General features: G+C 31.6%; 12 protein-coding genes and 6 long non-coding RNA genes across 21 annotated transcripts in view; 8 read left to right on the top strand and 10 right to left on the bottom strand.

The window, feature by feature from the left end:
* The first annotated feature begins 12542 nt into the window (after positions 1-12542).
* LOC126681100 (cytochrome P450 89A2-like) lies at positions 12543-14206 on the top strand. The gene has a single exon (XM_050376481.2). It carries the CDS (start codon positions 12584-12586, stop codon positions 14111-14113), a length of 1530 nt encoding a protein of 509 aa, XP_050232438.1. The 5' UTR covers positions 12543-12583; the 3' UTR covers positions 14114-14206.
* Positions 14207-18431: 4225 nt separating this feature from the next.
* LOC126681106 (uncharacterized) lies at positions 18432-19287 on the bottom strand. Its single transcript, XR_007641327.2, has 2 exons — positions 18854-19287; positions 18432-18752 (listed from the first exon to the last, which is right to left on the bottom strand). It is a non-coding gene; the product is annotated as an uncharacterized LOC126681106 (long non-coding RNA).
* Positions 19288-19639: 352 nt separating this feature from the next.
* Positions 19640-21481, top strand: LOC126681105 (protein EIN6 ENHANCER). Its single transcript, XM_050376489.1, has 3 exons — positions 19640-19970; positions 20078-20145; positions 21083-21481. The coding sequence occupies exons 1-3, from the start codon at positions 19799-19801 to the stop codon at positions 21212-21214; spliced, it is 372 nt and encodes a 123-aa protein (XP_050232446.1). The 5' UTR covers positions 19640-19798; the 3' UTR covers positions 21215-21481.
* A 1995-nt stretch (positions 21482-23476) lies between these two features.
* Positions 23477-25124, bottom strand: LOC126681486 (uncharacterized). The gene is made up of 7 exons (XM_050377022.1): positions 25110-25124; positions 24708-24919; positions 24485-24587; positions 24109-24311; positions 23900-24049; positions 23742-23827; positions 23477-23610 (listed from the first exon to the last, which is right to left on the bottom strand). Exons 1-7 carry the CDS (start codon positions 25122-25124, stop codon positions 23477-23479), a joined length of 903 nt encoding a protein of 300 aa, XP_050232979.1.
* Positions 24975-27360, bottom strand: LOC126681103 (caltractin). Its single transcript, XM_050376486.2, has 7 exons — positions 27203-27360; positions 26617-26752; positions 26493-26529; positions 26375-26402; positions 25724-25876; positions 25549-25651; positions 24975-25203 (listed from the first exon to the last, which is right to left on the bottom strand). The coding sequence occupies exons 1-7, from the start codon at positions 27203-27205 to the stop codon at positions 25139-25141; spliced, it is 525 nt and encodes a 174-aa protein (XP_050232443.1). The 5' UTR covers positions 27206-27360; the 3' UTR covers positions 24975-25138.
* A 2451-nt stretch (positions 27361-29811) lies between these two features.
* LOC126681107 (uncharacterized) lies at positions 29812-32968 on the bottom strand. Its single transcript, XR_007641328.1, has 3 exons — positions 32828-32968; positions 31127-31226; positions 29812-30009 (listed from the first exon to the last, which is right to left on the bottom strand). It is a non-coding gene; the product is annotated as an uncharacterized LOC126681107 (long non-coding RNA).
* A 7742-nt stretch (positions 32969-40710) lies between these two features.
* On the top strand, positions 40711-55035 carry LOC126681099 (transportin-1). The gene is made up of 29 exons (XM_050376480.1): positions 40711-41097; positions 41703-41990; positions 42523-42612; positions 42728-42805; positions 42890-42970; positions 43628-43678; positions 44462-44547; positions 45067-45133; positions 45231-45287; positions 45380-45409; positions 45512-45571; positions 45728-45841; positions 46974-47087; positions 48055-48153; positions 48933-49058; positions 49144-49218; positions 49399-49470; positions 49582-49692; positions 51051-51134; positions 51561-51668; positions 52029-52130; positions 52345-52407; positions 52482-52556; positions 52724-52795; positions 52916-53040; positions 53159-53210; positions 53289-53357; positions 53438-53497; positions 54332-55035. The coding sequence occupies exons 1-29, from the start codon at positions 40921-40923 to the stop codon at positions 54413-54415; spliced, it is 2670 nt and encodes an 889-aa protein (XP_050232437.1). The 5' UTR covers positions 40711-40920; the 3' UTR covers positions 54416-55035.
* Positions 55036-55603: 568 nt separating this feature from the next.
* Positions 55604-58025, bottom strand: LOC126681104 (uncharacterized). Its single transcript, XM_050376488.2, has 6 exons — positions 57911-58025; positions 57240-57316; positions 56604-56701; positions 56377-56525; positions 56147-56228; positions 55604-55859 (listed from the first exon to the last, which is right to left on the bottom strand). Exons 2-6 carry the CDS (start codon positions 57280-57282, stop codon positions 55746-55748), a joined length of 486 nt encoding a protein of 161 aa, XP_050232445.1. The 5' UTR covers positions 57283-57316; positions 57911-58025; the 3' UTR covers positions 55604-55745.
* A 1393-nt stretch (positions 58026-59418) lies between these two features.
* Positions 59419-61521, bottom strand: LOC126681102 (serine/threonine protein phosphatase 2A 57 kDa regulatory subunit B' theta isoform-like). The gene is made up of 2 exons (XM_050376484.2): positions 60247-61521; positions 59419-59968 (listed from the first exon to the last, which is right to left on the bottom strand). Exons 1-2 carry the CDS (start codon positions 61309-61311, stop codon positions 59630-59632), a joined length of 1404 nt encoding a protein of 467 aa, XP_050232441.1. The 5' UTR covers positions 61312-61521; the 3' UTR covers positions 59419-59629.
* A 3855-nt stretch (positions 61522-65376) lies between these two features.
* Positions 65377-68259, bottom strand: LOC126681101 (probable polyamine transporter At1g31830). Of its 2 annotated transcripts, XM_050376482.2 has the most exons (3): positions 67972-68259; positions 67768-67839; positions 65377-66998 (listed from the first exon to the last, which is right to left on the bottom strand). In XM_050376482.2, exons 2-3 carry the CDS (start codon positions 67786-67788, stop codon positions 65550-65552), a joined length of 1470 nt encoding a protein of 489 aa, XP_050232439.1. In that variant the 5' UTR covers positions 67789-67839; positions 67972-68259; the 3' UTR covers positions 65377-65549. The 2 variants fall into 2 exon arrangements, with proteins under 2 accessions (XP_050232439.1, XP_050232440.1); XM_050376483.2 differs by lacking the exon at positions 67768-67839 and having other exon boundaries at positions 67972-68258.
* A 2020-nt stretch (positions 68260-70279) lies between these two features.
* On the bottom strand, positions 70280-72053 carry LOC126679861 (probable ribosome biogenesis protein RLP24). Its single transcript, XM_050374869.2, has 5 exons — positions 71914-72053; positions 71660-71753; positions 70944-71057; positions 70716-70852; positions 70280-70622 (listed from the first exon to the last, which is right to left on the bottom strand). The coding sequence occupies exons 2-5, from the start codon at positions 71738-71740 to the stop codon at positions 70457-70459; spliced, it is 498 nt and encodes a 165-aa protein (XP_050230826.1). The 5' UTR covers positions 71741-71753; positions 71914-72053; the 3' UTR covers positions 70280-70456.
* Positions 72054-72215: 162 nt separating this feature from the next.
* On the top strand, positions 72216-75784 carry LOC126683106 (uncharacterized). The gene is made up of 3 exons (XR_007641606.2): positions 72216-72515; positions 72913-73039; positions 75564-75784. It is a non-coding gene; the product is annotated as an uncharacterized LOC126683106 (long non-coding RNA).
* Positions 75785-77967: 2183 nt separating this feature from the next.
* Positions 77968-80658, bottom strand: LOC126679846 (pentatricopeptide repeat-containing protein At4g35130, chloroplastic). Its single transcript, XM_050374853.2, has one exon. The coding sequence runs from the start codon at positions 80506-80508 to the stop codon at positions 78094-78096; it is 2415 nt and encodes an 804-aa protein (XP_050230810.1). The 5' UTR covers positions 80509-80658; the 3' UTR covers positions 77968-78093.
* Positions 80659-84022: 3364 nt separating this feature from the next.
* On the top strand, positions 84023-90177 carry LOC126680034 (histone-lysine N-methyltransferase SUVR4-like). Of its 2 annotated transcripts, none has more exons than XM_050375070.2 (8): positions 84023-84154; positions 84414-84642; positions 85251-85738; positions 85854-86513; positions 86965-87233; positions 88463-88529; positions 88639-88689; positions 89769-90177. In XM_050375070.2, exons 1-8 carry the CDS (start codon positions 84131-84133, stop codon positions 89856-89858), a joined length of 1878 nt encoding a protein of 625 aa, XP_050231027.1. In that variant the 5' UTR covers positions 84023-84130; the 3' UTR covers positions 89859-90177. The 2 variants fall into 2 exon arrangements, with proteins under 2 accessions (XP_050231027.1, XP_050231026.1); XM_050375069.2 differs by having other exon boundaries at positions 84024-84154; positions 85242-85738.
* On the bottom strand, positions 86040-87213 carry LOC126680035 (uncharacterized). Its single transcript, XR_007641031.2, has 2 exons — positions 87124-87213; positions 86040-87004 (listed from the first exon to the last, which is right to left on the bottom strand). It is a non-coding gene; the product is annotated as an uncharacterized LOC126680035 (long non-coding RNA).
* Positions 90178-106751: 16574 nt separating the features above from the next.
* LOC130014656 (uncharacterized) lies at positions 106752-109567 on the top strand. The gene is made up of 3 exons (XR_007641042.2): positions 106752-107030; positions 108022-108118; positions 109270-109567. It is a non-coding gene; the product is annotated as an uncharacterized LOC130014656 (long non-coding RNA).
* Positions 109568-115914: 6347 nt separating this feature from the next.
* LOC126680049 (uncharacterized) lies at positions 115915-118604 on the top strand. Its single transcript, XR_007641039.2, has 3 exons — positions 115915-116143; positions 117136-117232; positions 118384-118604. It is a non-coding gene; the product is annotated as an uncharacterized LOC126680049 (long non-coding RNA).
* Positions 118605-131792: 13188 nt separating this feature from the next.
* The window catches only part of LOC126682378 (uncharacterized), a 6032-nt gene continuing 5729 nt past the window's right edge, over positions 131793-132095 (top strand). For both annotated transcript variants that reach the window (XM_050378027.2, XM_050378028.2), the window contains exon 1: positions 131793-132095. This exon is cut by the window's right edge and continues 12 nt beyond it. The gene's annotated coding sequence lies outside the window, so the exon portion shown is untranslated.

Genomic DNA, 132095 nt, shown 5'->3' on the forward strand with positions numbered 1-132095 from the left:
ATTTAAGGAAAAAAACATGAAATACAATAAAAACACATAAATAAAACAATTTAACTTTAAAAAATCACAATCATCATAATAGAAAAACATAAAATGCATAAAATCGTCAATATAATTTGAAAAGAAAGTATAATATATTGAATTTTTTATGCATATTAATGGTAAAAAATTATTTGAAAAATAGAAAAATTTAAAGAAAAAAGAACACGGTCATTTATATGAGAAACATATTTTTATTAAAGATAATGTTCTGAAAAAACCTCCCCCTTTTAGCCCCTTTTCGTTCGCATCCTGGCATTGTAGACTCGCAGATTACACCTAAATTCACACCTTTTATTTTCAATTTTACCCTAACCTAAAAGAATTAACAGCTTAGCAGCCATGTCAACCAATTATGCTTACTCATTAGCTGACGTGCCATTTAAAAAATTAAAAATAATAATTTAGAAATTTAGGGATATTTTTTGCCTTTTTACATTTTGTTATCCTTTTAATTATTAATTAACCCTAATTAATCATAATTATTCCAATCAATCAAAATTAACTCTAATTAAAACTTTTTTAAAATTCTAATTAAACCTAATCAATTAAACTAATTAAAGCTAATAAACCTAATAGACTAAGCCTTGTTGAACACAAGAATCATCATCTTTTACGCATTGTTCGGACATTGCTTTAAAAGTCATTTGTTCCTTTTAAGTTTTGGGTGGAAGCTTTGTCAACTACTGTCTATTTAACTAATCGTCTGTCATCGCAAATTTTGAACTTTGAGTCACCGTATTATCGTTTGTTTGGTTCACATCCTAGTTATCAAGCCTTGCATACATTTGAATGTGCATGCTTTGTCCATTTACCTGCCCATGAAGGTCACAAACTTGCGGATTTTTGATAAAAAAAAAGTGTCTCCTTCAATTTACTATTTATATTTTTATGTCCCAGACCACAAAAAAATATTTTTATACATGGAGACCCACCAGCCCGCAATGGTCCATTGCGGGCTGGTTTAATCCAGCTGATTAAAACAAACCAGCTGGATTAATTATCTAAAGCAGCCCGCAATTCACCATTTTGGGCTGCTTTAGTGTCTCTCCCCAATCAGCCCAATCATTTTAAAAAATTTAATTATAAATTTAATATGACAGTAAAAAAAAATTATATTGTATTTTAATTATGATTATTTTATAAAATGTATTTCTAACAAATTATTTGGAGATTCCGCTGTACTAATTTTATGAATTAAAATAATTATATTTAACTTTTTAACTTTTTTTGAGAAAAATATTTAAACCATGAATAATTTTTTATTTTTACAATATTAACTATTTTACCAAATCAACTCTCACCTTTGTTAACTTTTTATTTTCACAATATTAACTATTTTCACATTACTTCTAAAGGTTATCTATATATCTATATCTATATACTATCTTATAAAGTAGAACCGAAAAACACTGTACAATGAACAGTGCTTTCGGCTCTTTCCTATTTTACCCCTTCGTTTCACTTTGAATAACAATTTAACTCTTTTTCATTATATAACACTTTCTCATTAAAATGAGGTGGACGGCTGGATTTTGAAAATGAGAGACTTTGTGGATGTGTGCCTCCCTTCTTGGAGAAGTAGTGACTCAGCCATGTACTTCTTTGACACTTGGTTGATATAAATTGGAATTGCTTACAAGTGTTATAAAGCTTAAGCATGGACGATTTTCATCTATATCTTCTTCAATTATTTCCCAACTTTGCCCCTACATAATAACATTATAAAAGGAGTTGTCATTGAATAATTCAAATTCACAGTGCTTTTGCGAAAGTTAATAGTTTAATTAATTAGATTATTTATTGTTTTGCCTTCATTAGACATTTTGATCAAGCCAGCTCTCAACTCAAGTTAAGTATACTTTCATTTTAATATTTTATTTTCTTCTCAAAATACTTTGCAGAGTGAATAAAAGTTTCTTTTAGAATCAAATTCTTAATTTTTTTTTGTACAAATCATTTATTTTTTCAGTTTTTTGGTACAAGCCGGTAAGAAGATTAACCCAATTTTGACCAGTTCTTTATATTTAACAAAGTTCTTATTAACAATTGAGGGAATAAGAAATGAAATTTACTTAATTGTCGCCAAAAAGAAATCTAACATGATCTGGTGCTTTTAAACTGAATTTATATCCATGTTTTGGAAATGGACGCTCTGTGGCTGCGTATACGCCCTTGAACGACCTTGGAGCTGTACTTATAGTTACAGATCTAACTGGATAAATTAATCACTGGATTGTGAACATCGTCTTTGAATCAAACTTCGTTTTCCTCGGCTTCCTTTAAAACGATTTGCAGATCTGTCCCAACATACCGTATGTGCAGCGGATCGTTCATCGTTTCAGTTGGCACCGAATGAAAACTAACCCTGAAAATGGGTTTCAACCCTACAACTAAAATTGTAGATAAAAGTACATATTAATCCTTCTACTATTGTTGAAAGCAATTTTAACCATTAAAGATATTCTTTTGATTATTAATTTCTTAAATATAACAAAATTAACTACGTAAACCTTTTGGATAATATTGTTCAAAATTATTAGTATTAATTATATTTAGTCATTTGTTTTTTATAATATAAAATTTATTTATAATGGAATCTATACATATATTACAAACATCAAAATAAAAAAAAATTAAATTAGTGAAACATAAACCATTAATATTATGAACTAAATTAAAATTATAAATAGAATAATTAATAAAATGCTACCTAATTTTTCTTCACCTTTCAATTTTACTATTGTATTCAAATAAAAAAAATCATCATCATTAATCTACACTCTTTCACTTAATTAGAGTAGTCAATTATTTTTTAATTTTAGATTAATGGTCTGATACCTGATTTAAGGAATAATTAAAAATAATTAAATTATATGTAATTAAAAGAAAAAGTAGAACCGCACATCGTTCGATTACGTAAAATTTCACACACCCCACTTAAATAAATTTTAGTGGGCATCATCATATTATTATTATTGAGTTTGGTATTTATTTTGAAACTTTGTTTTCCTTGTGACATTTCATAAGCTATCGCGTTGACGGACCCTGGAATGTTCTTTCTGCATTTATTTTTATTAAGACTTGCATTGTTTTTTATGTACTAATATGAATTTTATTGTTCAGTTTGTGAGCCGCGCGCGAGGGAGAAGAATCTGTATGAGTTCCTTACTGTAGCACTGGAAAAATTAATTGCAACGTTGTCCTCTCATATTTAGAAATGAAAGAACGAGATGATGCAAAATAAGAGAGTTTTCTCTTTTTACTGTTTTTATGCTGAAATGAGTTGTGTCTGATTTTCCAGTACTAGATTTCAGACTTCAAATTTATAATTTATTTATTTTGAACGATCGAATGGTGTTAGATATCTGTATGTTTTGATCTAATGGTTGCATGAATTTAGTACAATCAACGGCTCGATTCACCGGTCAATCCTTGATCGGCTGTAATCTCCTCCTTTTCTTTTGAAATGTGCTGCAACTTCACCGTTCCTTCCCGCATGGCATGGCATATGAACATATTTAAGCATGTTCCCTTTTCAGCTCCAACATTTAGACTGATGTGCTCCATTGAAATCTTTAATAGCAAATTTGAATGAATTTAAAAATTACTCTTAAATTAAATATCATATTAATTTATTAAAGTATGTTATTAATTGAATATGGCACAGTATTATATCCGAAATGCAATTAAATTGCATATGATCTTTTATAACATAATAATATCAGTGTGCTTTTATATATTCAATTATTGCAATATTAATCGTTACTTCTTTCGTCCAGATAGAAAAAATGGGCAACTTTTTTATTTTATATAAAAATAAAATATTATAATTAGTATTAATTAAGGATAAAATTATCTGAATATTCTCAAAATTTTATTATTTGAGGATTAGATATAATGGCTTTATAATAATTTATTTTTAAAAATAAAAAAGGACAATGTAGAAATGTTTTAATAAATTAATCATAAGTATTGTATATTTTGATTTTTTTTTGAAAATATAATATTTCATATTATTTATAGTTATTTTTACTACAAGAGTGAATTAATATTTCTGTTTGTATATTTTTACATATGCCGCTAAACTTTATTTGTAATGGTATATTAATTTTGTCCCCGTGCATATTATTAAGACTATAGAGTATTAAATATATATATATATATATATATATATATATATATATATATATATATATATATATATATATATCATTTGATTAGTTACTTATTATTAAGGGTATTATTAAATATTTATAAATTTTATATCAGTTAATTCAGTTGTTGTGCTTCAATTTTGAATAGGGACTGCCCGAAGCAACGCGAGGGTTCCGTACTAGTATAAGTATAAAAGTGAACCCATTAGGTTCATTTACTTAAATAACCTTAAACTATAAAAGTTATCTCAAACATAACCACCATAATTGAAGTACTGTGTAAACCTATTTATGTAATTTCATCTTTGCTCTAATATAAATGTCCATTAAGTTCATGAGAATTACGGAAATACTGAGGCGAATTATTATTTTTGGTTTAACCCATAAAGTTTATTTCCTTAACTATCCCTATAAATTTTTGTCTTTTATCAAAACAAAATGCTTAATCATATGTCTTTTTATGGAAAGTTAAAATAATTACTAAGACACATGACATTTTTGTGTGTATTGTCTATATTAACTCTATTTGTTTTTCATGTTAAATCCTAATTGTATTGCCCTTATTTGAAAAAATAATTATCTGAATGACATACTAATTTACTTTTGATTCCTTTTATTTTTATATCCATGGTTTGTACTTTATGTCTAATAATAATAATTGTATTACCCTTTATTGAAGGAAAAAAATTGATTGTTGGTGGAGCTTTTTGCCTTTATGTTTAGTTAATTTCTGAATATTGTTATTTGTTTGAAATTATGTTAGACTTGGACAATTAGACTTTAATTTTTAAAAAATGCTTTAAACTTTATTAATTATTTATATTTTTTTCTTTGAACTATTTATTTATTGAAAAAATATTTAATGTCTAATAAAATTTATGAATTAATTTGGAAAGTGTAAAAATTAGTGAGATGCTTTTTAGTCTTTAATTATTATATTAGTATATATTTGGAGTTAAATTAGATTTGACATTATTAATTTTTTTCGCCTTTTTTATTTTGTCTGTACTTAAAAGTATTTGACTTTTTATTTCAAAAACAAAATTGGTGTTTTATAAAATTTATGAAATTATTTATTTTAACAAAAAAAATCCCCCTTTTTTATAATTTGATATACAATATCAAAATTCGAAATGACATGTCAAATAAAAAATAGAATTCATAAGTGCATAAACATTTGGGGTTGAATTGATAAAGTATAACTGAAAATTAAGTTTAAAATAAAAATAAATACAAAAAAATCACTATTTTTGAATAAATTGTTAAAAAAGTTGATTTTCAAGTTTAAAGATTTTTTTTGATAATTTTAAAGTTTAAAGATGAAGCTGGTTATTTATTTTTACTTTTTTTTAGCGTGTATGAGCACTATTGGTTAGAGAGTTGTGATTTTTGACGATTTTATAATCGCTTTGAAAATTTTGATTCCATATAAAAAACAATGTTATGATGTTATCGAAATTAATGATACTATGCGGATTCAAATGTGGATTTTATATTAAACTTTTTTTTGTACTCCCTCCGTCCCACTCTAATTGACAAAATAACTAAATTACAATAACCAATACAAACTAATAAATGACGTAGATAGTTACTTTCATACCCCTCTATTGATAATGGAGTTAATTAATGCTATTAGTATATTAGTCAAATTCTCATTAAATATTCATCATTTTCCCATAAAAAGTTTAAATTTAAATGAGGGTAAAGATGGAAAGTTAAAGGAAAAAATTATAGTTACGTTAGTTTTGTTAATTAGAATGGGACACCAAAAACTCCATATTTTGTCAATTAGAGTGGGACGGAGGGAGTATTAATGAAAAAAAAGATACTCCCTCCGTTCCAATAGAGTTGTCCAATTTAAAAAAAAAAAAAAAATTCAAAACCATTGTCCACTTTCAAAAAGTAACTAATTTTTACACTTAATTTTCCTATATTATCCCTATTTAAAATCCACTAATGAAAGCAAAATTGTAAGTGGACCATATATTAAATAGGGGTATAATAATAAAAGTAAGGAAAATTTTACAAATTCCATAAACAATAATTGTTTTTCTTAAACTGTGTGATAAAGGCAAAGTGGACAACTCTATTCGGACGAAGGGAGTATATTTGACTGAAAATATATAAATATAAAAAGATTAAATTAAAAGAGGATATTTTAACTAATCTGTTGCATTTGGTATTTATATATTGTTATCTAATTTACTATTATATAATACTTAATTAATGAAAAACTATTTTATTATTTTATCCGGATTGTTATTTTTAAATTTTTCTGAAAAAAATATAAATTCCGAAGCAAAGCAAGGGTTTTGTACTAGTATAATTTATAAATCAACTCTCACCTTTGTTGTGTCAAGTGCTTATTTAAGAACTAGTTAACTTTTTTATTTGATAACTGCTAGTACCTATAAAAAAATATTTAGTAAAGAACCAACGATTTAAAGAGTTAGAACTGTAAAACAATTATTTTTTAGTGTTTGGTAGCTGCATGCTGAGCTGTTAGTTAAATAAAAAAATGGACTTGCATTAGATCAGATAAAGTAGTGTCTTAGCAAAAAAAGACAAATCATAAACATGATACTAAAAAAGAGAAAAAATGAAAAACATTCTTTATTTGAGAAGCAAATACAGAATTCTGTAAAAGAATGATCACAAAGCTTGTTCTTACCTTGAGTTGGCAAAAAAACTTAAACTTGGCAAAATTATTTTTTATTTTCACAATATTAACTATTTCACCAAACATATTTTTAAAAGAGAGGACATTTTAATCGTTAAATTTACGAATTGAACTAAATTATTCAATTCTCAATTTAAACTTATTTTTAGGCACATAATAATCACTTTTAAAGTAAAATAAAAAAAATTAATTGTAACAAATAATCATTCATGCGTAAAATTATTTTTCTAAAAAAAAGTTAAAAATTTAAATCTAATTATTTTAATTCATAAAATTAGTACACCAGAATCTCCAAATAATTTGTTAGGAATACATTTTATAAAATAATCGTAATTAAAATACAACATAAATATATTTTTTATTATTATATTAAATTTATAATTAAAAATTTTAAAAATTTAAAATGATTGGGGAGAGACACTCTCTTCCCAATCATTGGGCTTGGGCTGATTGGGGAGAGAGTATCTCTTTCCAATCAGCCCAATTTTAAAGTAGCCTGCAATGGCTTATTGCGGGTTGGTATCAGCCCGCAATGATTTATTGCGGGCTGATAGGTCCCCAGACACAAAAATATAATTTTTATGGTCTGAGGCACAAAAACATAAATAGTAATTAAGGGGGATATCTTTTGTCAAAACCCCAAATTTGCTGCTCAATCTATTCAATATGCTTTCTTGTGATATAGTGGATCTCAAAAGATAATCTTCTTTGAAAATAAATATTTCTTTCAAAATCATGTTGTTCCTCATTATGATTTGATTATGCTTTCTAACTTTGATGATGAGCCTCGGCCTATTGAATGTTTTAAACCAGGTGTTGTTTATACGAGATGGTGATCTCCACTTTTATTATCGACCCTTTCTATTCATATTTTGACATCTGTTTCTGAAATTTTTGCTCCGCGACGGTTATCTTGACCTTCTCATAAACCAGATAGGTTGCCTTTCCTCAGACATTGCTTAATGCAACTTTATCTTAGATTCGTGTTCAATTCTTACTCTTAGGAAATCAAGCAAACTTGTTGGGTTAAAGCAATGGATGAGGAATTATAGGACTTACAAGAAAATGATATTTGAGATCGTGTTTTTTGTCCATTGGGTGTTAAGCCCATTGGATGTAAATGGATATACATTATCAAGTTACGATATGATGGTTCTCTTGACAAACATAAAGCACGATTAGTGACATTTGGTAACCGGCAGGAGTATGGAATGGATTATGAAGAAACCTTTGCTTTTGTGGCCAAAATGATTACAATATGAACTATCTTAACTATAGCTGCATCTAAGGGATGGGCTTTATCACAACACATACTATTATGTTACATCAGCTCATTTAAAGTTGTGAGTATATTTGATAAAAATAAAACAAATAAAACAAAATTAAAAATTATATGATATATTCAACTAATGAAATATAACATCATATAGATAAAATTATTTTATCTACTATTGTTTACTTAACTCCTCCAAATTAGCAATTATTGAAAAATATTCCACGTTTCTTTAATTAATTATATTTAAGAAAAGACTTTGAACAACTCAATATATGACACCTCATCGTGCAACATCTTGAACTCATCATTACCAGTTTAATTTTTTTTAAGTGTTTTTAATATAATTGCTGATCTCATAGATTTAATTCCTTGATTTGTAAGTAGTTGACTTAAACAGAAGGAACAAATGAAGCACCAACAGAGTTATATATTTTTTTATGGAAATATATTTTAGAAGCCATGCGTTGCTCACTTGGATTTAAAAATGGCTTCCTCTAAAAAAATACTAATTCCAAAATATCTGGATTTAAAATTTTAAAGCAAATAAAAGTCTAACCTTAACTAAAATATGAGCATAACATAATCATAACAGACTGTGCTGCATTCTAGATGTTACCTATTTTTATTTGATATGTCTTGTCCAGGAATAATTGAATAGAAAAAATTTATATATTTAAAAATTTGTTTGACAGAACATTTACATTATTAGTTTATAAATAATTTAATTATATTTAACTTATAGATTTGTTAAAATTTGTTTTTGAACTTCTATGAATAAAAATATATTTATTTTAAGTAAATTAAAAATATACTATTTTCGAGTGAACTAATTTTTTGATTAGAACCAAATTAAAGAGTTTTGTAAGGAGATGTTACACTCTTTTATGTTTGCATACATACACAACAATGAGAAATTTAAATATTTTAGTATTTTTAAAAGGAAATATTTTATTTTACACTAGAATAGTGTCGACTTGAATAAAAAATTATTCACAGTAAATTTTAAATTGAAAGTATTTATATTTCATTAATTTATATAATAATTTTTTGAAAAAATAGCCATGTGTATTACACGTGAATAATTTTTATTTAATTTACTATTAATTGAACGTTTTATATTAAAAAAATAACAATTTACTATTAATTGAACGGTTATCAATAGTACATTGGTTTTGGTAGTGTTCAGGAAAGTGTAACGTCTCTCCTCATCTTGTTTCCGTTTACTCCTGAACCTGTTGTTACCTTTTTCTCTGTATCTTCTTCCAGAGGGTGATCTTTCATTCGTCCTTTCTCCATTCCTTCGGTCTGATGAGGATCCTTCCTCTATCTTTACACCGTGCCGGTTGACTATTTCCTTTTGTCCATCGTCCACCCTGATTTGTGTGTGTGCAATGGTCATCATCGTGGTGAAAGACCTTGGAGATTTCACCAGTAACTCTTTTATGAGATCATAATTTGTGGTTCCATTGAGCAACACCGTATAAGCAATTTCCTGGTTCAGATCTTCAATCCGCATCGCCACCTTATTAAACCTTTCGACATACTTCCTGAGCGTCTCGCCATCTCTATATATGATGGCCAACAAATATGTTGATAACTTCTTCTGGGGGATACAGGCCACAAACCGAGCTTGGAACAACCTCAGAATTGTTTGAATGTAAGCACCGATCCCGGTTTTAAACTCTGGTACCATTTTTGGGCCAGACTTTAGTGGTAGGAAAAAATTTACACAACATGTGATCCAGTTTCGCCAGAACGTTAATCACCACCTGAAACTTGTGGACATGGCTTTTAAGACACCCTATACCATCGTATGCTTCCAGGTTCGGAGGATATTTGAATTTCGTGGGAAACTCGTGAGAAATGATGAAATCTGCCAAGGGGTGAGTCGCTGCGCAGGGAAATATCCACATCTTCGCATCTTATACCAAGCCTACTCATGACTTGACAGACTTTCTCCTCTAGGTATTCTTCTTCATCCTTGGGACCAGGTGATTCACCCATCCATCGATCATCGTCTGGCACCAGTATCGGGGTGCTCTGCTTCTTTGCTGAATTCTCAAGAACTTCTTCAATATGGATCGGCTCCTTCACCTTATCTACCGGGGAAGCCGACTTCTGGGCTTGCTGTTTTTTAGGCGTTGGTCCTTGAGATTGTTGTGACACTGTCTGCTTGATATTCTTAAGGAGGCTGGTTATTTCTAAGAATGCTTTGAACATTTCCTGGTTGCTGATGGGCTCATCTGCCGGTACTCCCATCAGATATCCATTCGGCGGATTCATTCGTCTGACTGGTTGTGGATCAAGGCGCCCTCAGTATCTCTTGGGCGAGTCTAAGTTATTTAGGCGAAGCCTGGAGTCCGGTCATCTCTAGGTCGGTATCAATAACAAACATAAAAATTCATTTGAAAATGAACTTCAAATAAAATTTATTTAAAAATAAAATGAATTTCACCATAAATTGAACCAAATACTACCTTAATATTCCAATCATATACAAATTAATATGTATAAACACCATAACTGATTTTCGCAATTATCTTAATATTTTATTTATAATTTATTTTTGAAAAAAATAACATATTTTCTTCAGTCCATAATATTAGCCCTTTTTAAAAGGGAAGTTTAGGAGAATACCTAAAAAACTAAAATATTTGTAAATTTATCTCAAAAGCTGAAAGTTTATAAGCGTACCTAAAAAAATAAATATTTATTTTTTAACTCCGCAATTTATTTTTTTACTCCGCAGTTTCTAACGGTTTCAAATACAGTTTCTAATAAAGTTTCAAACGGTTTATAACGGTTTCATAAAAATAGAGTTTCAAACGGTTTCAAATACAGTTTTAAAAAACACAATTTAAAAACTGTTTTATAAAAACTTTTCAAATAGAGTTTCTAATAGAGTTTCAAACGGTTTCAAATAGAGTTTCTAATAGAATTTCAAACGGTTTATAATGATTTCATAAAAATAGAGTTTCAAACAGTTTCAAATACAGTTTCTAATAGAGTTTCAAATGGTTTATAACAGAGTATTTTTAAAAAACTTTGACATTTTTGAAACCGTTTCTAATACAGTTTCAAACAGTTTAAAAAAAGCGGAGTATTTTTACAAAATTTTTCAGAGTAAAAAAAAAATTCGGATTAAAAAAATAAATTTTTTGAAAAAAAGGTAGACAAATAATTTTTCAAAAAACGGAGTATTTTTGTAAATATTTTGAAAAACGGAGTATTTTCTGCAAATTCCTCTTTTTAAAAGTACATTTGATCCATAATGTTTATCTTTTTAGGATATCAATAAAGTATTTTTTAAAAATATATCCTCTATTAATAAATAATTATGAAACTAAAAACAATTAAACATAGATAAATTAGTAAAAATATATTTTCAATGCATTATATAATAACTAAAAATCTTTGAAATAGAGTTTTGGAAAAATATAACATGTTATTGCATAAAATGGTAGCTTTTCCTCACAAAAAGATAGTAGCTTAATCTCTCAACTAAACTTCACATGGTGGGAATAATTCATATACCTTATAATTAATTAATAGTAAATAAGAACAAGAATCAGAGTTGGAGATCTGCAAACCAACTTTTTATTTATAGACGTGTCAACATGAAAAAGAAACATAGCATTGACTTTTTTTATTATTGTAAAAAGAGTCATCCGTGCCTTTAAAATTTAGCTATAGGATCAAATAAATGTTTAACGTCTAATTTTTTAAAAAATATATTCATAATATCTTGAAAATATGAATAACTAGACCTCAATTTAGATGCATAAATGAGAAGTTGGCAGTCTGGTTGATAATATCGGAAGAGTCTGGTTGTTCATTTTTTAAAATGTTAAGGGTATATTTGAATTTTTTTAAATATTTAGAGATTACTTGATCCTGGGTTTAGATTTTAAGGGTATAAATGACTCTTTTTTTTTATTAGATAATTATAAAATGCTCCCACAATCTCAAAACACAACAAAAAAAAAAAGGGTTAATTCCTAAAAAAATCACGAACTTTACACGAAATTTCATTTTAATCATGACCTTTAAAAGTTGCCATTTAAAGGTACGAACTTTCATTTTGTTTCAAATCTATCATTTCAGTGTATTTTTGTTGATTAAATTCTTCAATAAACCATTAATGAAAGACCCAAATTATAAATCGACCTTAAATCTTATTATCTTTTAGTTAGAGTATATAGGATTAGGAATTTTTGGTTCGATAAAATACACTGGATTTTACTTTGGCGATAAATTTGAAACAAAATGAAAGTTCGTGCCTTTAAATGACAACTTTTAAAGTTCATGATTAAAATGAAACTTCGTGTAAAATTCGTGATTTTTTTAGGAATTAACCCAAAAAAAAATACCAAACCTTAGTATAAAATCATCATGTATTCTTAGAACACAAGAATACATAGTTCTTCAACAATGGAGTTTTATATCATACTCCTCATCTCTTTATGTCTATGTCTTCTTCTAAAACCACTCATCACTCTTCTTCTTCCTTCATCGAAACCCACCATTAATCTTCCACCAGGACCTTCCAAATTCGCACTTTTATCCAAATTTTTGGTGGGTAGAAGATCCTTTTATGAGTTAGGTCCTATTGTTTCTAGCCTACGTAAAAAATATGGCCAGCTTATTACTGTCCATCTTGGTTCTCAGCCTACTATTTTCATCACCAACAATGTTCTTGCTCACCAAGCTCTTATACAAAACGGAGCGGTTTTCGCGGATCGTCCGCCCTCCATTAACAGCCTTATTGTTAGTAATTCAAAGAAAATCATCAGTAAATCTCCTTATGGACCTGTGTGGCGTGCGCTCCGTCGAAATCTTACGTCAGGCGTTCTTCATCCTGCGCAGCTTAGATCTTTCTCCCGTATTCGAAAACGAGTTCTGAATAATCTGATTCATGGACTTCAAAATGAATCTAATCTGAAGAAAGATGTTTATGTTGAAGATCATTTTCGTCATGCTGTGTTTTCGCTGCTGATTCTTTTATGCTGCGGAGAGAGTGGTACTGATAAGCTGATTTTAGATGTAGAAAATGCGCAGATAAGACTTTTCAAGAGCTTTCCGAGGTTCATGATTTTCATTATGATGCCGAGGTTGGGGAAGTTATTGTTCAAGAAACTATGGAAGGAGCTTAACGAGATTGTGACTGGTTTCGATGTTGCTATAGTTCCTCTGATCGAAATGCGGAAGCAAGAATTACAGCAAAGCTCACGAAACGACGGAGAACAACAACACAGTTTCTACGTCGACACGTTACTAAATCTCCAAGTTCCCGGAGAAGAAGAGAACATTTCAGAAGCAGACGTTCTTGGATTATGCAATGAATTCATAGCTGCCGGAACAGACACAACAATGCTTTCTCTAGAGTGGATCATGGCGAACCTCGTTAAATATCCGCTCATACAATCCAAGATTCTCGACGAAATAAAACAAGTTATAGGCGAGAATGATTTCAAAGAAGACACGATCAAAGAAGAAGATTTACAGAAGATGACATATCTAAAAGCGGTGATTCTTGAAGGTTTAAGGAGGCACCCGCCCGGATACGCGCTAGCTACGCCCCATTCCGTGACGGAGGATGTTCAGTTAGGCGGCTACACGGTTCCTAAAGGGACTGCTGCAAATTTCTTGATTGCTGATATGGGAAGAGACCCGAATATTTGGGAAGATCCTATGGAGTTCAAGCCGGAAAGGTTCTTGAAGCAAGTAGATTACGATGTTACTGGGACTAGAGAGATTAAAATGATGCCGTTTGGTGCTGGAAGAAGGGTTTGTCCTGGGTATGGATTGGCTATGCTGCATTTGGAGTATCTGGTGGCTAATTTGGTTTGGCATTTTGAATGGAAATCGGTTGATGGTGAAGAGGTTGATCTTACTGAAAAACATGGCATCACTCTCTCTATGAAGAATCCTTTACGTGTTCATTTATCTCCTCGATTTTAATTATTTACTACCATTTATAGGCTTGGTTTTTGTGGGATTTAATGTTTTTATTCTGTATCCATTTTGTTATATTGTGAAGTCTTTTTTTTCTTATTGAAAGTTGTATCAACAAAAAAAAAACTACCTTTTAGCTCCGTTTCAGTTGCACCTTGACGTTACAATTTTATCAGCTGCACCCAAATTTGCACCTTTGGATTTCAATTTCATCCTTAAAATTAAATTGGACTCTTTTTCACTCGAGAAAAAATCATAAAAACCTTTATAATTATAGAATACTCGTTTAAACTCTTTTCCACACAAAAAGTTAAAAATGGATGACTTATTTTAACTTTTTCCAAACGGATAAGAGATCAATTTAGTACTTGAGAGTGGAATTGAAACTCAAAGGTCGGAATTTGGGTGTAGCTGACAAAATTGCAACGCCAGTGTGCATTTGAAAAGGGGCGGGGTTTTTTTGGTGATTAAACCTTTAGTTTTTATCTTTTTTTTTAACAGAGATAGAACTACACTATTACAAACAAACTATAGATATACTATTATTTACAAATTTAAACGCCATTCACGCCATCCACATCGTTTACGTTGAATGCATCGCTATTCCAAACTCGCCAAACATGGCGGACGATGCCGCAGCCGCTTGCTTCTGACGCTTCGAGCCTTCCTCCAAATATTCTTCAATATCTTCATCTTCTTTTGTCCATAAGGAGATTCGAACTCACGCCCCCTTAGATTTGATGCCTCACTCCTTAGCCAACTGAGCTAGAGGTCATTGGCTAAAACCTTTAGTTTTTATCACAATAATATTTTGTGTTTTTTTTTCTTATTTACTAAAATACGATGAAAATTAGGGGTGAGCATTCGATCCATTCGGCTAATTGAATTAACCATTCGACGGATTAGTTAAAATTGAACCGACCAAATAAGAAATTTTAAACCGAAAATCGAACAGATCGAGTAAGAAAGAAAAAAAATTAAAACCAAATCGACCGATCGAATAGATCGGTTAATTTGGATAATTTAATATTCAAATCGAACCGATAACTGAACAACCAGAATTCTTTTATATTAAAACAGAACCGACTAAACTTTAAACTTTAACCGAAACAAACTCATCGAAAGTTATGTTTGATCGTTTAATTCGTCGATTTTTTGCTCACCCCTAATCAAAATTAGCCATGATCATTATTTATTGTAATTTAATGTCCGAGAGGGCAGTAATAACAATAAAATAAATTAAATACTTGGAAGTTTTTGATGTTGTTTACTTTTACAAATCTCTCTCTATCTAATAGTACTAAAGTGATATTACTTCTACTTTTTCTGGCCCTGTAAGTCTTATTTTTGTCTACATTATACCTCTTTGCATTAATATTTGTTGTACGACTGGAAATTTAAGTCAAGAATGGTTGCATCGTAGTTGATCTGTTGAGAGAGTATGCTACTCTTTTTATCAAAATAAAATAAATGGTAGAGGTTATCTCTCCCGTAGCTGTGATACATTACAATAAATCACAACGAGTCTAATAAATTTGTGTACATGGTGTAGCTTCAGGGATCATTTTAGGACCAAGTTAGGGGCCATGTAGGAGTCATTTTAGGATTAATAATTACCTATCAACTTTGATTTTTGGTCTTTTATACCGTAGACTCTCTAGATTTCAAAAACTATCGGTCAATCCCTTAAGTTATATGGTGGACTCATCATGGCCCTTCCCTCAAAAAAATCCGTTAACTTTATCAAAAATGATGAGCTAAAAGAATTAATGACGGCGCCACGTCATATGTTTTATCACCAAAAATCCAAAATATTTAAAATATCCTAAAATTTAGTTAACAAATTTAAAAAATCTAACACAAACAAACCAAATCCAACCACTCAACCCCTAACCTCATCCACCGTTTTTTAGTCACCATCTCCCACCGACCGCCGAAATTTTTTATTCGGCAGTCTTCTCCGAGCTGTTTTTCCATGGAAGTACAGATCCATGTTATTCCCTTGTTCTTTCATGGTCCCATGGAGGAACGACCGGAGTTGACTGCCGGAATTTTTTTCCGGCGGTTGGTAGGAGGCAGTGACTAGAAAACGATGGGTGGGGATGAGGAGTTGAGTGGTTGGATTGGGTTGAGTTTAGTTGGTTAAATTTTAAATTTTTTGTAATTAAATTTTAATAGTTTTAAGAATATTTTGAGTGTTTTAAATTTTTTTGCATTGTTAGTGATATGGAAGATGACATGGCACCGCCAGTTTTTTTATTTTGAATGACAGCTCATCGCTTTTGATAAAGTTAAGAGATTTTTTTGACGAAGGGTCATGGTAATTGACGCTACATAACTTAGAAAATTTCTGCTCGTTTTTAAACTCATAGGATTTACTAGTGTAAAAAGGCCAAAAATTAGAGTTCATAGGTGATTACTAGCCGTTATTTTAGTGGTTGTTTGAGGAATAGTTTTTTTGAAAAAATTTGAAGAGTCTTTTAATGACATGTTTCTGGCCACATTTTTTTAAAAATATTTACAGTTATATTCCTGTAGAAAAGAAGTATATAGGCAATAGCCACACCGACTATTACAATTACACATCCCTTCGCTTCTTTTAGTACACTGTTCTAATATTTTAGAGTTCATGTTTCTGCAACTAATGCTAAAAGATTTTATAAAATGTATGTTAACATTTTAAATTCGTTGTTATATTACCTACAAAATCGAGAGACAACATGACAGTAATAATGTCACATTAATAAATGCAACTGCAACTTACATAAAAAAAAAAATATAACTTAATAAAATACACCTTAGGACATCTCCAATAGCGAATAATTATACAACGTAACGGTCACGTCACGTCATTAATAAAACAAACCAATGAATCGTTAGTCATGTGCAAATGTTTAATGATAAAAAAATAAGTAATAAATAAAGATTTCCTATCGCAAATGATTATTGGCTTGTTGTAAAAATGACGTGACACATCCGTTGTGTGAGATAAACACTCATCCAATAGCACATCAAATTATAATTTGGTGTATAAATCATCTCCAATAGTACTCTATATCTAACTCTATTATAGTATATTTTATTTTTTTTACTCTATATTTAGAGTCACTCTATTACAGTGAACTTTAAAATAGAGTACTATTAGAGATAAAATAGAGTACTCTATTATAGTGTATCTTTATTATAAAGAAATTTATTAAACATTTGTTAGTTTTTGTTACGATATAATCCGAATAAACATGTTCAATTTAATTGGAAATTTGAATAAGTAACATTAAATAAAATAGATTTGCATTAATTAATTCAACAATTTATAAATAAAATTTATACCTCATGTTTCTACTCTATTTTCATTACAAAGATGTATATTAATGTTTTTCATTATTTAATAAATATTTTTTTTATTTTTTAAATGAATATATATATATATTGTATATTTAAAAGTATATGAACATATTTAAAAAATATATTATTAAAATTGAAAATATTTTTTATTATAAATAAATATATAGACATGTATTGAATATTTATGGGTGTAAGTATAAAATATTTAAATAATATATTGAGTAAAAATATACTGAAAATATTTTTTAGTGTAAAAAATACTCCTTCAATTTTTTTTAACTGTCACTTCAGGCAAATGTATTTTTTCATTAATAGTTGTCCATTTATAGAATTAAGATGGTTTTAATCTTTATTTTCTAAATTTATCCATGCCTAATAATTGACTCTATACTTTACTTTAGAAAGCATTTATTAACCAGTGGGGTTATATTAATATTTTTCTTTGTAATGTAAGACAAAATGAGCATTGTCTTGGTATGTGTAATTTTTTCTAAATGGACAACTAAAAAAAATGAAGGGAATATATTAATTATTGGAAATGAAACACTCTAAAGCGGAATTTTAATGTAAGATTGACGTTATTTTAGCTCCAACTTACATGAAAATACATACAACTTAATAAAGAAAACACGTCTTAATGTGTATTTAGCTAAAATATCGAAAAAATCAATTTTAAAAAACATTAAAAAATCTCAACTGAGCCATTGTCTATTTTAGGGATTTAAATATTTTTTGACTCCAACTATAAGGGTCAATCTGAACCTTTTGCTTAATAATTATATGAAGAAAACCAATAAATAAAAATGAACAAAGGATCAATTCACCCCCTCAACTTGGCACGAAATATCAAATGAGTCATTCTCGCCCCTTTTGGTACAAACAGACCCAAAAGTTGCATTTTCAGCTCAAATCAACCCCTCTGACACAAAAAGAGAGTGGAATTATCTAATTAAAAAAAATTAACTCTAATTAACTCTAATTGACCTTAATTAAAATCCTAATTCATTCTAATTAACTAAAACTCTAATTAATAAAAATTTAGGGATCTCTTCTACCCTTTATTCTAATTAAAAATAATTAACCTTAACTAAACCCTAATTAGACCTACTTAGCCCTAATTAATTAAAATCCTAATCTACAGCCACGGCTGCCTCCTTCCGCCGGGAACCTTCTCTTGCCGTCAATTTCTGCCGGATCTGCCGCATCTGGGTTCGTCGGTTTGTCTTCAACATCAACATCCTTCCAAAATCAAATTATCCCCATTCAACATCATATTATCATTCCAAAATCCCCAATGGATCTGCAATACAATCTCAAAAGATTTGAGGCAAAACAGAAAATCAATTAAACAAATTATGAGAAAACCATAAATAAAAAAATTAGAATCGTAAAAACCTTTACCATTTGCTGCCAGTGAACGCTGCTCCCCGTACAACACAGCTCCTCGTTCAACACTGTTTGCCATCATGTTGCTGCACTTCATTTTTTTCGCTCGTTCATTATCTTGCAGCAGCAAAGGCGACTCTGACTGGGGTTCCTTTCTACTGTTGTGAGATGAACGAGCCGTTCGTCTCAGCAGCGGAGATAAACCCAACTCAGTTCGCCTCCACTGCTGCGAGACGAACGCGTCTCAACAGCAGAAATGAACCCAGATCGGTTCGTCTCCGCTGCTGTGACACATAGATGGACTTGACTGCGAATACGACGGGATGAAGTTCAGGTGGCTGCCGGTGGAAGGAGAATTTAAGAAATGAAAAAAAAATCACTTGACGGCGATGATTTTTAAGAAAATGGGAAGATGAAAGGTAGGGTGGAAAAAAGATAAAAAGAATCCCTAAATGTTTATTTAAAAAATTAAATGATTTTTGAACTTTTAAAATTATAGGGATATAATTAATTTTGCAAACAATTATGGGTCAATTTAAATATTAAATAAAATGTTAAGCATCTTTTTAGATATTTTTCCATTTCAAAATGGAGAGTGTTATACACTCACCGGGGTGCGACTAGGCAAGGGCTGTTGAGGGTCCTTTTTGAGCTAAAAACGCAACTTTTGGGTTTGTTTGTACCAAAAGCGGCGAGAATGACTTATTTGATATTTCGTGCCAAGTTGAGGGGGTGAATTGATCCTTTGTTCAAATAAAAATACCGTAAAAACCCTAATCTAATTAACACCTAAAAACTTCTTCAAAAAAAAAATTAACACCTAAAAACACAATTCTTTCAAACACCCAAATCAGTGAGTGAGCATTATTCATTAATCTAAATTGGGTTGTTTGATTTTACACTGAATTAAATTGGGTAATCTTCAGTTTTTCAAATCGGTGTCAGCAATTAAAGAAAAAAATGGAAGCAGAGGTGGTGAAATCAGAGCTAGTTTTACCATCTTACTACAGTTTCAAGAAGGTACAAATGTATGACAAGTACCCTAAAGGCCAACCTAAAGGTCGTTGGAAGCACCTCAAGCAGATTCTTCAGGCTGAGAATTTTCAAAATTACCCTCCTGATGAACCCAATTGTAAGCTTTTCATTAGCTTTTCATTAGCTTTTAATCTGTTTGTTGTTGTTCATGTTTCTGTTTTTGTTTTATAATTTTTGTGTTCTTTTTGTGTATTTCTGTATCAGATATTAATATTGAGTCCCCTCCTTCAATGCATCCCTGCAAGAGAATCTGTGATATAACTGGATTTGAGGTATGTGTGTCTTTATTTAGAGGTTGCATTATGCGTAAATTTTGACATATTGAAACGGGAAACGGGAAAATATACTATTTTTTTATAATAATAGGTTTTAAAAATAAGGTTTTGGAGCTTTCGAAAGTCGAAATGCGACACAGGACTCCTAGGTAGCACAGACACGGAGAAACGGTGTTATTTTAGTGTCTCTATGTAAACAGTGAAGTTTCATGTCCGAAACGTCAAGTGTCCGACACAGGACACGTTGATTGATGAAGTGTTTGCGCTACCTGAGAACTCCATAAGTTCTCTGTGTAACATAGACTAGCTCTTTAGTCCTTTTTTGGGATTAGAAGAAAAAAATGTTTAGTTTATAGATGATGCATGGTGATGATATTCCACAAACACACACGCACACATATATATTAATAAGTTACGGTCTTTCTGATTAAATTGGCTGCAACAATTTAACACCAAAGCATGTTGCCTCATTTTTGGGTTCAATATTTATTGCGTAAAGACTAACATTTTGATAAGCATCATTAACCAGTTTAGAAGGTATGCAGTAGAAAATATTTTGTTACAATTGGAGAGATGTACATTTGATATGATCTCATCCAATTTGCCAAAATCCTTGACGAAGATCGATGCTGTCGGTTTTCAATTTAATTACCTGCCTGCAGAACATTGTCCAATTCGTATTTTACTTTTATGTTTTGAAGCTTACTTGAATTTAGTTGTTCACGATTGTCCTTGAAATTTTTTAACTTGGAACCTGAGCTAGCGCTTAACTCGTTTAGTTTTTAGTATGAAACGAGAATACCAAGTTTAGTTTCTTTGTTTTTCATAGAGCTCAAGTCTGTCTGTTCCATTGGATAGTCACTTGCTCATGAACCATTATGATTCAATATATCTACTTATTATGTCCTGAAAGTTGTTACATTGTTATTTGCAGGCACCTTACTCTGACCCGAGAACTAGGCTCCGTTATGCTAATACTGATGTCTTCAAGCTTGTTAGATCACTTCCAAATGAGTATGTACAGAGGTATCTTGCACTGAGAAATGCAGCAGTTGTTCTGAAGTGAAGCGAAGCATTCGGGAGCAAGAAAAGATTTTCTACGTATGTTTATTATTATTATATTTAGCATACAAGTGAAGAAATATGAGACTAGGTTTTGTAGAAAATGAACTTGTTGAACTTGTTGCGTGTTCCTCTTGATGATTTCGATTGGGTTCTTGGCTGTTGATTTTATAGGAAATCTACAGTCCTTGTATTGTATGTAAGTGGACATGTTTATAATGAATTATCGATCTTAAAGATTAGGGTAATTAGATCACTGAACTTTTATTTATTTTTTCATTTCAGTTACTAAACCTAATTTTTTTTCTTTTTAGTTATTGAACTTTTATTTTTTTTCATTTTGTTTTTTCCGGCCAAAATGCCTAGTTGATAGCCAGAATTTGACATGTGACGGTTGGATTTTGCTAGATTTATTTTGAAATGGCTTAATTACTTAAAAACCACCCACCTTGAATTTTTTTTTTCGTTTATACCCTGACCTAGAAAAAAATTCATTTATACCCTGACGTATGTGTTTATGTTTCACCTCTACCCCAAATTTCAAAAAAAAGATGATTTATTGAAAACAACTAAATATAAGGATTATTTTATACTTTTTTCTATTAAAAAAAATACAAATAAATACTTCATCTTTAAAAATGTTTAAAAGTAAGAATTATTTAAAGGTTTAATTACTTAAAAACCACCCACCTTGTAACTTTTTTCATTTATACCATGACTTAGGAAAATTTTCAATTTTACTCTATTTTTGATTTTTATGTTTCATCTCTACCCTAATGAGTTGAATTGACCTATTTTCTTTTAAAAAAAGTTTAAATTAGTCCTTCATTTTTAACCTATATTCTAATAAAACGTTAATGTTAATCATTTATGTATCTTATTTTTAATATTTTCATCTTTAAATTAATTAAATTATCAAAAAAAATTACTCTTGGGGTACAAACGAAACATAAAAATCGAAAATAGGGTACAATTGAAAATTTTCCTAGGTCGTGGTATAAATGAAAAAAAGTTACAAGGTGAGTGGTTTTTAAGTAATTAGGCCTTATCTAAAACTTTTTTATAAAGGCCTAATCACTTTAAAAAAAAACCCTTGTACTTTTTTTTCGTTTATACCCCGACCTAGGAAAATTTTCAATTATACCCTATTTTGAGTTTTTCATTTTCAGCTCTACCCTCAAATTTTAAATTTTGACAATTTAATAAATCTAATGATAAAATCATTAAAAATAACTAAATATAAGGGTGTTATGTTATCTTTTTCAATTTTTAAAAATACAAACAAGTCATTTAACTTTAAAAAGTTTCATTACATCCTCATAATTAATAATTTTTTTCTAATTTTTTTTTTTAAAAAAAATTATTCTCCGGCCACCATGGCCGGAGAAGAGCTGGCCGGAGAAGAACATCTTCTCCGGCCCTAGCGAGCTGTTCTTCTCCGTGGCTGGAGAAGAACAGCTCGCTGTTCTTCCCTTGGTCGGGGAAGAACAGATCTGTTCTTCCCCGTCAAAGGGAAGAACAGATCCGACGGATCTGTTCTTCGGGTCTGTTCTTCATGGAAGAACAAATCCCATGAGGGTCTGTTCTTCAATGGAAGAACGACCCTCATGGGTCAGTTCTTCCATTGAAGAACTGACCCGACGCCCGACTGGTCGGTTTTTCCTTGAAAAACGATCGATTTTCGCCCTTCGACAAACAAATTTTTAGCGGAATATTTATAGTTTAATTTTTAAGGAAGAAGGTGTTTTTGGACTATTAATAATATTAACATTTATATACAATATAGGTTAAAAGTGAAGGTTTAATTTGAACTTTTTTCCAAATAAAAAGAGGCCAATTTAACTCATTAGGGTAGAGTTGAAAACGAAAAATCCGAAATATGGTATAATTGAAAATTTTCCTAGGTCGGAGTATAAACGAAAAAAAAATTAAGGTGGGGTTTTTTAAAGTAATTAGGCCTTTTATAAATGAAAAGAGGTTAATTTAGTGCCTCGGGGTAGAGGTGAAACATAAACACATACGTCAGGGTATAAATGAATTTTTTCCTAGGTCAGGGTATAAACGAAAAAAAAGTTCAAGATGGATGGTTTTTAAGTAATTAGGCCTTTTGAAATTTATTAAACATGCATAATTTTATTTTAAAAACAATTTTTTAGGCCAAATTATGCATAGATTGGTTATTTCTAGTTCTCCTCTTTTCTCGTTTGTCTTTCTTAAGTGATTTGACTTTATCTTTTGCCGGTAAGGCTTCAAATATTTGTCTAGCCTAGATAATTTTTCCAAATCTTGCATATAAATCTGTAAGGGCATTGCTGATTGCTATATCTTTGTCAAATCCTGTGTGTACCATATAGATCATTGCACAAATAGCAAGATTTAGGTTTTTTAACTGAGCACAAGCTGAAATTAAACTCAAAATTATTAATTTGTCAGGTTGCCGAACAAATCACAGATAAGCCCACTGCTTTAAAGATAAAATTCCTTAAATACAAATAGTAAGAGACATAGCTTGACAATTTAAAATCTAGCACACATGAACATCAAAGAAGTAAGAAGAGTTTCTTGTATAAATCCTGTTCTGATAGCAAAAGCATAAACGGACATATCTTGTAATCGGCTGAAGCATACCATAATAAGTGTAGCATAGTTATATAGAATTTGGCCTCTGATGTTCCTTAGTCATGTCTACAAAGGACCAAAACTCCATTCTCTAAGTTTTCTAAGTTGTGATGCCTCCCTTAGTTCGTTATACACGGAAACAAGGTCTGTTAACATCGAAGTATGGTTTTCTGATCCTTGTTTTAGAGCACAAGCATGAAAGGATTCACTAAAGCAGACACTACCAATGAGCTCACGCGAAGGAATAAGTGACAAAAAACATCTCAAATGCTTCAAGACATCTGGTTATGCATGTAAGCTAGTATCATAGCATTCAAAGCAGCAGCATTCTTGTCAAGTACAGCTTCAAACAACTTAGTAGCATCCAATAAATGCACATTACATGCATCAGCATATAGTGAAATTAAAGCAAGTACCAGAAAATCATTCGTAAAATCCATGGAGAGATCCTCCGAAATCCAAACAACTTGAACGAGGGCATACTGGGATTACACTGGCCAAAGTACTGAAATTAGGCTTCAAACCCACTTTGAAAACATCTCAGACTTGATAATTATACCGGTGAAAAGGATAACCACTAACCAGATATCAAAGCATTCCAGGAAATCAGATCTGGTTGTGGAATTTTATCAATCACGTGCAGTCTCTAAAAGACCATTCTTTGCATAAACATCGACAAAGAAATCCATAGAATGACATTTTGTTCATACCCATTTCTCAAAACAACACAATGAATCTTTTCTAAAATCCCAAAATAACTAAGTAAGAACTAATCAAGCCTTAAATCACAAAAGAAAATGTAAAATTGTCAGAAGGGTAACTTAAAGTTCGACATTTTATGAACACTGACAAGAAATGGTCATGTAACCCATGATTACTATGACCTCCAATAACAAAGTTTTGAAAGAAAAGACTTGGTTTTTCGATAGTATTGAAGATTGAGAGCTAAATCTGAAGCATCCAAATGGAAACAAGCCTTTAAAAGGTCTCCTAACAATGCATTGTGCTCAATTAGACAATGTACAATAAGAAGAGATTTAAAAGTATTGAGGAGTTGAGGGTTTTGCAGAGAGATAAAGTAGTTATCAGACTGAAAGGCAGTCACAGGAAATTACCTACAGACAGCAAAAAGAATTAAAAAACGATTTGACCAAGAAAATGATAATACTAATAATAACAATAATAAACGCAACAAGTTTTCACATAACCCTGGTTCTACAGCAATGTATCAGTATAGAGTTCTACAAACATACTAATATACTACAAATAGATGCTTGAACCAATTCTCTGCACATGACTGGCTGTGGTTTTAGTTACCATACGCTGTCCTCTTCATCATCCTGATAAACTCCTCAACATTCACTTCTCCGTCGTCTGCGCATTTTCATAAACCATCAAACTAATTAAACACAAAATACAAAGACTTTGTAACTAACAAGATAACTGCGGGAAAAAAAAAGCTTGAAAATCCACTTAATAAAAATTAAAACATCTAATTGTGTTGATAAATTTCAGTAATGAGCAATACAACGGTAACCGATTCTCGTTTTTGACAGCAAGGATCAGGTAATGCCAATATACACATAGAAAATGGAAGCAATAGGAAGAGAAAAGAATCTACAGTAATCACAGAGAAACAGTATTATAATGAAAACATAAAGTTTTTAAAAGCGTGCATTTACAGTTCTACAAATTGCATCTACAATATAAATAACTTACGATCTCGATCCGCTTCCTCAATCATCTCTCTAATCTCTCTGTCACTGAAGTTCTCACCCAGATCCTTTGCTATTCGTTTAATATCATCAACAGAGATCTTTCCCTGAATCAATATGTATTAAAGACAATGAATCAGCAACAATGACCAGAAATAAGGACAAAAACAAAAACACACATTGTTATCTTGGTCAATGATGCGGAATGCTTTCATGAGCTCCTCCTTCGTGTCCCTTTCTCCAATCTTCGCTGTCATCATGTGGACAAATTCATCAAAGTCGATCGCACCACTGCCATCCTTATCCACATCTGCAATCATTTGAGCAATTTGCTGCAATGAAACATTTCAACAATATGTAAGTTGTGCAGTCAAGATTCATCCAAAAGAATCTAGAATGAAGATGAAAATGATGATCAGGCATAAAAGTTTTCTTATTTTTCATAGTGGTTACAAACACGAATTGAGCAAAGTTATCGCCAAAAAATCCAAATCAAGCTAATGCTAAGGGCATAAGAAACAGAAGAAAAACATGGAACTTGAGAGATGTCCAGAGAAATTAAAGAAAGTCATTAGTCAAATTAAACACTGTGATCGTCGTATATGTTTACTTGCCAAAATAGAAATACTAAGTAAAATCAATAAACATAAATCCGTATATGAACTTCAAAATAAAAAGCCAACACAATGCACAAAGATAAGCTGTAACAGGCAAAAGCACAGTTACAAGGTATGCACTAAACAGAAGCAAGCTACAATCAAACTTCTGTTGTCCTTCCGAAAAAAATTATTGCAAAACATGGAATTAATTTATGAGGACATAAAAGGTACCTCTTCTGTCATTTCGAACCCAAGCGCCCTAATGTAGAAACAAAATTTTTAGTCTAAAGAAACAGCGAAAACTCAAAAACTTGGGAGATTTTCGTAAACATAGTTGATCCATTCATACCTCATGGCAACATTCAGCTCTTTGGCGTCAATTGTACCTGAACAACACAGCCCGACATATGAGCAGAAAGAAAATACTCTAAATACATCATATAAGAAAAAAAGAACTATAAATTGTTCGTTACCTGAGCCATCAGTGTCGAACAACTCAAACGCTTCCTTAATTTCTTGCCGCTTCTGTTGACTTAATCCATGATGACGCCCTCTAGGTTTAATTTCTTTCCTCGATACTCCTCTCGATACTCCTCTATAAAGACTTGCCTGTAGAGATGTTAGAAACTTCCATCAAAAATACCCGTAAAGTAATTCATTCAAATCTCGAAAAAAATGTCAATATTCTTCTGGCAACATAGTTGTCGATTATTTGAACAGCCATAAGTCTCAAAAGCAACGAGCATTCGATCCATTTCCGGCTTTTGAGTAATTCGGGGAATTAAACATCAAATAAATTCCAATTTAAACTATAGCAGTTTTTATGATATACAGATCACAGATAATCCCAAAATCTAAAGTAAATTATAAAAAACGAAATCAAGCACTTTCAAGAATTAATATCTATTTACACTTACATAAATTATAAACAAATACGTATAAATTCCAATCTTAATAATTCAAACTAATTTAAATTGATTTCTGGAAAGCACCAAATGCGTAACAAAAATTAAAAGAAAAGACATTAAAAAAACTAGGGTTTGTAGAGAGATAACTTACCATAGAATTTGAGTGAATAAACTAAGAAATCGAACAGGTGAATGCAGAAACCGTTGAACAGGTGAATTGAGTTTTGAAAATTGATGAGAAAGAAGCTGGCGAAAAGTCTCTAAATTTTCTTTCCTTTTCTTATTTTATAAAAATAAAATTTTCCATATTTTAATTGAAGAAAGTATATATTTCATCTCTTTTAAAAATTACATTCCTAGCTTTGTTATTTAAACATTTTAAATTTATTTTTGTTAATAAATTTATTAAAAATAGAGGAGTGGCGGTTTCGGGACAATAGGTGGTGGTTCAGTGATGACGATCGGCGGCCAGTTGTCAGAGTGTGGTAACTGGTTGTCGAATTTTAGTCGGTCGATGGTAGTCGATGGTGGCAACAGCGATCTGCAGTATATGTTATTGATTGTTGACTGCTGACCAAATATTAACATTTATTATATACAAATTGTACCTTTATTTGTTGAATAGTTTTTTATTGCCACATTTTTCACATATATTTGTTTATTTTTATTTATTTTTATTTATTTTATCTGTCTTTTTGTGGTTATATGAAAGCATCAATAAAGACAGTGGATAGAAAACCTATTTCTCTCTACAATTTTATGCTCTCACTTCTCTCCAAAAAAACTATCATTTTCTTTATTTTTTTGAGGATGGGAGAAGAGGATTTTTTGACCACTAATTATCCTAGATCTACTTTTTCAGCTCAATAAGTTTTAGTTAACAAGTTTAGTTTTTGATTAGGGTTTTGCTTTTTTTCTTGGTGGAATAAAGTTTAAGGTCTTGTATACCCTTTGCAGGGCCGACATTAGATGAATTGAGGCCCTAGGCGGTTAAATAAATATAAATTACATATTAATTATTTTTAATATAATAATAGATAAGTTTTTATATAATAAGTAATAAAAATATATTGCATGTAAATAAATATACTAATATTTCAAAATTTAATTATAATTATAAAATATTAATACTCTTTAAAATTAAAAAAATCTTGAACGGACTTGTTATCATTTTTTTATGAACATAAGCTAAAAAAAGATAATTTAATAAAAATATATTTTTAAAAACCAACTTGTAACGAAACTATAATGTCATCAATATTGGATTGAAAAAATACTAAACAAATCATTTATTTAATGTAATTGAAAATTAAATTAAATAAAAAATGACCAAAATAACACAAAAATATAATTTAAAACTTAATCAATTATTTCTATTGTCTAAATACTTATTAATTTAGCTTACTATAAGAACTTGTAACAAGCCAAATTATTAATTAAGAATAAAAATAATAATTAACTATAAACAATTGTTTAGAAAAAGGATAATTAACTTAAAAGTATGTTTAAAAATAGTTGAGTTAAAAAATATATATAGAAAAATGTTTAAAAAAGCAACAAAGTTTATCAAGGAAATTTCTATTATATTAGTTTAAGATTTTGGCAAAATTTAAGGCCCTTTAATACATTTCATTGGCTTATAAAATTTATCAAGATTTGATATCATTTAATAAAATTTACGTTGACATTATTATTGGTCTTTTATATATTACGCTGACAACTTTTCTTTATAAGAGTGTAATAAAATGTAAAGTGGGCACAAAGAATATGAGGCCCTCATAATATTGAGGCCCTAGGCCTAGGCCTTAGTGGCCTAGCCCTAGGGCCGGCCCTGACCCTTTGATTAAGAATTTTTAGATCTCATAAAAAATTTAGTATTTGTTTGGACTTTAATGTTAAAGTTTTGTAGATCTAAGAAAGAAAAAAGGTATGAATCTATCTCTTTAGAGTTTCAATGAAGATGAAGATAGAAGATCAGAAATAATAGGTTTCAACAGGTCAAGCGGATTGAATGGCAAGTCGGAAAAAGAAAATATCGAAACTCCCTCTTAACGAAATCGTTGTGTTAATGTTCGGGAATTGATGTCTATAATTTTCTTATTTTTTCGATTATTTATTGCTTATATCTTTATTGTTGCCTATTATTTTGTAGTTTAATCTGTGAAAGATCATATAGATGTCTTTTGTTATATGACTTTAACTCTTTGTAAGTTGAATCTTCATCGTTGATTCTATTTGAGAGAAAAAAAACAATATGTTTGTGGTTGATGCCAAAACTCCCAACATACAATTGTTCATGCGAGAATACATATTGTGGCAAATAAACTCCAACACCTGGTGTTGTTTGAACTTGTGTCTTATTAATTGTCATCATAAAACATGACCACATTGGAAATTGCTTTGTTTTGAAATGAAATGGGTATGCTCCATTTTTTGCCGGCGTTAAAGATATCTTCACTAGCAAAACTTGTCCTCCGCCATATTGTCCAATTGTTATTTCCTCATGTATAACATTTCTTTCGAATTTTTTTCATACCATTCTTGTTCCATTGCATAGTCCATTTGGCGCATCTAAATTTCTGAGCAGTAATATCGTACAATTAATTTTCAGTTCAAGTCCATGTAGAGATATATTGTTGGACGTTATTGTCACGACCCGAAATCTCGAGTCGAGACCGGCGCTAGGGAATGGGAGTGGTTGCTCCGAAACCCGTAGCAAGCCTGAAAAACACTATAAATTTTTCGCTTTGAAAATAGAAATGTATGAATCATTTATTAAATAACTGATGGGACAAAACATCAGAGTTTAAATGTGCTTTAAAACATTTATATACAATAAGACTATACTAGTCTACTACGGACAACTAGAACTTAAAACCTTCTTTACAGTCTTTTACCAAAATAGACTTCCGAGAAACAAACATTCGGAAGCCTCCTTCAAAATCGGACCAGCTTTTCCTGAAAATGTTTGGAGAAGTGGGTCAGTATAAAACTGAGTGAGTTCATGCTGTTACAAATAAATATTACATAAAGTGAAAAACGTTTTGTATTATAAAATAACTTTACGTATTTTTGAAAACCTTTAAAAATATTTTAAAAACCATTGAAGCTTGAACTCACACATAACATATTTTGACAAGACATTCCATATCAATAAAAGTCAACCATTCACTTTGACTTTTAAATCGAGAACACAATTCTCAATTTTATCCATCTAACATTGATGGCAAAACTAACCAATATAACATATATGCATAATCTTATGGGACCGATAGCACAGCCAACCGATCAACCATATCCACCTGACATCGATAGCGAAGCCAACCGATGTAACACACACACATAACCTGACATCGATAGCGAAGCCAACCGATGTAACACACACACAATCCTGACATCGATAGCGAAGCCAACCGATGTCACACACACATAACCTGACATCGATAGCGAAGCCAACCGATGTAACACACACACAATCCTGACATCGATAGTGAAGCCAACCGATGTAACACACACACATAACCTGACATCGATAGCGAAGCCAACCGATGTAACACACACACACAATCCTGACATCGATAGCGAAGCCAACCGATATAACACACACACACAATCCTGACATCGATAGCGAAGCCAATCGATGTAACACACACACACAATTCTGACATCGATAGCGAAGCCAACCGATGTAACACACACACAATCCTGACATCGATAGCTAAGCCAACCGATGTAACACACACACACAATCCTGACATCGATAGCGAAGCCAACCGATGTAACACACACACAATCCTGACAACGATAGCGAAGCCAACCGATGTAACACACACATAAACTGACATCGATAGCACAGCCAACCGATGTAACACACATTCAAGTATAAGCAAATGCATAACAAGTCTCAAAACTATGTGTGTACCTTTCTATATCAAAATAATATATACATATAGTATATACATAAAACATACATCCATACAAGGCATGTAAGCATATAACACCGCAACACATATATCACACAGTATGTTAAAATATGAAATTTTACGAATACCGAAATGTAAAAACATGTACTTACAGAAACTGTTTAACTACGGTATTACTCCGTCAATGCTCCTTTAAACAACTCTGTTAGTTCTCTTGGTCCTCCGACCCGATAGCTCGACAACTTGTCGAATCTAGTTAAGATCAAAATATTAATTCTCTTAATTAATAAAATCCTAACTCTGGAATTAACTCTATACCATCTTAATTTAATTTAATTAATTAATTTTAGCCTTTAAATAATTTCTTATTTAATAAGTTCATAACTTATTTTATTCATGTAATTTTTCTTTACTTATCTCTTTTTACACATAAAACCATTTTTCAGAAATATTCATTTAAATATTTCATTTTTCATAAATATACTTTATTATATAAAATATATTTTCTTATATCAAATAATACTTTCCACTTCAAGGTTATTTATTTAAATTTATTAAAACAGCCCCATATTTGCTTAAATTCCATTTTTGGTCAAAATACCAAAATACCCTCAAACTTTTCAAAATTGACCGTTTAGATCCTTTCGTAAATCAATTAATTTCAAATTCGACAAAATCATTTTATCTCGTATTATTAACTTACATAATCTGGAATTTTTTGGCTAACATACCATGTAACCCCTTAAATTTGGAAAAATACAATTTAACCCCAAAACTCTAGTTTTCGGCAAAAACATTCAAATCTTTCCAAAATTCATTTAAATCATTTATAATTCTAAAAATCATTTCACATCAGATTATATATATCAATAATCTGGAAATATGGTTAAATTACCGATTGGTCCTTTATTTTTATGAAAATTACACTTTAACTCCTAAACTTTAAATTTTGACAATCAAGTCCAAACCCAACCAAATTCAATAAATCATCAACTCTCAAACTCATAATCCCATTTATGTTTTGATCACTCCGGTCACCAAATTCCGATCACCGGATTCCGGTCAAGCTCCGATGAGCTTTAAAAACCGTTAAAACGCTCAAAAATTATTTTTACACAATTTTAATCACCCAAAAATCAACCAATATATATTTTTATTTAATATTTTAAAAACAGCAACCTCAAAATTAAAATAAATTATTTTTCATAATTTTAACAATTTAAAACCGTATAAACAATTAATAATTAAAACCGATTATTAATCCGTCAAAACACATCACTTTAATCACTTTAATTCTATAAATAATCAAAAAATAAAGTTTATAAATTTTTATAAATAATTTCAGCCCGGAAATTTAAAATGACATAAATACCCTTATTTTAACAATTTTTAACTAATTAAATTCTCGAAACCGAACCCGGTTAATAAACCATCAAAAATTCACAATTAACCACTTATTCATCATCAATTAAACATACTAATCATATAAAAATATTTTTTTTTTAGAAATTTAAAATCAATTCATTTACTCCTATTTTAGCAATTTTTAAAGAAATTAAATTCTAAAAATCGAAACCCATTATTTATAAATAATACCCAACATTTTAATCAACTTTAATCTATGAAAATCAACCTTTAACATATATATTAAATTCATTTTTAACATCAGCCCAGAAATTTAAAACAATAATTTAATTCCACATACAAAATTAATTTAAATCCGAAACCCAACAAAACAACAACTAGAACCGATTATTTAAGCATCAAACCACAATTTTTAACAACCTAAGCATGTATCTAAAACTCAAACAACATCGTAAAATAAAAATAATTATTTGAGGTTGAAGGTATACCTTGATCCTACATGCAATGGTAGATTATTAATCTACGGAAAAATTGCAACGATTTTTGTTAAGGAAATTTTATGAAAAAATGAAAAAAAATGGAGGTTGTGTTTTAGTTGAGAGTTTGGCAATGGATATCTCAAATGGTGAATGAATATGTCTAGAAAAAATGAAGAAAAAGATTAAGAAACTTGGACATCAAGTTTGTCTAGAGAAATATCTAGATATTAGTTTGATGTTTCATTTATTTACAAGTTTGCCATTATGGCATTCTTGCAAATAAATCGAACTCTAGGGGCAAAATAAACTCAAATTTCTCAAATATTCAAAAACATTAAATCATAACATATGGGCTGAATTAAAATATTTTTGGGCCTTTAAAATAATTAAAATAATTATTTTGACGGTTTTTAGCGTAAAATCGTAAAATTCACATTTAACACATAAAATTGCCAAAAGTCAAACTTAAGGCAAAACACACTCCAAATCACATTTTCACACTTATAAATTCATCTCGTGAATTTATTAACTATTTTCGAGGTCCTAATTAATTAAAATTGGACACGCGCAAAAATAAATACTAACAAATAATACGGGATATTACAGTTACCTAAGAGAGTGAGATACACTCTCCGGTTTCGATAGTCGTTTTGTTTTCAGGGTACTTTTTTATGGTAAAAAGTTTAAAATGGTCCGAATATTTGTTTATCATTTTAAATTAATACCTAATAATTTTTTAAAAATACAATTTAATCCTTGTAATTTTAAAATTTTATATATCGAATTAACCCCATATTTTATATTTTGAACAAAGGATCACTTTACCCCCTCAACTTGGCACAAAGTATCAAAAATGTCCAAATTGGAAAACCCGGATCGCTTTTACCCTGAACTTGTCAAAACCGGCTAAAAAACACCCTTATACTGACGTGGTACCTTAATTGGAGAGTGGATTTCTAATTAATCATAATTTATTATAATTAATCATATTTAAATACTAATTAGACATAATTAAACTCTAATTAATTTAGGGACCATTTTAGAAATTTTTTCAAAAAAAAAATCAATTTTTAAAAATTCCGGCGAGGAGGAGGAGCCTCCTCGCCGGAAAAGAGAAGTTGTTGCTCCTCTTCTCAAAGGAGCAACAGCTCCTCGAATCCTTGCTCCTCAAGCGAGGAGCAGATCTGCTCCTCGAAGAGCAGATTTGAACAGACCCAGATGGCTCTGTTCATCTTCCTTAATGGAAGAGAAAACTCTTCCATTAAGGAAGAGAACGATGAACAGACCCAAGGTCTGTTCATCATTTGTGATGAACAGACTTGGGTCTGCTCATCATTTTTTATTTGCAAAAATGATGAACAGACCTGAGTTTGTTCATCATTTTTTATTTTGAAAAAATGATAAACAGATCCACCGAGTCCGTTCCGAGGAGTCGAATTAATTTTTAGTATATAATATTTTTACGATTTTTGACTTTATAGAATTATGAATATATTAAAATTAAAAAATTGTAAAAATTTTAAAATTGAAGGGTTAATTTGTTATTTTAAGTTTTGAAATAAAGGGATAAAATTGTTAAAATAAAACCACCTTGGTAAAATAAAACCACCATCAAAACCGGAGAGTGTGTCTCACTCTCTTAAGTGAGAATGGGGGAGGGGGGTTTTGTACCAAATTTGACAAGTTCAGAGTAAAAGTGATCCTATTTTGTTAATTTGGACGTTTTTAATACTTTGTGCCAAGTTCAGGGGGTAAAGTGATCCTTCGTTCTTTATATTTTTAATAAAAAAAACAATCAAACTTTCCTTTCTCAGGCGACGAGGAGCTCCTCCTCGCCTGAGAAACCGCATTTGGGTTCGCCTCAGGCAAACCCAGAGGCGTCTGTGTTCGCCTTAGGCAAACCAGATGCAAATGGGTTCGTCTCAGGAGAATCCAGACGCATCTAGGTTTGCCTGAGACAAATCCAGATCCGGCGAGGAGGAGCCTCCTCATCGCCAGAAATCAGAATTTTTTTTTTTTGAAAAAGTTCAAAAAGGCCGCCGAATTAATTAGAGTTTAATTTTGATTAATTGGAGTTTAATTAGAATAAATTATGATATTTATAAAACTCACTCTTCAATTAAGATGCCACATCATCATAGGAATATTTTGAGCCGGTTTTGACAATTTCGGGGTAAAAGTGATCCGGTTTTGCCAATTTGGACGTTTTTTTTATACTTTGTGCTAAGTTTATGGGAAAGTGATCCTTTGTTCTTAAATAATTTATCATGATCTAATTTCACGAATCATGATCGACGCTAGGGAATGAGAGCAGTAGCTCCGAAAACCATAACAAGTTTGTTATATATCAACATCGGTTGCAATTAAACACAGAAACATATAATATAGTTTATCCTAAAACTATATGCAACCTATCACAAATCAGGAGAGCCACATAAAATTTCAGATATTAAACTCATTCACACACGTAGATGAGTTTATATAACAATACATTTCAATTCATGTTTCATTGTTTTTTACTATGCAAATCTCAATCCATAATCATTAAAATTATATGCCATTAACTTCACTTATATCTCACATTAACGCATACTTGGATGCTAAAATCAATTAAATGTTTCCTTACATTCTTATTAAAATTCAATAATTTTTTTAAGGAGCAACAATAATATTTCACGAAAAAGATGTGTATGATGCCTCCCCTAACTCAAACCTTAACCCTAAGCCAAACACCTTCAACCGCCAAACTCCGACCAATTTCGAGCCTTCTTCCAGTCAACACTAGCTTGTAAGGAGACAGTTATTTACTTCGAGAAATATCCAGACCATTGGTTTTATATAAATTTGCAACATACTTTTGAGAAATTTAGGGTTTATGGAAAATGATTATTACAAGGAGAAAGAATAGGATGAACAAACAATTTTGTTTTCTTCACATTGAAAGGAATTAATCTATTACCGAGATGGTTAATCGAATGAATTCAGTTTTGATTGGGTCCTTTAAAATTAGGGCCTTTGTCTCAAGGTTCCCCAAAACTTTGTTTCATGACAATTCTGACAGGAATGATAAGAATTTCATGCAAAACCCGGATTTTTGACGGATTTGTGCTTACGGGCTTTTTAAAATTATAATTTCGTGCCTGTTTGGATATTAATTCCAGTTTAGTGCCTGGGACCACCCAATCCGCGATTTTAAATCGCGGATTGGGTGGCAATCCGCGATTCAATATCACAGATTGGGTTAATTACTCAATTCTGAGTAATTAACCCAGTTTAATGCAATCCGCGATATTAGATCGCGGATTGCATCTCTCCCCAATCATTGGGGAGACAGTAACCTGTCTCCCCAATGATTGGGTATTATTTACCCAATCAGGTTATTTCCAATTTTTTTTAAAAATTACTATAATATAAAAAAATTATTTTAGTTAGCGTTTTTGAATAAATTCCATTTTTTAAATTTTTTTGTTAAAATTCTAATAAAAATATAAAAACCGTTTTTTAGTTAGCATTATATATTATTTTTTCTGTTTTTACTAATTACAAATTGCATAAACAATATGAACTGATGAACGATATAATAATACGGAATAGTCGATAAAATAAAGTAGGATTACAAAGTTTAAAGTGTCTAAAAAAACAACAAAATCATAAATAATCTCGATATCTAGTGTTCTTCTCCAGTTGAGTCCTCATATCGTACCCCATATCTTGTCTGCGGCGCAGACTGCTCTCGGTAAGATCGTGATACTGCCTGTCACCCGGTCTGTCACCTGGCGGGCCCTCGCTCTCGTGATCGTCGTCTAGGGATAGCTCCTGATCATCTGCAGCCGGTGCAGTAGTGGGTGCCTTCTGTGACTGCGGAAGGAGGCTGAAGGACGGACCCGTAAACTGAATACTGCTGGACTGTAACTCCTCGAAAGAGCCCCCCGAGACCTGGACTGTTCAACCAAGCCTCTGATACCGAAAAAAACATATGCGACAGATCCGCGACCGGGGTGGAAGGGGAGGGACGCGAATGTGACGTTGGAAGCTGAGCTTCCAACGGTAATAAATTTAATGCCATCCGCGATATTAAATCACGGATGGCATTAAATTGGGTTAATTACTCAAAATTGAGTAATTAACCCAATCCGCGATTTTAAATCGCGGATTGGGTGGTCCCAGACAGTAAATTGAAATTATTTTCCAAACAGGCACGAAATTGTAATTTTAAAAAGCCCGTAGGCACAGATCCGTCAAAAACCCTGCAAAACCCTAGAACAGTGAATGCCCATAATCATGATTTCCCCCGTAATAAACCTGGTTTAACCATTAATAAACGCACGAAGGAATCCATTAGAGACCCTAGATCTTATGGTAATGTCCTTAGAGGCTGTTGACTTGATACCTGATGGCTCAACAGCTTCAGAGTATTTTTTAAGCTCGCGTAATGTCGACAATAAGACATCGTTACACAACCTCTTCACTCCAAGGCTTGTACTTGAAGGGCGACCTTGGTTGCTTTCTTTTTGCAACTTCCAACTGATTATTACTTGCCCCCTTATGATGAAATTTTCTTCAATTTCAGTTTGATCGTACTTTTGTATTTCTTTAGATAGCTTAACATCCACTTTTTTTTTCTCTATCCAAAGTTTTCTAACTTTATGCACTATTGAGTGTGGTCATTCAAAATGCCTCTCGTCGTATCGCCCCTCTTGCTCTAGCCCACCATGTGACTTGATATTTTTATGATTGACATGAATGAGTCTTTTTTTATAGAAGACTGAGGCTTGAATGTCTTTAGATTCTTGCGAGGTTCATTTTTGTGTTGTTTGGCAGTGAAATATGTCTTGCAAAAAGGACAAGTAAACTCTGATATTAGAGTGCGACACTTATTCTTTTCAAATACTATCTTTGACTTAGGCGATTTTTATCTTGGCCCTCTTGGACTCCATTGTTTCGTGATATGTCCTCTTCTTAGGATTCGATCAAAGTTTGGTTGTACCATGTTGACTGTCCAACTCTTTATCTTATTGTGACCCCCATAATTCTATTGGCTTGGTGATGCCCCTGCGTCAAAAGATGTTTGCAACATTTGCCTCCTCTTGAGATTGGATTGACATTATTCTTGCTCAAAATTTGAATTGTCCGTACTGTAAGAGGGTCGTGTTTGGTGTAAATATCAAGGCACCAGGTTCACTTTTCAAGTCCAAGTTGGGTAATGTATAAATATGATCTCATAATGGACCAATGAAACCAAACTTGTTTGGTATGTGGATTTGATATACTCATGGGTATGTCATGCTGATTTCTTCTGGTGTCTGGATCTGATCGGCCAATAGACTTGACGAGGTGATCTCTTTTGGTGTGTGGATTTGATCGGCCGATATACTCGATGGGGTGATCTCCTAATCATCCAATAGACTCGACGAGGTGATCTTCTGATCAACTATGGTCTCAACGAGGTGATCTTATGATCAAACAACTAACTCGACGAGTCAATCTCTTGATTAGCTAATAGACTTGACAATATGATCTTCTAATCGGCCAACTGAATCAATGATTCGATCTCCTCCGGTGTGTGGATCCGATCACCCAATGTAGGTTGCCATCCGGACTCGTGTAATTCATAATTTTGATTAGCCGAGACGTGCTGCACATAACTTATAGCATTGTTGTTATCGACCACACCATTGGTTATGACTTGAAGCATTGATGTAATTGGTTGCGCCATACTTCATGTGTCTTAAAGCATTATAGTGATCGACCGCACCAAACTACAAGTGGCTTGAAGTGTTATTGTGAGCTGCAACACCGTACTCCATTTCCCTCGAATAATTATTGTGAGTTGCAGCACCGTCTCGAGTCATTATTGTGAGTTGCAACACCATACTCTATATGTCTATAAGCATTATTATGAGCTGCAACACCATACTCTATATGTCTTGAATCGCTATTGTGAGCTGCAACACCGTACTTCATATGTCTCGAATTGTTACCATGAGCTGCAACACCATACTCCATATGTCTCGAATCGTTATTGTGAGTTGCAACACCGTACTCTATATGTCTCGAAGCATTATTATAAGTTACAACACCGTACTTCATACCAGATCGATTGACCAGTGGCGTCTGATCGACAATCCCTCCTTACGAGCCAATCCACGCTGGTGTATAGCCAAGATTAACCCTCTTGATGGTAGTCTCGGCAATGTCTCGTTGAGCCATGATTTTTGAGTTGTTATCCATTATGCTTAATAAGCTTCTTCTCGTGTCTAGTATGTCTGACTCGATATGTTTTTGAAGTCTGGTACGGTCTTCATGGCCCTCGCCGATTGGTCTCCTCCATAATATCCAAGCCGATTTTCATATGTGATCTTATTCTTCAAAAGATCAACATGAGTCAGGGATGGCCGAATGGGAGGTAACTCACGCCCATAATCAGCTAGGTCTGCCTTGTGTCCGAGAGTCGAGTCTTTATTTGAAGGATCGGCATGAGTCACCTCCATAGGTAGTGTGACAGGTGCTTTGGTTGTTAGTAACACAATTTTATCCTTAGCCATAATTTTTTCAATATCCGAATCAATATCGTCAAAAAATATTCTCTTTCTTTCAGATAAAGCACGACTTATTAATCGAGTGTGTCTCTAATCGTCTTTTAAGTCACCGATTTTTATGCTAGCCATACATAAGTTCTAGGTGGAGTCGCCGAAAGATGTCTGTATGGATATAATCCGCCACTCGAATCTTTGAAATTATAGGCAGGTTCCATTCAGATTTGATGCTTTAATCAGTTCGTCAAAGTATATTTCAAGAGTCATAAAGTATAGCTCACGAGTCACAAGATGTAGTTCAGGAGTCACGAGATATAGCTCAAGAGTCACAAAATGTAGCTCACGAGTCACGAAGTGTAACTCATAAGTCACGTCCAATAACGAATTAATCTGGAGTCCTAGAGGTCCCAATAGGATTGACTCGCAAAGTATTAATCCGGAAACCTAGGAGTTCAAGCAGGATTAGTGTCAAAATTAATAGTATTAATTCGGTGGATAAAAAATCCAAACAGAATTAACATCAAATCTACTCCTATGTTAATATTAATCCGTACATTAAGATAAAAAGTCCGAACTTTGGTTTTTGGTTTGTTTGAAAATGATGTGTCATCTATTAAATAAAAAATCCAGCTATTTATAGGGACCATCCCTTAAAATAGGAAACCGATTATAATGAAAATAAAACTCTTAAAAAGAGGTAAATATGAAAAATATAATCTAATTAGCTAAATGGGCTGCATACCCAAATAAGTCCATTACAGCTCATGACCTTATCGAGAAATTTTTTGGGCCTATATAAATAATATCATAATTAGAAAAATAAACACACAAATTGAATGAAGAAATAGAGGGGAAAAAAAACAAAAGAGACAACATGCATAATTACACATTTTACAATAAATTAGACTTAAGCACGTAGTTTTACAATGTCTGAGCATTTGTTGCAAAAACATAAAACGAGTTTTCCTCTGCAACAAAAGTGAGCCGCGCTGGTAACACACATCTGTTTTTTTAGCTGGCTTCAAATTGAAGACGGGCTAGACCCTAAATCTAACTAAAGTTGGAAAAAAATCCGTTCTTTCCATATTATTAGTAAAGACTAAACGCCCTACAATCAAAACGACACGTACATATGCAATTACTATTGCAAATCACCTACTCAATCTAATTTCCTCTTTAATTAATTGAGTTTTAATTAAATTAAAACAAACCAAATCAAACCGAACCGAACCATTTGCTAACCCCTAATATTTGTTACCATAAATTCAAAAATTTCTTTAATGGTAAATAATGTACACAACAAAACCCCAATAAAGTAGTGAAAACCCAAAAGTATTCTCTCTTTTAACTCTCTCAAATAATAATACACATCTTTATCTGCCTCCATTGTACAATTATTTACAGTAATTTTACACAGAGGCAGCAGACACGCACTTGCTTGGAAGAAGAGCACTATATATATTAATTTATATTCAAAACCCCAATTTTCCAAAATTTAAAAACCAAAATTAATTTCAAAGACTAGTCTCCTCCTTCCTCTTTGTCTTCTGCTGCTTCTGATAAACAATGGCGGCGACATGGCAGCCACAGGAGGAAGGGTTCAAGGAGATCTGTGGATTACTTGAGAATCAGATTTCGCCTTCTTCTACTGCTGATAAGTCTCAGATTTGGCAGCAGCTTCAGCACTATTCTCAGTTCCCTGATTTCAATAATTACCTTGTTTTTATCCTGGCTCGTGCCGAGGTAATTTCGGGTTTTGTTTGGATTGGTTTGTTGAGTGTTTTTGTTTTCTGGGTTTGTTTTAATTGCTTGATTATGTTAAACGGTGGTGTTAGTTTGTTGAAAAGGTTGATTATTTGGAGTTTTTTTCAGTAGGATTTTGTGGAGTTTTAACAGTTTTTTTGTGGGTTGAAAAGTAGCTTTAGAGTTTAGTTTTTGAGTTGAATTCGTATTGTTAGAAACTCAAAATACTATGATGATACGAATTAGTTTCGTTCCAAGTTCAAAGATCGTTGAGTTAATCATCTTGATAATAACAATCCAATTTGTTTAATGGAAGTAAGTTAGAATAGAAATATTCCAGTTTCCAACATCTTCTACGGGCTTTTCATTTCCATAAACAACTATACTCTAGGAGAAAGAATTATTCAAATAAAATATCAACGGGATGCAATTGCTAGAATTACTTGGTTAGCACATTAGCTTGCTCTCCATGATTAACCAAACTGTCCAAAGGTGTCATCACATGGATAAACATGTTTTCTTACTGTGACATGCCATTCCCTGAATTTTCAAAGTAAATTGATTTAGGCAATGCCTTAGACAATTTTTATTGGTCCTTGAAACAGGGTAAATCCGTGGAGATTCGACAAGCTGCGGGTCTGCTGCTAAAGAACAACCTAAGAACTGCATTTCAATCAGTGGCTCCTGCACACAAACAGTTTATCAAGTTAGAGTTGTTGCCGTCTTTAGGAGCAGCAGATAGGCATATTAGATCAACAGCTGGGACCATTATAAGTGTTATTGTTCAAATAGAGGGGATTTCAGGGTGGCCTGAGCTGTTGCAGGCTCTTGTAACTTGCTTGGACAGTAATGATCCAAATCACATGGAGGGTGCCATGGATGCTTTATCGAAGGTATGCATTAAATTCTAAAATTAGTAGCTAGCTTATTAGTAATGGAACTGAGGTCCTTCTAGTCAGGACTGAGGATTTGAAAGATGGCATTGATTAAGTTATGCTAGAATAATTTGTCACATGATCTCCTAGCTCTATGTTTTCATGATGATATACATTATACACATATTGTTGTAATCTGCGGAATTTTGCATTTACAAGGAAATGGTTGGTTTTAGGTGGCCTTGTGACATCATTGTTTAGGATATCATTTCTGTTGTTGTAAGGTGATTGTTAGTGGGTTAATGGTTCATACATATTGATGACTTTATTGCGAATGCTTCTCGGTCTCAATTATCACGTCACAAATGCCCTTTTTTTAAATTTTTCTTGAGAGTTTGATGCTGTAATATCTACAAGATTGTGGATTCAGTACCTGGGTTGATGGTGGTTTGTTTGATGGGAATTTTGCTGCTATACCTCATATTAGAATCTTTATTATTTGCCTAATTTTGCAATATTCGCCATGTCATTATGATGCTGTTTCATGCAGATTTGTGAAGATATCCCTCAAGTCTTGGATTCTGATGTTCCTGGTTTACCTGATCGTCCCATTAACATTTTTCTTCCTCGATTTTATCATGTGAGATCGGATGCCTTTCTTTTTGACAAACTTGTCACATGGATAACTATTATGACCAATTAGTATAAGTCTTTCTCTTTATGTTCTAAATTTGACTTGGTTTTGCTATTAACAGTTTTTCCAGTCAACACATAGTTCATTGAGAAAACTTGCCTTGGGTTGTGTGAACCAGTACATCATGTTAATGCCTGCGGTATGTCTTGATACATCTGTCTACCATTATTATATAATCGAGATTCTATGTGTAGTTCTTATATTATAGGTTAATATTTTGCAGGCCTTATATGCATCTATGAGTCAATATCTTCAGGGTTTGTTCGTTCTTGCTAATGATCCTACTGCAGAAGTTCGGAAATTGGTGAATACTTTCTCATTGCCTTTTTTTTTAATTAATTCTGTCAGCTCTTCTGGGCATTTAATATAGTCAGTTGCTTTATCGACTGTGAGTAATCTGACCATAAGATTTGGCCTATTAATTATGTCATTTCTATTATCAGTGGTGTTTAGTTGGGCTGCACCCATCTCCTTCTTTCTCTCATTCAACTGGAGTAAAATTTAGATATTATCTTTGGTTCTTATTTCATGCCTGGCCGAGGGAGACTATTGTCTCTGTTTTAATAGCTTATGTGTCAGTTTCTAATTCTAGGTTTCTATCTTGGCGAACTAAAAAATAATTTAAACATTAAATGTTGATTTTAAGGACCCAATATTATTCAAACTTTGTTGTATTTGGTGCTAAATAAAAAAAAGCGTTGTGGATATCTATTTCTTTTGCTGGTATATTAAGAATTTCTTTATTCTATTTTGACTTTGGCTATACTCGTTCAAATTTTTATAACGTCTGGTGTTTATTTTCTGAATGGATGTCCATTGCCATGTTTGGGTTCTTGTAGCAGTTTGATAAATTCACAACTTGCAGAAACTTCTCACTTATTATTCACATGCCTAGCTTCTCGTACATGTTGTATAATGTTTTTCTTTTCCTTATATTTCTTTTTGTTTTTCTGTCGAACAGGTTTGTGCAGCTTTTGTTCAGTTAATCGAAGTTCGACCATCTTTCTTAGAGGTGGACATCTTGTTGAATTTTGGTCTCATGCATGCTCTATCTTATTCCACTGTCTTATCATCTTTTACGTTTTTTTTTAATTTATTTTTGGTGTCAAATCTAGGGTATTTCATTTGGCCTAGTCCATTGTTAAAATCATTTGTTGACTCTTACGATTTTACAAGTTAAACTGTGCAAGTGAGTGAGAAATATCTGATTCAATTTGCAATTATGGATATTAAATAAACAATTTTGCGAGGTAATGTCACAGTGTCGTTTAATATTATGATTTTCCAACTTTTACGCTTTGTAATTGTAGTATAGTCAAGATCAAAATTGTGGTTTAGATACTGAATCAACAAATGCCTACATAACTAATATGTTAATAATGAATCTGGAAGTTCTTGCTTCTCACATATAGTTTGTTCTTTCAGAACTAAAATTGTGCTGGATCTGACATTAAAATAAATTAGTTAACATAATTGTTTTAGTGATATATGCTTTCCTTACATTAATGTGGTCGTGATGGATATTTTCCTTTACAAAAATAAAACAATTGAAAAGTTTTAAGTTGAAATTGTATTCAACAATGCATAAATTACCCATTTTACCATCCAAGTTTATGAACCCTTCACCGATTCTAGGTTAATAAAAAACGAGTTTGACAAGCTTGTATCTGTTTGGCCCAGCAGTTGCATTAGCTGAAACCAGCTCAAACAATTGCGGTGCTGAAAGAGTTCTAATTTGATTGTCACCATTGTTTTTTTATAACGTTCCATTGATGTGACTTGTCATCAATTTCAGCCACACTTGAGGGATGTGATTGAATATGTTTTGCAAGTAAACAAGGATGGTGATGAGGAAGTAGCTCTTGAAGCCTGTGAATTTTGGTAATTCTCCACTTTATGAACTTCACAATTTTAATATGTTTGCTTTCCACATCTTAGAGTTTGAGTTTGGACTTTTGGGTTGATTGGTTATTTGTCGGTCATAGCGTTCAATTATTGGTACCCGCAGCTGGTTAATTAAATATTTGAATACAAGATAAAGCGAGTCTATAGTTTTTCATGCTTCACACTCAGGTATCATGTTGCAGTTATTAGTTTGCCAGATTTAATCTGGTAGCATCAGATGGAAAACGGTTCTAATGATGACATATGCGTGAAATTGGTGTTCTTGGTAACCTTAGAAGGCGAAATTTTGTGTTACTCGGGGTTGAGAACTCCATAATTCCTTGTGCTATTTCTTCCACGGAAGAATTAGGAATTTTTTTTCTTTTTATGTTGAATTTTATTTCATTTCATAGTAGCATAATAGTAAGTTTAACCCTTTGGTCACATTTTTTCAGCTTTGTACTCTCATCTGTGTCGTTTCAGTTCTTTATTTTTAATTGTCATATTGATTGGCAGGTCTGCATATTGTGATGCTCAATTACCGCCAGATAATTTGAGAGAGTTCCTTCCTCGCCTGATTCCAGTACTATATCTAATTTTTGGCTTCCTGAACTATATTATTGCACCTGTATTTTCAAATTTGTGCCTTCTTTTATTGCATCTGCTGCTTATTTTTGCAGATGTTGCTGTCAAATATGGCTTATGCTGAGGATGATGAGGCGCTTGTTGATGCCGAGGTTAGTGTTTCTGGATATGTTTGAGTTGTTATATCATTTTGAATGCACATTTGTTGCAAGTCAGAATTCTCAGAATTAATTCACTGTTTCAGGAGGAAGAGTCTCTTCCAGACCGGGATCAGGTTCTTGTCTCCTTCAATTGCTTGTGCCTGAGATTATTATTTTGCTTCTTACTATCACTTATTTGATCTATTTCCTTCTTATTATATACTTTGCAACTGCAGGATCTGAAACCTCGTTTTCATTCATCACGTATTCATGGATCAGAAAGTGCAGATGATGATGTGAGTATCTAAAAGCTTTTTTTATATGTTTTGTTCGGAAGTTTATGATAAGTAGATATGGGTACACGCTTCTGCTTTATAGTGGAAATAGTAGGTTATCTGCTTGGCTGTTTCTATTGAAATTTTATCAAAAAATAATTTTTGGATATTTGACAGGATGATGACATAGTCAATGTATGGAATTTAAGGAAATGTAGTGCAGCTGCTCTTGATATTCTATCAAATGTGTTTGGAGATGAGATTCTTCCTACACTGTTGCCTGTTGTTCAGGTAGTTTATTATTATTTGTTTTTTTTTGTTTAACATATTAATTTTTTTTTCTGCCTTTTGTTTTAATTTTTTGGGTGCATTAGCCGGGACATCATCCTTGGGTGTCTCATTTCCTTTACTTTCCCCCGTTTTATATACTTTTTCCCAGTGTTCCTTCTAGCTTATTTGAAATTGAAATCATATAGTTCCTTGTCAACACTGTATTTGGCTCATTCAAGTTGGGTTGTGATGGCTGTCCATTGAAAGTGTAAAGGCAACAATTCAATTTGAATGCCTCTGTATTTATGTCGGTTGTTGAAGAGGTGTTACTTCTTTTAAATTTAGTTTAAGAATTGAGGCCCAATTTATTTTCATATTCATTTGGAATTGAAGGATGTGCTATTTATTTTTTATTTTCTTATTTAGTTATTTTAAATCATCATCAGAAATGTTAACTGTTTATTATGGTAGTTTGATGCTCCTAATCTTTTTTTTATTCTGAAATTCTTTTATCAGTCTTTTTTATAAGGCCAAATGACCAAAAAAGGCTAAACCTTTCATGAAAGTTTCACGAAAGTCCAAACCTTTCAATTTTATCCAATTTGTCCTGAAACGCATGATTTTGTTTCAGTTTTGTCCAATTATGTAATTTTATTCATGTGGCGCCTACGTGGTGCTGATGTGGCATATGCCACACATCAGCGCCACATAAGCAAAATTGTGTAGCTGGACAAAATTGAAATGAAATCATGCGTTTCACGACAAATTGGATAAAATTGAAAGGTTTGGAATCATTTGGCCTTTTTATAATTGTATGATTATTAACTCGAGCTTCATCTGAACATGCTACTATTTTAACAATTTGTGGTGTGACCGGCAAGTCTTACCCCTGTCAAACCGTAGTTCTTATACTAATGCATTTGCCACGTTGATGAGTTATCATGGTCAATTAAAACAGCTTCCCCAAGAAAGCAGTTGTCTAGAAATACTGTGGAGCCTCATCTTTATAGGGGTTGGCTAAAATCAGACGGATCGCCAGAAATTTAATGATTGTTGCACTATGTAGAATCCTGCTATGAAGTTTTTAACTGTAAACTCTATGCTTCTATATAGCTATATCATATTCAAGACTTGTAATTCCTAAAATCTGCAGGGCAAGCTCTCTGCTACTGGTGATGAAGCCTGGAAAGACAGGGAAGCAGCAGTCTTGGCTCTGGGTGCTATCGCTGAGGGTTGCATTAGTGGTCTTTACCCTCACCTTCCTCAGGTAAATTGTTTTCGATGTTCCTAAGCTTATTTACATTTGAAATAATAATAGCAGATTATCCAGGTTTTTCCGGATAATTAGGATTCTGATGTTATGCTCTAGAAAATTTCTTCTTGTTACCGCAAAAGTATAGAGTTATACATACTCTGGATTTTGAGTGCTAGTTCTTTATTTGTAACGAGTCTATGTTTGGTAAAATTTTCATGGCGGCACATAAAGGTCTGTGCTCCATGTCTCCGAAGGTGAGAAGACACATCTTTTTTGTTTATTTTTGGATAAATTCGTCCTAATTCATTGGAAAAAAGCTTTAGTGAGGACAAACAGAAATGATAGAGGCCTGAAAGAATTGAGAATCTGGGGATACGTTCTGGATTCTGGAATTTGAATATGCCATTCCTTGTTGATTTCTTCTATGCCTCTCAAAATTAGCTTGCAATTTGAATTTAAGGCTTAAAATGTGGTGTACATTCCTGCATGATCTGTGTTTTGTCCTTCTACTTTAGTGTGTACTTGAAGCCTGAGTTGGTTTTAATTAATCTCCATTACTACTTTTCATTAGGAAAGGCTCTTGAGATTGTTTTGTTAAACAATCATCGGTGTTTGGATTGTTTTTATCCCTAACTGAACCCTCTTTTTCTTTTCTTTTTAAATTTTTTTGTAAAATCCCTTGTACCTTTCATGAAACCAATTTATTATTTCAATTTCTTTCTTTGGAGGGTAATGGGGAGGGGTTGAAGAGAGATAGAGAGAGGTGTTGGGGTTGTTGGATGCTGGTTTGTAACTTTACATGCATCAGGATGCAAGTTTCTACGTGTGTATAGTTTGTGACCCGTCGAATCATCAAAAAGTAGTTCCTTTTTTTTTGCGATAGTCACGAGGCATGAAATACATGTATTTATTTTGTGTTGAATTGCTGAATTTGAATGCCAATTTACTCAAATAATATACAAATATTTTGTATATGCAGATCGTGGAATTTCTTATACCTTTATTAGATGATAATTTCCCCCTCATACGAAGTATTTCTTGCTGGACTATTTCTAGATTCAGCAAATACATTGTTCAGGTATGGTTAAATGTTTGTAACATAGCTGCTTCACCCAAATAGATGCATTTGTAACCACTTGATGCATTTGTAACCACTTGATGCATTCATCTCTATATTTATTTACTATAGAAAAAAGAGAAAATATGCTACTGTACTGCTGGTGCTGCTAAGGCCACTGCAAATGTATTAAGCTTACAGCAGATTGATATACACATAAACTTCATTTTACTTGATGCTTTGTTGAAGTGTGATTTTATTTTTGAGCATGCTCAATTTTTATTATTCAATGTGATTAAAAATGTATTAAACCATGCTCCTCACTGTAATCAAACAAGTCCATTATATATATACACACACACACACACACTAAAATGACAATTTTTGTGGAGTTACAAAAAAAACTAGAGATGAAAAGGTCATAATTATATATACATATTAATGTATACACTGAAATGGTAATTTAAAATTTTAAAGATCTGCAGCTTAACAAAACAAAGCAGAAACACTCATGTGGCCAGTGGCACCCTTGCTTTCTCTGACTAATCTTGGAGGAGGGCCTAGCATTACTGAATAGGCACAAGAAAAAGAATTTTTTTTTGATCGAAAAAAAAGAATTTGTAAGTGATATAAAACAAAACAATTTCCGGAATCAGCAAGAGTATAAAACTGTATTCTTACAAAAATCTGCTGTGGCCTTAACACATTTGTATATGGGCTTAACAAACCCTAAATTGCCTCTGTTTCAAGCTGTATATTTGGTATATATAGTTGACATCACCCATTTTCATCTATCTTAGGAAATTGGCAACCAAAAAGGCTACGAACAATTTGACAAGGTTCTATTGGGTCTTTTACGAAGAATTCTGGATACTAATAAGCGGGTCCAAGAGGCTGCTTGCTCAGCTTTTGCAACGCTAGAAGAGGTTTTTCAAGAAGTTAATTTTAGCTGTTTACTTATAAGTGTTAAAACTTATAAAATAGACTTTGATGGCTGTGTTATATTTTCAGGAGGCTGCTGAAGAATTGGCACCACGCTTAGATGTTATTCTACAACATCTCATGTGTGCTTTTGGAAAATATCAGGTTCCTTTCTGATCTCTTACATAATGAGCTTGTGTTGTCCCAATGTTAAATGATTAAATTATTGGATAATATGCTGACTTGATCATTAGTTTATATTCTACATCCGCTTTTACATGAACTTATCCTCTTTATGTGCACTCAAATATTATTCCTTTACTTATAAGCTGTATTACGTAACAGAGGCGGAATCTGAGAATTGTATATGACGCTATTGGAACTCTTGCAGATGCTGTTGGAGCAGAATTGAATCAGGTATCAGCTTCATGCGTTTGTTTCTTTGTTTCTAGTTTTGTCCTTTATCTTTCCTAAAGTAAATGTGTATATTTATGTAATAATTTAATTTACTACCTCGGCGGTTTGCAGCCCAGTTATCTTGAAATTCTGATGCCACCGTTGATTGGAAAGTGGCAGCAGCTTGCAAATTCGGACAAAGATATATTTCCATTGCTTGAGTGCTTTACATCCATAGCACAGGTAAACGTTACAGTTCACTTTAGGCAAATCTGATGTCAATGTAATTGCAAGTAGGCAGTAGCAAGTGTAACCGTTTTTTGTGTTTTGGAGCATATCATAAACTAAATGCTTAGACATTAGAGGGGTGTATTATTGTGACGATTTTAAATCGTGGCAGCCTATCTGTTTTGAACAGCTAAACAACTTTAAGCTTTGTCTTTAATGATGGGACAAACTGGTATGTAAATCAAGATAATGAGATAAATGTGAGGAATGTCAAAATATTATTACCTTTTCCTTTTTTTCACTGTTACATCAATAAGATTCCATCATGCATATTTTATTAGTATGGTCAATAGTAGGACTGTGGATATGGAACAGTAGGCTTTATTATTTACATGATTTTTTGTGCATCATGGTCTGTTGTGTGTGTGCTTGTTAAATATATACTGTAATTACCAACTCCGTCTAACATCCTTCTGCTGGGAGGCAGTTAGCCATTTGACGACAATGTTTTATATCCCTTAAAAAATGTTGATCTTCATTTTCTTCTCTTTATTCTCTCATTTGTGCTTTTATATACTTGTTCTTCCTCAGCATGGAAAACTGAAAGGTTGGTCAATTTATTTATTTTGTTTTAAGGAAAATAAAGAGACAGTTCACCTTGACTATGCTGTCTATTATTGCAAAATCCAAGTCTTGAGTTTTTTTTTTCGCAATCTTTGTATCAATCTTTTTTTTTTTAATGTGGCTAGTGTATTATATTAGAGATCTCTTGAAAGTTCTGATGGTGTTAATCTCAATATCATTTAAAGGAGGAAATATCACATCTGAACAAGTTTTAGCGTAATAAATTCTCAATCCATGAAAAAGTTAATTCTCAATTAATCATGAAAAAGTTAATTCTCAATTAATCATGAAAAAGTTAATTCTCAAATAATCATGAAAAAATTATGTTCTATGCTTTGTTCAAGTAATTGAAACTAAAAAGTCAAAACTTAACTGTCCAGTTTAATGCACTTTAGTATGGTTCAGTTTTCCAGTATATAGGATATCTGGAACTTCATTATGTAGGTTTACATGGTGATGATTTGAAAGATCATTACCAGTCAAGTGTGTGTAACAAGTTGCGTTTCTTTTATGCGATGATGTCCGAATAAGAAAATGAGCCTGTACTTATATTTAATTATTACTAGTCTTGGATTTGAGATTAATTCTACATGATATAGCTTTCAAGTAGAGTATACGCTTATTTTTCTTGTTTTCTATATTTCTATCACTATGTGCTGTTTTGATTTTTCTATGTGGATTTACTAAATTTTGAATGACAATTAAGAATGCCGTCTGATACAGGAAATTGCTATCTTGGTTTATTTCAGGCATTAGGTCCAGGGTTTTCTCAATTTGCTGAGCCTGTATTTCAGAGGTGTTTAAATATCATCCAGAGCCAACAGTTAGCAAAGGTTTGACCAATTTGATGAAAGGCATTCATCGTTAAGCAATTATGGTTCAGTTTTTGACTATTTTTGCCCTATCCAGGAAGATTCATTTTATTTTCTTTGTTAATGTGCTGATATATGTCATACGACAGCTTAGGAGTCTTGTCTAGGAAGCATTCACTCGTATTTATGAGATATGTATCTGCTATGTTAATTACCATATGCATAGCACATCATATTGATGTAAGACTTGCAATGCCTATCAAGGAGAATGAAAGAAACCCGCTTGCTTTACGTGGCTGTGTTATTTTATTCTCAGTACATCCAACAGGGTATTTGTACAGTTGAAATGCCAGCACGTCTAAACACTTGCATCGTGTTGTATTCCTAGCTCCTTGATTTATTTATTTGTACTAATGGCACAACTTTGAAATTTGTGCAACATTTCAGGTTGACCCTGTTTCAGCTGGAGTTCCATATGATAAAGAATTTGTTGTCTGCTCTCTGGATCTCCTTTCCGGGCTTGCTGAGGGTCTTGGTAGTGGGATTGAGAGTTTGGTACTCCTTTTTCCCTCCATACTTAATTCTATATGAAATTGCCATTTAATTTTTATGTGCATGAAATGCGTTTGACTTTTTCTTATATATTTGGCAAAGAAATTATTATCTATTTGTGATGTTATTTCATTACTTAATGCAAAAAAAGAAAGCTCTTCAGCAGATGATTGTTTATCTTACAAAGGAAATCTTGTTCTAATTTACTTATTCTTGATGCTGGTCATGGTGGGATAACTGTCATGCAGTTACCTCCTGATCATGGATTTTAGATGCCCATCTGTCATGTCAATTTTTCAGTCTTTACAAATGGCTTTCTGGATGATACACTTGCTTAAAAACCACCTCCACTTTTCCTAACAGGTTTCACAAAGCAGTTTGAGGGACCTGCTGCTGCAATGTTGCATGGATGATGCTTCTGATGTTCGACAGAGTGCATTTGCACTACTTGGAGACCTTGCAAGGGTACGTCGCTGGCTGAACTCGAGTAAATTTCTCTCTGTCAATTGGGTACAGTTGAATGGAGGCTGAGAAGTGTCATCTGTTAGCAAAACAAAATAGTTTGATTGCCCTATACCTAGTTCCCATAAGCTGGAAGCTTAGTTATGCTCTTTAAGCCTTTTTTTCCTTGTCATTTCACTTCTGATGCAATATGAATATTTTATACTTACTTCCTTAGGTGTGTGCTGTACATTTGAGCCCTCGGTTGGCCGAATTTCTTGATGCTGCAGCCAAACAACTGGTTAGCAAACCTGATTTTATGATTTCCTTTTTATTTGGTTGGCTGTAGATTTATCTAAAATATGTATATCACAGAGCACTCCTAAGCTTAAGGAAACTGTGTCTGTTGCAAACAATGCTTGTTGGGCTATTGGAGAATTAGCAGTCAAGGTATGTGCTCAGCTTTCTATTTTCTCTAGTTTTTCTTTTCTTTTAACTCTCTCTCTCTCTCTCTCTATGTATGCATATATTTATATGTATATACATACTGATTTAATTGTTCAGAATTTCCTTTTTGATATAATTTTATTTATTGAAATTAATTATTTATAATATAGGTTCGACAAGAAATTTCTCCAATTGTTATGACACTTATATCAAGTTTAGTTTCAATCCTTCAACATCCAGAGGTAATTATCCATGTCATTATCATTTCTACTAAATGTGGTTTTACATACCACATGCATAGGTGTCCAGCAGTGCATGTGCAATTGGTTTTTTGATTGTTAATTGCATGATTTTCCAAACAGGACCTCAACAAATCACTAATAGAAAATAGTGCAATCACACTTGGGAGGCTTGCATGGGTGTGTCCTGAGATTGTATCACCCCATATGGAGCATTTCATGCAATCATGGTGTATTGCTTTGTCTACGTAAGTATTGGTCCATCTATGTGCTCAAAAGAAAGTATTGGCCATTTATGTAACTGCAGAATGGTTTCTTCTGCCAAGTTCTATGGTGTCATCACATCAGAAAATGTTTGAATGGCAGGATTCGTGATGATATTGAAAAGGAGGATGCTTTCCGAGGCTTATGCGCAATGGTATGAATTTGATGTCAGAAGTTATCATCATTAGGGGTGATTCAATAACTAAACTCGAGTATTTGTGATCTCTTTCAGGTCCGAGCAAATCCTTCAGGAGGTTTAAGTTCACTTGTATTCATGTGCAAAGCTATTGCAAGTTGGCATGTAAGAATGGCTTTGCTTGTTTCTGAATTATCTTTAGAATTTATTATTAAAATTTCTTCTAACATAATACATAAATATAGGAAATAAGGAGCGAAGAGCTACACAATGAAGTTTGTCAGGTGTTGCATGGTTATAAACAGGTTAGTAATACTGTGATCTCACATATTTAAAATTAAATACATACCAAGAGAAATTTCCACATGCGTGAAAAGCTCTATAAATTTCTCCATATTTCTTGTCCTGGAAAGGAATGGTCTTTGTGATGAAAGTACAATACTAAGCCAGTTATAGAAACTTGAACTAGAATAAAAAGGAACCTTCTGAGGAAATTTATGTGATGAAATGAGAAACAATCTCGTCTATGGTTAGAAGATTTTGAAGTATAATTAGCAACCATTTCACCCACAAATCAATCTTCCCCTTGTTCCAGATTCTCTATGTTCTCCTGAACCTTGTCACCCAAGTTACTGTAAACCAACACATCCTGAAATTTCTTTCTTCAAGTGCATTGACTAGGGAAGATTAATCAATAAAGGTTTATTTCGCCCCTCCAACTAGACATAAAATATCAAAGAGTTCAAGTTTGTGGTTTTGGATAAAAAAATTCACAACGTGCCAATTTAATATGACGTCAAATCTTAATGGTCAAAGGTGTAAACTGACCTAAAATTGACAAATTAAGGGTGTTCTTGTCCAAAACCACAAACTTAAACTCTTTTGAACCTAAGTCCCAAGTTGAGGGGACAAAACAAACCGTTATTGGAAGATTAATCTATAAACTCATTCCATTACAGAGGACATTGTAAGACCTGAAAGAAAATGAAATTGCTACTTTTGGGCCCAATTGCAATAACTCTTTTTATGCTTTGAGTTCCGAGTCATTGATTTGTGGTTTCTGTTAACTATCTTCCCCTGGTCTGGAATAAAATGCAATAATCTGAACCGGTTTGTTTCTGTCAATAATACAATTGCAGATGCTCAGGAATGGAGCATGGGACCAATATATGTCTGCTTTAGAACCCCCTGTGAAGGAGAAGCTTTCAAAATATCAAGTGTAATGCTATTCTCTGGAACTTTTCTCAAGTATCTGCATCATCAACCATGATAGTCATTTTGTGCATTGTTCTATATGATTTGAGCTAAAATTGGCAGAGGTCGGGTTTGATCACTATTATTTTCCATACAAAGCACTATTCATAATTCCATGAAGCTTGAAGCTGACTTGGGGAATCTTCAAAGCATTCAACAGATTGGTTGTTTGAACAACATATAGTTAAAAGATATGAATTGGGATGTGGAAACTGTAAGGATGCAGCTTCCAAGTTTTACGGAGCATTTTCTTGAATGTTTTCTGGAAGAGGATGGCTAATAATGATCATAATATGGTTTCAATTCTTTTTCTTTTCTGGTCTCGAGTTTTTCTTGTCGTTTCCGGTTCCTGTGGATTGGATAGGATTTTGTGTGATCCCCCAAGGTTTTTTTTGTACAATGGGTGATAGTGGAGTTGGTTACTTAGAAGTGTCATCTTATTCATGGAGGTTTGTAACTTATAGATTAGGATGGAATGAGTGTAAGATTCTTAAAAACTCGGATTTCCAGAGTGTACAAACAAAATACATTTGTATCATTTTATATAGGACCTTGCTATATTTATGGAATTAATTTTTGACTTTGGTTATGTTTCTTTGATCATCTTGAGTCTGACTGTTTTTAAGTTTTAGTGCTCTTCAAAGTCACCTTGAACGTTAAATTGCCACGATACTTGGTTATCAAGGCAACGGATGAATGGAGTTTTCTTTTCTCGAGTTTGAAATTTACTGTGCAAAATGCTAATGTTCGTCACTATTCTCGTCTCATTGTGCAACTGTTAAAAAAATGGTAGGAATGTGCAAATCAACGGCTGGTTCGGATGTGAATTCATCACAGCTGTATTACATTTTTTAGATAAAAATTAAGGGAAAAAAAATGTAAGAGCGAGTCTAGATTAGATTACAAATATCTATCACTTAAAAGATAAAAATCTAATAATATTTTCTTAGAAATTTCTATTATGCTATAGTTAATTCATTTTTCTTTTAAGCTTTCAAAATTAAAAATAGAACCAAGAGATAAATTCAAAAAAATAAATGAATTAAATACATTTTATTTGATTCGATTTTCGGTCAGTTACGTGTGCACGCCCCTTGTTTTAAGTGCAATTATTTTGTCTTAGTTTCCATGATGCAGAATGATAAACCCACCTCAGCTCTCAAATCACACAGTGATTAACCATTAGTGAATAGACATAGACATACAACTTTTTGGTCGCACACAAATCAGAATTGGTTCCATAAACACAATTCAAAAATCTGTACATACAATTATGAATAACAAATCTCAGTTCATCTATCAGGCAGGCCTCCTTAAAAGTATAGCCAAGAGATAACACAGAACTGCGTCAACTGATGATAGCGCAACGATTAGCAGTGCCACAATAACAAGGGTAAGGACGGCAGTCTTCAGCTGCAGCACCACAGAAAAGAATTTCAACATAATCAGCAACGCCATAAATTTTAAGCTTTGGAAACGGCACGTTAAAACAGGAAATGGGAAAATTAGCATTCTTATAAGCGTAAACTGTAGATGTAAATTTTGGAGTTCCATAATTATTTCCAGAAAGACAAACGAAATGCTGAAACGTAGGACTTGATAGATTTCCGTATACTATAGATAATAACATCCATAACTTATATCTCGGTAGCATCAACCAGTCTGTCAGCATGAATATTAAATGGAGATTCTGTACATACCGTACTTTGAAAGCTCGGCCATTCTATGTACTTTAGTTGACTCGGCTGCTCAACAAGAAATATGAAGAGTGATTTTGTTGCCCTGGAATTAAAATTAAATGTCATCTTGTGAATGTTAAACCACATATATCCTCTTTGAAACAAATTATAAACTCAGAAAGATCTTAAGCCACAAAAGTACCAGAAAAATGCATATAGAAGAGTTAGAAGAAATGCAGAGATTATAATACCATATGGCTTCCTTAATAAACCTTAGCCAATAAGATTCTTGAGGCAACTCGTCTTCATAGCTCAACTGATAATTATCACTCCTTACTGACAAAATTTTCTTCGTGCTTGAAGAATTAACTGGATTATACTGAATTCTCTTCCTATAAATCTGCTATAACAAATATTTCAAAGCCCGATAGCTACCATTTGAGAAGAGAAAAGCAATTGTATCCAAAAAAGAATTTACCTTTGAACAAAGCTGAATGGAATTATTGGTTTTAAATCGGGTTTCGTTGTATCTCCAATTCCTAAACAGTTGTTTAGATTGACATGTAGGAACCAAACCTATAGAAGAAAAAAAAAATGAATACAAATGACCACAATTGTTAAGACGCTCCGAAGCATAGAAGGATCCTAGTGCCCGAGGGGCAGGCAAAAGAAAAAATAAATTACACGATAAACATATAACTAACAGTCTCTTTTCTAAGGATCGGAAGACTATACTGTAGGGATGAGCTGATACCCCCGACTTTGATAACTCGACAGGAAAACAGGATATTTGGACATGGACATTGCAAAACAGTATTATTTTTTTTAAGGCTTCCAAAGTTAAAAATGAGAAACATCAAATTTCCGGCACGTTTCCGAAAGGGGACACAATTAAATGAAGTGTCTGAGCTACCTAGCTCAACTTGAAATTATTAAAGGATTTGTCTCAACCTAACAAAAATCAAAGAGAAACGGAAATTGACAGTGAAGCCACTGAACTAATTTAAACAATTTATACAGATTCAACTTTTACCAAGTGCGAAAAGATGTATAATGTAAATTTCAAAAGTATAGCATCATCATAAACTATAGAAGAGCAAAAGAAGAAAAGGACCTGAACAACAACTACTGGGAAATCCACAAACAATGGCCTTCATAGTATTGATTGTTCATCAATGTTAACACACTGACCTGTAGGGGAAAAAAAGATGGTTAATGTTCATCTAGGTAGCACGAACACTTCATTCAAATGTCCGGTTTCAGAAACTTAACATTTCAGACACGAAACTTCATTTTTTACATAAAAAATCTTAAAATAACAGCGTTTTGCCGTGTCCATCCAAGTGTCCTGTTTCTCAAGGTCCATGCTACCTAGCCTACACTTCATTCAATCGACGTGTCCGTTTCAGAAACCTTTACATTTTAGACACGAAACTTCATTTTTTAGATAGAAAATCTTAAAATAACACCGTTTTTCCGTGTCCGTCTCCAAGTGTCCCGTTTCCTGGGTCGAAGTTACCTAGGTGTTCATCTATGTAAAATGGAAATTGTGAAAAGCCCAAACAGAAAACCTAATGCACCAAACACACCATATACGTAATGTAAATAGCGACCATGAAACCTAAATGATGAACAAAATTCAAATCTTTAGCGACAAAAGCATCAAAGGCTAACGGAAAGCTGTAACTAAAATATTGGGAAGTTTGAAAACTAAAAATTACAAATAGGGCTCTTCATGTAATTAGCGAAAAACCTAAGGTATTTGAGCAAATTATGAAAACATACCCTTTTAGGTTTCAGTTGAAGAGGATGATTTAGCAGAGACGATTACTGTGAGTGACAACCATGGATGACTAGGATGTAATGTACAATAAACACTGGGTGTGGGCGAAGAATAAAATCTACTTTAGCACCTCAATTTATAACTAATTATCAATATGGCCCAGAAACTTATGTCAAAAAAAAAGGCTAATAATCATTCATGACACTTCAGTTTAGGGTATCCTTACACTAACCCCCTAAGTTATGATTTTTGATCATGTAAACCCCTTCCGTCCAAAATGGGGCTAACACTGTAATAAAATAATGAGTTGTCACTTTAAAAAAATCACACACGGTTCCACGTCAGCTACCACCTCAATAAAAATTCAAAAACCTAAAATACTCTTACCTTCTAATTTAATTAAAAAATAAAAAATATAAAAAAACAAAACCAACTAACCAAATAAGCCAAACCACCTACTCAACCCTAACCGCCACCCGCCGCCAGCAGGTATGTTCCTCGCCTGAGGAGGATGAGCTCCTCGTTTGATGAGGAACTGTTGCTCCTCGCCAAATGAGGAGCCCTTTATTCTTCACGATAAAAAACAAATATATTCTTCACGATGAAGAATAGATCGACCAACGATGGATGATGATTGGCCGATGGCGGCGGTCGGTGGTAGTTTGGGGTTGAGTGGGTGGTTTGATTATATTGGTTGGGTAAGTGGTTTTAGGGTTTAATTGGATTGGTCGAGTGGGTGATTTGAAGGTAAGGTATTTTACGTATTTTGAATTTTTAGTGAGGTGGCAACTGACGTGGAGATGTGTGTGAATTTTTTTAAGTGGCACCCCATTATTTTTGATAGTACTAGCTCCATTTTGGACAAAACGGTTTACATGATAAAAAAACCATAACTTAAGAGGTTTAGTGTAAGTTTTTTTAACTTAAGAAATTTACTATAAGGGACCTGAAGTGAGGAGTTCATAATATAACATGAACTCCTAAAACCAACTGAAACAAAACTTAACCAGCTGAAAACATAAACCAAAGAAACAGAAACGGCGTCATCCGACGATGCACGTAAGTTAACGACTGACATATATATTAGTCTAACAGAATAATAAGCGTAGAAGGGACCATAAAGATTTTGTGACACAAGAGAACGTCTAATGAAATCCTAGTTATTAGTACTCTTTTTACGCACTGGCATTGTAATAACCATACTCTATAATCGAATCAATTTGGCCGGTTAATTTGATCCGTCAATAATTTTGCTCATTTCTAATGGTGATATTTGAACCTATCATACATAAAAGACGTATTTAAACGTTTTCATACATTAAGAGTGTGAGCATTTTCAATCATGAAGACATATTGGAGTCTTTTCATACATGAAAGGCAATACTTGAATCACGGGCGGTGGGCCAAATACTGAGGGCACATTTAAGCCACCTCAGATTCAATGAACCCCACGTCAGATTCCATATAAGTAAGGATTGACAGTTTTACAAATAGTGTTAAAAAGAGGGGCTTATAAAAACATTAAGTGTGCTTTTTAGCACCTCTTCAAAAATATAGAGAACCAACTTGATCGTCGGGCCAAATATGGAAAGCATATGAGCATTTTTTCCTAAAAAAAATTATGAGCTTTGGATTTTTGGATTTTGGTAACACTTGCTAATAAGAGCTAAAAGAAAAATAGTTGGCTTCATCTCATGCCATATATAATAATAGTGATGAGATCAATGAGAAACACAGAGTAATTTTTGAGGTTGTAAGAAATGATTCTTAGCTGCTTCCATTTCTATAATCTCCCATCTTTTCTGTCTCATAATATTTTCTTGCCCCCTCAACTTTTCTTTTCCATCAATTTCTTGTAGGCATTTTTGATATAAAATTGGATCCATTTTGTGAAGCATTTCTTTAACATTTTGAGTCAATTGCTGCACACTCTTGCTCCAATGCCATTTCAGGTTCTTCTCCATTCCTTCCACTACTACTGGAAACACCTCTTTTCTTGCTGATGATACCATTTTCACAAACTCTTCATTGTTCCATATGTATAATGCTCTCTCCCCAACCTGCATTAACAATATAAAGTTATATAAGGCGCTACGTCAAATGACGATCAATATGGCGGGCCAATATGTATGTATACTCGAAATATATGCTTCACCCGGTCGGCACACCAGATCGGAAAAAGACGAGGAACCATCGTATGGAATACACATTAAATATTTTGTACCATTTTGATCATGGATAATTCAGGTTGATTTTAACCGAACCGACCTAATACTCATCCATACCGGTGAGACTTTTATCATATTAATATGAGAAATAAAGATATGTATGAGCTTACCTGTGAATTCCAACTATTGAAGCATCTAGTAATTTGAGTACATAAAGGCAAAGCCAGCTTTCTATAATGGTCTGGTTCTATACTCTCCACAAGTTCTTCCAATTCACCAATTAGCACAACTTCTTTCTGACAGTTAGTGATAGGCCAATACCTTAAAATCCCTCTTACAACAGTCCCACCTAGCATTGGCTCCTTCTGCACAATCTGATTCACACAGTAAGATAGTTGCCTGTGATAAACTTGCATCCCCTTTGTCTTATGCAAAGGGATCAGTACTCTCATCAAGAACAGCTTGTGCTCTTCTTTTAACGGAACCGTAAAACCGTTGATTATGCTTCCCCATATCTCGAGCAACTCCGCGATTCCACAATGCTTCTCGGTCTCGAAGATATAGCGTAAGAACACGTTATGCATTGATTTCCTCATGAACGACCTGTAGAAAGTGAATTTGGAATACATTTTGTGGTAAGTGTTTTTCAAACTCTCGCGCTCTCTTGGATCTTCGGATTGGAATAGCGAGAGGAGATTGGTAAGGAACGATTCGTCGATGTATTCGCGGAGTAATTTGGGATCTAGATTGTGGATTAGTCTGAGAAGGATGTCATAAACGATTTGCAAATGCTGCCATGTAGGTAAAAGAGACGAAGAGAGTTCTTCATCGTCGGGCAAGTCAGTAGTGCAGACGGTGTTATTGGTAGACGGAGGGAGAGGTCGGAAGAGGTTGATCGATATCATCGATACGAGAGCGGATAAAACTTGACGAGGAAGTTGCTTATTTCTAGAAGTTTTGACGACGGAGAGGAGCTGGATGAGCTTGAATCGCTTGAAATCTTGCTGAGAGGGAGACTCGGAAGGATGCGTGAAGGTGAAGACAACGGAACAATGAGATATAATGTCGAGGACGCCTTCGTTTTCGGATTCCGAGGAAGATTGCTTGACAAGTTTGGGACTAGAAGGAATGAAGAAGGCATTACTGGAAGTCTTGGAGTCTAACTGAAAGAGGTGCTGAAGAGTGGTAGATTGTTTAGTTGGAGAAGCTTTCGGAGAGTTTCGGAAGACATTCATTCCCTTAGTTTCTTCTGTGTTTCTATCAGACAGGTAATGTGTTGAGGATGCAGAAATTCAGGATTGTATTTTGTGTAAGAAAGAAAGAAAAGCAGAATGTTTTTGAAGTGATCACAATTATGTGTGTTTCTTGTTTAGGTCAACCACTAAAGGCCAACGAGGCAGCGATGTTTTTTAGAGAAGAAATATTAGAATTATCCATTGATCAAACATAGAATTTTCCCCACTACCGAATACAATTCAAAAGAAGCACAAAAGACATCTGCATACGCTGCGTAAAAATCGAACCAAATCAAAATAAAACTGATAAATTCAGTTTAATTTCAACTTGTAGTTTAACAAAATTGAAATTTTAGTTCAGTTTAGTTTTAAAAATAAAATAAGTTCAGTTTACATTTAATCTAAGTAGCACGGAAACGACACGAAACGGACATGAAAAACTGACATTTTTCTAAAATGAAGGACACAAAACATGGAGAGATGTGTAAATAATAAAAGTATAGGAATATACTTATCATATTAGAAATTATAAAATACTATATATATTAAATTTTATTTATATATTTATACCTATTAATAAAATGAATCAAATATAATTATACCTACAAAAATAAGATATAATGTGAATAATAAAAACTGTGGGTAATTGAATAAAAACAATTATTTGTTGGAGATTTTTTTTGGTTTTTTTACAACTATTTAATTTTTTTTATTTGTGGAAACAACCAAATTCATTTTTCTACGAATATTTTGAGAGTTTATGTGAGTCTTCGTTTTCCGAAACAGGACATGCAATTTTATCAAAATTTCTGTGTTTCTTAAATTTTGATACAAACCGAATTGAACAAACTGAACTGAACCGGAAACCCAACTCGACTTGATATATTTAAATATTTTATAGAATTAGTCATGGTCCTTTTTTCTCTGTTTTTTGTGGACAGTGTGGGTAGCTGCCATTTGGAGTAGTTGGAACAGAAACAGCCTGCTGTAACTAATTATGGAAATAGATTAATAAAATACAGTGGTAAGCATACATGTGCCCTCAACAACCCTGATCATAAGATCTGATTAGAATCAAAATGAGGGAGCTATGAACTAATGATACAGCTAATGTCAGCGGATCTTTTCTGGATTATGGATTGCCATGTCAACAGACACATAATCAATGAATGCAGCTGATCTGGCATCTTTTCCATGTCACTAGCCATGTCAACTATAAATGAATATTTGCTGATCTGACTAATCATATTTCTATGCCAAGTTGTCTGAACTTTTAAGCTTACCATCACTTAAAAAAAATGTAAAATCAATTGAAGTTGGCAAAAAGATGCATAAAAGAAAAATAATCCTAGCTGAAAATCTTGAAGCTGCTCTCATATTGATGAGTGTAAAATTAATTGAATTTGTGATTTTGTGTAAATGTGATAATTTGTGCAACCTAACTACTGTTCACTTATTTACATTTTTGTTTAAATGTATTTAGATTAGAATTATTTACAGTGATATGTGATGTTTTTGCTGACATGACAGCTGGTTTAGTGAATGCACTTCAATGAGGGACTTAATTCTATCAAATTATAAATTTAAGATTTAAAATCACCTATTTGTAGTTTAGGGGGCTAAAGTGGAAAAAAAAGTGCTTAAATGTGTATTTTCCTATTAAAAGTTGAGTATCAGGGTGGTATGCGAGACAGTTTAAATACTAACTAAAAAACTTAAGGGTTAACTATAAATAATATCACGAATTTATAGTGTGTTTTGCAATTACAACACAAATTTTTAATTTTGATTCAAATATCAACTTTCAATTTTTTGGCAATAAATAGATTTTTTAATATTATTTTTGTTGATGTGGACACGGGAAGCTAGAAATTTATGATGCACTCCCAGGCATCTATATAGCAAAAGTATATCAGAAATTCAATCTATTATTCGAATTGCCAAAAGTTGGCGTTGTAATTGCAAAATATGCTAAAATTTGTGGTTCGTTTTAGGCTTAAATGCTTTAAAAATCACGAACTTTCGCGTGTTTTTGGTATTTAACACGTATTTTTAATTTTGGCGTAAAAATACATGAAGTATCCAATTTTTGCAATAATAACACCGGTTGAAATTCCGGCTTCAATTTGCTTATGTGGCGCCGGATGGTTCCCTGTCATCAAAATGGTACCGTTTTTATTTTAAATTTGTTTCTTGATTAAACACAATTCAAAAATATAGGGACCATTTTTACACTTTTACAGTCATCTTCTAAATCAATTTTTCTAACCCGATTTCATCTTCTTCAACTATCACCGCAGGCACCCTTTCATCTTCTACATTTATCACCTCCACCTTGCTTCACATTCACCATAACCATCATCACACTCTCCCTCCCTTCCAGGCGCTCTCCTCCCGAAACCACGTCGTCTGCAGCTCGTTGCTAGCCTTTTCATGCCGTCGGAACCTTGTCGTCAGAAGCTCATCGGAAGCTCGTCACCAGCCACTCACCAAGCAGCAACCATCCATCTCGCCACTGAACTCCAGTCACCGCCAAAGATCTAGAGCAAAACCACCTCCATAACCACCCATCTGAGTTTGTTGAGTTGAATCACAAAATCAAATGAACAAGTAACAACAATACAGCAGGATCACCGCCGTTTCCTCGCCAAAAACTCCTAATCGTTCATTTCAATTTCCAGATTTCGGTAACATCAGTTTCAAGGAGAATATTTCATTTAAATAGAAATTCGGATGTTGTTGATCTGCTGGATTTCTTATTCTGTTCAACTTTGATGTTGATTTGGGTAACTGCCATCTTGTTTGCCTGGGTTTTCTTTGATGTCGTTGCTTCTGCATTTTTTATGCTGCATTTTTTCGGTCTGCTTCTTCACCTATATTGTTGCTGCTGTTGATTTTTTGCTGCGTTTCTGCTACTGATGTTTTGCTGATGTTATCGTGGTTGCCGCCGTGGTTACCGTATGCTGATTTTTTGCTGCTTTTACCATGGTAGCCGCCGTGATTTTTTGCTTCTCGAGTATGTTGTTGCTGCCTGGGTTTAGGGTAGTTTGAATTGAATGGTTAGGTTTTGTTTGAATTAGGTCTATTTTGGTTTTTGGTTGGAAATTCCTCCATGTTAGTTTATAATTTTGCAACTGGTGTGTTTAAAGTTTAAACTATGATAGAAAATTTGTTATAGAAGATGAATGTAAAAAGTATCAAATTAGTCCTTATATATTTCGGTGTGTTTAATAAAGAAATTAATTTGAGATCAAAACGGCATAGTTTTGATGATTAGGATGAATTCTGACATGGGTTAGGACAACATGATACTGTCCGGTGCCACATAAGCAAATTGAAGCCGGAATTTCAACCGGTGTTATTATTGCAAAAATTGAATACTTCATGTATTTTTACGCCAAAATTAAAAGTTCGTGTTAAATACCAAAAACACGCGAAAGTTCGTGATTTTTGGAGCATTTAAGCCTTCGTTTTAATCCAAAACTTAACTCTATAGCCATAAAAGAAAATCTATACTTCTTGCATATATTCTATCATTACCTTTTCTGCATTTTGGATTTAGCAGTAAGATGGTATGATAATAAGGTAACAAACTGTATAGACACATTCGGTATCCATTCACGCGTCAAGGCTCAAGCTCCTAATTGCTAAAACCTAATGGTCAACAGAAGTTATCAGAACTAGAAAACAAAGGAACGTACAAAATGACTCCATTAAACTTTTGTACAAAAGTACCAGAGTTGCGGAGAATATAGGCCAGAGAATATTCATCGTCCTGTTCTTAGTATAATACATATGCAAAAACCAAATGGTATCTCTTACTAGGTTACAAACACAAAAACCAAATGGTAAATGCATTGTTCACTTCTAATTCCAAAGGTAGTCAAGAACAAATCATCAGAGCAAGTTTTTCTATTGTTTTTCTCGACACAAGATAAATTTGAGTTCAAATACTGGCAAAAACGCATTGCAACTAGAAATGAGGTCGAAGCATCTCCATCAAGAATTTTGAGTGCCTAAAGTAAACTTTTGCAATAGTCATGCGTGAAATTATGACTCTGATGCTACTACCAAAGAGCTTGATAAATAATAATAGAAGTTGATTGTTGGTCAATGGTCTCAGATAAACATCGATCATGCATTTCATGGATGAACATTATTGTAAATGTGGAAAATTCGATGAATTGCATTTGAATTGCAGATGTACAGAGAAGTGGAGAAGAAAACCTGTACTACATTCACGGTGCATTACACTCATGATAAGCGGAATGCAAGCCTGCAAAGTTGGAAGTGTTAGAGAACCTGAGCCACCTTCTTTTCTCAACGTACATAAGACAAGGCTGCATGACAAATCCTATAAGTACTGCGACCATGCTAATAGCCATTACTTTGAGAGAAGCGAGTGCTAAAACCACCATAATAAGTATGGTTGGAGGAATGCATATTAAAATTGCTCCAACTGTTCCGACGGGTATTTTATACGGCCTAGGTGTTTCTGGAGACTGCATCCTTAGCTTCACAAATGCTATAAATTCCATAATCATTCCGAAACAGTATAAGAAGTTCTCTGCAGCTACAATTTCTTGAAAGCTCAGCCATGACAGCAATACCACACCAGATGCAGAGAATAAAATCCCAGCAAGAGGGGTTCCATAACGAGACCTCTTGGCGAAGAAATCGGGAAGCATACCGTGCTCTGCCATCCCCAGAAGTTGGAAGGAGTCGCTGCTCATCTCAGCCACAAACATTCCCATGTTTGAAACAGCAGATGCCCCTTGGATCCAAGACCTTAACCATACACCTCCGATAACTTTAGCAATCTCTGAGAAATACCCATCAGACCATAGATCGCGATCAAGTGGAACTGCTCCAGTGCCAATCAAGAGAGGAAAAAAGTACGCAAAAACAACCAAAACAACAGCATAAAAAAGAGCTTTTGGAAGAGTTCTACTTGGATTATCTACCTCTCCAGCAAGAGTACTAATCGAGTCCCAATAGTTGAGATTCCAAAAGAGAGTGTTTAAATACAAGCCCCAGTTCACATTACTCAAATCAACCACAAGCCACCTTGAAGGCTCCAGTCTGGGGATCGCCACAAGGCCCATAAACACGAAAGGAAGGAGCGAAAACACTCCTAAGAGTATAGCAGCCCATCCTACTATGGTTAAACCCCTATAATTCATATATGTCAGAGCAGCAGTCAAAACTATAATTGCCACTATTCTAGGGAAACCACTTTCTAATGCAGGTATTGCAGATTTCAAATAGTCTAGAAACAAAACTGGATATAGAGCATTATCAATAACCCCACTTAACCATTTCATCCAACCTTGTTGAAAGCCCCAGTAAGGACCCAAAGCTGATGATACCCACACTACATACCCACCATTCTCTGGAAACATAGTGCTCATTTCTGCAGTTATTAACGCTTCTGGAATGCTCCATATAAACGGGAAAATCAAAAAACCAAGAAGAGCCAAAAGGGGTCCAGCTGCTTGGACACTGTCTTCAACGCCGAATGGTCCCCCAGAAACCTCATAAAAGATCAGAAAAACAAGCGGCAAACTTGATAATTTCTGGAACTTATCTAAGTTGACAGAAGATGCTTCCCCTAACACTACATACTCAGAGTTATTGGGCTCCATTATTAGAGCAGAACTTGGCTTAGTCAATGAACTCCTCTGCTTCTGCAAGCACCATTAAATCAACATCATATTCAACTTACCACCATTGAGTAAATTATAATCACTTTCATCAAATGCTAAAAACAAACAAACTAACCATTAAAAAAGGCCTAGTTAAGGTACATTGAAAGTTAAATTAATCATGCAAGCCAAAGATAATACTCAATATGAAAGCAAATAGCCTACTCAATACATTTTACCTAATCCCCTCATCACACTTGCATTCTAATGAAAAAACCACAGATTAACAAATCTTGTTTCTTTTTGATGTCTTAATACTAGAAATCTCTTACACTTACATAAAAACATCAAAGTAAACAAGATAAAACCCGTTACAACTCAGAAAAAGCTTGAGCTGAATTTTGCTGCAACCATTTCCCAAAAGTAACCAAAGAAACCTCATAATGAAAGCATAATGTCAAATTATCATACAATGCAAATACCCAAATCAATCAAAAGCACTAAAAGTCATTTAGCTAGGCAAAAAAATGGAATAAATTACAAGAAATTCAAAGTTTTCTACATCATTTCTCTACATTACTCACTTAAATTCAAGTTTATAAGCAAATCAAATTCTTCACACAATCATCCTACTTTACCAAATCATAAATGTTCAATTACCAAGAGTTAAGCTAGGTTACAAAACAAGATAAAAACACAAAAAAAATACCACAAAAAACAAAGAGTGAAGGCTCTAACACAAGCACAAACCAATAAAGATTATTTCTTTTCACTTCCAAAAGACTAACATTATGATTTAAGAAGTACCCACCTCTCCAAATCTCGTGGGCATCCACTAAGAAAGAAAAAAAATGAAGAGGGCGATGAACAGTGCTGGCTTCCCCTTTAAAAAAGGATTAAAAATTAAAGCAAAATGACAACGTATTACTGTAATTGCATCGAACAAATAAATGAGAAACGTGAAATATTTTGTCATCTACGGACATGGATATACACTGATAGTGTTACTACTAACCATGAAAAATTAAGTGTCAGCTAGCTACAGCGACATCACTGAATGAGTGTGAACAACACGCGTCTTTTCTGATGATTATGAGATGGGTTTTTGTTTTGATGCGAAATTCAGCTACAGAAATGAGAGTCGTCGAGGAGGAAGAAGGTGAGCTCAAAACGACACCGGATTTTGTAGTTATGTTACGTTACGTTACGTGGTAGGTCACTCATCCCCTACTTCAACTACAAATATTGAAACTTGAAATTTTCTATTTATAGTTTGTTATGTATTTCAATATTGAGCTATAAATGTTAGAGGCTCGTAATTTAAGTGAGCACTAAAAGTTGTGTATCATTCAATCAACTAGGTTGCCTTTTTAAAAGAAATTCTAACAAGAGTACAATTTTAATATTTCAATTTTTTTTTGTCGAAAGATAAAATTTTATTTGATTAAATAAACCGAGTACAAGAGTCTCTAGTTTCTATTGTAATCATGATATCTGGACTAGAAATTACAATAAAACTTACAAGGGTTTTTTTAGTTACCATGAGCCACCCAACAAATTAAAAAAAAATCAATAGCAGTTCTAGCCAAATGAGTATGAAAAATTGCAGATTTTGACAATTACAACAAAAAAAGCTATAACAAATTTAAAAACTAAAACAAGTCGTAAATATTTAAATTTATAATTATAATCTTCTAACTCGTCGGAACATAGCAGATATGCTGGAAAAAATACCGGAGAAGTCGGGGAAGACACTGCCGGGGAAACCATATGAAGGAGAAAAAGAACCCATAAAGGGTAAAAAGAGGCTATTGATAGATAAAAAAAGATAACGTAAACTAAGAGTTGGTTAGTAAAAATATATATTCCATAATGTCATCAGTCAATTTTCAGTAGAACTCATATTAATAACTAGATATTGGGGTAATTAATCCTGAAGATCACCGAACTTTCGAATTTTTTCATTTCAGTCACTAAACTTTTTTTTTTTTCATTTTGATCACTGAACTTTCATTTTTTTTTCATTTTGGTATTTTCCGGCCAAAAATGCTTAGGCGGCAGCCGGAATTATTATCTTTTAACCTGAAAAGTTGTCATATATGCATTATTTGATCCAAAAAGTCATTTTAAAAGTGAAATTATGTATGTGATAAATTTTCAAAGTAAAACTTGTAAAATCCGGATGTCACATGTCAACTTCCGGCTGCCACCTAAGTATTTTTGTCCTGAAATACTAAAATGAAAAAAAATGAAAGTTCAGTGATCGAAATGAAAAAAAAAATAGTTTAGTGACTGAAATGAAAAAATGCGAAAGTTCAGTGATCTTCAGGATCAATTACCCCTAGATATTGACAATTTCTAATTTCATTAGCAAAAAACTTTACGGTTCCTTTAGATTTTGAAGTGATAATTTCTTAACATTCTTTTTGCACTAACATATCAAAGTGATAATTTGAGATGACATTATGATAAAAGGGGTGATTTTACTATTAGAAATGGATATAAACTGGCTGTGGAGATGAATTATAATCCTTCCATATCTCTGGAAATTTAAAATGGTGGAAGTCTTCATGAAAGCTGACCTTACCATCATAAATCAAAAGATTCATATGGAAATGTTTCATCGTGTGGTTATCTGTTAGAACAAAGCTGAGCAGCAGAGGTATGAATATTTATCAATTTTGTCCAATTTGTGGCATTGATTATGAAAGTATTATGCATTCTTTATGGTATTATAAAAGTGCTGGAAAAGTTCGATAAATCTGGTATAAGGTAGACGCAATCAAACCTGAAAGAAATTGAAACATTAAAGATTCCGTGATTCATGCTTTCAAGTCTTTGGAGAAGGCGGGTTTCCTGTTGTTTGGTGACATTATGGGGATGATATGTACTAACAGGAATCATATTCTTTTTGGTTCTACAGGTAAGCTATGAGCTATATGTACTAACATGAATCAAGCAGCAACACAAGTTCTTAAAATCTTTGTAATATACAATTCGAACTCCTAGTAAAAACACAATTCTACTTCATTGAAAGAATAACAGGATTCCCAAAGTTTAACAATATGAGTTTATACATTATTCTGATATAATGACAGGGCAACAGAATAGTAATCTCCTGTATTGCAGGTTATTACCAGACTGTAGCCCCAAATTATTCATCAAATGATTCAAGATATAGAAACTAAATCATCCTGCTGATCACCAGAAACAAAAAGTTCCAACTAGGTACGATTATAACAAAACTGTTCAGCAAATGATTATGTTAAATACAGACGCGATTAAAATAGTAAAGATTGAGATAACTAACAAGCAAATCAATCTGTCATCAAGAGAAAGAAAGCATTAATAGTATTTCAATTCATACAGAAGCGCAGATGTGCCTTCACATGGAAAGGTAAACAATTTTTTTCTTCTACTTAAGATGAAAATTAACATTACATAGACAAAAATGCAATTCAACAAAAAATAAATCGATCCTCCATAACCTTGAAACAAAATCATTCCTCCATTAAACGATTTTCCTCGGTCTGTGATACAGACACCTTGACCTTGATCTTGGATGGTTGCTCTTTTTGAAGCGATTCCGGGGCTTTGATCAAGAGGATATCCTGATCCAATACTTTCCGTGCTGCCTTTAGCTCAATGGCTTTCTTGCCCTTCATCCTGCAAAGGTTTTCAATTTATTTTATAGGCTTTAGTAAGAAAGGAAATATATTTTAGCTCTTACAAACACCAGTAACGAAGTTAACAACAAACCTCTTTTCGATGTGTTTGGCTGCCCTCTGAGATCTAACTTTGTCGATTGTCTTAATAGCTCTTAGAGTATTCTCGGCAAGATTCCTGTCATATCTCTCAGGCCTATTTCTCTTTCTCTCAAACTCAAAGGTTGTATCCTGTGAAAGAAAACAACAAACTTTTTCAAAACTAACAGAAAAACACACAAGATAATTAAACAAAAATTTAGAGCAAGGAAATTGGGTTTACCTGTGTCATGTCTTTTCCACGCAAGCGCCTATAGGCCTTGGTCCATTTTACTTTTCGTGGGTTTCTCTTCATTTTAAAGTTCTTGTGGCATTTAGATCTACAAAATCGAAAAATCTGCAGAAGGATAAGAAGTCAGAAACAGGAATGCAATTGGTGACTATCAAATGCATAAGCTGAGATTGCGATAAACAAAACAAACAAGAAATTAGCAATTTGAATAGCCGACAGATACAAGAAGAGGATTGTGAAACTGAAACAGAGATTTCTCAAGCCATTACTAATTAATAAGTAATATCATACACAAAAAGAAAAAATTGTAAGCAATTGCACACCCAAAGACACAAACCAGCTTCCTAGATTTTGTTTCCATTATACCCTAGAGTAGATCACTGTTCAATGTGAACACAATAACAGCAATTAACTTAATATTTGGAGAAAACCTAAAAACCACATCTCCAACTGGTGTAAATTATATTGGGCGCATCGACACTGATTACTACCAATTCTAACTACGAAAACCGACGCTTGCTCTTAATGTAAACTATATCAGCAAACTTTGCAGTTTACGAATCTTGCTTGACGAATAGCAGCGAGATAACAAGTTCATTGCAACCATCAAGACAATGGTAATTCGATCTCAAACTCATCCATTTTTTAAAATATTTACAAATGAGTAGATTAGTAATAGAATAGAGCAGTAAATGTAAGAAAATTACCTTTGCATCATTACGAACGAACTGGATGCCATGTCCAGGATATACAGTTGAGGAGCAGAACCAACATTTCTCTAATCTCATTGTGCCTCAATTTCTAACAAGAGAAAACAAGAATAAGCCGTTTAAGTCAATAACTATAAAATTGTTGTTGTCAAACCTAGGCGACTGATGGCGCCTCTAGACCATCCAGTCGAGGCGCCTTCAGTCAGGCGAGCGCTCGCCTGAAAATTTGGAAAAGGCGTGCTTTTCTCTACCTTTTTTTAGCAATCGGAGACCCAAAATCAGATGAAGAGGAAGAAGAAGAAGAAAGAACGTGCCTGTGATTAGGGTTAGGAAAACTGGAGAAGGTTAGGGAAAGAGAATATAGGTTCCCTTAATGGGCCTCCTTTATCCAGCCCAACATCAATTTTATACATTTATAATGGTTTATTAATGGGCTAAGCACACAAATCACTCAAATAGTCCATTTGTTTTCAAAAGTACATCACCTATTAGAGATATGCAAAAATCTCTCCAAAAAAAAATTAAATTTTCATAAATATCTCAAAGCCAAAAACACAGAGGTTTATTATTAAAATAGGACAAGTCTGTCCTTCCTTACTAACCTCCTAACCAAATGTAAAACAAAACGACAACTCCTCTCTTCTTCTTCCTTTCTTTTCCTTCAAATCATCACCATCTTCTCTCATCACTGTCACATCATTGCCGTCGTTCAGCCGCTGCTCCGTTCCGTCGTTCCACCATTCCGCCGTTACTCCGTTCCGCCGTTACTCCGTTCTGCCATTCCTCCGCTCTGCTATTCCTCCATTCCTCCGCTCTGCATTCTTCTTAAAACCGACGCTGAGCCTCTGTTTTGGTGAGTTTCTACTTCTAAAAAAACAAAATTTCATTTAATTATTTTGTTTTACAATTGAATTTTGCAATTGAGAGAGTTTTAGTTTGACAGAAAACTTTTGATTTAATAGTTAAATTATTATTAGGTGAATTAAAATTGAAACCAATTCACTAAAATTGAGTGAGAATTGGTGAAAAGGGAATATGAATTTTAAATTGTGTTGTTAATTAGTTGAAGAAAGAAGAGAAGGAATTGGTGCTTGTTGGTTTTCCTCAGACATCTATTTTACGCATTGTCTTCTCATTTTTATGTTAGCATTGATACTTCTTAATGAAAAATTGCTATAAATATGGCAACCATATTTCATATTGTATATGAAGTTTTATTTGTTCATTAATAACTTGGATACCTGTTGCAGGACTTGCCAAGCCAGGCCCTGTAATGGAAACATTCGGCTCAGATGAACTAATGTCACGTCATGTGAAATTGGATGAAGTTATTATTACGATGGTGCTTAAATTAGAGCAAATACGATGAGTTTTATGGTGTATTTGTTAATTTTAGTGTTTTTATCTTGAACCATTGCAGTTTGATGCAAGATGCAATGTGTTTGATCATTGTTAGGTTGATACCAATGCAATTGATTTGGATCTTTTTGTGTTTATAAAATTGTTGTGTTCTTAAAGCATTTTTTTAGTTCGAAAAATGCACCTGAAATGATTCTGGAATCAACTTGATGTTAACTGTCTAAAAAATAAAGTAATTTTTGAATTTAAAGTGCATATTTTTCTATGTTTGTATTTTTAACTATAAATTTAACATATTATAGTAAAAATGTTTTAATATATAAAATTGAAAATAGAATTGAAGTATAGTTCATTAAACTAATAATCAACCTAATATAAACTGAAATTGATATGGAAAAAATAAATTTAAAGCTGACTTCAAATTTATATTAATACAAATTATAACAACTAATATGTAAACAACAAAATTAAATAAATAAATTTTAACAAAAATAATAGAAATAATTAATATAAAAAATGAACCATACATATTTTTTTAATTATTTTATTTAAAAAACTATACCGAAGGTTTATGAGGTAATAAAATATAGAGTTGACAATAAGTTGATTCATGGTTATAAAGCATAATATAAATTGATAAAATATATATTTTAAATATAAGGTTGATTCATGATAATATAAATAATATAAATGTCTATTATATAGTTGGCAATGAGTTGTTCCATGATTACAAAAACACATGATTAACTCGTTTCAATTGATATTTGATTTTTTTGCAATGGCGAAGGAAACAATATTGTACGTGAAATAAAACTTAAAAATTAGAATGAAATTGAGACAAAAAAATATACATTAATATTTGGTTGATTTACATTGAAATTTAGTTAATATTTTGTTGATTTTAGGTTGATTTCTGGTTGATTTTAAGTTGATTTTAGGTTGATTTCTGGTTGATTTTAGGTTGATGTTTGGTTGATCTAAGACTTATGTCGACAAATTAGTTTAAGTTACAAAAATATAGATTTATTTAAAGCTAATGATGGAGGAACGATGTTGCTTTTTTTTTTAATTGTTATAATTTTTTTGCCTTTTGGTATTAATTAGAATCAATCAGACATGATAATACATAATACATGGTATATTACAATTTGACTCAGCTTGATTAAACCAACAATCTAACTCATTTAAATCGGTTTGATTTTTTTCTTTAAAACCTATCCAGTTTTGGTTTTGGTTGATTATCCATTGGTATTCGGTTGACAGTCGGTTGATATTTAGTTGATATTCGGTTGACTTTAGTTGATTTTTGGTTGATATTTAGTTGATTTTTGGTTGACGTTCAGTTGATATTCAGTTGACATTTGGTTGATTTATAGTTGACATTTAGTTGATTTTCGGTTGACGTTCAATTGATATTCGGTTGACATTTAGTTCATTTGTAGTTGACATATATTTGATTTTCGGTTGACATTTAACTTGGCAAAATCACAAAATAAAAGCTTCAACATATTAAATAAAACTCATTAAAACAGTCAAAATTGACGCTTGTCAACCATAAAAAAGGGGAAAATGGTAATAATAGTTTTGAACAGTGTCGTGAAAGAAAAATGAAAGTCAGTTGGTTGATATTTGGTTAATACTTAGTTGATTTTTAGTTGATTTTCAGTTGATGTTTATTTTATTTGGAGTTTATTATCAATAAATTAAATCTTTTTTTAATAAAATAATTTCTCTTACGGGTACACTCTTATACATCAAAAATTAAAATTCTTTTCAAGGAGATGTAATATTTAATAACTAAAAGTTGATTTCAAATTTATACGCGATTGATAGCAAATTACAACAATTAAAAAGGTAAAAAATATAATATAAAAGATATTAAAAACATTCGATAAAATTTAAAAAATGTTTAATATACATCACAAACCTAAATATAAAATTAAAAGTTAACATAAAGTTGACCAAAACAAAAAATATATTTTTCTCAAAAATGCTAGCTTCATATCCTTCTTCTGTAAATTTTTCTTACAGTGGTCCAAACCTTCCAACACTCATCTTATTTTCCAAACACAGAAAACAAAACCTATATTATTAAAAGTTAAATGTGTGATTTCTGTAGGTTTTCTGCCCACTTTCGAAAGGCTGCAAGAAAGGAATGATAAGAACCTTATGCAGTTATGATTTCATCAATATTATTATGAAACGAAAAGGATTCAAAAAAGATCAAACAAATTAGAGGAAAGCCTAAGGATGAACAACTGATAACGAAAAAATAAGTGACATTATTCCAAGCCTCTCCATTTTTAGGATCAAACTGCAGAGTCCAAGTAAATCCAATCTGAGCCTTCTCAATATCCTTATTTCCAAATATTACATCAGAAACATATATTATTAAAAATTAAATGTGTGATTTTTAGAATCAAGCAAGGGGTAAAAGACACTAAACATCTGTGGAAGGAGGATTTATCCATTTAATGCCGACAAATGCAAGTTCACCATAAAGAGGATTTTTTTTTAATTTGAAGCGTTGTTCTGATTGCAGTAGCATCGATTATAGTTCCGTAGTACCGACGCCATTTGCAGCAGTAGTCATTGATTTTTGGAACATAAAAGGCGGTCGTCGGAGCATAAGCTAGATGGCTACCGTTGTTTCCTGAGATTTGACGGAAGGTTATCGGTTGATGTTGATGACTGCGGCATCGTTAGTTGTTGTTGGAGCATAAATGGAAGCCATATGCGGTCGTCGGAGCAGGGCAGGGCGTGGATGGCGGTCGTCGGAGCAGGGCAGGGCGTGGATGGCGGTCGTCGGGGCAGGGCAGGGCGTGGATGGCGGTCGTTGGAGCAGGGCAGGGCGTGGATGGCGACGGTGACAGAGCTGTAAAAAAGTGAGGTTGAATGAGATTTAAATGGAAGGTTGAGTCACTGAGAATGACGATATAATTGGGGGTAGAATAGGACTAAATTTATATTGAGGTATAAATGTAAATCTTTAAAATCTTTTGAGAGATTTCTGTATAAAAATATTTTATGAGTCACTAATGTATATTTTTATAGAAATTGGGTATACAGTGTAATTTCCTCTTTATTAATCGGCCTAATTACTTAGAAAAAAACCACTTTGTAACATTTATTCGTTTATATCCTGACGTAGAAAAAAGTTCATTTGTACCCTTTTTTTTATTTTTCATTTTTGTCTCTACCCTAAATAGCTAATTTGATCTCTTTTTATTTGGAAAAATATTCAAAATGATCCTTTATATTTAGCTTATATTCTAATTAAACATTGATATTATTAATCATTTATAATATTTTCATCCTTTAATTAATTTAATTGTCAAAAAATTAAATTTTAAGGTAGAGATGAAAAAAAAAATCAAAAAAAATGATACAAATGAACTTTTTTCTACGTGAGGATATAAACGAAAAAATGTTACTAGGTGGGTTTTTTTTTAAGTAATTAGGCCTTTATTAATCTATCAATAAATGAATTTTTTTACTTAAAAGTATTTTTTTTTTCATTTATATTATAACTTATGAAAAAGTTCAATTATATCATATTTTGGGTGTTTATATTTCATCTCTACCTTAAAGAGTTAAATTGACATCTTTTTATTTGCCAAAAAATTTAAAATAATTCTTTATTTTTAGTTTACATTTTAATTAAATGTTAATGCTATTTACAGTAAAAACACCTTTTTAAACTGAACGATGCCTCTGTGATAACGACAACAACGATAAATCTGTTTCAGGTTTTTCTTTTAGAAATTCACTATTTTTTAATTAAAGCTTAATTATCATCACTATCTTTTCAATTATTTATAATTTGGTCGACCTTCATCAAATCAAAAAGGATTTGAAAATCAAAACTTATTTATATTTATTCTCTGTTAACATTGGTTTTTGTCCATAAAACTCTATATATTTTAAAAATTGACTCCCTCTATTATATATAACATCTAAAATCAAAAAACAATTATGATAAATTTTAGAATTAATAAAACTGAACTTTTTAAAATATATCTGCTTGGCGTGATTTTATATCACAAATCTTGGCATGATCTTGTATCAAAAATCTGGCGTGATCTTGTATTACAAATTTGGCGTGATCTTATATCACAAATCTTAGCTTGGTCTTGTATCACAATTTTTGGTGTTTTTTTATGATTATTATAAATTTAACTATTATATTTTATATTCCTTTAAAGTGGCTAAACATTCTGAACTATTGATATTAATTATGAATTTTAATTACAAATGACTAGTTCGAGTACGTTTGTCTTATAATATATAGATTAACGTGTTTGATACGTATGGATAATTTAAAAATATCTTCCTTAAATGATACTTTTAATATTGTTAAAATGGTTAAATAAAAAATCAATGTCTTTATCAATAAAAATAGTGGAAATATTTGTTGATATTTTATTAATAGAGATAGCGATTCTTTTGTAATAATAAAATATGTTATTAGTAGTTGAATGTAAATTATGGAGATAATAGGTTATGATTAAGTAATTAATATGTACGAATGTTATTTGTCTTACAAATTCTAGACAAATTGGTATATCTAGTGTTATTATTTTGTAGTATAATTACGTTAACCGTTAGAAGTAGTTATTGTGTTTTTTAATAACAAATATGAATAAATTTTCATGTTAGATCTCATCTTAAACCAATTGGTTTTTAGATGGAATCTAACAAATCTGATAAATAATTTAAGTGTAAATGCTATAAATTTTAGGGGTAATTGTTAAAATATATAAATTTTAATGTGTTTTAACATCAATTTTTTATTTTAACAATTTAAACACCAAAAATTTTTTTATTACAAAATGCTGACATGGACGCCGGAATAGTTCACATCAATATTTTTATTTTTTGAAAAATTAATTGGTATTGTAAGTTGAAAAAATTAATAATTTGTTTTTAAATTGCCAAAATTAGAATTTCCAGTGAATTTTAATTGATATTATGCAATTTACAGCAATTAAGAGGTATATATACACAAATAGGCTTTGATTCACCATGCTTGTATAAAACACCTTTTTATAGAGCAACCGAAACTACTAAATTCACCAATAATCAGCACATGAGCATCTCCCATCCTGAAAATGGTGAAATATTTTTGAATCTCTTACTATAATTTCTCTTTTAGAGACTAATGATATTTTCTTTGCAATCCTGTGACAATCCTCACATATTCTAGTGTTCTTTCTAATGCTTACAGGTTTTCCAACTTCTGTCGATATTAACCCGAAGCAGATAGCGAGTCTTACGCTGTGATTTACCGGCAAATTTCTTCTTTTTCTGATCAAATCTGCCGGAATGAACTTGCTTACAGAATGGACATAAGCATCTTCTCCAATCTTATTCATGATAATATCCAGCACATTATAAATCATGTTTATTTTGCAGTGAGACTTGTCTTGATTGATGAACCTTTGAATTTTACCATTTGTCTCAACCATAGAGCAACTAATCGTCTTCGTTACGCCTTTTTCATTCATAAGAAATTTAATCTTTTCTACGTCTTTCCATCTTCCGGCTTCTGCATACATGTTTGAAAGCAAGACATAGCAGCCGGTATTATCATGTTCCAAGGACAATATTTCCTTAGCTGCAAGTTCAGCTAAGGCTATGTTATTATTGTTCCTACTTGCGGTTAGTAAAGAACCCCATATTCTGGCGGTTGGGACCAAAGGCATCTCGTCGATGAACTTCATCGCTGCGTCTAGATTTCCCACGCGACCAAGAAGATCTAGCATACAACCGTAATGCTCTATTGCAGGTTCAATTTTGTAGTCAATTTTCATAGATTTGAAGAACTCCCACCCTTCATTAATCAGACCACAGATGCTGCATGATGATAACAGGGAAACGAAAGTGCTTTCGTTGGGTTTGATGCCATTTTCTCTCATTTCCATAAACAACTGAATGGATGTTGTTCCGAATCCATGAATTCCATACGCCATTATCATTGTGTTCCAAGAAACTAGATTCTTATACAAGATTCCATCAAACAATTGTCTGGCAGTCTTAAGATCCCCACATCTCGCATACATGTAAATGATTGCATTTGAGACGATAATATTCGAACTGAGATCTACTTTTATGATGTAACAATGTATCAGTTTGCACTCACTCATGGAACCTAATTCCGCAAAAGCAGGTAAAATGCTTGCAATTGTTACAGCATCTAGTTTGAGCGTCTCCTTCCTAAGACAATTGAACAACTCCAAAGCTTCCCTATGCCACCCGTTCTGTACATAAGCAGCAATCATCGTGTTCCACGACACCAAATTCTTGTCATTTATGCTACAAAACATGCGTTTTGCTAATTCCAATTCCGCGCATTTTCCATACATGTCAACAAGAGCAGTTTCCAATACTAAATGGGGAAGAAACAATTTCCTAATAGCATAACCATGAATACATTTACCTTCTAATAAAGCCCCCGAATGTGAACAAGTCAGAAGCAGATTTATCATTGTTACAGCATCCGGAATCAAGTTATCATCCTCTTGCAACTTTTTTAAACAAGCAAATGACTCGTGAAAACGAGCATTTAGAGCATACCCACCAATCATAGCATTCCACGCCACAATGTTTCTACAAGCAATTCTATAAAACACCCTCTCTGCATAATTCACCACACAGCACTTAGCATACATATCAATAAGTGATGTCTGCACTTTAATGTCCAAATCAACGCCACTTCTAATCAATTGGCAGTGGATTTCCTTCCCACCACGCAAACAACCATCACTCGAACAAGCACCGAGTGCACTAATTACACTAAACCTATCCGGTTTAATTCCAAACTTCAACATTTCTCTAAAACACGTCAACGCCTTCACTGGATCACCAACCAATAGATACCCACTAACCATAGAATTCCAAGAAACTAAGTCCCTGATAGGCATTTCATCGAACACCTTCTCCGCTATCTCAATCAATCCAAATTTAAAATACATATCAACAAGACAATTACAAACATAAATATCCAACTCCAAACCGATCTTAATCAGCTTAGCGTGAACCTTTTGCCCTTCAGTCAACCAAAACAACCGCCCACACGCTTTAATCACGAAAGGAAAAGTAAACTTATCAGTACTAACCCCTTCAAACACCATTTTATAATAAAAATCAACAGCTTCTTGAAACAACCCGTTATCACAAAACCCTCGAATAATAAGGTTCCATACATAAGTATCCGAGTGGCACATTTTATCAAACAGATAGAGTGCATTATCCATAGAGCCGGAAGTAACAAAACCCGTAAGCTCCCGTGTGAGATTGAGACTATTAATATTATTAGGCCTCATTATAGATGATTTTAAAGCAGTTCTTGATTGTTGAGGTTTATGCTCGTGGGTGGATTTTGCTGTTCTTGTTGAATTGAGTAAACCGTCACTAAATGAAGGCGTTCGTGGTGGTTCGGGTGCGTAGCAGTTGGAGAAGTGGCTGTAAACAAGGGTTACAGCCATTCTATGAATTGCTTTAGTATTGATTAAAGAATCATGGGTTTTGATTTTGGCGGGGACGAAGAGCAAAAAACGGTTAATTCAGTTATAGTGGATAAGATATTAAATTGGGAGAGGGAGTACTTTTTTTCTGTTATTTTCTGTTTTGTCAATAAAAAAGTAGACATTCCATAGAATTAAATATGTTATTTTATGGCTCTATTTGTGTGCATTCATCAATTTGTACATAGATTATCAAAAAGATCTATTTTTTTTATCAATGTTGTCAAAATCGATCCGGTGACTCAACCAGTAACAATTAAGAATTAAGAGTTTAAGGTTCAACCAGATCCAATCGGGATCAAACCCGTACTATAAACAATAAAACTATAATATTTTAAAATAAAATATAATTAATTTGCTTTAAAATTTAAAATTTTATCCTTAGATAATAAAGCAACGAGTGAAAAAGTTGCTCAAAATTTAAACAATTAAGAGTTTATTTTTTTTATCAAAGATATAATATTTACAAAATACTAAATACTTATATTGCAATGTGGAATTTACAAGTATCACATGGTTTATGTTTTTGTACATCGCATATAAATTTCGTCATTTTGACAAAATGATGTCAACTAATGCTTATATTTCAATCTTCAAATTCAAGCTTGCTTCTACCAAGAGTAGAACCCAAAACTCTAACGAATTTGGACCTTACTTTTTATCATTTAGGTTAAAAGATTACTTTCTATATCTATTTTTTGAAATTTTTATAAAAATTCTCACTTTATCTTTAATTTTTCAACAAATTATTAATATTAATAAACTATTACAAAAGGGTATTTTCATAAAAAAAATTTAAAAATGAGGTATTTTAAAAAAAATTCCAAAAATCATTAGTAATAAAAGTTCATTGGATCTTTAATTTATGATCAAACTCCAGGCCCATAAAAAAATCAAAAACAGAAAAGTAAAAAGATTGCGTTTTCTTCAAGTCTAATTACTTAAAAACCATCAACGTTGAATTTTTTTCACATTTATATCCTAACCTATGGAAAAATTCATTTGTACCCTAATTTGGGTTTTTATGTTTCATCTCTACCTAATGTGTTAAATTAACCTCTTTTTATTTGAAAAATAAATTCAATACTGATACATGTCAAACTTAAAAGGTCGCCTGTATTGTTTTCCTGCACAAATAACAAACGTAAGTTCAAAGGACCTCAGGCTGGGTTTGCCTGAAAGTCACTCCGATGCTTAAGTCAGTAAGATTTTTAGGTAGGTAAATGAGTGTATAAGTATTTGAGTCTGATTTGTTTTGTACCTCCTCAAGCATTCCAGGGCCTCTATTTATAATGAATTCATGGCGATTGTCTGCTAGCAAATCGTGGGTTTATCCCACGATTTCTGGTAGTGCTCAGGGCACGTTCCCCGATTATTTCGGGTAGTGGGATGTGGAGAGAACAAAGTTGGCGAGGTCTGCTTATAGCTAGATTGGAGAAGTCTATTCGAGGCATAATGGGCGAGCTTAGTATTATCTAGGCGATGCCTGGAGTTCGGCCGTTCGCAGGTCGGTATCAAATACAATCCTTCATTTTTAACTTATATTCTAGTTAGATTTTTATGTTGTTAATAGTACAAAAATGTCTTTTTCTTCAATAAGAAATGATTTTTTTTATTTAAACTTCTATTTATTTTTAAAAATTAATTTTTTATAAAAAATTTAAAACAGAATCAGGCCGAAAAAGGAGCAAGCTCATCTCCAGATATGGAGAAGGAGTAAGGTCATCTCCAAATATGGAAAAGGAGCAAAGCTCCTCCTCCTTAGGAGGAAGAGGTGCTCCTGCTCCTCCAAAATTTGGAGGAGGAAGAGGTGCTCCTACTCCTTTTTAGAGAAGGAATAGCTTCCTTCTCCGATTTTGGAACGGAGCAGCCACAGCTCCTTTTCAGCGGCAGTTTTTTGGTGGCCGTTCGAAAGAAATTTTATTTATTTATTAAATATTTTATAAATTTTTGAAAAATAATCAATGATTAAAACTTATTTGAATATTTTTTAAGGAGTGAAGGTTCAATTTACCCCCTCAACTTGACACGAAAGATCAAATAAGCCCAACCTCGTAAAAGTGGATCAAATCACCCCACAACTATGCAAAAACGGATCAAACACCCCCTTCCCCACTCTCACCTTAGAGAGTGAATACACTCTCCGGTTTTAGGTGGTTTTGGATGGTTAAAAGCTTAAAATAATCCTTAATATTTATATTATTTACAAAATTGATATTAATTAATTTTAAAAACGTATTAATTTTTTATAATTTCATAAGTTTAAATTCATATTAATTTTTAACTAAAAAAACAGGGACCCATTTTTAACTTTAACCATTCTATATCATTTAACCTAAACTCATTAACCCAAACCCATTAACCCAACCAACTCACCAACCGGAAAAAAAATTCCGGCAATAAGAAAAAAATTCCGGCAGTCTGACTGCCGGAATCGATGGAAAACAGATCCGGGGGGATCTGTTCTTCAGGTGCGAAATCTGTTCTTCATAGTCGCGAAGAACAGATCCGGTGTGGATCTGTTCTTCACGCGAAGAACAGATCCGGTGTGGATCTGTTCTTCACGCGAAGAACAGATCCCACCGGATCTGTTCTTTGCAACGATGAAGAACAGATCCGGTGGGATCTGTTCTTCGCGCCTGAAGAACAGATCCCCACCGGATCTGTTCTCCATTTGTGAAGAACAGATCCGGTAGGATCTGTTCTTCACGATGAAGAACAGACCCGCTGGGTCTGTTCTTCACGCAGACCCAGCGGGTCTGTTCTTCACAATGGAACAGACCCGCTGGGTCTGGGTAATCGGCGGTGGTGGGTAGCCGGAATTTTCGGTCGGCGGTGGGGGGTAGCCGGAGTTTTTGGTCGACGGTGATGGGATAGCCGGAGGTTGTAGTGGAAGAAGAAGAAGATTAGGAAAAAAGGTAAAAAAGAACCCTCAATTTTGTGTTAATTATATAGGATTAATTAGTGTTTTAATTAAAATTAATTATAGTTAAATAGGGTTAATTAGGATTAATTTTTAAGATTAAGTTATTCCACTCTCTTTTTTGATCAAAAGGGTGAAACCGATCCGGTTTTGCATAGTTGTGGGGTGATTTGATCCGGTTTTGCGAGGTTGGGCTTATTTGATACTTCGTGCCAAGTTCAGGGGGTAAATTGAACCTTCACTCATTTTTTAAGTTAAAAATCTCATTGTATTCTTTTCAAAATAAAAAAATATATGATTTATTTATTTGCTTTAATAATTTTATTTTTAAATTAATTATATCATCAATTGTATTTTTATAGGGTAGAGGTGAAACATAAAACCCAAATTAGAATATAAATGATTTTTTTTAAATCTGAATATAAATATAAAAAAAATTCAACGTAGGTGGTTTTTAAGTAATTAGGCCTTTTCTTTAGGATCAAGCATTATACATAATAATTTGGTTTGAAGTTGTTTCAGTCCTTCACTAAACCTTTCCTTTTCAGTTTGATCTCTGAACCCAATAAAATTACCCAGTACGGATTGGCAGACAAAACAAATCAATAAAATATTGATTTTTCTTCAACAAAATTACCACCCTCTTAATTTCATAATATAATGAACGAAAATTCATCATCCAAGGTCCAATTTTTACTCACTCTACACTGTATAATCTTAATTTTTTTATTTTAGTTTCATCTCTTTGATTTCATGATAATGGGTCGTGGCTCGAAAATCAAAACAATGTCACAATCCTCGTCACTAATAACCTTTAATTTTTTATTATTTTAAAAAAAAAATAAAAAAATTTATTAAATTCAGTGTATTATTTGAAATTTAGATTATTCAGTGATGGCTGTTTGGACATTGATTTTGAATAATGGTGTAATTTTAATTGCAGTGCCGGTTCAGAGACTGGTGTGATGATGGCACAGCCAATAAATTGCCTGTTAAAAGAATTGCAACAGGAAAAAATCAAGCTACTAGTGGAACAACAAGGTTTGATTTTGAGTATGGAGGTGATCAAATTAGTATTGATGATTGTATCCATCTACAGAATGGTTATACTGAACCATTGCCTCAACAGTTTCCGAGTTATGTCGAACCTCTTTCGGTTTATGATCCTCATGGTATGTTTTTGTTTCGGTAGATTAATCTGTGTATTCTTTGCTTATGATAACTCTGCAGCTAAGAATATTTACCTTTTTTCATAGCTAACATTAACATTTAATTAAAAGCGTTTAATCATGTTTAAATAGGTACAGATTAGTCGTGCCGATGACACATGCCTGTTTTTGTCAAATTCAAACATGCTTAACTTTGTGTTGTTTCATATTATTTAATTGTGTCGCGTCTAAAATTGTCAGGTCTGCCTTCGAGTCATGCCGGAGAAACTAGAACATTGCTAATAACCTTTAATGTTTAGAAAACATACAGGGCTATTTATGAATATGATATTGCCATGTTTGTGAATTTCTCTCAGTTGGAAGTTAGATCAAGGAAATTGTTTTAGGTAATGGTCAATTCTGATAGAGTCAAAGGTTGCTTTCAGTAATGGCTTGAATGCTCGTACTAGACTGAGTGAGTGACTGACATTTAGAACAGTTTTCTGCATTCAAAATTTGACTGGCTTTTACATAGTACACATGTGAATTATTATTCTTTTGTTATGTGTGTGAAGGAATCAATGTCCTGCTTGCTAATCTGCTCTATCCTATCTTTGCATTAGCTTCTGCAGGTTTCTCTCCTGAATATAATTCTTCTGAAGAAAACTGTTCTGATGGTAAAGCAGATAACTCCGATTTTCAAGAAAATGGCCATTTAGATTTAGACGACACAACTGATGATATTCCCAGTTCGTCCCAGTTTGATATTGCTTCATCTTCCAATAAAGAGGTGAAGATTTCTCTGAGTCGTAGTTCTTACAGAAACCGTTTTTTCCAAAAGCAAAATATCAATACAGTTCTAAGAGTGGTGGAAGATGAATACCGCAGAATGTATAGAATTCAGGATCCTGGTTTCTCCTTGTTGAAGATGATGGAAAGAGTCTGCGACTGCTTCTTGGAGTCTGAAGTTAATTCCAGAAATGGGTCTCTACGCCGAAATTTTGATTCAACAAAGAAACCGGGTTGTAAAGTTGGTGCGAAAGGTGATAACGATCAAGGGAAACATTCAACAAAACATAACCACTCAAATGGAATAGCCTGTCACCCGAACATTGTTCAGGTAGTTAGCAGTTTCAGGCTTTTTGCATCTTGATGGCTCGAGTAATCATTATTAATAGCGTTAACTTGTTTTTTTTCCATGTTCTTAATTCACTTTGCCTTTGTTTTGTTCTAAGGGTTTGAGGGCTCTCAGCCACATGGATAGTTCAACGTCCTCATCAACTTCTGACCCTGCTAATGGTGAAAGTAAGAAAGTGGTTAAGGTGGAAGCGTTGAAAAACCGACAATCTATAAACTTGCACAGTATAAAGGCTGTTGTTGGAAAGAAACACCCGATTTACATTCAAGATATAGCTCGAGGATTAGAAAAAATGCGGATTCCCTTGGTGAATGAATATGGTGCTCTAGAGTTGCCAAACTTTCTGTACATAAAAAATAACATGGTTCATAAGGATGCTCATATTGATTTTTCACTTGCTCGTATATCGGAAGATAATTTCTGTGGACAATGTATTGGAGATTGCCTGTCCTCAGCTTTGCCCTGCGCATGTGCTGGAGAAACTCGCGGTGAATTTGCTTACACACAGGAAGGATTACTGAAGGAAGAATTCTTGGATGAATGTATAGCAATGAGTCGCGAACCTGAAAGAAAATACTTCTATTTCTGTGAAATCTGTCCGCTACAAAATGACCTTTACAGTAAAAAGAGCAGGAGAATAAAACCATGTAAAGGTCATTTAAGCAGGAGATTTGTAAAGGAGTGCTGGAGTAAATGTGGGTGCAGTAAGAAGTGCAGAAACCGTGTTGTTCAAAAGGGCATACAAGTGGCTTTGCAGGTTAGAGTAAATTCTCTGTCATTTGTGATTTTATAACTTATACTGTTGAAAATCTGATCTTCCGGAAAGAGTTGTTTGTTTCTAGATCAGTGCATTTTTATAGCCAGGGGAGACAATACACTTGGACACAGCTACGGCGAAATGGTGTTATTTTAAGACTTTTTATGTAATAATGAAGTTTCGTGTTCCAAACATCAAGTGTACAATACGTTTCCAAAACAGAATAAAATGGATGAATGAAGTGTCCGTGCTACATACTTGCACCGAAACTTATCGAGTCCTACGTTTTCAGCATTTCTTTTTCATTTTCCGGAAACACATCTAAAGCATATTCTTGAAAGAAAACATTGTTTCGCCATTTCCGATTTCAGCGTCTCCATTTCTGAGTTTTTTGTTTATATGTAACATAGGAAGCCACTAACTTTCTTGTGTTTTTGTGAAAATGGTGTAGGTATATGCAGCAGGTGAAGGCAAAGGGTGGGGTGTTCGTTCTGTAAATGCATTGAAAAAAGGCACTTTTATATGTGAATACATAGGAGAAATTGTGACAAATCAAGAACTTTATGATAGAAACACAGAGAGGGCTCTTAAGCAAGAGAAACATACATACCCAGTACTTCTAGATGCAGATTGGGGCTCTGAGAGGATGCTAAAAGATGAAGAAGCTCTTTGTTTGGATGCAACTGAGTTTGGAAATGTTGGCAGATTTGTCAACCACAGGTTCTTTCATGATTTCCTACCTTCTCAGTTCTCTCCCTCCTTTTTTTGGCTAAATTCATTCTAGAGTCCTTGTACTTTTAGCTTTTGTTTTACTTGATCCTTGATAAATATTTTGCATTTAAGTAGTTCATTAGCTATTTATTTTGTACACATGTGGTACTTTTAGCATCAAACGCTCTAGTTAATTATAAGTCCATCCACAGAAGGACAACAAGTGTAAATAGTTAAGAGACTACTTAAATGAAAACTATTTGTTAAGGACCAAGTGAAATAAAAGCTAATAGTGTAAGAACTGTATGAGCACTATAAACTGAAAATGAACACTTACTAGTTAGAGTTGAACTTTTATGGTTTGAAATCAAGAAATTTAATTCCCTAGCTTTGTACATTGGGGCTCAGTATCTGCCTCTTAATATGTATTCTACTTTGACAAATAAGTTCCATGATTAAATCCTTCAAACTATGACTAGATGAAATTATGAAATATCAGTGTCATGTAATTTTGATACAAACTAGACCTGGGGTTGGGCATGCTATCGGGCTTTATATTTTTAAATACAAGCCCAAGCTCTATCGGATTCAGTTTGGGGTGTATATTTATTACTCAAATCTGGCCCGTAAATTTGTACAGGCTTGTGTCGGGCTTTTTCAAAAATGCTTTAAATTTAAATAATTATGAAAGTACAAGACCGTAAATAAAATACCAAACTCATTATGGTCTTCAATTATAAAAGGTTACCTGTTCATGTTATAGTATGTGTAATACATGTTCGTGGGCCGGCCCAAGCTGAGCTTGACTATTTTTGATGCAAGCCTGAGCCCGCTCCAAGCCTGGTTCGAGCCTAATATTTACTATCCAACAAGCCGGGCATTAAATTTATACCGGCTCGGGCTGGGCTTATACGGGCCTATAAGAGAAATTACGCAACTATTGAAGCCCGAGCCTGTCCATAAAAAATGGGCTTATTGCGGGCTTGGGCCGAACTTGAGGCAAAAATTGAATGTCCAAAGCCCGAATCAAGGAGGACGGGCCGGGCGGGTACCTGGCCCATGATCAGGTCTAAACATGAAGTATTAGGTGCCCCTATACTTTAACGACCTACCAAATTTAATATTTTTTTTTACAGAAATCATATTATGTTACAGCATTGCTGTTTTTTTTTTTTCTTTTATGAATTCCATGTTGATTTCAGGTTTTATATCTAATTCCATATTTTGTTTATCATCAGATGTCATGATCCTAACTTGGTTGAGATTCCTGTGGAAGTAGAAACACCAGATCATCACTATTATCATGTATGTGATTTTTGACAAGTTGAAGCATCTCTTTTTGTTTTTTCTTTCCTTTAATTTCTCCTACAAAAAAAGGAATTGAATCTATGTTGCTTTTTTACTTATCATGCAGCTTGCTTTCTTCACATCTAAAGACATTGAACCAATGGAAGAATTGACATGGGTAAATCATTTTTCTATATCTTACTTAGACCTGTTCATGGGTTGGACTCAAATCGGGCTCAATCATGCTTGACTTTTCAATGCAAGTCCAAGCTCTAGTCTTGTTCGAACCACATATTTTTTGTTCAAGTCCGGCCAATACATTATATCTATTTAGGTTTGGACCAGATTTTTTATGCTCACCATTAGAAATTTTAAAAAATTATGAAAGCCCGGGTCTGCACATAAAAACCGGACTTATTGTGAGCTCAAGCTCGAGCCGGGCTTGAGGTAAAATTAACTGTTGAAGCTTGACCCAAAGAGACCAGGCCGAGCTGCCCGACGGGTACCCATGTTCATGATCAAGTCTACTTTGACTCCACTCATGCCCGGCCTTAGTGGCCTATGCCTAGGGCCTCAAATTTTTAAAGGGTCCCACATTTATATGGGTCTATTAAAAAGTATAAATTAGATTTTTTTTAAATATATATATATATAAATCTTTTTTAATGATAGATGTTAAATTTTTTATTTTAAAGATTAACTAAACTCCTTAGTAATTAGAAAAATAAATTTTAAACCCCAAGGCGTAGATGAGTTGGTAAGGCGCTCTTCTAGTTTAAGTGAGGTCGCGGATTCGAACCGTACTCATGTATGCAGCCGTGTAAAACTTGGGGCCAGAATTTGCCTCCCGCAAGGGACCTACACGGGTCGAGTGGGTATTAGTCTGAATGTGGAAGGTTTAAAGGTGCCGTCTCATAGTTGAGACCCGTTCAGGAAACCTCATTGACCCTGTACCAAAATAAGTAAATAAATAAATAAATTTTACAGGGCTCTATATTTATAGGTGCTTTACAAATATTGCATATATATATATATTTAAAGCTATCAAACATTTACCAACAATAATTTGTTTTACCAATAATCTACTAAAAGCGTATCTTTGTAAAAAATGTGAAAACTAAAGTATTTTTATGAAAAGATAAAACGAGCATATTTATGAAAACAATTTGACGAAAATACGTATCATCAAAATGATCGTGGGCATTTTGGTTTCCATGCTATACGGATTAAAACTCATGAATTAAATTACATTTACAGGATTATGGTATTGAATTTGATGATAAGTATCACCCGATCAAAGCCTTCAAATGCAAATGTGGAAGCTCAAATTGTCGTGACAGGACATAGCTGTATGTGTTGATCTATCCATTAAAGATGATTTTTGATTTTGCGGTTTCGGATTAGCGGACATTTACATGAGAAGGAACGTATCATTCCACTGGTGTTCCACAGCAAGTAAGGTAAATACTATAGAGATGTGATTGCTGGGAAAGTATTAACATTCCGTATTCACTTTGGAGTTAGTTTAGTCGGTTTAGCTATTGATCTTTCATTTGATCGTAATAGTTTAAGCCAAGTAATTCCTTCGGATTAGTTCACAAATTTCTATATTCTTCTTCTGTACAGCTTACTAATTAGAGCTAGAAATCCAAAAAATCTGTTTCAATTTGAGAGTTGTTTACTTATCATGAATTGCATCTTTGCAATGTCAATAATTGGTTTATGTCTATGTTCTTGACTTTATCATAATTCATCTATATATATACAGCAACCTCCAAACAATTGTTTTCATTTGACTTTAATTTATAGAACTGAAATACCTTCATCACTACAAAAAGAACTGCCGATTTGTGATGACAAAATCTATCAGAAACATGTCCTAAAACAATATATGTAGCGGATATTAGGTAATGATTAGAATCAAAATCATAATTCTTTTGGATGGAAAATGAAATTCAAGGTTTATGAAGGAAACTACTGTTACAAACTGTGCAGTCATCTTAATAATCTATGATAAGTTTGAGATAGTATTTCATCATAAATTTGTGACGGAGGATTCCATCACAAATTCATCATAGATTTACTAAGGATTTTCGATTTTGATGGATTATGTTTTGTGACGGCCCTCATTTCTATGTATTTCTTTTATTTTTTGAGCTATTCTCAGTCCAGCCCCTGTCACCTAATTTAAATTAGGTGACAAATGAACTCTTAAGGGCTTGTTTGGATCAATTCTAGTGTAGAATTCATTTCAATTCATTTTATTTCTAAATGAATTTTACATGAAAATCATTTGAAAAATGAACTTTTGTATTTGATTTTCCGAATTTTAAATATGAAAATAATATTAAATTAAGTGAAATAAAATTTTTTTTTTGGCAAAATTAAGTGAAATAAATTAAATATTGTATTTCGAGTATAAATATAAATTAAAATTGTAAAGTTAATTTGAACCAAACACATATCTTGTAAAAATTCAATTGAATTTCATAGAAATTATGAAATTCATTTGAACCAAACAGACCCTAAGGAGTCATCTAATATTAATTAGGTGACAAGAGTTTTCCCTCTCTCATTAAAATAAGTGACTTCCTATTTGGAGTCAGCTATTTACTATTTATTATTTTATTATTTGATTAAAGTACAATTTTGATATTTGTAGTTTGTTTTTATTTAATTCAACACATTTATAATTAGAAACTTTAATATATATGTATATTATTTATTTATAATATTATAGAATGATTTTACATATGAGAATATTAAAATATTAAAATCATTTAAGTTTTCATAATTTATTAAAATTATCATAAAAATATTATATAAATAATTTTACGAGATAATAATTTAAAAATATTACATTAATAATTTAATGAGACGAAAACACAATAATATTATACCTTTCAACCCCCCTTCGTTTGCACTATCACCTTTCAAAATCCCCGATTTTACCCAAATTACGACTTTTCGTTTTCAATTGCACCCTCAAATATTAAAATCACCACCTTTTAGTTTCAGTTACACCCTTAAGCATCAAATTAACCTTTTTTTTCAATACTTCAAATTTTAATATATTTTAAATGGTTCTCATAGTTATAATTAAAACAAAAAAGTCATCTTTCTTAAATTTTTAAAAATAATAAAATACCTCTAATTGTAATTTAAGCAAACAAAAAAATTAACCCAACTTGATGACCGACCCGACTACCGAATCATCTTCTCCAAAATTCCGGTGACCGGAAAACTTTCCAGTCATCAGAGCAGATCCAGGATGGATCTGTTCTTCATGAACAAATCCAAACCGGATCTGTTGACCGGAAAATTTTCAGGTCATCGTGAATTTAGAGAAGATGACCGGAAAATTTTCCGGGTGGCGGCGGTAGGGTGACGGTAGTGGTTGGGTCGAAACAGATTATAAATTTTTAATTTTAAAAAAATAAAAAGTATTTTATGTTTAAAAAAATTATTGAATGTAAATTTCTTTAACGGGTCGAATAGTTTCGAAAAAATTATTTAAATATCGGAACATTGTCAGTTAATCTCATAGAATCGAGGCGACGTATTTACGGATATAATTTTCTATAACATAATATTATTTATATTAAATACAAAATTAGTATTAAGTTTTATAATTTTTGAAAGAAGTGTTTTTTTTATTTTAAATATAACATTAAGAACTATTTAGAATACATGTTAAAATATAAAGTACTAATGTAATTTTTCCAGTGAAAAGAGATCAATTTGATGCTTGAGGGTTCAATTGAAAGCGAAATATCGTAATTTGGGTAAAATCGGGGATTTTGAAAGGTGAGGGTGCAAACGAAGGGGGATTGAAAGGTGGGGGGGGGGGGGGGGGGTTTCAGGGGATTAGCCTATAAATAATTCTATGATGCGATAACATAAAAACATTACATAAGTTAAATGATAGCCTAAAAACGACAAACTAAAAGTAAAAATGCTCATATCGAACTTCGTAATGCCTTAATAGAGCATTTGTGGAGTCGTCATTGCAATTGTGATTATTGACTTATGTATTCGTTTATTTTAGTCTTTTGGTTGTCTGAATTTGAATAAATTAATGTAATATTTTTCAAGTAATTTTATGGGGTACAGTGGACAACCCAAATTGTGTCTTCTGCAATTGCTGTGTGAAAACTACTAGCCATCTGTTCTTTAATTGTGCATTCTCCAGTGAAATTTGGAAGAGGGTCTTGCACGCTTGTGCTATTAAGAGGTATTCCATTATCTGGAGTAGAGAAATTAGTTGGTTCTCTAGAAAGTATGGTGGCAGAAATCCCAGTAATAAAAATAGGAGAATAGCCTTCTGTTCTATAGTCTATCATATTTGATTAGAAAGAAATAATGTAATTTTCTCAGGCAGTAGGCCTGATGCTGGTGGTGTCTTTAAGATAATTAGCTTCTCCATTCTTAGTAAAACTCATTCTAGACTAGATAGAGAGATTTCAGATTGCTGGATGTAGCTTTCTAAGTTTTGTTGGCTGTTGTATTTGTTCTCTATATAATCTAATCTCTTTGGTTTATTGACAAAAAAAAATATTTATTTTATGACATATAATAATTACTATACATATTAATTTGTTTAATATGTAACAAAAATAAGTTCGGGGATGTAATTGATAAAAGTGTATAAATGTTAAAGTAAAAAAATGATTAAAATATTATAGATGAAAATAATTTTTTTTTTGGTGTAGGAAAAGGTGATTGTGGGTTGGAGTAAATTTGATGACAAATCATCTAATCAATATTTGATGACAAAAATTTGGTGATTTGGATTGGAGATGGCTAAAACTATTCGAAAAAATATATTTATGAAAATGTTGGCAAGCAATTAAATTTTTCGAGATACTGAAAAAAATATATATACAAAAATACTGAAAAATAAAATACACCAAATAAAAACATATATAAAAAAACACCTAAAAATACACCAATAAAACACGAAAAACAACAACAAATTAAGCACCAAAAATACATCGAAAAAACACCGAAAAACCTAGAAATTACCAAAATAAAATTTAAAATACACCTAAAAAATACTTAAAAAAACACTCATTTATAAAAGCTAACTCAACAGTCCATTGAGCATAGCACGTGTTGACTGCACCGTAGACCTTCCGTCCAAATTCCGGCGACCAGTTATCGGATTCTGGCAATATTTTTCTGGTGTTTTAGGTGTTTTTTAATTTTTGTAAAAAGTAAAATAAAGTAAAGTAAAAAGCATTAATTTGGTAAAATATGAGTATATTTTGTTTAAAGCTTTAGAATATTTTTTTAATAAATTTGAAAAGATAGTAAATGGTGTGGTTTTTTCATTGAGCAAATGACAAAAATATTCAAAAACTATTCAAAATATAATAACAATGCAAAATTTGATAGAATATTACATCAGCACTTGAAAAAGCTGAAACTTTACATTTGTATTACACCAATTAGAAATTGACAGCTCATTTCATTAAAAATAATAGAAAAAGTCTGATTATCTGCTGATGCGCATTAGCATGTGTCAGTCTGTTGACACGCGCACGTCAGCCTCACCTACTCTGTCACGACCCGATTTCCGCCTAGAAACTCGTGTCGAGACCGGCGCTAGGGAATGAGAATAGTTGTTCTGAAACCCGTAACAAGCCTAGGAAAAACAGTAAAAAAATTTCGCGTTTTGAAAACATAAAAAGTCTCAATCTCTTTTCGTAAGTATTTGAAAACCTTCAGATAAACGTGTAATCAAAACCATACAATTGCATTACTGGACTTAGGGTAATACGTGTACACTACACACATCTTGACACAACCTGTCCGAAAATAATGCCAGCGGTGAAAACCAGTAATCATATTAGATAACCGGTTTAAGCATGCCAAATAATTATTCACAAAACTTTTATCAAAACCAGGTTTCTTATAACAACTAGCAAAAGCCCTTTTTATAAAAACATGCTTTTGTCCCAAAATGATACTGACAGTAGTTTCATATCAGAGTTTAAGCATTTACAATTGAACTACTGTTCGGAGCTACAACTACTCTGCAGCTCTAGAGTGACCTTTATTTAGTTACAACTTCCAGAGAAAGAATTGGAAGTCTTGTCACGTCAAAATATCATTTACCTGTGAAAAGGGAAATCAACGGGGGTCAAATATGAGTGAATTCACATAGTTACTCGAGCATATTAATAAAAGTAGAAATCGCATGTAAACACACTTTGTGCAGCCAAATAACCGATCCAAATGAAACCCTAAGAGAAACCCCATTTGGTTTTGTGCTTAATATCACAGTTCATGCTCTCTTGTTTAACACAGGATGAAATGTGAACTCATGTTATCACAATCATCTTATCTCTGTGTAAGGTTTGCTGGACCGTAAATTGAATTACTGGCTCCCCAGAATAACCTGTTAGGTTTAGGTCGCTTTACAAGCATCTGGCCAAAGAACCCAACTAGTATGCAATGCAATGATTTATTAATACCGGTGATCACACAGTTCTATTGTTGCCCAATAGATAGCACGTTCCAGTGGATCTATATATTGGTTTCAAATCGACTCTATGCAATGCAATTTCAAACACATTTTTAGTTATAAATGTTTGGGCATTAATACTCAAAAGTAAATATGCGAACTCACAAAACCGTTATTCACAATACAGTTCTCGTTCACCCTCTACTCTCCTGGTCCGGTAGCTTGCTTGCTCGTCGGATCTACTTAGAAAACAATTGTTAAACACAATTGAAACAAGAATTCTAACTCTAAAGAGTAGACTCTCTATTGACATTACTAAACATATAACATATATATTCTATACTCATTTTTTTAATCTCAACTCATAGTCCTCTAACTATTAATCACTTTAATTAATAGAGGACCTAATTAAAACATCTCTATGTTTTAATTAATTGAATGTCCTTTAAACGTATAGGTTTAAGGTTTAAGTCCATTTAAATCATCTATAGTTCGACGATTACTTGCGTCGAAAGTTAGGGCAAAAAGCCCCAAAACACTCCCCCCTTCAAGCCATGGCAGCACGATCATGCAACCCTGTGCACGGTCGTGCTGCTTGGTACACGTTCGTGCACTTTGGGTGCACGTTCGTGCACCCAGGCTAGTACACGATCGTGTACTTGGTACACGGTCGTGCACCATGGCTGGTGCACGTTCGTGCACTATAAGTGCACGTTCGTGCACTATAAGTGCACGTTCGTGCACCAGTTGTGCACAGCCCCGGGAAACTCGATTTCCCGGGCTTTCCGACGTGCTAAAACGCCACTTTTCGATCCTAAACACCAATACAAACACCAATCTATCCATTTTCACTATCGGAACGTAAAATCATTACGTATACGTTTGATTCGATACGGTAACCGTTATATATTCGAATATAATCCATTTTCTATATATCCAAATTCAAAATAACGGTTATAACTTCGATTATTAATGGATTACCGAAGAAATTTGAGTTAGAAACGAGAAATCGGATTGAAATCGGCGAACCTACCGTCGCTCGTCGTCGTCACCGTTTCTCTGAACTTTATAACCTAAGTTTAGGTTCTGTTGCTACTGAACATTTCATTTGAAATGTTTATATATATATAGTTTGGTTAAAATTTAAACTAGTCCCTAGGTATTCACGCGTTACTTTAACCCAAATTCTTAAATACTCGTCCGTAACTAAAACGGACAACGAACTCCAAATTTTATGAAATTTTAACCACGAATTCCATAATTCGTAATTAGAATAAAAACGTAATTTTTATTCTCACGAGACTTATATTTTATCTTTAATAATTCATTAAAGATTTATTAGGGCTAAATTAGACCCACTTAATAAAATTTCTATCTCCAAATTCTATAAAATTTTAGGGGTAACTTTCTAAAAATATTTCGTGAATATTGACTCAAAAAATATTCACACGGGACTTATAAATTATCCTATTTTAATTTATAAGCATTTCTTAATTCCCATTAGTTAAAATATAAATATCCAAATCTTATATTTTAACTTCTATAACTATTTTATATTTCCGGAGATATTATAAATTAAATTTATTCTTAAATTTAATTTACGTTCTCCCGGTCCTATAAATTATTCCTTACGTGAAATAATTTAATCCTTTAATTTTACGGGGTATTACATACTCTCTTTTCACATGTTGTTTTTGTCTTTTTGGTGCACGTCAGCTTTGCTTCAAGCCTTTATTTAACATTCATGCACTCTTTAATTCAAGCCTTTGTTCAACATGTTGTACATTTTTACACTTCACCTAAAAGAAAAAGAATCTTCATCCTACTTTTTGGTAACTTTATTTGCTTTATTTTTCAACATATAAAACGTCATTTATTTTATCTATTTTTAACAATGTCTATTGAAAACATTTTATATTTACATTAGTTAAAAAGTATTATAAACTATAATACTTACTGATAAATAAATATAATAATTTTTTTGGCAGTAATTGAAATTTTATTTCTTATAATTTAGTCAATTAAATTATATATAATGTGGATATATAAAAATTACATTTCTATATTCTATATATACGCCTCTTAAAATTTAAAAAAAAAACTATACATTTAATTGTTACTAATATTTTTTAAAAATAAATTATATATAAATCATGTATTATATATATGTATATATGTATCAGATGTGTATATAATTATTTTGAGACAAACAAATTATATATTTAATCATCATTAATATTCTATAAAAATATAAATCACGTATCATATATATATGTGTGTGGGTGTGTCTGATGTGTATATATACGTATTTTAAAATAAAATAAAAATATATTTAAGCATCATTAATATTCTATAAAAATATAAATCAAGTATAAATCATGTATTAAATATGTATCTATCATATATTATGTATCCAAAATGTATATATCTTATACCAAATACGTATTAATAATGTATCATCAAATATATTTACAAAATATTTCACAATGGAAGATTTAAAAATTAGAAATTATTAATAAATAAAATTATGAATTATTATTTTTATTAAATTTGGTTTTAAAAATTTATTAAAAACTGAACATATGATTCATTTAGTTCTAATTGATTTTTATTTTTTGAAATTAATTAAAATATGTATAAACATCATTAATATTCTATAAAAATATAAATCATGTATAAATACGTATCTATCATATATTATGTCGTAAAAATGTATCTATCTTGTATATATGATGTATCTATCCTATATTATGCATTTATCATATATAAATAACGTATAGATGAGGTCTCCGTCGAAAACATTTCAAAAATATCTCAATTATCTCTCATAAATTAATATATATTTAAAAAAAATGTATCAAATTTTTTAATATATTTTAAAAAATTCACCTTTAACACATTAAAAAGTATTATATGTATTTAAAATGAATTTATAGTATATTTATATTAAAAATATTATGTGTAACATAATCTAAAACGTATAAATTATATATCAAAATATATACATAACATGCTAAAAAAATGTACAAATTATATAATAAAGATGTATCTAACATATATTATATATAATTTGACATTTTATTTTTTTAATATGAAATTAACATGTACAAATTTGATTATATTATATACAAAAATAATATTTTAAAGATAATAAAAATATATATAGAAAGGCATCTCATGCACATCATTTACATGTATCGAAAAAGGCACCTATATCTCAAGTTTGAATATATGTATCATATGCTCAGGAAACATATCAATTATATATCAAAGACATATCTAACATGAATTACAGTTTGACAATTATTTATTTAAAAGAATAAACATTTGCGAAAACATCATTTAAATGTGGCTAAAAAGTATTCATAACATACATCAAGTCGAAATACATATAGCATATGCTCAGAAAATGTATATATTATATATCAAAGATGTATCTTATTTGAATTATCGGCTTAATACATCTGCGTGTCCCTGCACTTTTCTGTTTTTACACATAAGGTCCCTGCACTAAAGTACCCCATTATTAAATCCCTGCACTTTAACTTCCATCATCCCAAGGTCCCTCTGTTAAGGTTCTGTTAGCGCGTGCAGTACACGCACCGTTAATGAGACTAGTATTCAGTTTTGTAGTTTGATATATACAAATAAGGTCCCTGCACTTTTAATTTATACAAATAAGGTCCCTACACTTTAATTTTATGTAAACAAAGTCCTTGTAATTGTTTTCATATAAAAATTTATTTTAATATATATTTTAAAAAATATATAATTTTTAATTAATAATATAAGATGTTAATGCAATTTAATTAACTTTTTATAATATTTAAATTAACAATAAAAATATTTTTTAAATTAATAAAAATATTATTATTTATTATTTTTTATTAGAAATGGAAACAGTCAGCTTTGTTTTGTAAGTTTATATAACACACTCAAATTCAAAATTGACATATATGAGGAGCAACGTCTGTTTACTTTTTTTTGAGAATACGTCTGTTTACTTCTGTAAGTGCGATGTTGTTATATATTATTTAAAAAAAATCATTGATATAAAATATCATTTTAATAATTAATAAATACTATTAAAATTAGTTTTATTTAGGTTAGTTAATATTTACTTTTAAAAAATAAAAAATCTAGTTCACTTTTATTTTTTAATATAATTAAAGAATTAATTAATTTTATTTTTTATTTAAAGTTAAGTAATTTATAATTAAAATATTTAATAAAATTATATTAACAATCATTTTATCAAAATGAATATGATTTAAATATTAGAGTATATTTCGTGAATAAGGCCCTTACTCAAGAAATATTCAACATTAGTTTAAAAAAAAATTAAAGGTAACATAAAAAATTATTAAGAAATTAGAAATTCATTTAGATTTCCGCTTGATATGTCTCCTTCAAAAATGGAAGTAGATAGCTCGAACTTGTAAGTTTATATAACATACTCAACTTCGAATTTGACATATATCAAGATCAACGTCCATTTACACCTCTAAGTGCGATGTTATCATATTATTTAAAAAATAAAATTTATCGGTATAGAATATTATTTTAATTATTTAATAAAAAATATTAAATTCGTTTTATTTCTCTAAGTTAATGTTTATTTGTTAAAAAAAATTAAATTCACTTTTATTTTCAACAAAATAAAATAAATAAATAATTTTTTTTATTTATAGATGAATAATAATACATTAAACATTCAGTAAGAATGAATGAAATTTTCAATAAAATAATAGCTAAAAGATATAATTTTCGACATTATTATTATTTAAATATGTTAAATTTGTACCCTTTAAAAAATATTAGTTTTAATATTTTATACTTAAATTTAATTTTATTAAACTAAAAATTAATACATATTTATACATAATCTCAACATTTAAAAGTGCAGGGACGTAACATTAAAAAATTAAAAGTGCAGGGATCTAAAATTAAGAAAACTGAAAGTGTGTTAACGGCGTCAACACTCGCCTCAATAGAGGGACATGGGGATGATGAAAATTAAAGTGCAGGGATTTAATGATGGATATTTTAGTGCAGGGATCTTATGTGCAAAAACAGAAAAGTGCAGGGACACACAGATGTATTAAGCCTTGAATTATCACTTCACACTTGTATTTTTTTAAAAAAATATACATTTACATTTTGATCATTTCATATAAAGAAAATCAGATATAGAAAACAATTCAAATACATTTAAAAACATATAATGGACATATAAAATTAAATATATAGTCAAAAGAGAATTTATTTGAAATATTTGTCAAATGTATCAATGATGTATCTGACATATATTTATTGTGTATCAAGTATTTTTTAAAAATGTATCTAATATGTGTAAAATATTAATTTAAAATACATCTATAATTATATGAATGCCAAGATTCCTGAAATAAAAATAGAGACAAACTCCAACATATGAACTTCTAAGGAAAGTATCCCAATAAGTAGTGATACATATAACATGTGTATAATAGGAAATAATATGAAACATACTCAGGCAGTCACGACCCAATTCCATGAGTCGAGACCGGCGCTAGAGAATTGGAGTGTTAGTTACGAAACCCGTACCAAACTTAAAACATCTATAAACTTTTTGCTTTTTAAATCGTATAAATATATAAAAAATGTTTTCAGAGCTCTTTTAGGAACATAACAATAGTTATAGAAAACATTTTCTTGCATAAAGTAATATTTCTTAAAATTATATATTAAAATTAAGATTTCATTGTAAATAATTTTATTAAATCAATTATTAATTTTAATTAAAATTCAATTAAATTATTTCTATTGAGTAAATAAAGTATTAATTTTAATCTATATATTTAATTTATTTTAAATATATTGAATTTTGATATTCCAAATTAAAGTTAAATAAATAATTTGAAAATTTTATTCTTTTCGCAGTAATAAATATATAATTTTCATTATATCCCATCATATAGCTAGTAAATTTTATTTTTAAATTATTAATTTATTGAATATATAATAGATATTATCAATTATTACTTTTATAATAAAACAAAAGGTATGAAATATTGGAGTCCACAAAAACAATAAGAAAAAATATTTTGATTTGACCGAACAAATGAGTGATTAAAAAAAAGAATAGACTATTACAGCCTTTTCCCACCATATTAAGGGCCTATTTGGTTCAGCTGTTTCTTACAGCTGGTGGCTGTTAGCGATTGTTGATAGCTGTTGCCTGGTAGCTGATAGACCATAAGTGTTTGGTGAGATTGAATTAGTTGTAGCTGTCTATATATAAAATAACCGTAAAAGGCATAATCTTTATTTTTCTTTATTAAATTAAGAATATAGTATATTATATATTATTTAATAAAAATATTAATAATTATTTTTTTTATAAGGAGAAATATTTAATTTAAACTTATTTAGATATTTTTTTGATAAATTTAAATTTATTCAAAAAATTATTATATTATAGTTTTTTTAATATAAATAAAATAATTTTATATAATTTATAAATGATTAGAGTATTTAAAAATAATTTAACTAATTTTATATATTAAAAAAACTATATATTCTAATAGGGGCAATTTTGTTTAAATAATTAAAAATATTGAAACAGCTATCAGCTGTTGGCAAAAAACCTCAAAATGGAGGTTTTCAAATAGCAGTTGTTGGAGGTTCAAAAAACTCCAAAAAACTCTAAAAAAATTCTTACCAAACACTTTGGTGGAGTTTTTTGAAAAGTAAAAGTTAAAAGGTCCACCAAAAAGCTGAACCAAACACCCCCTTAAACCTAACAAAAAAAAGTTTTGTAAATTATCTTTCTCAACTGACTGACGCGTCAGATGCGTCTGACGCACGGACGCGTCAGATGCGTCAAACCCACCAACTATGACATGGACATAAAATTAATGGTCATACACAACTTACAATATCACTCTCTCTCATTTCTCTCAAATAGAAAACCCTAGCCGTCAAGCGTTTCTTCTTTTGTTTTTTACTTCGGCTGCCGTCAATGGTTTCTTTTTGCCGTTGGCGGTAGCCATTTCTTTTTTATTGTTTTAAAATAAAATAAATGACCGACTCCTTTTCATCTTTTTTATTTTGGTTGGTAAATCTATCAATGAGACACATCAATTCCAATATATATACAAATAAAAAGTCAGAGATGGATCAAGACCTTTCAAGATTGAAGATGAAATCGTTATAGGTTATATTTTTTTTTTGGTAACTATTTTACAGCGATTGTCTTTCTTTTTTGAAAGTTTTGCTGTTCTTTCTATATGAAAGATTTGTAATTTTTTTTATGAAGAGTTTGTGAGTCTTCTGTTAGACAGAAAATGATTGGATCTTATTGTGTTAGAGCAGTTATGTAATTTTGATTTTATTTTGTAAGGCGATATGCGAATCAAGATTTATATCTTGTTCCATGTCAGGTCATTAGAAACGGTTATACTCTTTCTGAATTCTTACACCTGTAACTGCTCTTTATTTTTAATGAAAAATTATTCGATTGTCAAAAAAAATGACATGGCCATGTGGCTTCTTTTTATTGAAAGGTAAATTGTGTAAAGTAAAAAAAGTACTATCTGAAAAGATTTTAATGATTCAGTATTAATGAAAAGATTTTCCGTTTTTAGAATATTTTTGTAATTTTTTCTTCCTCATTCTTAAATGAATAGCTAGCCCAATTAGCTAATAAAATCTAGGAAAAGATATGTTACTTATATAAATGATTTTTGATAAGGTAAGGTTCATTTGATCAAAGCATAATTACGTTTTAAACTTTAAAATATGGTTAAAGTGGGAGAGAGAGGCCATTTGAAGCATGGTAGGGCTGGCGGAAACCAGTCATTTTTCAATTTTTTAATCTTGTATTTATTAACTTAATTTCCATAATCTCAAATCAAGAAATATAGTTTAAAGATTTGGATTAGTGCTATGAACCATGAGCCTTGAGCCAGGGGGGGAGCACTGTGGGCATACAACATAATGATAAGCTTCTAATCTATATGATTAAGTCCAAATACTATTAAATTCGAATTTAATTTTTTTTTTCAAAATCCAAAAGAAGACTTTATATTAAACTTTCAGAAACAATTACATCAATTAAATAATTTGAACATGAATCCAAACTTTAGCAATAGACATGTAGCTCAGGCTAAAATGTGAGCTACCATTATATGTATCCTTATAAATACGCATTGCATATTTGCAAATTTCAATATTAGAGTTTTACGATCCTCTATAACTATTTCATATGAAAAGTCATTCAAAGTACTGTTATTAATTATGTTGAACAACAAGTTGGGTATCTGAAGCAATAATTAAGTTATCAGTGCCTGTCCTACTCCTTCTTGAGACGGATTGACAACATCATTGATATATATGAAGATTACTAGAGGACCGTTCAAACTTTATGCTCTGCTAGATTCATAATGTTTCTAACTGTCATACCAGTTCTCTTCTAAACAACCATGGCACAGTGTTTCCAAATTTGCCAGCAAATCATAGCCGTTAAGCTATTATGGTCCATAGAATTGGTTGCAAGAAAATGCACTAAAAGATTTGTAAAGCTAGAATAACCACTTGCTCCATTAATTAACGGAAAGGGGGGATGTAACATACTTGCCGATATCAGTCCACTTCAGTCTGTGAAAATTGGATTTTGCCAAGTAGAGGGATCCGAACGTGAACAAGTTTGGACTAGAGGTTTTTTGAATAACAATATTATAATTCAGGGGTTTCGAGATGAATTTTGCGTCAATTTTACAAGTCCTAACAATTATATCTTATAAACAAATAAAAAAATAAAGAGTTTAATCAATAAAAATAAGATAATATTATTTTACTTTTATGATGAATTAGTCCATATTCTGAGTTTTTTCAAAATAACAAAAATATTTTAATCATATTATACCAAAATTTATAAAATTAAATATGTTTTTTTATTAATTTTTTTAATTACAAACTAATTTATAGAAAAGATTAAATAAAAAATATATTTTATTTTTATCAATTATATCCTTTATGATTTTTATTTATTGTTTGGATATAATTCTCAAGACTTACAAAATTGATAAATCACATTGTTGAAATTATTTTTTTCAGAATATTTGTGTTAATTGAATGATTATTTTTAATAGATAAAATCATTTATCAAAATTTTATAATTAAAAATTAAATTGAATATTTAATTTACCTTAATTTAATTTAAAAATTAAATACGGTTCATTTTTACACGCCATTAAATATTTTTATATGAGATAGTAAATGGTATTTATTAATTAAGCATCACAAAATAAAAAAACAAAATACATGAGCATTCTGCCATACGAAGGGGCTAGTGAATAAGTTGTTCTAATAAAGTCTTAACTGAAATTTGTAGTTATCAAATAATATTAGACAAAAATAATATTTCTTTAAAATAATCAACAAAGTAGTCATTTTAGCTTAATATCGTATAAATCAAGTACCCATAACTCAATTTTAATTCTTGATCATCGACTTTTTGATGAGCTCGTCATGTCGGCACCTTTCTTTATCCTCGCAACCTCTTTCCCAATGATGAATAGGATTCAGGTGCCGACACCATTTGGCGTTGTGCATAGTACTACAAGCTCCATCACCCATAGCTCCATAGCCGATAGAAGGAACTTTATAATCCTTATTATTTCCAATAGAAGGTGGTCTTGCATGGTATCCCCTTCTTGGAAGCCTTGGCCATGCAAAACGACCCGTTGCATCTATTTTCTCCACCAAAAATATGTTCATTATTATCAATATCATGAAAAAGAATGAAGTAATACAGTTTGTCATGGTCGTCAGTGCTAATTAGAAGGAGATAATGAAAAAAAAAAGAGTTAATAGCATATATATATATACTGATATAGTTACTTGAATTAGATATTGTTGAGTCTAAGTTTATCTTTTTAGTTTTAACTACTAACACATTATGTTCCACTTATTTCTTATATGGTTATTCTGTTAATGGTGAGCCAAATAAAAAAAAGTATTCCTTATTCTTTCTTTTATTTTAATTTTTATATTTTATAATACAACATAAAAGACATTATGTAAAAATCTCATATATTTATATTCTATAAATAAGTGCAACTATCTTAAATTGTTTTTTAGTTTATTATTAATTTTTTTAATGTTATATTGTTGTTATTCAATCAAAACATTCCATTAGGAAAGGTCAAATTCACTTGTTAAAATCTTTTAGACAATCAGGCTTATCTTTTTATTGGAAATTTTAATGAATACTAGTGTTGCATTACGTGCTATGCACGTGGTTAGTAACGTAACTCGTCAATGAACATATTATTAAATTTATTATAATTATATCAATTTCTTTATTTATAATTAATATTAAATTAGTTAAAAAATTTGTAAAAGTAAATATAATATATTCGGTTATTAAATTTTTTTCCATACTGAATTTATTCTTCTTTTGGTTTTATAATAATCATAATTAAATAATTAGCTTAATTTTATTAGTAATATCTTTAAAAATAATAAGATAAAAATTTAAATAATATTATATTGACCAAATACAGTATTTTAGTTTGATAGTTCAATCAAACTAAAAGATAGGTATTCCTACTAATTTAGTTATTTTTTACATACTAAAAATTAAATTTGAGATAATTTAGCTACCTATTCTAATTAGGACTTGAATTACAATAGTGATTAATTAAATAACTAATTAGTTAATGACTATAAAACCTTTGTTTAGTAGTAAATTGAAAAGGATTATTCAGTAAATTTGCCTGCCCCCCCCCATCTGTGCTTTTATATATAGTACTAACGTTTCGCCACGTGCTACGCACGTGAGCGGTATTTATATGACCCGTTAAATATTTAATAGTAATTAAATTATTAAATGAAATAGTTTAGTATAAATTGTTGTTGTCAAATAATTGATTAATAGTTTAAATATTTATTGGCACTTTATAGTTTGAAAAATGTTTAATAAATTTATTTAGTGGAAATCTCTCTATTGCGTATTGAACTTATATAATAATTGTGCTGAGTATTTTTAGTTAAATTTAAAGTTAATTATATCTGTTAAACTTAAAATGGTTATCTTTAATTAGGAGTATACTTTATTATGAATATACAAATATCGGATAAATATGTATTCAAAAAATTGGTCTATATATGGCGGAACTTTTTCCTCACTTTAGTTTAGGTTAGTAATTGTAATGCCCCGCATTTTTGGAGAAATGTTTAATTGGATTAAACATATTATTTTAGCCAAAGGGAGCTAAAATAAGGAAATTTTCGTAAACAAGGCGGAGAATGGCGTTTTGACAAAAGATTAATTTTAATAAAGTTGGACTATATATTAGATGAAATTAATTGGATTAAAATTTTATCTCGTATTTGGATATCGAGATAAGCATATTGTTATTTAATGGAAAAATTGGAGAAATTCCCATTAAACAAAATAAATGATTTTTAAAGTGGATATTTAATATCCGCAAATTTTATTATTTGGATTATTTTAAGAGAATCCATAAATATTTGGAATATTATTTTTAGATAGGGATTTAAGCGCGATAAATAAATTATACGGCTAAATAATAAATTTAAGGAAAAAGGCGATAATTAATATTTTGGATTAAGAAAAGTAGTCCGTATAATTTATAATCGATGAGAGTTTGGATTTAGCCCGAGAAATTTATCGACGTGCTTAATTAATAAATTAATGAATAAATAAATTAATAGGAATTCTAAGTAACCAAAATAAATGGTGTAGAGCCAAATTATGATAGGCCTAATTAATACTACAATTTATAAGCCCAAAATTAATAATGAAATAAAATAAAAGCCAAGCCCAATCCATTCCCTTTTAGTGATATTAAAAACAAATGAGCAATATAATTCCTTAGCCACAAACCAAAGAAGTTTCCAGAGAAGGAAAAAAAGAAAGAAGCCTCATCTCTTCTTCTTCACCAAGAAGAAATATTTTCCTACACCATCCATTAAAGCTTGAGGTTTGGGAATTCAAGCTTCTATTGTTTATTATCTACCTCTAGCAACAATAAAATAAGGTTAGTAGTTTCAATTTATTAAGTTATTATGTTAAGTTGAAGATGTTAGGGATTATGGAGTTAGTAGAGATTAATTGAATTGAAATTTAATTTGTTGTTAGAGTGCTTAATTATGAATAACAACACTAAATTAGAAGGAATTAATGAAATTCATGTGAATTGGGTCAAATTGGTTTGAAATTAATGATTTTATATATTGCTGGAAATTTTTAATTGATGCTAAATTATGATTTTTGGAGAACCGGAGTTGGAGTCGGGCTGGGAGCGGAGAGTGGTGGCCGGAAAGAAGACCGGTCAGGCCATTCGGCCTGACCAGTCTGCTCAAGTTGAGCAGACTACGGTCTGCTCAACCAGAGCAGACTTCGGTCTGCTTTGCTGAGCAGACCCGTGTCTGCTCAGCTATGAGCAGACCAGCTGGTCTGCTCACTGGGCAGACCAGCTGGTCGCTCCCGGATCCGTACGCCGCCGTGAATTTTCTTTTATTGGGACATTTTTGAAAAAAAAAAATAAAAAATAAAAAAAAATAAAATTAAAATTAAGATTGATTTTTGAAATAAAATGGAAATCAGAAAATAGAATTGATAAAGTTAGATAAATAAATTTTTGAAGTTGATTTTTAAATGAGCAATAGATTAAGTTAAGTTCAAATACAAATGTTAAAATATAATGGAAATCAAACTTAAAGGCTAAACCTAGGATTAACTACGAACTTAATATACAATGTAAGAGAAATTAGTTTATTTTAATGAAAGTTGTATTATAGTAAATCAACAATTGCCCAAGTGTTAGGAAAATTTGAAAATTTAAAGTAGTAAATAAACGACTTGGTTAAATATTATCCGAATTGGCTAGTTAGACATTAAGAAGGAAAAAGTAAAAGAAATGGACTTAGAATAAATTCAAGCTTGAACGCTTGAACATAAACGCGAAGTTTTAAAAATAAAGTAGTTTACGAATTAAGACGTTAATTTAGTATTTATTTGTATTATAGATCGTACGGGTATTTGGATTGGAGAAATAGAGAATTTGGAGGGTTAAACAACGGGCTATTTTATTGTGCTTTATGAAATTTGGATTAAGCGATCGAGGTGAGTTCGCGATTTACTTTCGAGTATTATTATTTTTATTTATAAATAGATACATGTATTTGATTGAATGTTTTAATTTAAACCTATATATTTGTTTATAAAACTCATATTGATATTAATAGAGCTTTATTAAAATATTTTAAATAATAAGTTTATGACTTTTATTAACAGTTTATTTATGCTATAAACGAATAAAATATATTACACTTTATTAAAGGTCGCATAAATTGAGTTTGAAATATATTGAAAAATGTTTGATACTAGACTTTGATTTTTATAATGAATAATGCGATTTATAGTTGATGATGGCTAGATCGTGAGATCGCCTTTGAAATAGCATCGTTTATTTGAAAAGAGCATATATTATTTAGTTAACGTTCTTTGTTCTTTTAAGACCTTTAAGCATGTATATTAGTATAGAGAATTCGAGAATTTTATTATAGTACTTGTTATTTTAATAGCTTCGCTATATGTATGTTTATTATACGAGCTTATACATTGTTTGTCTTGCGGAATTATTATTTAAACCCAATAAGTGATCCGTGGGAAACGAGCTACCTATTGGGCGTCAATAGGCTGTGTGATCACCAGAATTGATACGAGTCTAGGCGTCTATGGTCAATATCTTGAAATGATTAATTATGAATATCGATCGATTAATGGATTAAGGAGGACAAAAAGAAAATTGATAGACACCAGGTAACTCGGTCGAACTATCTCGGGACCTGTGTCTAGTGGGTAACTCGGTCGAACTATCTCGGGACCCACAACTTGGGATTAAGTAGTGGCATAAGTAACTCGGTTGAATTATCTCGGGACTATGCCACGTGGTAGCGGGTAACTCGGTCGAACTATCTCGGGACCCGGCCACTCGGACGATATGATTCGAAAAACAATTATCGTTGATTATGTTCTATAGGTTCATAGCATTTGGGTTTAGGGTTTCAAACGGATCCGATATTGGAAACTACTAATTATATTTTATGTTTATTTATGTTTAATTTATCATTTATTATCGAAGTATGTTTAAATACAAGTTTATTGTTGAAATATTTAGAAAAGTATGTCTTATCGTTAATGCGACCTGATTTTTAAGTATAATACCGTTAGTAAATTGTGAACTCACTCAGCGTTGTCTGACCCCCCAACAGTGTTTTCTTTCAGGATTAATACTTGATGATGTGGTCGAGCTTCCATCCATTGTTCCGGAAGTCTCAATTATGAGGAGTCTTATTTTTATTAGAGCTGCAGTAGTCAAGATATTAGAGTTAGCTTGTAGCAAACAATTTACGTTTATTTTATGCCATGACATAATGATGTATTTTGAGAAAATGAATTATCCAGGAATTTAATATATGGTTAATTGGTATTTTATACAGAGTGGTTTGTGCGTTTTCACAGGTGTGGTTTATTAAGTTTACAGGCGTTATATTGCCGATTTTTCGAAAATGGTTTTATTAAGTATTATAACGATTTTGAAACGCGAAAAAGTTTTAGGTAAATTTAGGCTTGCTACGGGTTTCGGAACCAAAATTCCCATTCCCTAGCGCCGGTCACGGCCCTCGATTTCGGGTCGTGACAAATGTGGTATCAGAGCAGTTGGTCCAGGATACCACTGCTTGGATGCGTTTACCTAGGAAACTACTGCAGCATATAGGATTCGAGTCATGTCTTTGGCACGTTACCTTCTGTTTTCTGTCGTTTCAGCCTTCCTATTTAGGATGTAAGTCCGCGATTGCTGTGTGTGATTATGGGTGAACTAAGTAATTAGTATGTATGCGACTCGATGACTAGGCTTACATATGAAAAAGTATATGGTACAAGGATGCTATGATAAGCATACGATAGAAGCGTTAAAGGATGTTTGATAGAAAGGCATGGATTTAAAGGGGTAGAAGGACTTACAAAGTTACAGAGTTAAGGTCTGGAGAACTTACAAAGTTAAAGTTTTATGATTTAAAGGTAATTGTTTAAAACGGTTTTAAAAGCATAATTGTGCCTAGACCCGAGATAGAAATGCATTATTGCCACGACATGAATAGAACTGCATCACTACATACACATTAAATGGAAAGAATAATAAATGGATTCATACATTAGTAGGACATGCATCATGCTCATTTGGCCTAGACAAGAGGTAAGTTGTGGCAACTCTTTGGGGATGAGAGACGTCATCACCCTAGAGCACAATTATGCTAATCTTTAAAGGATTTAAATGTGATTTTTATAAAGGGTCATTTTCTCTAAATTGAAAAGATAATTGAATTATTTTTAAAGAGATTTGTTTTAAAACGTAAGTATACCTAGACCGGAAACTCTGTAACGAAGGTAAAATGCTCGAGATTAAGCTGCAAGCAACTCGCGAAGGCAAAACAAATGTGCATTAGAATACGAAATGAAGATTTACATTTTGACTATACAAGGTTTTCCGTAGTTCAACGAACTATAGTGGGAGTAGAATAGTAAGGCGTATCTGTATAGCGTTAAGCGATGAGTTAGGATTTTCTTATTTGTAAATGAGGTGTTTAGGATATCATGCTATAAGAAAATAGATATATAAAGGAAGGTAACCAAACCTAATAAACAAATTGTAAGATCAAGGTAGTAGATTTACAAGACGATCTCTACTAATTAAAGAAGCGAATTTTAAACGATATCGGGGAATCGCCAAGATTAGTAAACCTAAGGTATCTTTTAATGGAACCGTTGGATTGGTTTGACGTCGGAGCGTGGCATTCCTAAGAAGGTTACTTAGGAAGGAATTGTGGTGATCGTTAAACGGAGAGCCAAACGACTATGTTTATGAAAAGTATTACTAGAAGATTTATATGAATAGAAAGGACCAGGCTAGTGAATCATTTGAGGAAATATAATATGTATTGAGATTATCTATTGAAAATCCATATAAATACGAATGTTGTGAAGTATTTAGTTAAAGAGGTTAAGAGACGGGACATGGATATTATAGGGAGTAAGTTAAGAAGTTAAAAATTCTAAACAAGAAACCAAGGAACGTATATATGAAAATGTATGAGAAAGGTATTGAAAATATAAGATCACGAGACCTGAATCTGAATGACAAAGAATGAAAGTTATAGTCCAATAGCTATAAAATATTGTCGATGACTCTTAAAGGAGAACGAGAACACTGCAGGTGAAAGGTTAGCACATGTTTCATATCGCAGATGGTACTAAATATATAATTTGAGGATTTGTATATTAGGACCAACGAAGGAATCAAAGTAAACTTACGTTTAAAGTATATAACGTATTAAAGACGGAGGTAACCAGATAAGAACTCTGTGATGAGTATAAGACAGGAATAACTTAATGCAAGTAAGAACATAAACCATGATGATAGTTATGAAGAAGGAATTGAAGGAGATGAACTAAATTATAGAGTGAAGACACCGATAAGGATATCATGTATAAACATGTACATGATTGAAAGTAAAGAAGGCGGAAAACGTCAAGAAAGATGATGTCGAACTCTGATAAACTTTAAGTTTATACGATGTGAGAAGGAAATAGAGATTTATCGTGAGGTATATTAGAAAATAATCGTTGGAACAGGATGTGAGAAATGACTCATGACAGAATAATACGAGCTACTTATGAATTTTTTTAGAAACAATGAAGGCATATGAATAGAAAAAGCTACATGAAAGACGCAAAGGTATGCAAACCTAATGGAAAAGATTGAAGTAAGGAAACTTCACAAGTACTGCAGCTATATTGCAGGTTAGCTAAATCCTGTTTTCTAATAAATCTTATTTAAATATGTGCTCGGATCATTGAAGTAAGACGGAAATATGGTATATGAATTGCATAACTTTAAGGAAGGGACAAACCATAAAAATAGATGTAGAAGGTCGTAATAGAAGAAGAGGCATGGAGGAATGAGTAAGCATGTTAGTTGTTGGCGTTAAATTATTAATGAGTTTATAGTATAGGGTTCAGGCGTCCGCAGAATGGATGCAGACATTTGATAAAGAGATTTCGATGGATTATTCAATGGCAATGGAAGGTGAAGGTGAACGTAACTACGAACATTTCATACGGACTTTGATTATATATCAAGTGGGATAATCCAAAACTTATAACTACGTTTGGACTAGTAGTTACTTTCAATTAAGTTCAAAGAATTCAACTAAAGAAACTACATGTCAAATTAAGAAAAGTTTAGATGCCCGGGGTAGGTAGTTTGGACAAACTTTCCGACCTCTAACGCTTGACAAGGTCAATTTGAATCTAAAAGGAAATTGTAAAGAAAGTTACAGAGAGTGCATTTAAAGGAAGTAATAAACAATTGGACGATTTTAAGTGATTCATTTAATGGTTTAAGTTTACCATTAAATCATCAACATGTTTGGAATACATTAACCTTAATAAAAGTTATTATATCAAAATTTTAACAATTAGAGTACCGCGAATTCATTTATGATTGAAGTATTAGTTCGTTCGTGTTAGGAACGCAATTTTACACTGAAATTGGTTAAAGTTAAGGGAGTTTATTGGATTTAGAATGTGAAAGTAAAGAGCGTAACAAGTGTTTAAGATGGTTATTTTGGAGGTAATTTTGGACGTGTTCGTGAAAACTTTTTGTAATTACTCTTAATGCCTTGTGGAAGGAGTATGTCAGAAAGGATAACGACAAGCTCGGATTAATCCTGAAAAACAAGACCTGCCTTAGGCAAGCAGGCAAACATTTACCCTTAAGTAAGCCTATTAATTAAAGGTTAAGCACAATTCTAATGCTAATCTAGGGAAGCCACTTCGGGATCAATTTTCGATCCCAAGAAATGTTATTTTGGACCTAGGACCAAAATAAAAGTTGTAGGTAGTGTAGCATAGAATAAGTTTCAAGTGATAAATTAAAACTTGGATAAATTTTAGATGCTGGTTTTGTGGCCTGAAGCGGGCTAAAAACCTAAAGTTTACAAAATTAAGAAGAAGTGAATTTTAGTTAGTTTGGAAAACTAACTACGTAATACATGGATAACGTAATACAAAATAAGTATAAGTTAGAAAATCGTAAAATAAAATATCCTATGAGATTATGCCTTAAGGGGATGGCGGAAGTAGTGAGCACTACCAATATTAAAATAATTGGATGGTAAGCATTATAAGAAAATTCGAGGACGAATTTTTTTTAAGGGGGGAAGAATATAATGCCCCGCATTTTTGGAGAAATGTTTAATTGGATTAAACATATTATTTTAGCCAAAGGGAGCTAAAATAAGGAAATTTTCGTAAACAAGGCGGAGAATGGCGTTTTGACAAAGGATTAATTTTAATAAAGTTGGACTATATATTAGATGAAATTAATTGGATTAAAATTTTATCTCGTATTTGGATATCGAGATAAGCATATTGTTATTTAATGGAAAAATTGGAGAAATTCCCATTAAACAAAATAAATGATTTTTAAAGTGGATATTTAATATCCGCAAATTTTATTATTTGGATTATTTTAAGAGAATCCATAAATATTTGGAATATTATTTTTAGATAGGGATTTAAGCGCGATAAATAAATTATACGGCTAAATAATAAATTTAAGGAAAAAGGCGATAATTAATATTTTGGATTAAGAAAAGTAGTCCGTATAATTTATAATCGATGAGAGTTTGGATTTAGCCCGAGAAATTTATCGACGTGCTTAATTAATAAATTAATGAATAAATAAATTAATAGGAATTCTAAGTAACCAAAATAAATGGTGTAGAGCCAAATTATGATAGACCTAATTAATAGAGAAAAATTAATAAGTACCCTATATGACTATAATTAATTAGATTTTTACTGTTGACCAAAAAAAAGTTGATGACATACTTTTTAAGTTTTCAAATTGCACAAATAACTTTATGATATTTGAGGATTACTGTCAACTATAAAAAAGGAAGGAAGTTGTTATAAGAATTAAAATCTCCTATAAAATCTCAAAGCATAAATATATAGCAATTAATATTCAAGAATCTTTAATAATCCTTAATTATAGCAACTGATAATTTGAATTATATATGCCATAAACGGCAAAAGGGAAACAAAAAAAATAAAATGATTAAAAAAATGAAAACAACAAGCATTTGAGAAATAAAAAAAATCCAGCAAAACAAGAAATTCATCAACTCATCATAAACAATTAACAAATATGAATACATAATATAAATTCATTTCTTTGTAAAAAAAACTGATATACTAGTTTACATGTAGTTAACCATTAATAAATTAAATTTAATAAAAAATTATTAACATCATAAAATCATTTTTAGATAAATCTAACAATAATATATCCTAAAATTAACAGTACACCAAATTAGTTAACTGTCAGTTAACCAGTAGTCACTTGTTAGTTAACTTTAACTAATAAAAAAATAATTAACATTATGTATTCATGTTTTTAGATAACCAACACAAGCATAGTTAACTAATAGTTAACTGTTAGGAAACATATAATCACCCCGTAATTATTTTTAAAATTATTCAAATATAACAAAAAAACAAATGAACATCAAATTTCAATTATTTTAAAAATAATCATACGAATAAAAATAACTGTTAGTTAACTATTAGTCACATATTAGTTAACTGTAATTAAAAACAAGTAATTATCAATATATATTCATGTTTTATATAAAAAATCATACAAAGTTAGTTAACTATTAATTAACCATTAGAAAACATATATTTAACGTTAATTATTTTTACATCATTGCTAATATTCTAATTACAATAAAAAAAGACAACAACTGTCAACCACCGCGCCTTCGTTCATCGTTCGCCTATCTTCATCCCACTCCACCGACTGATTTCTTCGTTCAACTCAAACCGCTTTCGTTTATCGTTTTTTTCATCAGTTTGACAGAAAAAAACTGCAAATAAAAAAATAACAAAGACGATTCAAAACTTTAGAAATGCTTGCAGAATTAAAGTTTCTGTTATAAGTTAAGTAATAGTGTACTAATAGTGATCTAATGGTTAACTAACATGGATACTGACAGTAATTATTTTTAAAAAATGCATCAGTGACAACATTGAAGGTTGTTGTTTATTATAAGATCAAATGAATTTTAATTAAAGACGATGCGGAATTTTGAACTCTAAAAGCAATAACATAAAAGGAATTTTTAGAACAATTACCTTGATATAAACGGGCAGAGCAGCAATCGGTTTGTTCTTTTTCACGACATTGACAGTGAAATTCTCGAAATCACTGTCACTCCCTTCTTCTTCTACATGAACTTCAATATAAAAAAATAAAGACGATTCAAAAACTTTAAAAATGAATTGTAGAAGAAGAAAAATAACCCACCACCGCCACGACCTCCCGCCGACCGCCACGACCGGCATCATCTTTCTCTTCTTAGAAATTTCGTTGAGTTGGTTGGGCTCTAGCGGCGGCGGCTTTAAATGTGGTTGAGGTAGAAAAATGAAAGAAATGATAAATAAAAAGGACAAGTAAATTTAAATTCAAACAAAAATGGAAAAATATTTGGTTAATGAGAGAATAATTAAAGTCAGCAAGAATCTTGGAGAAATCTAAAAAAAAATAGGAAAGTGCTTGATGATTGTGGGTGTTACCAAATTAACAGATTTGTATGTTGTCAAATTCAAAAGTTTATTTGTGTAAAACATAAAGTTATAATTCAAAATTAAAAGTTTCCAACCGTATAAATCAAATTTAATTTTTGTCACAGTAAAAATCTAAATATTTTAACCCAAGACAGTACTTGAGCTAATTTTCTCTAATTAATACTACAATTTATAAGCCCAAAATTAATAATGAAATAAAATAAAAGCCAAGCCCAATCCATTCCCTTTTAGTGATATTAAAAACAAATGAGCAATATAATTCCTTAGCCACAAACCAAAGAAGTTTCCAGAGAAGGAAAAAAAGAAAGAAGCCTCATCTCTTCTTCTTCACCAAGAAGAAATATTTTCCTACACCATCCATTAAAGCTTGAGGTTTGGGAATTCAAGCTTCTATTGTTTATTATCTACCTCTAGCAACAATAAAATAAGGTTAGTAGTTTCAATTTATTAAGTTATTATGTTAAGTTGAAGATGTTAGGGATTATGGAGTTAGTAGAGATTAATTGAATTGAAATTTAATTTGTTGTTAGAGTGCTTAATTATGAATAACAACACTAAATTAGAAGGAATTAATGAAATTCATGTGAATTGGGTCAAATTGGTTTGAAATTAATGATTTTATATATTGCTGGAAATTTTTAATTGATGCTAAATTATGATTTTTGGAGAACCGGAGTTGGAGTCGGGCTGGGAGCGGAGAGTGGTGGCCGGAAAGAAGACCGGTCAGGCCATTCGGCCTGACCAGTCTGCTCAAGTTGAGCAGACTACGGTCTGCTCAACCAGAGCAGACTTCGGTCTGCTTTGCTGAGCAGACCCGTGTCTGCTCAGCTATGAGCAGACCAGCTGGTCTGCTCACTGGGCAGACCAGCTGGTCGCTCCCGGATCCGTACGCCGCCGTGAATTTTCTTTTATTGGGACATTTTTGAAAAAAAAAAAATAAAAAATAAAAAATAATAAAATTAAAATTAAGATTGATTTTTGAAATAAAATGGAAATCAGAAAATAGAATTGATAAAGTTAGATAAATAAATTTTTGAAGTTGATTTTTAAATGAGCAATAGATTAAGTTAAGTTCAAATACAAATGTTAAAATATAATGGAAATCAAACTTAAAGGCTAAACCTAGGATTAACTACGAACTTAATATACAATGTAAGAGAAATTAGTTTATTTTAATGAAAGTTGTATTATAGTAAATCAACAATTGCCCAAGTGTTAAGAAAATTTGAAAATTTAAAGTAGTAAATAAACGACTTGGTTAAATATTATCCGAATTGGCTAGTTAGACATTAAGAAGGAAAAAGTAAAAGAAATGGACTTAGAATAAATTCAAGCTTGAACGCTTGAATATAAACGCGAAGTTTTAAAAATAAAGTAGTTTACGAATTAAGACGTTAATTTAGTATTTATTTGTATTATAGATCGTACGGGTATTTGGATTGGAGAAATAGAGAATTTGGAGGGTTAAACAACGGGCTATTTTATTGTGCTTTATGAAATTTGGATTAAGCGATCGAGGTGAGTTCGCGATTTACTTTCGAGTATTATTATTTTTATTTATAAATAGATACATGTATTTGATTGAATGTTTTAATTTAAACCTATATATTTGTTTATAAAACTCATATTGATATTAATAGAGCTTTATTAAAATATTTTAAATAATAAGTTTATGACTTTTATTAACAGTTTATTTATGCTATAAACGAATAAAATATATTACACTTTATTAAAGGTCGCATAAATTGAGTTTGAAATATATTGAAAAATGTTTGATACTAGACTTTGATTTTTATAATGAATAATGCGATTTATAGTTGATGATGGCTAGATCGTGAGATCGCCTTTGAAATAGCATCGTTTATTTGAAAAGAGCATATATTATTTAGTTAACGTTCTTTGTTCTTTTAAGACCTTTAAGCATGTATATTAGTATAGAGAATTCGAGAATTTTATTATAGTACTTGTTATTTTAATAGCTTCGCTATATGTATGTTTATTATACGAGCTTATACATTGTTTGTCTTGCGGAATTATTATTTAAACCCAATAAGTGATCCGTGGGAAACGAGCTACCTATTGGGCGTCAATAGGCTGTGTGATCACCAGAATTGATACGAGTCTAGGCGTCTATGGTCAATATCTTGAAATGATTAATTATGAATATCGATCGATTAATGGATTAAGGAGGACAAAAAGAAAATTGATAGACACCAGGTAACTCGGTCGAACTATCTCGGGACCTGTGTCTAGTGGGTAACTCGGTCGAACTATCTCGGGACCCACAACTTGGGATTAAGTAGTGGCATAAGTAACTCGGTTGAATTATCTCGGGACTATGCCACGTGGTAGCGGGTAACTCGGTCGAACTATCTCGGGACCCGGCCACTCGGACGATATGATTCGAAAAACAATTATCGTTGATTATGTTCTATAGGTTCATAGCATTTGGGTTTAGGGTTTCAAACGGATCCGATATTGGAAACTACTAATTATATTTTATGTTTATTTATGTTTAATTTATCATTTATTATCGAAGTATGTTTAAATACAAGTTTATTGTTGAAATATTTAGAAAAGTATGTCTTATCGTTAATGCGACCTGATTTTTAAGTATAATACCGTTAGTAAATTGTGAACTCACTCAGCGTTGTCTGACCCCCCAACAGTGTTTTCTTTCAGGATTAATACTTGATGATGTGGTCGAGCTTCCATCCATTGTTCCGGAAGTCTCAATTATGGGGAGTCTTATTTTTCTTAGAGCTGCAGTAGTCAAGATATTAGAGTTAGCTTGTAGCAAACAATTTACGTTTATTTTATGCCATGACATAATGATGTATTTTGAGAAAATGAATTATCCAGGAATTTAATATATGGTTAATTGGTATTTTATACAGAGTGGTTTGTGCGTTTTCACAGGTGTGGTTTATTAAGTTTACAGGCGTTATATTGCCGATTTTTCGAAAATGGTTTTATTAAGTATTATAACGATTTTGAAACGCGAAAAAGTTTTAGGTAAATTTAGGCTTGCTACGGGTTTCGGAACCAAAATTCCCATTCCCTAGCGCCGGTCACGGCCCTCGATTTCGGGTCGTGACAAGTAATAGCTCTGTGTTCAAATACTATTCCGGCTAGAATATAATGACTTGAATTTCTCAATATAAAAATCTTCTACTTAAATTAGTTTAAAAGTTAACACTAACTCAAAGTTAATCATTTATAACACACTATATAACTAAAATACTAAATTTTTTATATGGATAAATTATAAAAAATTATAAAAAATGGAGACTTTTGTTGATATATATATATATATATATATATATATATATATATATATATATGAAAAACTAATAAATCGAGTAAAGAAATATTTATAAAATAATGAGAAAATTACAGGAATGGGCTAATACCGGGCCTTTTTTACATTTTTGCTAAGGCTGCTCAATTCTTTCAGCTGTGCTAACTTTTTCTTTACATTTAATGTCATTAAACGGTAAAATATTACATTTCATACGTGATTTGATCCTAGCCTCACTGTATTTCTTTTTTCTTAGAATTCTCACCATTTTTCTTCTCTCTTTCACTGCTCCCACCATTTTTCTCTGTAAATATTTAACAATTCCATTTATCTTCTCTCTTTCACTGCTCTCACCATTTTTCTCTGCACCATTTTTCTCTGAAAATTATAGGAATGGGCGACAGGGTTTTCTACGTTGCGGCTGAAACTGGGTCGCCACTCGACCTTTAGGCCGACGATGGTGGGTTGGTTTGGGGGTTGAGTTGGTGGGTTTTGTTGAGCCATTGGTGGACGTGGGATGGGGAGTAAGTTAGGAGAGTGTAGATCTGGTCGGTGAAGAAGGTAATATTTAACTCCGCAGCTAGTCCCCCGTCAGCCGGTGAAAATAGAGATTTTGAGGACAACCTTCCCGGAAAAAATAGACTTGGAGATAAAGCGTTCGAAATCGGCTTTGTTGAGGTGGAATGTGGCGGCAAGAGGGTGGGGGTGGCCATGGGGGAAGTTGCTGGTCTCCGGAGGAATGTAAGGGGACGACGGCTGTCTGAAGAGGGAAATTTTTGAGTTTAATTTTGCAAAAATAAGGAGAAGAAGACGGATGAACCACAGAACGGGTAATATTAGTAGCTAAAGGAAGTTTGAGCGCCAGATTGCCTACAGTGAGGCGAATGAAAGGGCAGGGATCCATATTTAATACTTATCGTCTGCCCTTACGCTAAGGTATTTTGAAATGTGAGGGAATGAGTGATTAATATTTAATAGTAAAGGTTGTGAAAGTTAAAGAGGGGAAGAGGAGACAAAAATAGAAAGAAGGAGAAGATTTGGGGATATGTGCAGGAGAAGAATGGGGGAAGAAAGGGTGTGCAATGCGCATAAGTAATGGCAGCATTATTAGTGGTACCATAAGGTTTGCTGTTCATCTGCTACATTTAAATAAATAGAATTTTTATTTTCTACACGTTTGCTAATATTTTTGGGCAGATTTTGAATGCGGAGGATGAATTGAAGAGAAGGAACAGTGTAAGGAATGGAGTCAGTGTCACCTCCAATTCAAGTTGAAATTAATGATTTTTGACTGATGAGAGCAAATAAGTTTGGATATATAGCTAATATCTCTATGAGGTGTATAAATTTTGTCTAAATTGTTTTGAAATTTATTATGTATAATGCAAATAATTCTATATTTATTTATGTAAGATTTAATATTTAAAATTTTACTATCTTTTTATGTTAATTTTGTCTATTTTAATTAATAATATGTCATGTATTATTTATGTATTTGAGATGTATTGTGTATTTATAATATTTAAAAGATGTATCGTTTTTTATTTTTCGTGCATTATATGATAACTGTTATAATATTGTTTGCTAACATCTCTCATTTGTTTTTTACTTGTAATTTCAAAATTTCAACAATGTCTTTAGCGAGAAGTTTAGTATACCGTTATATATCTTGGATCCATATCAGATACATATGTTATACATATCAAATACATATTGGATATATATCAAATACGACATTATATTGTTATTGGTTCATCTTTTTTATTTATATATTATGTATATACATATTGGATACATCTTTGATTCATTATAAATACATCACCTAATTTTTTTTATGTTAAATGGCAATGCATTTTTTTAAAAAAAATATGATAATGAAAAAGTGATGTATTATTTATGTATCCATATGTATCATCTATTTATATTATTTAATAGATGTATTTTTTATATTTTTTTATACATTATGTGATATAAATAGTATATTATTATTTGCTAACATCTATTATATGCTTTTCTTATTTGTAGTTTATGGTTTTAACAGTGTCTTTAGTGAGAAGTTTAGTATATAGTTTTTTTTAGAAAATGTAATTAAGTTGTCTCTAAGATGTATAGAAAATGTATTTAAGTTGCCTTTGATACATTATTGATTCATCTCTGATACATCGTGGGATAAAGATGTGGAGGAGGAAATTAGAACTTTCAAGAGGTCTAGTGTTCAGGTGTTGCCAGCCAGAAGAATTGTGAAAATTCTTTGCAACCAAAACTCATCAACCTCGTCATTCAATCCATTTGCTGGAAGTGTATAATTCGATAGAGTTTAATTCAATTTTTTTGTTTTATAAAAATGACGGTATATTTATTTAGAAAATATGATAGCATTGCAAATGAGAAAGAAATGTATTATTTATGTATTTAAGATTTATCATGTCTAAGATATAGTTTTTCAATAAATTCCATTAATAGTATGTGACTGTGTTCGAGATACATCTTGAATACATATCAGATACATATGTTATACATATCAAATGCATGTTAGAAACAGCTCAAATACAATGTACCACCGATACATTGTAGATACATTACAGATACATCACACATACATCAATAATACATTACCGATACATTGTTGATATATTGTAGATACATCGATCGATTTTTAAACTAGTGAATCATTATAATTGTAAAGTAACTGTTGGTATATGGTTTACAATAATTGAAAATATAAGGAAATGCTTATCTGAGCGATAGTTATAACTTTTTAGCATCACTTTTTTCTCGGCCATTTTATGAATTTAAAAACTAAGTTTATTCAGTCACACCTTGAAAAAATGAGATGTATATATGACGTATCTGAAATGTATCTTGGATGTATTTGAGTTTTTCTATTTAATATATAAATTATATATAACAAAAAACAGTTCAAATGTATACATTTTAAATATATATTAATTAATTAAATGGATTCCTTTTCGGGAGCGATTCATCCTTCCCGAACGCAGCATACAATTCTTCGTTGTACTGCGCTCTCCAAGTGTATTTGACATGTTTCTTATTTGTATTTGTTAGATAAATCTCTAATATTTAATTTATATATATATATATATATATATATATATATATATGGAGCACATATTTTTTTAATATGATATATGTTATAAATACATTTCAGATACATGTCATATATTTTGATAGATATATCGGAAACAATAATACTTAAAATATGTTAGAAATATCTTGTACATACATACAAGATACACATAATTTTTAAATGTTAGGCAACTGAGCTAAAAAAATGCAACCAAATTACAAAGATGTTTATATCGAGTAACAAATTAAAATGTTATTGATGCGTAAATTTTAATTAAAATATATCATACATGTAGCTTTAATTTAAATATGTTATACATACACATTAAAGACACATTATTAATACATATATATGAGAGTGTGTGTATGAATATATATATATATTCATAATTAATAAAAGAACAAGGCACGCATCAAACATGTAGGAAGAACATTTTTTATGAATACTCTTTTTGTATCATAATTTATGTAATGCGTGAATTTTAATTAAAATATGTGATTCATATATCTTTTAATTTAAAATATATTATACATACACCTTCGAGACACATAAATAATACATATTAATAATATATTTATTTTTTTATTTTTTTATTTTTGTTAAAGAAAAATGAAAAAATAATAATCAAATATGTCCTTGATACATATCTGATACATAACAGATACATAAATGATACATGTTTGAATAGTTTTGACAAACTGACGCGTGATTGGTGCACAGCTCTGATGCGCGTGGCAGACACATGTCAGACGCGTTTCTGACGCGTTTTTGACCTATTCTGACGCGTTTTTGACTTTTTTTGACTTGTTTTGTGTGTGACATGTGTTGCATCCTCATTGGAAAGGTATTAAATGTAAAGTTTCAGCTTTTTGAGGTGCTCATGTAATATTTCAACAAACTTAGCATTTTTGTTATTTTCTTTCATTTTTTGAATATTTTTGTTATCTTCTCTAAAATAATTGTAAATGAATAAAAAAATTACCTAAAAGAAAAGACATCATAAATCGAATTTTAATAGCCATTACTCAGAACCATAACAAGCTCTTAATTGTTGTTCTAGCTGAATTGATTCAAAAAAATTCAACGGTCTTTGATTATAATTTTGCTCGATTTTTGTTTAACTCTTCCGGGTCAACAATTTTTACAGACTTCAAACTACACATTATTAAATCAAACAGAATTTTAAAAATTGCTGCCGAATGTAGCAACCGGAACTGCCCTCACAAATATAAACCAGAAGCTTTCAAAAGCAAGGCTCATATAAACACCAAGAAGGACCATGACTTTTACCCTAGGTTGACCTCCTTCGGTTATTCACCAATAAATAAGCTAAATAAGCTATTATTTATTTGTCTTTCTCTCGGTATTGACATGTTTACAACAAAAACTATTACCTAAATTCTTCAAAATTTATATATGAGTTAAATTCTAACTTATTGACTATGTTTTTCAGTAGTAATTAAACTCTTCAATTAAATTATTATAGTATCTTATTATTTATTTTATTTTATTTAATATTAGTTATACCTTTAATGAAACCTAATATCGTAATTTTACCTGTCCCCCCTCCCCCCCTTTCCCACATATAAGATTGTTACTAGCGTTTCGCCACGTGCTACGCACATGAGCGATATTTATATGACCCGTTGTATATATTGTATATTTATTGCAATGACTAAATGAAATATTTTAGTTTTATTAATTATTATAATTTTTTATTTAAATGAAAAAATACATTACATAAATACTATTTGTGTGACCCGTTATATATATATAATATTAATTATTTTTAAATAATTTTTGTTTAAGTTGAAATTATTTTTCAATTTTTTTCGTAATAGATAAGTATATTGTTCACATCTTTTAGTAAAATTAAACTCCTATCGAACTTACGTTCTCTTATCGAAAGTAAATACCATAATTTTTAATATTATTTCCCCCTTTGCATATTTTTTGCTACGTTCTATGCACTTAATTTTTATTTATTTGACCCGTTATTGACAATTATTTATTATTTTTAAATATGATTAGTCTTCATTAAAATTTGTATATGAAATTTATTTATATAATAATTAAAGAAATTTTATATAAATTAACTTTTTAAAGGCTAATATTATAAGTGGTCGCGTGCTACATACATGAGTGACTTTTATATGATATGTAATATATATTTAATATTATTAAATTATCAAATATTTAATATTTAATGAAAAAAAAGAAAATTTGAATTATTAATTATGTATGTCTAAGATATGATTTTCTTATTTATATATTTGCAAAGTAATATTTTATTGAACTTAATGAATTTTCAATTAACATTTTGATTATATTTATACTTTTTGTGAAATTGAATTTTTATTTTTATTTTTATATAACTTAAATTATATGCATAAATAAATTGTGTAATGATGAAAAATTACCCTCTATACCTCATTTTTTAAATTTTTAATGAAGATACTCCTTTTATCTCTAATCTATCAATGAATTACCAATAACCTACTAATAAACTATTAGAATTTTTAAAATTTCAAAAAATAAAATATTTTAAAAATACCCTATACTAATTGAGAGTTTAAATTTAATAATGAATATATTTGTATAATTAAGCTTATCCAAATTCATGAAGTTGGCATCAGTGGAATTTTATAAACATATATAGAGTTTAGTGTTTTTAGTCCTATGAAATATAAGGAAAACTCAACAATAATCCGAAATCAAACCGCATAAAATTTATAAAGAGTTTATTGGCATCATCGTCATCCACTCAATTTGATCACAAGAAAAGCATTTGTTCTATTTGAGTTTTACTTAACTATCTATAAAGTTTGACTTTTTTGTTTTCAAAATTAGATTTTTAGTTTTTTTTTTTTGAAAAGAGATTTTTAGTTAACCATAAACTTTTACTTAACTACTACAAATTAGAATTTTACTTAGCTTTCTACTGTGTAATATACGGTAATTAAATCACTTTTAGTAATAGTGTGTAGTTTGAATTAGATTTGTATTCAACTTATTTTGTAAATATTTTAATTATTGAAGGTTAATTTTATAATTTTGCCTCTCCCCCCCTTCTTACATATAAGATAGTTATAGATAGTTATAGATAGATAGATAGAAAGATAGATGTAAACTAAGATGAGAAACTTGGTGGTCTCCCATTTATTGCTGATCAGCATGTAATCTTTATGGAATTTATAAATTATCTTTCCATGTATGATCTGAATTTTCTGGTTCGGCTTATACTTGGTGTAATAGACGTAGCTTTCCTTATATGATCCAAGAACAATTTGATAGATGTATGGCAAATATAAACTAGTTAAATGAGTTTAAATTTGCTAATGTTTTGCAATTGGATGATATTGGATCTGACCATCGTGCTCTTCTTCTCAACTGTGGCAATCGAATTAAGAAACCTTCATCCAAGTTTTTCTTCGATAAGAGGTGGGTGTTTAATGACCAAATCAATAACATTATTCTATCACACTGAATGAAGCCTGTTAATAATTCTTTAATTTATCAAGTCTTTACAAAGTTGAAATCTTGCAGACCTGGTATTGTTAAATGGCAAATAGATAATAAGGATGCTAATAATGCTCATTGCCAACTATATCAATGCAGCAAAAAATCAACCTTATCAGCTTATAGATTGTGATGAGATTCGAAGATTGGAATTTGAGCTGTGTTTAGTAAGAACTCAAGAGGAAAAATATTGGCAGCAAAAGTCTAGACAAGTTTGGCTTCAACATGGGGATAATAATAACAATATAAAATATTTTCATGCTTCTACCAAGCACTGACAACGAAGGAGTAATATTTCAGGTATTTTAGATTCTCAAAATGTATGGCAGATCAATCTTTCTTTTATTGCAAATATTATTGTCAATCATTTTGAGGAACAATACAATACATCCAACCCTAATCCTTTATCTGAGGAATTTTCTAATTTTCCTATGCTTTTTACAAATGACTTGAACCCGTGCCTTAGTAAGCATGTTACCTCCCAGAAAATTAGAGATGATGTGTTTTCTGTTAACCCTTCAAAAGCACCGGGCAGTGACGATTTTACAGCTCATTTTCCCAACATTATTGAAATATAATCGACAAAGATATCATCTCTTCAGTTAAACTTTTTCTTAGGGGTGGGTGGTCATATGCTTAGGATTTTAATCATACTATTATATCTCTTATTTCTAAGATTTAAAATCCTCAAAAGGTAGCTGATTTTAGACCTATTAGTTTATGTTCAGTCTATTATAAAATCATTTAAAAAATTCTTACTTCTAGACTTCAACATATCATTCCTAGTGTTCTTTCTCAAACATAAAATGCTTTCACCAATAGCCGTTCAATTTCAGATAGTATCCTTTTGGTTCATGAGATTATGCACTATCTTAAGACAAAAACATCTAGCAATACTCACTATATGGCTCTTAAGCTTGATGTTAGTAAAGATTATGATAGATTAAAATGGTCGTACATTGAGGCAATTCTTAACAATTGGGGCTTCAACTCACAGTTTATTTTTTGGATTATGGAATGCATAACTACAGTAATATCTTTCTCCATCAAAATTAATGGTGCTAATCATGGATATTTTAACCTTTCTAAAGGTCTTCGTCAAGGTGACCCTTTACCACCTTTATTATATGTGTTATGTTCGGAAGGGTTAACTCGTATTATTCAAATGGCAGCACAAACAAATAGTTTATGGGGAGTAAATATTAATCAATTTTGTCCAAGAATTACGCATTTACTTTTTGCTAATGATACCACAATCTTTTCTAAAGCTAATCTACCAGCTATTTGTTCAATTCAAGATTGCCTTCATTCATATGGTCTGATGAGTGGTCAACACATAAATTTTAGCAAATCGGTAGTCTTTTATAGTAGGGATGTGGATGAGTATCAACGACAACTATTTTCAGATTTCTTGGGTATTTTACAACATACTCCTTAGGGAAAGTATTTAGGGCTTCCTTTTCAATTCTCGTGATCTAAGAATGTAACTTTTTCGGGTATTATTTTTCAAATTGCTTCCAAACTTCATGGTTGGAAACAAGCCCTTTTTTCTTATACTGGAAAGAAAATTATGGTTAAAGACATAGCCACAGCTATCCTTATCTATGTCATGATGTGTATATCATTCCAAAGTCTTTGTGTCATATGATCACTAAAATTATTATGCAGTTTTGGTGGGGTTAACAAAAGGATGAACGGAAATTATGTTGGATCTCTTGGGCTAAAATGTGTTGTAGTAAGTTGAAAGGTTAATTAGAGTTTAAAGATTTAGAAGTTTTTAATCAAACTTTACTTGCGAAACAAGTCTAGCGTGTTTTGCAAAACCCTAATTCCTTATTTTACCAGGTTATTAAAGGCAAATATTTTAGATCCACTTTTTTTAGAGGCTACTTTAGGACAACGTCCTTCTTGGGGTTGGCGTAGTCTTTTTTAGGGTTATAATCTTCTAAAAAAGGGGATTCGTTGGAGAATATCTAATGGAAAATCAGTAAATTGCTTCTCAGATCCATGGATTCCTGGAGATTATCCTTTTTTACCAGTACCTTCTAATGAAGATTTACCGACTCGATTAGTAGAAGATTTTATTGACCCTATTTCGAGGAGATGGAATTAGTTGCTTCAATCTTATTTTCGTCAAGATGTCAATAAAATCCTTTTTATTCCTCTTTCATATTGGTCTTATAAGGATAAGCTACTACGGAAATTTCATCCTTTAGGGAATTATTCGGTCAAAACAGGCTATTATCTAGCCCTCCATAATCAATTCAGAGAATACAAATATTTGAGCTTTTTGCCTTCCACCTACTTTGTGGTTATGCTTATATATCCAAAAAAAAAATTAAATTTGAATAACCGAAATTAATCGAGAATAAAGAAAAATTTATAAATAAAAATAAAAATAATTTATAAATCTTGAGCGAATATTTTAAAGTTAATATCCGCTATATAATTTTAAGAAGCTATCATTAAAGTTTCTGAAAATTGGAGGTAGTTTAAATAATTAAGCGGGACTAAGAGGGACATAGGTTTTCTTTAAAAATTAAAATAAAATAAAGTATAAGTCTCATGTGAATAAAAATTATATGTTTATTCGATTTATATTTTATATGATTTTTGGGTAAAGTTAATGAAATTAGGAGTTAGTTTACGTAATTATTACGAACGAGTAATTAAGAATTTATTAAAGTGACTCGTAGGTCACCAAGGACTAGTTTGACTTTTAGCCAAACTATATAAAGATTTGATATGAAATGAAATGTTACAAAATGTCATTTTTCTTCCTTTTGTGAGCGAGAGCTACGACGAGGATTAATTAGGATTTCGAGTTTTCGTCCGATTTCTCTATTCTAACTCGAATTTCTTTGATAATTCGCTATTATACAAGGTAATAATCGTTAACTTAAATTCGTTTATCTATAAATTGGATTATATTTGAGTTTATAACGTTAACTGTATCGGTTTGATCGAGTTTGTATCGGTTTAACGTTTCGATTGCATATCTGGATTAGATTGAATGTCGTTTTAGTATTCGGAGCGGAATTCAGGTCGAGAAGTAGGTCGGGATAGTCAGGGGAACGTTCCCCCGTACCTGTGTGGACGCATAGTTCAGGATGTGGGGACCACAATCCCAATTGTGCGGACGCACTACGATATCGATTCTTCGGTACTTGGACTTTTCGTCCCCGTTTTGAGTTGTACACTCAATTTTAATTCTAAAGGAGTTCTAAACTTGAATTAGGACATTCAAAAGGTTAAAAAGAACATAGACATGTAAAGATAGTTGGTTTATTAAAACAATATGGCATTTTAATCAAGTTATGCATTAATCAAATCAATTAATGATAAGATGACTATAAGTTTATACCGAGAATAGTATTAGGGTTTTGAACAAGTCATTCTAAGTCAAGATTACTTTATATGTTATATTTCTTATTTCGTTTACAGAGTCTACTCTTTAGAGTTAGAATTCTTGTTTTGAAATTGTGCTTTAACAATTAAATTCTATCTAGATCCAACGGGCCAACGAGCTACCAGACCTACTGAGTAAAGAGTTTGTGGAGTTATCCAGTTTGTTTTTGGAGATAGCGCTTTCTGTGATTTTTCATTTTATTTGAGAATATTGATACTAAAATGTTTTATAATTGAAAAATGTTATTTAAATTGCATTGTATTTCGTCAATTTAAAACTGATATATATCCATTGAAACATTGCTTCCTATCGAGTGACAACAATAAACTTGGACTTAATATCACCTAACGAATTTCTATTCCACCTTTTTTCAATCACTATCAAATTATCAGGTCTTTTCGCCAAAGGATTATTAAAGCGAAAAGCTGGCTTCACCGGTCTTCCCTCCTCCCTATCAATTAACAAAAAAATCGGTAAATAATCTGAAGTTGAAGACTCAAGATTCAATACCTTAGACTCAGTAAACAACTCTAACCACTCTCTACTACACAAAACTCTATCAAGACGTTCCTCAATTATAGTTGCAGGATTACTTCCACGAGACCACGTAAAATTCATACCCCGAAGCTCCTACATCAACAAGATTTCACTCATTTCTCTAAACCCATTGAACAATCTTGAAGGTTGTAATTTGCCACCTTGCTTTTCATCTTGAAGAAAAATATCACTGAAGTCTCTTAGAGTTAGGACACACCATGGAAGGTTGTTCACCAAACTCAGTTTCACCAAAAGCTCCCACGATTCTCTATGTCTACTTCTTCCTGAAAAAATCATAAACCCAGTAAGTCTCTAATCACCTCCTCCTCTCTCTTTCACTACAACAACAATAAAGTTGTCACTTGTTCCCACTATATCAACATCGAACATATTCACCCATTCTACCAACACTATCAACCGAGCATAACCCTTCAAACCCCATAACTCTTTGGAGAGCATGAACTTCGGCAAAACCGACTAAAGATTCACTCAAGAACAAAAATGATGGATTTTTTTTTGCTTTGATCAATTTTCTCAGGAATCTAATTGCACGTGAATTGGAAACCCATAACAATTCCATGCTAAGCAATTCATTTTTTTTATATACCTGGTTCTTAGGACCTGCCGGTTTGTAACAATTTGAATCAATAATCATATCCTCAGTACGAAAACTTGGCGTTAGTTGTCTTGGAGATTTTCGGCGGAGGTTAAGCCGCCGAAGAGCTGGGAGGCGGTTTTGCCCTTTTGTTCGGCGGAGCCCAGAATGGAGATGAACCAGTAGAGGGCGAGGAGAGGGGGGGGGGGGGGGGGGGATTAGAGTGAAGATGAGAGTGAGAGTTTCCATTGGATCTGGAACTAAGTTGATTGAAGTTTGATCTGATTTTGTTTAGTTGTTTTTGTTTGTTTGTTTGTTAATTATAATTTTATTTTATGAATCTTAATGTTTTTTTCTATTATATTTTTAAATAAGATACAAATATAATATTATTTTCAGCTAATAAGATTTTTAAAAAGCAAATTATATATTTCTTAGTATTTTCTCTTTTTTAAATTGTATATTTATTAGTATTTTTCTTCTTAATTTTTTTTTTTTAAAAACTATATTATATTAAGTAGAAATATCGAAATACAAAGGTAAACATAAAAAGTCTGGAACAGCTGAACCCCAAAAGAAACATCAGACATGGAAAAAGACGCCTTAGAAAGAGTATGAGGCTCAATGAGCCACTATGTAGGCTAATCTCCAGATATAACACAAAAAATTATGAGTCTAGTCCTTAAAACAAAATTACACTCATTGACAATGCCACCAATATAAGAACGATTCTCATTCGAAAAATAAAAAGATAAAAATTAATAAGAATGTTTTTTTTTAATAAAATTGAATAAAAGAACTTGTTTTAGTGAAATTGAATGAAAATTCTGTTGGTACTCTTAATTAAATAGATATATAGATATTAACAAATTTTCATTTTTTCTTATATTTAGATATTATAAATTAACCTATGACAATTTTATTTTTACAAATTAGTAAGAAACCTATTAGTACGATAAAAAAAGATTAGTTCTATATAAAATCACCACCTTTATATGTTTTTAATCACGCACTGTAAAAAACTTAAAAAAAAATCACGTACTTTAAAAAGTGTCAAATAAAATAATTACCTTTTATTTTTTTTGAAATCTACCACCAATAAAAAAATCCGGTATCATTTTCCTCATAATAAAATATCCTAATCTGACTAATGTCCTAATTAACACAAAAAACACCTTCATCTTACTCTTTTCTTGTTGATTCCGGTTGTCGAGTCAACAAAAATATACTGAATTTTTCCATTTGTGATAGATTTACAAAAAAAATGAAAGGTGCTGATTTTATTTGACACTTTTTAAAAGACGTGATTAAAATAAAAAAAATATTTAAAAGTGATGATTTTAAATGAAATTAACCCTTAAAAATGACGATAACTCATCAAACTATTATTACGTTTATACTATCAATTAACAATTATCAGCTACCAGCGAGTTAGCGACAACAATACCCAACAAATTACACATAAATTAAATTAAAATCAATGATTACATTTTAAAATAAATTGAAAAAATGAATTGTTGTTCTTTTTAAAATTTTAAATTATTGTAATTCAAAAAGTGGAAAAGAATATAGTATATCCTCTTTGTTATACAGAACAATCTATGCCTTTCCCACCTCTTTTTACCCTCATCTAAACCCAAACAACACCATCATTACAACTCTCTTTTCCTCCCTCCATCTCTTAGCCATGGAAACAACTCATCTGCCTTACCAGAAGAACCGAAAGTTCAGAATTTTGCTGCGAAATGCCGGCAAAAAAAGTGGCTCAGCCGGAGCAAACCCAGGCGGCAAAGAGACGGGAAGAAGGAAAGCGCGGCCGGCGGGTGATGTCTGTATTATAGAAGTTGTGGAACTTTTAAAAAAACGACGGAGTAAAAGGAGCAGGCTCGCGATAACACCATCGCAGAATTTTCCTGAGGCCGAGACTTGAGA

The sequence above is a fragment of the Mercurialis annua genome, linkage group LG5 (genome assembly GCF_937616625.2).
Source record: "Mercurialis annua linkage group LG5, ddMerAnnu1.2, whole genome shotgun sequence".
In the NCBI taxonomy this organism is placed as follows: Eukaryota; Viridiplantae; Streptophyta; class Magnoliopsida; order Malpighiales; family Euphorbiaceae; genus Mercurialis; species Mercurialis annua.

Coding starts and splice junctions, on each gene's coding strand:
- LOC126681100 (XM_050376481.2), top strand. CDS start 12,584: ATGGAGTTTTATATCATACTCCTCATCTCTTTATGTCTATGTCTTCTT.
- LOC126681105 (XM_050376489.1), top strand. CDS start 19,799: ATGGAAGCAGAGGTGGTGAAATCAGAGCTAGTTTTACCATCTTACTAC. Junction 19,971..20,077: donor CCCTCCTGATGAACCCAATT/GTAAGCTTTTCA, acceptor TTTCTGTATCAG/ATATTAATATTGAGTCCCCT. Junction 20,146..21,082: donor GTGATATAACTGGATTTGAG/GTATGTGTGTCT, acceptor TGTTATTTGCAG/GCACCTTACTCTGACCCGAG.
- LOC126681486 (XM_050377022.1), bottom strand. Junction 24,588..24,707: donor CTTTGTTATTGGAGGTCATA/GTAATCATGGGT, acceptor GTTCTTACTTAG/TTATTTTGGGATTTTAGAAA. Junction 23,828..23,899: donor GAATGGAGTTTTGGTCCTTT/GTAGACATGACT, acceptor GGTATGCTTCAG/CCGATTACAAGATATGTCCG.
- LOC126681103 (XM_050376486.2), bottom strand. Junction 26,403..26,492: donor GAGCTGAATGTTGCCATGAG/GTATGAATGGAT, acceptor TTTCTACATTAG/GGCGCTTGGGTTCGAAATGA. Junction 25,204..25,548: donor TGAGGAAGCGGATCGAGATC/GTAAGTTATTTA, acceptor GAAAATGCGCAG/ACGACGGAGAAGTGAATGTT.
- LOC126681099 (XM_050376480.1), top strand. CDS start 40,921: ATGGCGGCGACATGGCAGCCACAGGAGGAAGGGTTCAAGGAGATCTGT. Junction 47,088..48,054: donor TTTACCCTCACCTTCCTCAG/GTAAATTGTTTT, acceptor TTGTATATGCAG/ATCGTGGAATTTCTTATACC. Junction 49,471..49,581: donor TTGGAGCAGAATTGAATCAG/GTATCAGCTTCA, acceptor GGCGGTTTGCAG/CCCAGTTATCTTGAAATTCT.
- LOC126681104 (XM_050376488.2), bottom strand. CDS start 57,282: ATGAAGGCCATTGTTTGTGGATTTCCCAGTAGTTGTTGTTCAG. Junction 56,526..56,603: donor CCATTCAGCTTTGTTCAAAG/GTAAATTCTTTT, acceptor TTGTTATAGCAG/ATTTATAGGAAGAGAATTCA. Junction 56,229..56,376: donor TTTATTAAGGAAGCCATATG/GTATTATAATCT, acceptor TTTTAATTCCAG/GGCAACAAAATCACTCTTCA.
- LOC126681102 (XM_050376484.2), bottom strand. CDS start 61,311: ATGAATGTCTTCCGAAACTCTCCGAAAGCTTCTCCAACTAAACAATCT. Junction 59,969..60,246: donor TCAATAGTTGGAATTCACAG/GTAAGCTCATAC, acceptor TTGTTAATGCAG/GTTGGGGAGAGAGCATTATA.
- LOC126681101 (XM_050376482.2), bottom strand. CDS start 67,788: ATGCCCACGAGATTTGGAGAG. Junction 66,999..67,767: donor TGCCCACGAGATTTGGAGAG/GTGGGTACTTCT, acceptor TGGTGCTTGCAG/AAGCAGAGGAGTTCATTGAC.
- LOC126679861 (XM_050374869.2), bottom strand. CDS start 71,740: ATGAGATTAGAGAAATGTTGGTTCTGCTCCTCAACTGTATATCCTGGA. Junction 71,058..71,659: donor TCGTTCGTAATGATGCAAAG/GTAATTTTCTTA, acceptor ATCCTTCTGCAG/ATTTTTCGATTTTGTAGATC. Junction 70,853..70,943: donor GTGGAAAAGACATGACACAG/GTAAACCCAATT, acceptor TTTCTTTCACAG/GATACAACCTTTGAGTTTGA.
- LOC126679846 (XM_050374853.2), bottom strand. CDS start 80,508: ATGGCTGTAACCCTTGTTTACAGCCACTTCTCCAACTGCTACGCACCC.
- LOC126680034 (XM_050375069.2), top strand. CDS start 84,131: ATGAACGAAAATTCATCATCCAAG. Junction 86,514..86,964: donor GCATACAAGTGGCTTTGCAG/GTTAGAGTAAAT, acceptor AAAATGGTGTAG/GTATATGCAGCAGGTGAAGG. Junction 88,690..89,768: donor CAATGGAAGAATTGACATGG/GTAAATCATTTT, acceptor TTACATTTACAG/GATTATGGTATTGAATTTGA.